The sequence below is a fragment of the Pleurodeles waltl genome, chromosome 11 (assembly GCF_031143425.1).
Source record: "Pleurodeles waltl isolate 20211129_DDA chromosome 11, aPleWal1.hap1.20221129, whole genome shotgun sequence".
NCBI lineage: Eukaryota > Metazoa > Chordata > Amphibia > Caudata > Salamandridae > Pleurodeles > Pleurodeles waltl.
In genome coordinates this window covers 972,050,221-972,194,399 of record NC_090450.1, presented here as the reverse complement: position 1 = coordinate 972,194,399, position 144,179 = coordinate 972,050,221, and the positions used below count along the sequence as shown (strand labels likewise).

The following is a 144,179-nucleotide window of genomic DNA, read 5'->3' as shown; positions in this document are numbered from 1 at the left end:
TCTAAATTGTGCAATGGAGGCGAGGTGAGTGAATGAAAGTTGCTGGGTTGGGGTGCTTGTGGTAGGTGTTTGTGAAGAGTGAGAAAGTAGGGGTAAAGATAGGACGGGATTTGTATTCTTTGTGTAGTCCTGAGGGTGGGAGTGGGTGTGACGATAAGTGTAATGAAAGTTTGTATTGATTTAGAATAGAAATCTGTATTTTCCTAACTCCAGATCCAACAGTCGCTTCAAAAACAATATTCACAATTAAAAAAAAATAGTTCCAAATCTGATCACTGTAAACAGAGTTCTAGCTCTATATGGTGCATCTTCATTTTGCTGTTGAAAAGACCAGCCTGAAAGTCAATGCCATTTTCTTAGAAATACCTATCACTCCTTGTAGCAACCATGTGTTCAAGATTTTTAAACCGTTTTAAATCTTTATACTGGAAGTTTAAAAATATTACAGGGGATGGAGGAAGCAATGCACCAAAATGGCAACAGAAGCTTAGAGATCTTGTCATTGAGTGCACAAGCCCAAATGCACTGGCGGACTTAGGGTGCAGAGGACTCCTCTGTTGGGATCTACATCACATATCTCTTGATGATATCAAATCTAGAATGCAGTCATTACATGGATTCTAGAGTGAGAATCAGATGAGCAAGTTGGTCCATTGCTGCAGCTGTTACTACACGATTTGACTTAAGTAAATCAGCTTTACTTAATTTACTTGTTCCTTGCCTGCATCTTTTCATTGGCGACGAATTGCCAATGGACCCGAATGAAAATCAACCTCACAATACCTTTGTTTCTCCTATTCTTTTCTTGTAGAAGGGAGGTTACCACAGACGAACTTGATGCACTGTGCCGAGGCAGCAAGAAGGGATGTGATGCGGCTGAAGCAGAAATCCATGTCCATGGAGCTGCTGCGTTTCCCTCCAATGGAACTGAACTTGGAGTGTTTGGTACATCCCATCAGCAAAGTCAAATTCAGCATTTTTTAATATCTAATGGAACATTACTAATTTTATTCACGCCTGTGCAAAAAAAAATACACATTCTATGTGGAAATTGTTAAAAATCTGTATGGGTTGAAACACGTATCAAGGAGCTCACTTGTTAACAACATTTGACACCAGTAGTTCCAGTACCATTGCTACTGATGCTAGTCTACATGGGTTGAAGGATGTTTTGTTACAATCCAGAGAGGGTAAAGACAGCCCTGTTTTATGTAGCCTCAGAGGTACTGAGGCAACAGACTAACTGAATGCAAATAATTAGCATGTTGGTGTGGTATAAATCACTTCTTAAATTACCTCTGGGGAAGTGAATTTAGTGTGTTGCTCATAAACCAGTGGTGAATTTATTTTCCTCTAAGGGAGCAGGTTAAGTAACCCCTCATATAGCAATATGGCAGTACTGATAGCAAAAATCTTGTAACTGCATGGAGTATATTGCAGGTGTCAGGACTATCACTGTGGACTGTTTATTTAAATTACCATTAGATGCTAATGTGGAGTGTTCTTATGAGCTGCTGGATGCGGCTATTGTAATTTCTGCCATCTCATGTGTTACTCAAGGTGCTGTATGTAAATAAAAGTGTTTTACAAGAAGTATCTAAGCATGTTCGAGACGGATGGCCGTTGAGAACTGTGATGATGGAACAAAACTATTTTGCCAGATGTGCATTGTTGATGGGTGTGTGAGAAGATTGGTTCTGTTAGTACCCCAAACCGTACCTGGCAGGGTGCTTGATTTTGCCTTGAAGGTCACAGTGGCATGACAGCAATGAAGCATCAAGTATGAGAACAGTTTTGGTTGCCTGGTCTAAATAGAAGTGTGGAACAATATGTATGCAATGTATACCATGTGAAGTGAGTGATAAATATCAAGTAAAAAACCTAGTACTATCAAAAGCAGAATGGTACTGAAATTGCCATTGTCCAAGTTAGGTTTGGCTATTATCCGCCTCCTTGGCTTTGTGAAGGCAGGTTCTACATAGTTGTAGTGGACTACTTTACACACACCAAATATCAACCCCATAACAATAGATTGGTGGAACGGATGAATAGTCACCAGGCATAATATTTGTCTTTGGCTAATGGATTGGTCTTTCACAGGAGCTTAAGAAATTGATGTGGGCTTTATGGACCACACCAAATGCAGACACACTGGTGCATTCATCTTATTAAGGTGCAGAGCACCACGCTTCAAGCTGAATATGGTTATAGCTGAATCAGAGTGCATCCAGAAGCCAAAGTACAGGAGGCGGCAGTAAAAGAAAGTTGGCTTGGGTTAAGCATGTTTAGTCAACACGTTTTGTGCAAGTGACAGTGGGTGGTCTGTGTGAACAAAAGGTAACTTTCTTACCAAAAGGTAAAAGTAAATTTATGGCTGCCAAGAAAGTTGTGGAAATAGGCACCAGATCAGTTAAGTTGGATGATGGTAAGTGGTGGAATAAGGAACAGTTATATGTGGTACGAGTGTGTTGGTAATAAATTTGGGGCAGAAGACAGATTGTGGCTGCAGGAAGGAGATCAATACACTCAGGTGTTGAGCACTATTAAAAATGATGCTCAGTTGGTGGGAACTAGGTCTCAAAGGAGAGGTGTCCTTCCAATACATCACAACTATTTGTAATCTTAATTTTATTTTTAACTTGCCAATTGTAAAACGGTTTTTATCTAAGTATACTTTATTTTGTTTTTGAGTAAAGGAGGAAGGCGTGTTGGAATGGATAGCATGTATATCATGGTGATGTTACATCTAGAATGTGGCCATTCAAATAGATTATTAAGTGAGATTCGGATAAGTCAGTTGTTCTGCCGCAGCTCTGTTGGTATGCAATCAGACTTGTTAAATAAAGAAGCTTTACTTACGTCAAGCATTCAGCATCTTTTCAACCTTGGAATCTGGTTTTCGGTAGCCAAACAAGCCAGCTGTCTGGTTGCAAAAGAGATAGCAAGGGCTTACCCAGAACATACATGAGCTTGGAGCCCACCCCTTGCTAACCGTTGTTGGCTTTCCTATCACCCCTTTCGTTACTTCTTGTTTGATGGCTTTTATTTGCCAAACTTGTATTTGTCCCGCTTGAGAGGCATCACCTTTTTATTATCTCTGATTGGCTAGCTTCTATGCTGCTTCTGCTAACTTTTTAGAGAAGTTGTTTTCCATAATTTTCTAAGCACAATAAGAGAGCATGTGTTTTCAGCTGTCTCTCGTGTGCTTTTCATACCCCACCCATGTGCTTCTTTCCCACCACTCGTACTAATGTTCAGCTCTTGCCAGTATTCTCTGTTAGTTCACTCCGAGGACTTCTCCAACCCCACTCTGGTTTTTTTAAAAGTGCTTTTGCACTACTAATTTTTTTAAGTTACTGATCCATCTGCCTTTGTCAATGTGTGTTTGCAAGTGCTGTCAGGCGGATCACCAGCTGATATAACCAGTAAAACAAGTCCTTAATGCATTCAAACAGAGGCAGAAGGACAAAATGTAGGTGAAACAAGTATGTTTGAGGGCTGATGCAACATGATTGACAATGTCTCAATCCAATGGCTGAAGATTTTGCAGCAAAAGTTATCAATGGCTAAAAAAGAAATTCAAAGCCGATTAAGGTATAGAAAATAATCTTGTTGCCAAGAATGGTGAAAATTGAGGGTGCCAAACCAAGGGCTTAGGAGATACCAATTTTAGAAAAGTGAACATAAAAGCAATGTCATTATATATCTCCAAGCAGTAAAGCTGTTATTACATTTGCTGGTAGCCTTTTTAGTTGAACAGTGTAGACTAACTTCCTGATCAATCACTCCTCCCTCTCAAATCTCAACGGCCATACACACCTTTGACATGGAACCACTCACATCTGGCATTCACTCACTTTCTTCACACCTCCACCCTTCCACTCATTACTTGTAACACAAGAAAAGCCATGAGTCATTTTTCTGCAAATATAAAAAAAAAAAAACAGCATAAAGAACGAACAGCTTTTAGACTGGGAAAACAAGGCAGCTTAAAGATCTCTTGGATTCCTGTTCATTCCTGTGATGCGAAGCGTCTACTTTTATAAATAATCAAAGGGAAACCAATGCTGAACACAGACCGCCAGATCATTGCCGGATTTACGGCTATTCACCAATATAAATGATGCCTAGTAAGACACTGTTTGTAAATCCACCCCACAAGGATAGTCTGGAATGCTGATACCACTTCTGCTTTATGGAGTAGTGCTAGACAACCTAGCTAACTTTGCTTTGTTCCCTTGTTGACTGCTGCGGAACACAACACGAGGCCTGCATTGTTAATTCACATCCAAATAACTCTGCAATGCACAAATGACTAAAAAGGTGGGAGGCCCTATAAGAAAATCTGCACGTTCAAAATAGGTCACTTCTCTAAAAGGCAGGAGAGATGGGAGGACAGACCCATGTAGTGCTACGCAAGATATATGACTGACTCCGTTCCAGGGTTACCTATCAATTGACCTCTGCATAATCACATTTTCTCAAGTTTAACGTCTTGTTACTTTTAACGGAAAGGGACACAAGTTGCCGTTTCCTTCTGTTTCCATTGATAAAAGTATTTATTCACATTGTGATAGCGGAATATACAGATTTAACATAGTTTGCCAGGTATATAATAGACATCAGGACAATAAAGTGCATGATTTGTTATTTAAGACTTTAAAAGTGTTACTTCAAAAGGAATCTTTCATAACACCCCTTCCTAGTTGCCCCAAAGCTGAAAAACCCTCAAGCACTAATCACATTGCAAAGTAGAGCCTGCTTACATAAATACATTAAAGCCGTTACCTAGCCAAGTGAGATGCTACATTCTATTGCAGTCCTAATGTAGAGGTTCAGGGAAAATGCACACAATGTTATTACCTTTTTCACCACGACGAAGCCAAAATGCCAATCTCAAGGTTTACTTTTCAACCCTATCAACTCAGTTCAACAACGAAAGGGCACTCCAGAAAAGCAACCTGCCATAATGAAAACATAACACCTAGAAAAGTAGATGCACATATGATACATTATTTACAGCATTCCTTTCTAAAGGTGAAAAAGGCAGGAGCTGTTAGTGACGATTGGGTAAAGGGGGTTCCTTGGCATGCAAAAGGTCAGTGGTGTTTCCAGTAGATGCAGGTGTCCACAATCAGATGAGAAGGAAGGAAAGCCAGATGGCAGAGTAATGCAGAGGCTAGATGAGAGGAACATATACAGACGTGCAAATACCGAAAGGAGAATATTTTGGCAGCCATGGACCGTGAGAAGTGACTTGCGGGTGTTCTTTATGAGCCAAAATTAAGGTATTCTAACAAGGAGGGTATATAAATGAAAATATATTCCTGCAAAATTACTGGTATACCTACTCTACCCATGTTCTTGTTAACAAACTTTACAAGTTCTTGTTAACTCCATGTTCTCCATCTGCTCACAAGTCACAACAAATCAAGTTTCAGACTCCCATCCTTTTGAACCCCTTTCAGACTTCAACAAGAAGCATGGAAAAAGCCTTCTTCGTTGGAGGTATTCACTCGAATTTTTCTGAAAAGTATCCGCTCAGTATCAGGAGACATCACCCATTTTCCACTGCTCCACACAGGTGGGGAATACCAAAATTATCAGGTGCATGTGACCTGCCACACATTAAGCTGTAACAAAAACAAACCCATTGGTGCAACAACTGACAAAGTCAGTTCAGCAGCATGGCTCTAGGCAACATACAGGCGCTCAAAAACCCAAACTAAAATTGTCTTTGCATGCAAGATGGATCGCCAACACCTTCAACCAACTAGTACTAGAATGAACTGCTTTACACAAAATCTTGGTTTACCGTCAAATAAGCTACAAGGAAATGAGGTTCTAGCACACAGGAAGCACTGGTAAGAAAGAGTTGCCTTGTATACTTCATGTCTGCAAGTACATGGCAAGGATAACTAAACAGTCTGAGGTGCTTGACATCATTCCTCTATAATGAGCATCTCCTTCAAAGTTGCTCCCACACCCTCAGTTTAAATAGCGAACTGTGGGCAACACAAGATTTGAAATGCAATACCAACAGGCATGGCTTTCTTGTTTACGTTACCTAGGATAAACAGAAAAATTGGCTTATTTATTACTTTTTTTATGTTTTTTATTATGTTACAAACTGAAGTTAAGGAGAACTTGCAACCAAGTCCCACGAAGCACAGTGCAACATTGAAAGAGATGAAAGGAAACCGGGTTCGTGAACACCGAACCATTTTTCCCCTTTACGACTGATCTCTCTGTAAGACGGATTCAGGGACGGGCAAGAGGATAAAAATCAAATTAAAGCAAGTGTTGGAACTGTGAGGTGAGAGGCAAATGAAATAACAGCCACAACTTTTTTTTTTTTTTTTTTAACCCTAAGGGCAGAATGAGTAGGATTTCTGATAAATTTCGACAAGAAAAGAAGCAACATCCTTTTAAAGTAAATTCAAGCAGTGATTTTTCAACAAAGAGCAGAACTAGAACATCTTTCAATTTTAATCCTTTCACTACAGGTTATCTATACCACATTTTGGGTTAAGAAAACTGTAGAAAGTTAGTAATAGCCACAAGCTAACACCAAATGGTGGCACTCGTCCATGCTCCAGGATCCTGCTTGGCAAAGGGTGGACATCCATAGTACACTGCTCCCGGTCTTCAGTCACATTTTTTCTTCTTTTTTTTTTCCTTTTTTCAATTTTTTATTAACGCCACTGCGTCAGAACTTAGTTCACTGGTCGCTTTTCGCCATATTTCTTTGTAAACTCTTCAGCGTTCTTACAGAATTTTTTACGGTCTTTTGAGTATTCTTCAGCTAGGTCAGCCCGCAGAGGGTGCTCAGGTTGGGGGTCATTTACCAGCGCTATAAGGGACTGGATAACTGTAGAAAGATAAGAGCCAGAAAAAAGTGTCAAAGTCTGACTTTAGTACAAAACATACTTCACAAAGTACTTTTAATATAAGGAACTATAATGGACATGTAAATGCATGAGCAGCTGTACTGATCCCAAGTAATCCTGCAGAAATGTCTCCAAAGCTGTCAAAAAGTAGAGATTGTGCATCTATGTTCACCACAAACAGATTGTCGCAACACATTTATGTAATTATATTGGATGCCCCGCCCCACTAAACTCCAGGTTTAACAACCACGTGGTGAACAATGTATCAAATATCCAACAAAGTAATTGGCCAATATCAGCTGATTCTGCCCCCCTCCCCCCACCGACTAGAATTAACTCCACTTGCCTGTGATTTTGGTACTGTACTATCATGCCTTTAAACAATTCAATTAGTCTTTCTGCTGACCAAAAAGGATTACAGTTGAAAATATATTTTGTAAAAATCAGGACATCCACCTTTTTGGGATTCAAACACCGAATGCAGTACATATCTAAATATGAATTATTGATTAGCTGTTGCACTCCAATGCCCACAACTGCTATACTATTTTCCTACAGTCTAAGACTTTTTTTCTTTTCTTTTTAAGTGGTGGATTCTGGTCTCTGCTTCTGGTCCCTGCTTCTCCATGTCTAGCCCTGGCAGATCAACACTATTAATGGATACAGGATTTCTGCATCTTTCAACAGTAGATAGTAACCTCTAAGGAACACAGTCATCCCTGGCTGGGAGATTTTAATGGACATCCAAAGCATGACTACCCTTTGCAAAAAAATAGTCAAAGTTTCTAGAACTATGTAACATCACAGTGTACAGTCTGTGCATGACACTATACCACCATCCCATGTTGGGTATTGATCCGCGTTTTAAAGCTTGGTTGGTGTGTTGGATAAACAGGCTACCCACACTCCACACAATGTGATGCACAACCACTTTACAAAATGGATGCCACTATGTCTAAGCAGATATCCAAGACCGGTTTCTTGATCTGCCCAGCGAAAGACCCATGGGTTTAGGAGGAAATCCGAGCATTTATCTCAATCCATCCTTTGGAAAACAGTTCCCATCACTCTTTGTCGGAGACAAACTTTAGAAAATTCCAATAAGGACTGAAAACTACCCGTTTTGCATAGAATTTGGTATACTCCTATTGTGTGGCATGCAAGTCCACTGATGCCAATTCAATCCCCTTCAAAGGAAAGTGCTTTAGAAGACAACCCATTTAATTTATGCTGCAGGCAGTGAAAACCTAAGGTGGAAAAGGATATGGGTTAATTCTTGAAATGATTCTCCAACTTGCTCACACATTCCATGGAGCGTCCATTACCTCTAAATGCACGAATTAAAGTAAAGGTCTGGTTTAAAATCAACAATGTGAACTATCGTAAAATATTCCATCTCCCCAACAATAGACTACTTCAATGGGTTAAAATGTGTGTTTTGCTTAAAACTGAGAATATAAGTAACAGAACAAATCATCACCATCTTTATCAGAAGCCTAGAAAGATAGGTTCTCAAGTAAACTGGCATTGTATGACTTACCCTGATCGGTTTTGGTAGCTGGCTTCCAGTTTTCTGCACTAATTACCGGCAGGCAAACCTGACCTTTTTCATCGATATTTGGGTGATAGATTTTTGTCTTAAAATTGATCTTAGGTGGTTTGAATGGGTACTCTGCTGGGAAGTTGATTTCAATCCTGAAGGCTCCTTTGTCATACGGAGGATTGTCCTGCACAAGAAAAAAAGGTAACAAATTACACACCAGGGTGACCTCACCTGCTGATTTATAACTAAGTGCTATATAGTGATTACTAGTGCAGTATTGGTCATGCCTCTATAGAAAGCATTCAAGCTCCATAAACGGTAACTTTTTATTGCTTAGACTTAAGTTTTAAATTTTACATGTGGTAAAAAAGCTGTAGTTTGTTAAAAAATACAGAAGTTTCAGCTTTTCATTGATTTTTTTTTTTTTTTTTAAATAAAATGTCTGCTCAATAATACATATGTGACTTGGACAAAACTACCTGGGAATCAAAGCGTGCAATGTTTTAGGATTTTGACAGTTTAAAATGCTACCGAACTAAGGTGTAAAAAAAATCATTTAATGACTGCAAAAATCTTCATTTCAAAAGGGTTCATTTACGAGCAGTGCATTTCTAAGATACCCTCTGAAAGTGCTTTGCATACAAAATTCATTGGCTTTCCCCTCCCAATTTTCATGCTTGAGATGGTACAAACATAATTCAAATTTATGTGCACTACAAATTTACTACAGCTTTGCTTTACATCTTGGATTTTAAGAACTTACTACCTTTTTTGCGCTTACACTTCTACAGACATTTCACGTTTCCAGTTTGTATCCAGCAGCAAAGTGTGCTTTACAGAGGAGTTGAGTGACAGAATGATACTTTACATATTTTTATTAAGGAATATATAAAGTGTAGGCTTACACCCTCTGTGACAGTTGAGCCCAATATGCATCACCAAGTTTTGAGTTATATTTTGGGATTGGCAGCAGGGAGTTAAGGAAACAGACATATGTGGGAGAGATCAACATACACATTTAAATTGCACTTGAGGGCCAATGTCCAAGGACTAATAGCCTGACAGATTAAGGTCCATGTGACCTTTAAAGGAATTGTGCGACAAGCTGTTTTTTAAAACTCTTTCCTTTATTTCAAAATGAATGTGAACGACTGACAGCCAGGGAAAGCACATTTCAGAGCACAAGGGCAATTCTCAAAAGGCTTACTAACATATAAATCTGAATTTTGAGCTAGACTATGGGTTGGCATCAGCCCAAGAGAGGACATTGTTGTGCGAGTAGTCTGGCTTGTGTTGCCTAGGAAACACTGTAGCTCATGAAAAAGAGAAACAAACCAAAAAGCTAGAAACATAGATTAGTTAAAATGGGGATCCCATGAGTAACGTTCATTTGACTTGTGATAAATTAGATTGTCACTTGGGAGAATGCTTGTGTTGTCCTGGAGGCAGCACTGATGACCAGGGTATTTCACCCAATGAAAGAAAAAGACGGTCTGTACAATGACTCAAAACAAAGAAAATTAGTATGGTTTGATCTGGTGGAGAAAAGAAAACTGAAAGTTTGAGATTTCTTTCTTATGAAATGTGTTCTTTTGATGTCATCCGGGCATTCATGTACACATCAGCACATTGGCAACTAATCAAGCCAGCTAACTAACTAACCTGAGGGGGGGGAGGGGGGCTTTGAACAAGCCATCATGGGTCAAGATGTTGAAAACATTATTGGGTCTAGTCATACAGAGATTCAGTGTTTTATCCAGGGAGAAAGGGAACGTCCAGAACTACCTGGTGTGGCGTGGCTCAAGAACAAGACCACAGGCCATAACTATTATCCCCTTGTTAGCTATAGAAAACCATGGTGTTTTGCTGTAGGGTCAGCCAGATCAATTGAAAGCTGCAGCTTGATAAAGCCGCCTTCTTACTCTCAGTGAAAGATGATGCATCAGATTTTGTCAGGCCCACATCCTTTAATTTCACCACTTTGTTACGCAGACAAATGCCATACACGGAGAACATGAAAATCTGTGCACCCATTTACCCTCTTGCAGAGTAAAGAGCTAGGCTGGTGACCCCTTCTCCCCTTACATCAGCAAAGTCCACAAAATGGTCTTCAATGAGACATAATAAACCTAATATCAAGGAACTTATACACTACTATTTATGCCAAACTTTGAGCAAATTCCAGCATATAAAGGGCTAGTTAAGTGTTATGCATTTTGCCTACCAAAGGAGAAGAGAATGCTGCCTTTGCAGAGTTCTGTTTTTAAAGGGCAGCGTTCATGATCTTAGAACACACAATAGTTTTAGGTAAGCAATACCAGTATTTTAGCTGCAGTGCTGGAGCCTGCGTGCAACTGTCAGATTTTCAGTTTGACTACCGTGTCGTAGCCAATTCGAACTTCCTACTTTGCAGATTAAAAAATTGAGAATTAGTGAGTGACAGTCAAAAATCATACCACCAACGGACTAATCAAAAAGCACTTAGTCTCCTGCTTTAACCCCACCAACCCGAGAAACACTGAAATGTGTGGCATTTAGGACTGAGGTACCAATGAATGAAGTATGGCTGGGAAATTAGATGAGAAATCACAGCAAACAGACAAAGCTTTACATATAAGAGGAATGTATTGATGCTGATAACAATGTTCTCCATGACACAATAAAGGCTTTAATAGACCAACTTCCCTTGTTACAGCAAACTATTAATGAGATGAAATTGAGCGAACTGAATATTAAGGCCTCATTATGTAGTCCTTGTTTGAGGTCAAATAACCCCAACCCCATTGGATACTGGTGGTACCAGTGACTTACAGGATTACTGAAGGGGCTGTAACGAGGCCTTTGAAGATAATATGGGACTGTAGAGAACACTAGGAAACAGAAACTGAAGGGGTAATTGGACCATGTAGTTAGGAAAAGCTAAAAAAGCGGTCTGAGCACAATATTTTTCCTTGAAGGGATCATACATGCCTTCAGTGGTTTACTGAAGAGATTTAAAATGGGAAGGCCATAGATACATTTTGGAAAAACATTTGTAGGTGGGAGAATCAATATCCTAAAGGTCAAAACACCCCTCTTAATTTATCATCAAATTAAGGTTTGCAGGAAAGAAAAACGTTTTACAGGAAAAGTGTTGACCTAGGTAGAAAATAGTTAAATCATGTTTTTAGCAGTCTATGCTAGGAAACAATAGATAAGACAGTTCTACAAAGGTAAACGGCTTGCGAAGGAAAACGATTCATCTGCATTCTTCACTGTGGTGGTATTTGGAGGTACTTGGAACTTCACTGACCCCCAAGAAAATGCAGGTGACTGTCCCAGCAAGGGAGACTAAGTCAATGGATCAGGTATAGTTAATGCCTAGTTAGAAAAAAACACCTCAATACTTGTTAATGTTCTTTGAGTGTGCGTGGGACGTCTTCTGCAGGAGTTACTGAATACTTTATAAGTAATGCGTAACGATGCAGCGCACCACAACGATAGTTCTTCTTGACTGAGCGCCACTATGGGACTGCTTCCGCAGTGGAGATCAGGAGTCAGTGACTCATCCATAGGTAATGCTTAGTTCAGTTCGTTCAGCATTGTTACATTATCATTTTTCTTACTTACAGTCAGCTACTGTATTGACAGCAGAGCTTTTAATATCTTACATTTATCACCTCTGTGACATTGAGTGTTGTGTCGGATCCTGTTTGTGAATGCTATTTGAAGCATTTCAAATAATACTCTATGGACAGGTTTCCCACGGTTGGTCATACAACATTACATTATATTGAGAAGTCCTTTCAAACTGATAATTCACAATTTAACAAAGCATTGCCTCCTCCAATGGCTAATTATGGGCACGACTAATCAAAAGTTTTCACACATTGTCAATGGAGAAATATGTTGATACCCAAGGGCCTAATGTATCAAAAGAGTAAGAAGCATCTCTGCATGCAGAGGAGCACTACATGCTAAGCAACACACGCCCCCTACGTGGCACTACGTGGCCTCCTTCCATTCAGGACAATGTTTTTTATTAAGATTTTCAGCTTGAATGGTGAATCCGTGGCAAATGACCATGCTTGCAGCTTTTGGACGTGGACATCGTGTACAGGGCATGTTAGGGCTGCACAAGATTAGTAACGCCAGGACTAGCATGCTCCATAGCTTCACTCCGCTGCATGGTGTATACATGGCACATTAAACATCATTCAAAATAAGACAATAGCCTTTTCATCTATTCTTAGGCCACATTCATGTGCAGACCATTATCAGACAGATTTTACAAGCTGAATTAGATCAGGGTATCGAATACATTACGATTCTGTGTCAGGACCGGAGGCTTCGGATTATTATTATTTTTTTTTTAAATAGATTTATTGGGTTTTAAATGTTTACACATAGTATTTCACAATTACATTTTAGTGCCCCCTCTCCTCCGTCTTCAGAGGAGAGACAGCCACAACAGGATAAACAATAGTGGAACAGACAATTCTCATACAACAACATAAATACACTGAACTCCCACCACCTTACACATAGAAAAGCCTTTTGTATAACACGAATGCTAGGTCTGCAAACCTATGTAGATGCTGGTGTTTCTTTTCTCTTACTCTCAGCCCCAACAAACATGATTTGGGGTCTGCTACGAGTGTCAGGCCTGTTATTTTCGCTACCTCCTCTGTTAGGCTACTCCATTCCCTGTGTATATGGGTGCATTCCCATACCATATGATAGAAATGCGCTCCTGAGGTGCCGCACCGCGGGCAAGTCGGCGTTGAGCCAGGGAACATACGGCTTATCCTAGCTGGGGATAGGTATGTTTGATGCGTGTAGTTGAATTGTGTGTAGCGAAACCTGGAGTTTCTAGACACCCCTCTTATGTGATAGAGAGCTTTCAGCCACTCCTCTTGCGGGATCGGGTCGGTAAGGACTGCGTTCCACCTGTCCTTTGGCCTCTCTAGGTTGAGCTCGGAGGATTTGTTTAGTATTTTGTACAGATTCGTCACTATTTTTGTTTGATTATCGTAATGCAACATGTGGTGCAGAATAGGAGAGCTCACATCCTCTTGCTCGGAATGTACTGCCTAAAAACCAAACGACCCTTGAAGAGAACCAAAGACTCGTCCACAGCTATTTCTTTGCCTGGAACATAGACCCCTGAAAAACGATCTACAAAATGATCAAGGACAGGCCTAATCTTAAAAAGACGGTCATAATCAGGGTGATCTCGTGGCAAGGCTAATGCATTGTCAATAAAATGCAGCATCCTAAGAAGAAGCAAATACCGATTACGACTCATTGTTGCAGGAAATATAGCTGTTGCCATCAAGGGACTAGTAGACCAATAAGAAGCCAGTGACGGCTTCCTTATCAACCCCATCAAAAGAGTCAAACCTAAAAACCTTTTCATCTCCTCCAAATTTGTGGGAATCCACTGGGCAGCTCTAGGGTGCGGCCTAAGTCTAGCAGCGTTGTCCTTCAAATACTGCTCCGCATACAAATTACTCTGCTCAACAATCTCTTCCAAAAACACATCATCCACAAATAACTCAAAGAAATTGACAGGCAAAAAGTTCTCAGTATTGACTCTACACCCTGGGAGACCACTAAAGGCAGGCAACTCTGGCTGCTCCATGTTTGGGGCAACCCAGAGTTCAGGTCTTCTAACGGGAAACCTTTCAGCCCAGGTTGCTGCACTAATGGCACATCAGTGTCCTCTGAAACAGGCCCCTCATCTGCACTGAGTGTGGCTTCCTCATCAGAAGATTCCTCTCTGGCAGAAACTTCACTGCCAGAATCCCTCACTTCCTTCTCTGCCTCAGATGCAGAGTCAGTCTCATAATCATGATCAGACAATGACTCAAAAAGCATGCCAACAACCTGCTGAGCGGTCATCCTGTGGCTAGCCATGATCTTTCCTACTAAAATTAACTGGACAAATGCACCACCAACAACCAGCACTGTGTAAGATAAGTAATAAAGTGTAGCTTTATTAGTAAGAGTTATAAACTCAAAAACTATACCGCTCACTTGCCTGAAAAAGCTTGAATCACCAGTAACTACAGACACAGCAATCACCAGTGATATCCCACTAAAAAGAAAGAAAGAAAGAAAAGCAAATTAGAAATAAGACAACACAAATATCATTGTGCACAAATCTAAGGACAATTTCACACAAACCTGCATTTACTACACCACCTACAAACATGTCATTCATGCATGGCAACAATACTCCTTTGGAGTAAATTGTTTTTACTTACCTAAAACATGCAACTATGCAAACCGCAGGTCAACCACCGCCAAAACCGCAAGGAGCCACAGCAAGCAAAAGCTTTGAACTAGAACAAAAAGGAGGAAAAAAATTATCACAAATGCAAATACTTTGTCAGTTGACAACCATCCCACCATCAAGCATTTAGAAATTGGTGCCTAAGTGGATTCTGCCATAGGGGCAGATGGGCCTACTAAAAAATAGGCCTATCTGCCCCAAGGAGGGCAGAAAATACCTTTAATAGTGTGTCCCCAAGGGCCCACCCCCAAACAAAAAACAAACCACACACACACTATCCCTGGTGCCTATGTGGCTTCTGCCCCCCTTGGGGGCAGATGGGCCTAAAAGAAATAGGCCCATCTGCCTCCAAGGGGGACAGAAATGGCCAATAGTTCAATGCCCCCCTTGCCCAAGGGGATGCCCCCACATAAATAAACATATTTAAAAACAAAAAAAAAACCCTGGCAGATCAGCCTAAAAATAATAGGCTGATCTGTCCCTAAAGGGGGCAGAAATGGCCTTGGTACACGTGCCCCCAAGGGGTTGCCCCCCCTCCACAAACACACACACTATCCCTGGTGTCTAAGTGGCTTCTGCCCCCAACCTAAAAATAATAGGCCGATCTGCCCCCAATAAAGATGCCCCCAAAAGGGAGCGACCCTTGCCCTAGGGGCCGCTCCCAAATACAAGTATTTACAAAATAGTAAAAAAAAAAAATCCCTGGTGTCTAGTGGATTTATTGGCCTAAAAATAATAGGCCGATCTGCCTCCAAGGGGGGCAGAAATGGCCACAATACAAGATGCCCCCAAAAGGGAGCGACCCTTGCCCAAGGTGCCGCTCCCCGATTGCAAAGTTTAGAAATATACAAAAAAAAAAAATCCCTGGCATCTAGTGGGCATTTCTGCGGCCCGATCGCAATGCGATCGGGCAGCAGGAATTCTCAAAGAGACAAAAAGCCTTTCCTTTCCCCCAGTGCCTCTTTGGCCCAAACCCCCCCCACCCGCCGGAGGAGAAACTCACCTGTTTCTCCGTGAATCGCACTGGAAGCAAATGGCTTCCAGTGCGACCGGCACGGGGTAATGAGGTCAGCGCGCAATCGTGCGCTGCCGTCATTACAGGGGGGTGGGGGTGGAAGGGGAAGGTCTTCCCCTTCTATCCCCGCCTTGGGGGGGGGTGGAGGGGAACCCCACGGAGGGAGCGCTAGCGCTCCCTCCGGGCTCCATGCCGAGGACGTAATGGTTACGTCCTCGGCACAGGAGCACTGTGCCGCGGGACGTAACCGTTACATCCGCTGCACAGAAGGGATTAACTACAGCGTGTAGTCCATAGGGTCTAGAAGAAAGTGTCTTCACAGTATGAAATGTAAATCTGTTAAGTTCTTGACTTAAAATTGTGGTTCAGGTGAAGTATTTGTTAGTAATTCCATTAAGGTGATTAGAAAATTGTTGACAGCTGTGCTGTGTTGAATTACTCCTAGGCCACAAACCCTATAGGATGGTACAAAGATGATTGCATGATGTTGTCAGTGATGCCATCATTCATGTAATTTGAGACGTCATGAGTGATGTAATCAATTATGTCATTTAACATGCCATGAGTGATGTAATACGTGAGGGCGTAAGCAGTGCATGGCGGTGGTGCAAGTTATAATTAGGTCAGTGAACTACAAGCAGGGCCATGGAATTATGCACTGCTGTGGCATTTTCCATGTAAGTATGGATTTTCTGCATTTGCCACATAACCCACTATCAACTGGATAATCTGCAGATTATAAAAAAAACAAATTTGTTTCTAGTTCAAATTGATCCAGAACTACTAAACTTGTGGCGACCTCGACTCTACGAAAAGGTTGACTGCCCATCTTTCAGTTGCTTGTTACTGTATTTGGGTGTTAAACTGCTGCTTATTAGGTGAAACCTAAGCCCAGACAGTGTAACCATCTGAGCAAAAGACAAAATTATGAAGTAATTCTATTACAAAAAGTGTAGCATCAGGTCACATAATCTTCCTTTCTTGCCACATAATTTAGTCAGACCTGCCTCATGATTCAAGTAGAGCTAAGGGTAACTGGTGAATTCCAGTGTCTTTGTTTTTTAACGTGAGTTTTTCATATTCAATGGCCTAACAATAAAGTCACTTGGTTTTATTTATGTGTCATAGTCTCTAGACTGCACCATGCATAACGTTTAAATCTGTGTGTGTGCTTCTTCTATCCATGTTTTAAGCCAAGACTGAGTAGGAACCAGAAGTGCATGGCAGATTTCACCTGGAAAGCAGTTTAAAGGCTGAGCAGATTCATGTGAACCACAGTTGTTGCATGTAGACTTCTCAGTTCAAAACATGGCTGTTTTTATATTTACTAGGTCCTTAAAATCAACCCCAAAAAGTAGTGTGGGTAAGTAGTGACAAATCAAATAAACTAATACCAGTGGGACCATAACTTTCTTTTTTTCAAGCTCTGCACCATTTGAACTAGGGGTGGCTGTAGGCTGACCCCTGCCTTAAGGATGCACTTAGTTTTGCTGCCTATGGTAAAATCACAAAGAGAGTACAACTGTCACATAGGCTCTCATTATTCCAATGAGACTACTGGATTTTGAGCAGCAAGATCGTCCACGGTGTGGGAGACTGAGTCTAACCCACTATGGGTGACACTTGTCGCTCTAAATCTGGGTTTTGCTCCGGCTAACTAGCAGTGCCTCGTCTCTCCCAAGAGGTAGAGATGATTGGGCAGCAGAGCGCATGACATATTGCACTTCTCAGGGAAGTCGTGGTCACTCAGGTCGCATCTGGTTCTCTCATTCACAATTCGGTCTCATATATTAATGACAATAAAAAGCAGTATAAGTTTTAAAGACTGGTTTAGTTAAATGTCTGCATTTTAGATAGCAAAGCGTGAGCTGCAATAACCAGGACAACACAACATGACAATATTAAAATGGTGATGAGGAGAGTGAAGTATAAGAATAACGCTATCATATTGTCACTAGAACCTATGGACTATTTCCTGTCTAAGTCATAATCTGAGCACAGCATGTTAAGCTCTAGTTCTGCCTTTCAGGTTCCCCTGGCAGTTCCCTGGCTGGAATCTCCCTCTCAATGTGTAATGGGACTAGGAAGTGTTTTTTTAATAACACAGCTGATGTTCTAAGAAAATGTCCCTACGTAAGGATGTGTATTTTCTATGAATGTTGGATACTAAGGGCCATATTTATACTCCGTTTGCGCCGAAATTGCGTCGTTTTTTTTGACGCAATTTCGACGCAAAACTAACGCCAACTAACGCCATATTTATACTATGGCGTTAGAGGCGAATAGCGCCAAAGTTCCCGGAATGTGCGTCATTTTTTAGCGTGAACCCCTTCCTTGCGTTAATGATATGCAAGGGAGGCGTTCCCGTCTAAAAAATGACTCCCAGGCCTTTACGTGGTATTTATACTCCCGGGCAAAAGAGACGCCCGGGAGTTGGCGTGGCTAAAAACGGCGCATTTGCGCCACTTTTTAACGCCTGCTCAGGGCAGGCGTTAAGGGGCCTGTGGGCTCAAAATGAGCCCACAGGTGCCCTCCCATGCCCCCAGGGACCCCCCCTGCCACCCTTGCCCACCCCAGGAGGACCCCCAAGGATGGAGGGACCCACCCCAGGGACATTCAGGTAAGTTCAGGTAAGTATAATTTTTTATTTTTTTATATTTTGTTTTGGTGGCATAGGGGGGCCTTATTTGTGCCCCCCTACATGCCACTATGCCCAATGACCATGCCCAGGGGACATAAGTCCCCTGGGCATGGCCATTGGGCAAGGGGGCATGACTCCTATCTTTACAATGATAGGAGTCATGTTGATGGGGGATGGGCGTCGTTAAAAAATGGCGCAAGTCGGGTTAAGACGATTTTTTCGACGTAACCTGACTTGCCCCATTTTAAGACGCCCATGCGCCATTTTCCCCCTACGCTGGCGCTGTCTGGTCTACGTGGTTTTTTCCCACGCAAACCAGGCAGCGCCGGTCTGATTGCGCCGTCTAACGCCATTCCATAAATACGGCGCCCGCATGGCGCTTCAGAATGGCGTTAGACGGCGCAAAACTTTTTGACGCTAAACTGCGTTAGCGCAGTTTAGCGTCAAAAAGTATAAATATGGGCCTAAACTTCTACCACATTCACCGACAATGTACCAAACTGTAGCCTTGACTGAAGCACAAAGTGATCAAGAATGTCTTATTTGGAACACAGTGCTGGGCTAAGCAAAACAGTTAGATAGATGAAAATAAAGCAAGACCGTAAAACTGGTTATTGTAAAAAAAAACAATGCAAAGCTGAATAAAATATATCTAGGTCAAAGTGCACAGCGGCCTAGTGTGTTAAACTAACGTGCATGGAGCTATAACTAAAATGGCTACACAACACAACCAGCTGCACAAGTGCATATTTTATTATTTTATTTTAGGCATTTGGTAGAAAAAAAAAAAAACATGGCTTCCTGGATCAGCGAATTTGTTTTGAGATGCATTCCTTTTGCAGTGGAAGCACCTCAAACAGAAGTTGCTTGTTTGAAATGGGGTTTCTGGTTGGCTAGGGTATGCACCTAAGCAAGACAGAACCCACCACTCTAGTCAGGGTAAGTCAAATGCACAGCGTAAATTAACCTGCGCTCACCCTTTGGTAGCTTGGCGCAGAGCAGTCAGGCTCAACTTAAGAGGCAAGGTGTAAAGTATTTGTGTAACACTTAAATTACAATAATCCAATGAAGCCTCCACAAAAAGCCTCCACACTGAGATGGAACAATAGAGAATATCTATCTGGTTAAAATAAGACCAAAATGATAAAAGTCCAATCAATAGATCAAGAGATATGTGGGTTTAATGTTACCAGGCTAGTCTCATCGAGAATGACAGTGCTAAGAAAATAGCAGGTCTTCCCTTGAAGGAACTATGGCAATGTTCATAGCGACTAATGCGGGCTGGGCTTGTGGGCCTCGTTCCGGTGGGTAGGTGAATCTCAGGGTCCCGGCGTGGGCAGGCTCAAGACACACTCAAGGGACTGCGCTGGGGCCTCATTGGGCAGGACTGCACACGGTGTGAGATGCGTGTAAGGTGGTCTTGGCCTGGCTGACGCTGCTGAGGTTCTGCATTGCCTGGCAACCTCTCTGCTTCTTTGAGCTGGCTTCCCCTGGGGCAGTGACATGGTGAGAGGAGACAATGGAACAACAGCCCATGCACAGGCAGGGCGGAGAGTGATGATAATCGGGTGAGAATGCGGCTCACGCTCAGAAGTCGAGTTGAAGCACCACAAAGTCTTGAAGAGCTACTCGCGTTCGGGGCAGCGCAGCAGATCCAGGAAATGCTGCACGTACACCAGGGCTGAGAAGCAGTGCGGCAAAGTCTCAGGGCGCCGCACACGCACTGAAACTGAAAAGTGGTATAGCCAAGGATGGTAGCACTATGCTTGTGCTGAAGTGGGAAAGCAAGGCAGTGCTGAAATAGAAAGTGTTAAAGCGCTCCACACGCGCTTGAGTCCCAGAGGTGCAGGGGTGCTGATCCTTATAAGGCAATCTTGTAGGTCGATAAGAAGTAGTTACTGAGTTCTTTGATGTCCCTGAGACCTCAAGGAGAACAGGGGGCAAGCCCTTGGAGTCACTCTGGGGTGTTTTTCACAGGGCAGAGATCAGCAGGCAGCAGCGCAGTACAACATGGCAGAGTGGTGATCCTGGCAGCACTGCAGTCTTTTCACCAGCACAGATTCCTCTAAGTCCAGAAGTGTACTGTTTGAGTGGGTCAAGAGGCCCAGTACTCATACTGACAAGTACCTTTGTGGGGCGGGGGGGTTGGAAGGGGGGCTTAAAAAAGAGTTCTTGTGAAGTGCATAGGTCCCCCTTTCAGGTCAGCCTTGGCTCCAGACTGCCAGTGGGAGGTACTCAGCCCCTTTGTGTGCACTCTAGTCACCACCCTTTGAAATGTAAGTGCGAGCCCTTTCCAACCTCCTCCCCTGGAAGACCCATCAGTATGCAGATATATCTGAGTATCCTGTGTTGGGGGGAGGGGAGTGTCGGAAAGGAATGCACAAGTGTAGCTGCCACCTAGCCCAAGCCCAACGTGTATTGGAGCTAGGATGTAGGCACACAGGGAAGAAAGTTCAGAGAATTCCCCACTTTCTAAAAGTGGCATTTCTGAAACAGTAATAATAAATCCGACTTCATCAGTTAAGAGGATTTATTATTACCATTCCAATGGTACTAAACATGATGCATCTACACCTCTCAGATCAGAAATTACATCTTAAAGATTTTATAAGAAATTCACAATTGTGGCCTATGAGAGGGGCAGGCCTCAGTTATGAAAAATGGCTTTAGTCGTTTTTCATCACTAGGACATGAAGAACTTAAGCGGTACATGTCCTACCTTTGCTTACATGGCACCTTGTCCAATGGGCTACCTAGGGCCTACCTTAGGGGTGACCTATATGTAAGGAAACTGGAGTTCTGGGCTTGGCAGGAGGTTGCCAAGGCAGGGTGGCACTGAGACTGCAAACAAGCTCTGCAGTGGCAGGCCTGAGTTGTTTACAGAGCTACTTAAGTGGCTGGCTCAATCAGTGCTGCGGGCCCACTAGTAGCATTTAATTTACAGGCCCTCGGTATAGGGAATACCACTCTACAAGGGACTCACAGGTAAATTAAATATGCCAGTTGTGGACATACCAATGTTACCATGTTTTAGGGGAGAAGCACGTGCACTTTAGCACTGATTAGCAGAGGTAAAGTGCTCAGAGTCCTAAGGCCAACAAACAGATACAGCAACAAAACAGAAGGTAAAGCCAAAGGTCAGGGGTAAGACTACCCTAATGATGCCAGGTCTAATAGTGCTGTAAATAGAACACTATTGTGTAAGTGAGGGCTGTCGATGAAATTAGTTTACACGAACCTGGATGTGAAGGGGAAAGGGTGGGAGCATGTTATGTTTAGCAAATCTAGACAGCAGTCATTTCTTCTTCAACATAATTTACATCATTGCATACATAAACAAGACGAAGCACAGGGAGCATACACCTCAACGCATGTCACAGAAACCCATCAGCATTAACCCGTAGAACATACAGGCCCTGATTTATACTTTTTTTGCGCTGCATTCGCGTCATATTTTGATGCAAAATCAGTTCTAATTTACAAAATACAATTGTATTTTGTAAGTTTACGCGGCTTTTGCATAAAAAAAATGACGTTAATGCGGCACAAAAAAAAAGTTTCAATCAGGGCCTGTCACCAGCATACACCCACAACAGCTCAGTGCAACACTCCACACCTGGATCTAACCCTCTGCACACCTCTACCACCTTCCTCAACCCGGTGCACATATCCCCAGCACTACACCTCACTCAGAAAGACATATCTTTCACACAAGTGTGCACCCACATAAAGTCAGTACACATTCACTAACTCATCTTTATGTGCCCCAGACTGGCATGCAGCAAGACAGATTTGTGCAAAGAGCAACAGTGTTTGTAAAGGTGCTACTTTTGTGGTGCAATCATAACAACCTCCAAAATCCACTCTGCTTGTTATCTTGCCTCCCACCCCTCCCTGTCCAGCTCATATTTGCACCATTGCCCCTTACTGCTTTGTCTTTTGAAGCAAATGCCTCCAAATATACATCTGATAAATGTTGTATGTGTTCACAATAACACCATCCAGCACAACGTGCAATAAGCTGCATAGACACCTCTGGAAGCCACTGTATACACCTTTTTGTGACACACCAGTGGATAGTGCAGGCCTGTATCTACAAGGCCATGCAAAGTCACATTTTCGTGGCTTTTCATGGCATTACAGAGATGATGTAAGGCAACATAGTACACACCAAGGAATTCCATGGGCACTGCTGTAGGTTTTCCCACACAACACCCTTTGATTTTGACACATTCCCAGTATTTGTAAACCTGGGAATGCGTCAAAAAACGTACGCCTCCCCGGGCGAGGCGCAACAAGAAGAAATATATTTATTTCTCCCAAATTTATTTTTCCTCTTTCTATGTCTGCTGCATATATGTGCTGTGTTTTGCAGCACATATAGCAAGAGCAAGGTGTCCCTTCCTGCACAGAAATATTCCTTTCTGTGGCACAGGCAGCCTTGCACCATGGTGCAAGGCTGCCTGTGACAGCGTATCTTGTAGATACAGTGCATTTCTGCCCTTTCCCTGTGGCGCAGGACTGCGCAGGAAGGTCACATGCTGCACTTCCCTGCGCAGGGGGGCTTGTAAATAAGCCCCTTTAATGTTAGTGACAAGTAGTCATTTAAATGCTTATATCAAAATAAACATCTGGATATCGCATGCTTTGAAGTGCCTGGGAACATTTCTATTCAGTTGAGCAATACAAATCTATGCCCATAAGGAATCGTCTCCTATAGGACTGGATGCCCCTGGAACTGTGTCAATACAACTGGGAGAGACAAAGAAGCAGTCATAGTTTGAGGCCTAGAATAGGCAGAAAATCGAATCATGCGCTCATATGTCATTTAAATGGCATTTGAAGAGCCAAAGTTACCACTTAAAGCAAAGCAAGGTCAGAGGAATGCACGCTATGCCATATTTTTGGGACTCTAACTTTTGGATATGGTCCACAAAAAGCTTCAGTGGGCCTAGAAGCAACCTATTGCTCACCGTTGGTTGGCTCTATTGTCACTATTTGCTTGCCTCTTATTCGATGACTAATTAACTTCTGTTTGTCTTTCTCCTGGAGCATACCACCCTTTTGATTTGCTAACTTGCCTCCTTCCACAGTTCACACCCCTTCGTGCCAGTAGGTGGGGTCACATGGTTTCACGTCAGTGTCATTCCACTCCATAAGTAACAAGTGGAGTCACACTTAACTGGCACACATAAGAGTCACCCAAGAACACTGATGTCAGTTTCTTTTGCAGGTTTGTCTACATCTTCAGACCCTCAGACGCAGAGCTCGTCAGAAAATTGGCATCAATAGTAAACAGATCTTTAGAGTGGGACCTTTTTAGATGGAAAAGAGATAATTCAACAGAACGGGGAGGCGGGAAAGCGGAAAGGAATCTAAGAGCATCTACCAGAAAGAGTGCTACTTGACATAAATAACTTGTTCTTCCGACGGATAGTCCTAAGGGCAGATTCCTTACCTTATGGATATGTACCAAAGTAGTACCCAGTAAGGTAGTGGGTCTGTTGAATGGTTCAGAAGAAAAAGTCCTGCAGGTCCAAGCAAGTACAATTCCCGTCTTCAACAGTCATCGCTGTCAAGGCAGTAGTGTTTCTTGAATATGGTGCCCCGATGCGCACAGTGCAGCCTGACCAATATCCCAGACAGGCACTGCACTAGTAGCAGCCTTGGCTCAAGAAGAATGAGCTGTCAATCCTTCAAATGTCTGCCTCTTAGCTAGTATGTAGCAGATTTTAATGCAGAGGACTACCCATCCTGGGATGGTTCTTGTATGCACCGCCATGCCTTTCTTTGCTCCTGGTAAGTCCACAAAGAACTGATTGTCCACTTGATGGTCTCCAGTACATTCTATGTAGAATCTGAGGGCTCTCTTGGGATCCAAGCAAAAGTCCTTCCTACTATTTCGAGGGGTGAAGCAAAGCAAAAAAAAGTTGTAAAATGTGTCACTAGCTCAGGCAGTCAGGTCCTCAGCACTAGTTTGTTTGGGGGGAGGGGGAGAAGGTTGCATAAGGCAGCTGGACTGAAAGTGGCAGCTGTTCACTTACACAACAAGCTCATTTATGGTCACTAAAAATATTGTTTTCAGGTCAAAAGGTACTGTGGGCAACTATGCAATGGCTCAAAGAGCGTGCACATCAAAAAAGGAGAACCAAATTCAGGTCCTACTATTGCATCACAAAGGGTTTTGGTGGGAACACGTCGTGAACCCTTACGAAACCTCATAACAGGCAATTTGAACAAAGAAAGCTGATCCAGCAACTGTCAAAAAAAAAAAAAAGTTGACAGAACCAACAAGTAGTCTTTAACAGTGCCAGGTGCAAATCCTTGCTGGGTTAAAGATTAGAAAAACATTAAAACATCTGACAGTTTGCCTGTAATGGGTCGCACCAAGTTACAAACTTGTCCCAGCGCCCAAGTACATCAACTTTGTGGAGGAGTGCCTTGCTTTCAATGACCTTAGGTGGGAGATCAAATGGAATCAACTGCCACCATTCAATTTCCATGCATGGAGGCCTAGGTTGCGTAGTCCCGGGTGCAAAGCAGTGCGTTGCTGTTGTGACAGAAGAGCCTCCAGTAGCAGTAGCTTGATCACAAGACAGATGTTCATGGACAGGAGTTCCACACTTGTCCAATTCAGAGTCACTAAGATGACTTGGTCCCAGACTTTCCTGATTGTTTTCAAAACTTTAGCCAGGAGAGGCAGGGGCTGAAAATCATACAGGAGCCTGAGCACTATTCTTGGCAGATTGCTTCTCAGAGAGAGCCTTCCTGGAAACAGCAGCACGCAAAAGTGTTGACATTGCACGATCTTGGAGGTAGCAACCAGATTGAGCCATTGCTGGAAGCGTCTCTGCACCACCTCTGGATGTAGAAGTCATTCATGACAAGCTAAGTGCTGGCAGCTGAGTTCGCCCACCCCCAGAGTTTAAGCAATACCGCAAGTTGGTGACAATCAGAGAAATGCCCTCGCAATTCAGCCATTTCCAAAGACGTAGGGCGCAGGACACAACCCCACACCCAGCTCTGCCTGTTGCAGTATCATATGGCGGTACTGTTGCCCCGAGAACCTGTACCAGCCTCCCTTTGATGGCTGGCAAGAAGGCCTTCAACACCAAACAGATCTCCCTCAACTCCAACAGATTGATGTAGACTCTGGTTTCTACAGAAGACCAGAGTCCTCTGATCTCCATTGCTCGCAGATGGCCTCCCAAACCTAGAAGAGATGCATCCATCAGCACCTGGTGGGGTAAGGGAAGGGGTCTGCCACTGACCAATTCATAGTCAAACAGCACCACTGCAGATCTTTCAGTCATCTAAGAAACCTGGATGGTTTCTGGCAGAATCCCCTTGTCACTGGAACTTAAGGTCCCACTGCAGCGCCCATGTGGCCTCCTCTGCCTGCTGGTCAACCATGCTAGGTGGCCCGACAATCACAAGATCATTAGAGACATCCTTACTGAAATCCAGGACAGAAGCTGAAACATTGGCATCATAGGCCAAATGTCCTGACCCTCCGCTCAAAGTGGAAGGCTTGAAATTGCACAGTATCCAGGTTGGCACCAATGATTGGGATCATCTGCTAAAGAGTCAGATGTGACTTCGGCACGTTGATAGTGAACCCTAATTATACTAGAAGGTTCACCATTGTCTGGAGGTGGTCAACAACTGCCTGGGGCAAGCCCACCTTCAACAGATTATCATCAAGTTAGGGGGAAGACTGGTATACCCAACCTCAAAATGTGTGCTACAATCACCGCCATCCTTTTCATGAACTCCCGGGTGCACTGGTGAGGCCAAAAGGAAGCATCACACTAAAAATGCTCCTAACCAACTGTGAACCGCAGATTGCACCTTAGGGACTCAAGGAAGGGGATGTGGAAATAAGTGTTTTGCAGGTCCAGTACTACCATCCGTCCTGTAGGATTGGAGGCAGACAAAATCAGAGCCAATGTGGCATTTTGACTCTGTCCTTTGAGACAAAGGTATTGAGAGTGTGAATGTCTAAAATAGGATGGATGCTGCCATCATTCACCCTCAAGGACGTAGTCTGAGTAACACAAGCTCTTACTTCAGAGGATGAAACACTCTCTATAGCCCGTTTTGGCCAAAAGGCCCTGCAGTGCTGCTGCAAAATAGACATGTGTTACTCCATCTGCCGCCCCAATTTAAGTGGAAAGTGTGGCGGTGTAGAAAGGAACGGGAGGGCGTAGTCCCAGTTCATCTGTCAGAAGTAACGTCTTGTCATCCCTGAAAGAAATCTTGGATTCTGCCTCCTACAGGGTGGCTGGGTGTTAGGAAAGACACAGTAAAGTGGTTTCGAAGTTGTGGTTGCTTGAAGGGTGGGGAGCAGATTTGTGCTATGATGGCCTTGGTGTTTCCTCTGAAAACCCTTGTCGAGACCCCGAAAAAGTCTGAAATGTTTGCTGTGTTGGTAGTGTGGTCTGGCATTGAAGGTAATAGAAACCCCTGCCGTCCTCTTGAAATGGACAAAATTGTTTGGGAAATTGCCTAGAAGGCATAGGGAGAACCAAGGAGTCTTTAAACTGCTCTAGGGCCTAATCTGCCTTCTCACCATAGAGGCGAGAGCCATCAAATGGCATATCCGTCAAGCCTGCCTCAACAGCCCTGGAGAAGCCCGTCCCCCAAGCATTGCGCCAAAGCACAATCATCATGCTAGTGCCAATTGCCTGACATAAGCAAACTGTCATGCACAGGCCAGACTGGATATCAAATTTAGCTGCATCTCATCCATTCTGAATAGTTTGATCTAAAGGCACCTGCAGTTTCTCTGAGACTACCGGTAAGAGGTAGGCGGGTTGGGAGCACACTGCCTCACATCCCAGTCGAGTTCGCCCCTTTGCATCCTGGTAAATGCAGTTCAAATTTAATGCTTACTTGAAAGTGTCTGTAGTTTTTTACTAAAGTTAGTGCAGTCATTGCTGTTCATCCCTATACACGTGTTTCAGGGTAGTTGCCCCTCATCAGTAGAGAGTAGAAAGCATCAAAAAATATCTGGGGTTGCTGGAAATGCTGCCAAAATCGTCTCAGGTCTAGTATCACTCACAGGCTCACAGGTGCGTCTCCAGAGCTCGTCAGCTCAATGGCTCAAGGGAGCCTTTTAACAGGAAGGCGGGTTGGGAGCACACTGCCTCACATCCCAGTCGAGTTCGCCCCTTTGCATCCTGGTAAATGCAGTTCAAATTTAATGCTTACTTGAAAGTGTCCGTAGTTTTTCACTAAAGTTAGTGCAGTCATTGCTGTTCATCTCTATACACGTGTTTCAGGGTAGTTGCCCCTCATCAGTAGAGAGTAGAAAGCATCAAAAAATATCTGGGGTTGCTGGAAATGCTGCCAAAATCGTCTCAGGTCTAGTACCACTCACAGGCTCACAGGTGCGTCTCCAGAGCTCGTCAGCTCAATGGCTCAAGGGAGCCTTTTAACAGGAAGGCGGGTTGGGAGCACACTGCCTCACATCCCAGTCGAGTTCGCCCCTTTGCATCCTGGTAAATGCAGTTCAAATTTAATGCTTACTTGAAAGTGTCCGTAGTTTTTCACTAAAGTTAGTGCAGTCATTGCTGTTCATCTCTATACACGTGTTTCAGGGTAGTTGCCCCTCATCAGTAGAGAGTAGAAAGCATCAAAAAATATCTGGGGTTGCTGGAAATGCTGCCAAAATCGTCTCAGGTCTAGTACCACTCACAGGCTCACAGGTGCGTCTCCAGAGCTCGTCAGCTCAATGGCTCAAGGGAGCCTTTTAACAGGAAGGCGGGTTGGGAGCACACTGCCTCACATCCCAGTCGAGTTCGCCCCTTTGCATCCTGGTAAATGCAGTTCAAATTTAATGCTTACTTGAAAGTGTCCGTAGTTTTTCACTAAAGTTAGTGCAGTCATTGCTGTTCATCTCTATACACGTGTTTCAGGGTAGTTGCCCCTCATCAGTAGAGAGTAGAAAGCATCAAAAAATATCTGGGGTTGCTGGAAATGCTGCCAAAATCGTCTCAGGTCTAGTACCACTCACAGGCTCACAGGTGCGTCTCCAGAGCTCGTCAGCTCAATGGTAAGAGGTGACCAACCATGTCGCCTGAAGCATGGGTGTAGCACCCAAGAAGGCAGCTGCCATTCACTTAGCATTGGGCAAGTCTGGCAGGAGAAAACATGCACTTGTCAAACATTTCCATCGTGAGAAATTAGATGTGGTTTACCGGGGTGTGAGCCCTGGTCAAGCAACAGCCACAATCTCTAGCAGGGTAAACTACAAAATGTTATTAAATTAACCTGTGCTTAACCCTGGATAGCTTGGCACAAAAAGCAGTCAGGTTTAACTTAGAGGCAATGTGTAACATATTTATGCAGCACACAAACAGTAATAAGGTGACAGCACAAGAAAAATCCCACACTTTTCCCAATTTTGAAAAACAGAGTACCATTTAATAAATGATTTGACCTCAAAATGACAAAAATCCAATCAGTAGAATCAGAGTTATGAATTTTAAAAAAGATTCAGTAAAATCTAGCACCTAAAAGATCAACACTTTCGGCCACTGCACACTAAGTAACTAAATTTTACTCTGCACCACTGCAATCTTTGCCACTGCTCTCTGCACCACTGCATTGTACAAGACTGCACTGTCAGTCACTGAACGCCACTCTATTCTGTACCACTGCACACCGTGCTACTCTGCACGTGTCCTCTATGCCGCTGTATTCTACTCTGCGCCACTATACCTCAATTCACTCCTCTATTCTGCACTGCTGCACTCTACTCCAAAACATTCTAATCTACGCCAATGCACTCTACACCACTGACACTCCACTCTAAGCCACTCATCTCCACTTTATTCTACATTACTCCACTTGACTCAAACACTCTAATCCACTCTTGTACACTACTCAACTATGCCACTCCACAATCTACTCCACTCTATGCCAATCCATGATGCTGCACCAGTCCATTCTGCAACACTCTTCTCCAACTCTACTCCCTCCGTAAAACTCCACGACACTCAACACTACCCTATACCACTATAACACTCCACTTTCCTTTACCCCAATAACTTTTAACAATACAGAACAGTGGCCACGCTGGTGTACATATTGGCAAAGTCAATAGCTTTTCCACAGGTGGGAAATACTGTCTTTGCCAAAGCTTGTTTACATTACTGCTGGGAACCCTGAGATGATCACTCATGGTAATCGTGCAAATGGTGGCCACAATGTAACCTTATTTGATATGATCTCTATTACACCACTAATCATATTAGTAGCTTAGCATGAACGGCAGAAACTCCTTTTAAAGAAAAGGTTGGATACCCCTGGTCTATGTACACAATCCTTCCCAGTCCTCCCAACACCTGCTCAGGATACTAATGAGGCGGGGGTGGGGGGAGGGGAGGGTCATGGCACCCCTGATCTCGAGGCACTTTCTGTTTGGGAAGATTCAGAATTTCTTTCTGGAGGGATCATAGGTAATGTGCTACTATGTTTCACCTTTGAATTGCAAAGAGGCTACCTCCTCCTGAAGTGCAGCGTGTTTTGTGGCGCTGGAGCAGACATCTACAGAAGTGCAGTGTACATCCAGAGTGTAGGTCGTGTATTTGGTGAATATGTATTTGTGGGTCCAGCAGAGAGCTCCGGTACTGACTTCGGAGAAGTGTTCGTGGTGTAACCTCAGGGTTAAGTCATGGCCCCTTGATATACCTCCACAAAAAAACATGTTCAGAGATTTTCATTTTTGATTTGTGTTTTTGTATCATTAGAGAAGTAATTTAGCTTGGATAGACATTGCTGATCCGTGCCGATTCCTTCTCCCTCCCACCCCCTTTCCCTTCTTTTTCTGGACAAAATTGTTTTTAAATGGCAGATGTGCTGCAATAATGATGTAATATTTCAGGGACCATGAGACCAATATACTTCATTTTGGCATCAAAACATAGGGTTGTGGGGTTAAGTAGTCTATAGAGACAGAAAATGACTACTGAGCAAACCTTCCGCCTTTTTCCAAAATGATGGCTATAATAGAGGAAGAAGAGACACATAGTAATGAAACAAGTAATGTTTTTTAATCCCTTTAGGTTTACACCAAACAAGGTTTGTGATCTGAATATAAAAAAATTGTTTATCACTCCTGTTTTAGACACATTTTCATAGTTCACATTGTTTTGGAAATCGCTAATGGTACATTTGCAGAATGTTGAACATTTGAGAAGAGAACATTGTCAGGGACTTCTTTTTGTAGCACAATATTTTTTCCACAGACGTCTTTCAGGGGGCTGGGATTAGGACAGAGTTTTCCAGGCTTTTTCCGGCATGAATAATAGATTGGAACAATTTTAACTCGGATGGGTGTAGCCTGCAGTTATCCTCATACCTTTCCATACACAATGCTTTAAACAATCCCTAATATTGTCATTTTCTATTATTCAGTCCTACTCAACTCTAACCAATATTACAACACAGAATGAACATTGTATTGTAATAGTATTTATATAGCGCTTACTACCCCTGATGAGGCGTCAAAGCGCTTTTCGACGAGTAGCACGCTACTCCGGAACCCAACAAGAATTAGTGATGGATTCGTATTGGGAAATATGACTACAGTTTCAGTATTATTATGAGTTCATTTGAGCCACGGATATGAGAGTTTGTTAGTTAGATTGACTGGAGTAATGGAGGGGTGGAGGAGGAAAGAAATCCAGAAGTGTTAATTGGGAGTATATCCCTCATTTACTCATCCCAAATTGGGATGAGGAAAGGGGGATGGAGGAGGGAAGAGTCTGTGGAAGGGTTAGGGAGATCATAGTAGCAGGGTGAGATAAATGAGGGCGAATTTAGTAGGGTTGTTTGGGAGGTCATGGTAGTAGAGTGAGGTTTGGTGAGTTAAATGTGGAAGCGGAGGGAAGATCTTAAGAGTTATTTAGGAGATGAAAGTAGTAGAATGGATTTGGGACGAGTCAGAGTGGGAATGGAGGATAGATTAATAGAGACATGACATATAATGATGGGTAGATAAGTGTGATAAGAAGAGAACAGGGATTCGTAGATATCTAGTATAACAACCCACCCAGGAGCCATGCAATGACCCACGAACATGCCAAGCACAGAACCTACACACACACACACACATATATATATATATAAATAAATATATATATATACACACATTCACACACACACACACACACACATATATGTAAATACAATACATAATTATAAACATGAGTAAATATACTTAGTCAAACAGGTTTAAAGAGTGTGTGTATATTTTGTTATGACATAGTAGCGATACATATTTTCTAAAGAACTATACATAACTAGAAATAGACACAATCAGAAAACATATTTATCAACATAGGCATATGCAGTCCATAGTTGTTTGAATATGGTGGTTATGAAGGAAAGAGCCAACTCGAGTAGCTTTCTGAAGACAAGAAAGTTATCTGTGGCTCTTATAGTTGGGGGTAATGAATTCCATAGTTTGGCTGCTTGAACGGAGAAGGATGTACCACCTATAGTCTTTTTCTTGTATGGTGGTGTTCTAAGGCGGGGTGCCAATCTTGAGCGGAGGTTTCTATGTTGGATGTATTTGGTTATTTTGTTTCTGATAAAAAGCGGTCCTGTTCCATGTATAGCTTTGTGGGTGATACAAAGCAGCTTGAAAGTGCATCTTCTGGCAATGGGTAACCAGTGTAGTGCTCTCAAGGCAGGGGAGATGTGGGCTTGAGGCTTTAAATGTAATAGTAGCCTGGCTGCAGAGTTCTGAATACGTTGTAGTTTTTTCATAATAGATAGAGATGATCCATGGTAGGGGCCATTGGCATAATCCAGTTTTTAAGTAGCTTGCACCTTGTGTGGCAATCCGAGGTGGGGGAAGATGTGTCGTAGAGTCTACAAGGTGATGAAGCTTGTTCGTGCTAATTTGTTCACTTGGGCATTCATAGTTAACTTGGAATCCATGGTGATTCCAAGGTTTTTAACTTCCTTGGATAATTGAGGAGGTGGTCCGAGATCGTCAGGCCAGACGCACAGAGGGTCATAACTTTTCCAGTCACCACATATGAGTATTTCTGTTTTGGAGGTATTTAGTTTGAGATGGCTCCAGGTCAGCCACTGATCAATAGCTCTGAGGCAACTGAAGATTTATGAGTTTTCAATGTTTTTGGGGCATTCTTAATTAAGTAGTATTTGTGTGTCCTCTGCATAGTTGTAGCATGTGAGATGGAAATCATTGATCAGTTCTGGTGATATCATGTAGATGTTGAAAAGCAAAGGTGAGATGATTGATCCTTGGGGGACCCCTGCTTTTGTGAGGTAGGGTTTGGAATAGAAGATGATATAATATATTTTTTGAAAATAGGAAGTAATCCAGTCAAGAGCAGTCCCTTGTATGCCGGCTTTGTGGAGTCTTTGAATTAGGGTGTCATGGTCAACCGTATCGAAGGCAGCCGAGAGGTCCAAGAGAAGTAGTGCAGCAACTCCATTGCGGTCGACTGTGTTTTTAGGATCATCCCAGAATGCTATGAGTGCCGATTCAGTGCCTCTTCCTGGGCAGAATCCAGTTTGGAAGTCTGAAAGTATAGAATTGTCTTCAATGAATTGTGACATCTGGGCGAATGCTGCTCTTTCTATCAATTTGCCCAGGAAAGGTCCATTTGTGATTGGTCTGTAGTTGTTGGGGTTTTGCGGGTCTAGGTTTGTTTTCTTTAATAACTGTCGTATGTATGCCTGTAGGAAGTTGGCTCTGCACTATTTCAAAGTAAGGAATAGTATGCACAGAGTCCAAGGGTTCCCCTTAGAGGTAAGATAGTGGCAAAAAGAGATAATACTAATGCTCTATTTTGTGGTAGTGTGGTCGAGCAGTAGGCTTATCAAAGGAGTAGTGTTAAGCATTTGTTGTACATACACACAGGCAATAAATGAGGAACACACACTCAGAGACAAATCCAGCCAATAGGTTTTGTTATAGAAAAATATATTTTCTTAGTTTATTTTAAGAACCACAGGTTCAAATTCTACATGTAATATCTCATTTGAAAGGTATTGCAGGTAAGTACTTTAGGAACTTTGAATAATTACAGTAGCATATATACTTTTCACATAAAACACAAATAGCTGTTTTAAAAGTGGACACAGTGCAATTTTCACAGTTCCTGGGGGAGGTAAAGTATTGTTATTTTTAGCAGGTAAGTAAATCACTTACAGGTCTCAGTTTTGGGTCCAAGGTAGCCCACCGTTGGGGGTTCAGAGCAACCCCAAAGTTACCACACCAGCAGCTCAGGGCCGGTCAGGTGCAGAGGTCAAAGAGGTGCCCAAAACACATAGGCTTCAATGGAGAGAAGGGGGTGCCCCGGTTCCAGTCTGCCAGCAGGTAAGTGCCCGCGTCTTCGGAGGGCAGACCAGGGGGGTTTTGTAGGGCACCGGGGGGGGACACAAGTCAGCACAAAAAGTACACCCTCAGTAGCGCGGGGGCGGCCGGGTGCAGTGTGTAAACAAGCGTCGGGTTCTCTGTAGATTTCAATGGGAGACCAAGGGGTATCTTCAGCGGTGCAGGCAGGCAAGGGGGGGGCTCCTCGGGGTAGCCACCACCTGGGCAAGGGAGAGGGCCTCCTGGGGGTCACTCCTGCACAGAAGTTCCGTTCCTTCAGGTGCTGGGGGCTGCGGGTGCAGGGTCTTTTCCAGCCGTCGGGACTTTAGGTTCAGGCAGTCACGGTCAGGGGGAGCCTCGGGATTCCCTCTGCAGGCGTCGCTGTGGGGGCTCAGGGGGGACAACTTTGGTTACTCACGGACTCGGAGTCACCGGAGGGTCCTCCCTGAGGTGTTGGTTCTCCACCAGTCGAGTCGGGGTCGCCGGGTGCAGTGTTGCAAGTCTGACGCTTCTTGCGGGGAGTTGCAGGGGTCTTTAAATCTGCTCCTTTGAAACAAAGTTGCAGTTCTGTTGGAGCAGTGCCGCTGTCCTCGGGAGTTTCTTGTCTTTCTTGAAGTAGGGCAGTCCTCTGAGGATTCAGAGGTCGCTGGTCCTTTGGAAAGCGTCGCTGGAGCAGATTTCTTTAGAAGGCAGGAGACAGGCCGGTAGGACTGGGGCCAAAGCAGTTGGTGTCTTCTTTCTTCTTCTGCAGGGGTTTTCAGCTCAGCAGTCTTCTTCTTCGGTAAGTTGCAGGAATCTAAATTCTTAGGTTCAGGGGAGCCCTTAAATACTAAATTTCAGGGCGTGTTTAGGTCTGGGTGGTTAGTAGCCAATGGCTACTAGCCCTGAAGGTGGGTACACCCTCTTTGTGACTCCTCCCAAGGGGAGGGGGTCACATCCCTAATCCTATTGGGGGAATCCTCCTTCTACAAGATGGAGGATTTCTAAAAGTCAGAGTCACCTCAGCTCAGGACACCTTAGGGGCTGTCCTGACTGGCCAGTGACTCCTTGTTTTTCTCATTATCTCTCCTGGACTTGCCGCCAAAAGTGGGGGCTGTGTCCAGGGGGCGGGCATCTTCACTAGCTGGAGTGCCCTGGGGCATTGTAACACGAAGCTTGAGCCTTTGAAGCTCACTGCTAGGTGTTACAGTTCCTGCAGGGGGGAGGTGTGAAGCACCTCCACCCAGAGCAGGCTTTGTTTCTGTCCTCGGAGGGCACAAAGGCTCTCACCGCATGAGGTCAGAAACTCGTCTCTCAGCAGCAGGCTGGCACAGACCAGTCAGTCCTGCACTGAACAACTGGGTAAAATACAGGGGGTATCTCTAAGATGCCCTCTGTGTGCCTTTTTGTAATAAATCCAACACTGGCATCAGTGTGGGTTTATTATCCTGAGAAGTTTGATACTAAACTTCCCAGTATTCAGTGTAGCCATTATGGAGCTGTGGAGTTCGTTTTTGACAGACTCCCAGCCCATATACTCTTATGGCTACCCTGCACTTACAATGTCTAAGGTTTTGCTTAGACACTGTAGGGGCATAGTGCTCATGCACATATGCCCTCACCTGTGGTATAGTGCACCCTGCCTTAGGGCTGTAAGGCCTACTAGAGGGGTGACTTACCTATGCCACAGGCAGTGGGAGGTTGGCATGGCACCCTGAGGGGAGTGCCATGTCGACTTAGTCATTTTCTCCCCACCAGCACACACAAGCTGGCAAGCAGTGTGTCTGTGCTGAGTGAGGGGTCCCTAGGGTGGCATAAGACATGCTGCAGCCCTTAGAGACCTTCCCTGGCATCAGGGCCCTTGGTACCAGGGGTACCAGTTACAAGGGACTTACCTAGGTGCCAGGGTTGTGCCAATTGTGGAAACAATGGTACATTTTAGGTGAAAGAACACTGGTGCTGGGGCCTGGTTAGCAGGGTTCCAGCACACTTCTCAGTCAAGTCAGCATCAGTATCAGGCAAAAAGTGGGGGGTAACTGCAACAGGGAGCCATTTCTTTACAATGCCTTTTTCAGGTCTACAGGAAAAGTTCCTGTAGTTAAAGAGTTGTTGATGATTCTTCTAACAAGTGTGGCAGAAGTAGATAGAAGAATGTTCTTGAAGATTTGTGGTGGACAAGGGTCAGAAGGGAAACTGGAAGGCCTGCTTGCTTTGACCAAATCCATAAATTCAGCTTGGGATATTTGTTGGAATGACTGCAGAAGCTGGGTTGGTTTATTCTTAGAGGGTATTTTAGGAAAGGGGTTGGTGCTGATGGTTTTCTTCTGTTTTAAATAGGAGTCCAATGTGTCTGCCTTGGTTGTGTAGTGAGTTGCCAATTTGCTTGTGAAATCTTGAGTAGTGGGATGACTTCCTTCCATGCATGTAGGTTTTCAAAATTCATTGAGAATTTTATAAAATTCCTTGGTTGTAGATTTAGCATTTTGAATTCTGTCCGAGTAGTACTTTTTTTTTTTTTTTAAAGCTTTTTTGATTGATTTGTATATTCTGTTAAGTTTGTGTAACTGCAGTTTGTCTTGACTGTTGTTTGTTATGAGCCAGGTCCGCTGCAACTTTCTGATTTGCTGCTTTATCTTTTTAAGTTCTGTGTTTCTCCAAGGTGTTGGTTTTCTTTTGTTGTGTTTAGTTTTTCTAAGTGGTATTAGGATATCAAAAGCTTCCTGTAGCCACAAGTTTTGGCACAGAATTAATTGTATTTAGATCTGTGTTGGCAGTTAGTTGTGTTTCTAAGTCATCCAAATTGAGTTTGCTCCATGGTTGATAGGTGCATGTATGTAAGTAGTTGTGGGGTGTGTTGATTTGTGGAGTTTTATGTCGGAAAGTTATCAGATAGTGGTCTGACCAAGTGATTGGCGTAATGCTATGAACGGTAACTAGTTCAGGCTTAGCAAAAATGACATCTAGGATGTGTCCAGCGATGTGTGTGGGATTGTGTACAATCTGATGTAGTTTCAATGAGACTAGGCCAGTGGTGATAGGTTTTGGATGGGGCATATTGGGTTTGTCAAACCAAATGTTTAGATCCCCAAGAATGCATAGGTTGGAGTATAGTGTAATAAGGTTTGAGGCTGTATCTAGAAAAGCATCTGGGAATGTGGAGTTGTTAGGTGGAGGTCTGTAAAGGAGGAGAAAGTTACAGGAGGAAGTTGGAGTAGGGTGGCATCTGGTGAAGAGGGCTTCGCAACCTTGTATGGAAATGTCTGTTTTTCTGAGGTTTATTGCCTGTTTGAATATAATAGCTAGTCCACCTCCTCTCTTGCCTAAACGGTTTTGTGTGATGGTTTGATAGCCCGGGTGGGAAGGGCCTTGTGCAACACTGGGGCCATGTCATCTCCCAACCAGGATTCCATTATGAATAGTAAGTCAGGTTGTGTCTGTGAGCAGGTCGTAGATGTGGTGCTTGTTTTTGGAGAGTAATCAAGCATTTATGAGCTGGCAGTTTAGAAAAGGTGTGTTTGTGGTAGTGTTGTTTTGTTTAGGAGACTGGTAAGTAGTATAATATGAGCTTGAAGAAGGAGTGTTGTTAGTTGTGATAACTGTGTGAGGCTCACCATAGTCTTGCTTTTCAATATAGTGTTCCTCTTCCAGAAGGTTAAGGAGGCATTTTGTTGGGTCTGTGTGTGTGTGGGTGGGCGGGCGGGCGGTGGACCTGGTGGCAGAGAGACATGAAGAGTGTACTGTTTTTTGTAGGGTAGTCTTATTATGTAATGACAAGGGGATGCAAGGTTGTTCAGAGTGGCATGTTTATTTTGTTTGCGTCTGTTTAGTGTGGATGGAGTATGGGTTAGGGGTGGTGGAGGAGCATGTGGATCGTGATGTAAGGCTCTAAATTGTGCAATGGAGGCGAGGTGAGTGAATGAAAGTTGCTGGGTTGGGGTGCTTGTGGTAGGTGTTTGTGAAGAGTGAGAAAGTAGGGGTAAAGATAGGACGGGATTTGTATTCTTTGTGTAGTCCTGAGGGTGGGAGTGGGTGTGACGATAAGTGTAATGAAAGTTTGTATTGATTTAGAATAGAAATCTGTATTTTCCTAACTCCAGATCCAACAGTCGCTTCAAAAACAATATTCACAATTAAAAAAAAATAGTTCCAAATCTGATCACTGTAAACAGAGTTCTAGCTCTATATGGTGCATCTTCATTTTGCTGTTGAAAAGACCAGCCTGAAAGTCAATGCCATTTTCTTAGAAATACCTATCACTCCTTGTAGCAACCATGTGTTCAAGATTTTTAAACCGTTTTAAATCTTTATACTGGAAGTTTAAAAATATTACAGGGGATGGAGGAAGCAATGCACCAAAATGGCAACAGAAGCTTAGAGATCTTGTCATTGAGTGCACAAGCCCAAATGCACTGGCGGACTTAGGGTGCAGAGGACTCCTCTGTTGGGATCTACATCACATATCTCTTGATGATATCAAATCTAGAATGCAGTCATTACATGGATTCTAGAGTGAGAATCAGATGAGCAAGTTGGTCCATTGCTGCAGCTGTTACTACACGATTTGACTTAAGTAAATCAGCTTTACTTAATTTACTTGTTCCTTGCCTGCATCTTTTCATTGGCGACGAATTGCCAATGGACCCGAATGAAAATCAACCTCACAATACCTTTGTTTCTCCTATTCTTTTCTTGTAGAAGGGAGGTTACCACAGACGAACTTGATGCACTGTGCCGAGGCAGCAAGAAGGGATGTGATGCGGCTGAAGCAGAAATCCATGTCCATGGAGCTGCTGCGTTTCCCTCCAATGGAACTGAACTTGGAGTGTTTGGTACATCCCATCAGCAAAGTCAAATTCAGCATTTTTTAATATCTAATGGAACATTACTAATTTTATTCACGCCTGTGCAAAAAAAAATACACATTCTATGTGGAAATTGTTAAAAATCTGTATGGGTTGAAACACGTATCAAGGAGCTCACTTGTTAACAACATTTGACACCAGTAGTTCCAGTACCATTGCTACTGATGCTAGTCTACATGGGTTGAAGGATGTTTTGTTACAATCCAGAGAGGGTAAAGACAGCCCTGTTTTATGTAGCCTCAGAGGTACTGAGGCAACAGACTAACTGAATGCAAATAATTAGCATGTTGGTGTGGTATAAATCACTTCTTAAATTACCTCTGGGGAAGTGAATTTAGTGTGTTGCTCATAAACCAGTGGTGAATTTATTTTCCTCTAAGGGAGCAGGTTAAGTAACCCCTCATATAGCAATATGGCAGTACTGATAGCAAAAATCTTGTAACTGCATGGAGTATATTGCAGGTGTCAGGACTATCACTGTGGACTGTTTATTTAAATTACCATTAGATGCTAATGTGGAGTGTTCTTATGAGCTGCTGGATGCGGCTATTGTAATTTCTGCCATCTCATGTGTTACTCAAGGTGCTGTATGTAAATAAAAGTGTTTTACAAGAAGTATCTAAGCATGTTCGAGACGGATGGCCGTTGAGAACTGTGATGATGGAACAAAACTATTTTGCCAGATGTGCATTGTTGATGGGTGTGTGAGAAGATTGGTTCTGTTAGTACCCCAAACCGTACCTGGCAGGGTGCTTGATTTTGCCTTGAAGGTCACAGTGGCATGACAGCAATGAAGCATCAAGTATGAGAACAGTTTTGGTTGCCTGGTCTAAATAGAAGTGTGGAACAATATGTATGCAATGTATACCATGTGAAGTGAGTGATAAATATCAAGTAAAAAACCTAGTACTATCAAAAGCAGAATGGTACTGAAATTGCCATTGTCCAAGTTAGGTTTGGCTATTATCCGCCTCCTTGGCTTTGTGAAGGCAGGTTCTACATAGTTGTAGTGGACTACTTTACACACACCAAATATCAACCCCATAACAATAGATTGGTGGAACGGATGAATAGTCACCAGGCATAATATTTGTCTTTGGCTAATGGATTGGTCTTTCACAGGAGCTTAAGAAATTGATGTGGGCTTTATGGACCACACCAAATGCAGACACACTGGTGCATTCATCTTATTAAGGTGCAGAGCACCACGCTTCAAGCTGAATATGGTTATAGCTGAATCAGAGTGCATCCAGAAGCCAAAGTACAGGAGGCGGCAGTAAAAGAAAGTTGGCTTGGGTTAAGCATGTTTAGTCAACACGTTTTGTGCAAGTGACAGTGGGTGGTCTGTGTGAACAAAAGGTAACTTTCTTACCAAAAGGTAAAAGTAAATTTATGGCTGCCAAGAAAGTTGTGGAAATAGGCACCAGATCAGTTAAGTTGGATGATGGTAAGTGGTGGAATAAGGAACAGTTATATGTGGTACGAGTGTGTTGGTAATAAATTTGGGGCAGAAGACAGATTGTGGCTGCAGGAAGGAGATCAATACACTCAGGTGTTGAGCACTATTAAAAATGATGCTCAGTTGGTGGGAACTAGGTCTCAAAGGAGAGGTGTCCTTCCAATACATCACAACTATTTGTAATCTTAATTTTATTTTTAACTTGCCAATTGTAAAACGGTTTTTATCTAAGTATACTTTATTTTGTTTTTGAGTAAAGGAGGAAGGCGTGTTGGAATGGATAGCATGTATATCATGGTGATGTTACATCTAGAATGTGGCCATTCAAATAGATTATTAAGTGAGATTCGGATAAGTCAGTTGTTCTGCCGCAGCTCTGTTGGTATGCAATCAGACTTGTTAAATAAAGAAGCTTTACTTACGTCAAGCATTCAGCATCTTTTCAACCTTGGAATCTGGTTTTCGGTAGCCAAACAAGCCAGCTGTCTGGTTGCAAAAGAGATAGCAAGGGCTTACCCAGAACATACATGAGCTTGGAGCCCACCCCTTGCTAACCGTTGTTGGCTTTCCTATCACCCCTTTCGTTACTTCTTGTTTGATGGCTTTTATTTGCCAAACTTGTATTTGTCCCGCTTGAGAGGCATCACCTTTTTATTATCTCTGATTGGCTAGCTTCTATGCTGCTTCTGCTAACTTTTTAGAGAAGTTGTTTTCCATAATTTTCTAAGCACAATAAGAGAGCATGTGTTTTCAGCTGTCTCTCGTGTGCTTTTCATACCCCACCCATGTGCTTCTTTCCCACCACTCGTACTAATGTTCAGCTCTTGCCAGTATTCTCTGTTAGTTCACTCCGAGGACTTCTCCAACCCCACTCTGGTTTTTTTAAAAGTGCTTTTGCACTACTAATTTTTTTAAGTTACTGATCCATCTGCCTTTGTCAATGTGTGTTTGCAAGTGCTGTCAGGCGGATCACCAGCTGATATAACCAGTAAAACAAGTCCTTAATGCATTCAAACAGAGGCAGAAGGACAAAATGTAGGTGAAACAAGTATGTTTGAGGGCTGATGCAACATGATTGACAATGTCTCAATCCAATGGCTGAAGATTTTGCAGCAAAAGTTATCAATGGCTAAAAAAGAAATTCAAAGCCGATTAAGGTATAGAAAATAATCTTGTTGCCAAGAATGGTGAAAATTGAGGGTGCCAAACCAAGGGCTTAGGAGATACCAATTTTAGAAAAGTGAACATAAAAGCAATGTCATTATATATCTCCAAGCAGTAAAGCTGTTATTACATTTGCTGGTAGCCTTTTTAGTTGAACAGTGTAGACTAACTTCCTGATCAATCACTCCTCCCTCTCAAATCTCAACGGCCATACACACCTTTGACATGGAACCACTCACATCTGGCATTCACTCACTTTCTTCACACCTCCACCCTTCCACTCATTACTTGTAACACAAGAAAAGCCATGAGTCATTTTTCTGCAAATATAAAAAAAAAAAAACAGCATAAAGAACGAACAGCTTTTAGACTGGGAAAACAAGGCAGCTTAAAGATCTCTTGGATTCCTGTTCATTCCTGTGATGCGAAGCGTCTACTTTTATAAATAATCAAAGGGAAACCAATGCTGAACACAGACCGCCAGATCATTGCCGGATTTACGGCTATTCACCAATATAAATGATGCCTAGTAAGACACTGTTTGTAAATCCACCCCACAAGGATAGTCTGGAATGCTGATACCACTTCTGCTTTATGGAGTAGTGCTAGACAACCTAGCTAACTTTGCTTTGTTCCCTTGTTGACTGCTGCGGAACACAACACGAGGCCTGCATTGTTAATTCACATCCAAATAACTCTGCAATGCACAAATGACTAAAAAGGTGGGAGGCCCTATAAGAAAATCTGCACGTTCAAAATAGGTCACTTCTCTAAAAGGCAGGAGAGATGGGAGGACAGACCCATGTAGTGCTACGCAAGATATATGACTGACTCCGTTCCAGGGTTACCTATCAATTGACCTCTGCATAATCACATTTTCTCAAGTTTAACGTCTTGTTACTTTTAACGGAAAGGGACACAAGTTGCCGTTTCCTTCTGTTTCCATTGATAAAAGTATTTATTCACATTGTGATAGCGGAATATACAGATTTAACATAGTTTGCCAGGTATATAATAGACATCAGGACAATAAAGTGCATGATTTGTTATTTAAGACTTTAAAAGTGTTACTTCAAAAGGAATCTTTCATAACACCCCTTCCTAGTTGCCCCAAAGCTGAAAAACCCTCAAGCACTAATCACATTGCAAAGTAGAGCCTGCTTACATAAATACATTAAAGCCGTTACCTAGCCAAGTGAGATGCTACATTCTATTGCAGTCCTAATGTAGAGGTTCAGGGAAAATGCACACAATGTTATTACCTTTTTCACCACGACGAAGCCAAAATGCCAATCTCAAGGTTTACTTTTCAACCCTATCAACTCAGTTCAACAACGAAAGGGCACTCCAGAAAAGCAACCTGCCATAATGAAAACATAACACCTAGAAAAGTAGATGCACATATGATACATTATTTACAGCATTCCTTTCTAAAGGTGAAAAAGGCAGGAGCTGTTAGTGACGATTGGGTAAAGGGGGTTCCTTGGCATGCAAAAGGTCAGTGGTGTTTCCAGTAGATGCAGGTGTCCACAATCAGATGAGAAGGAAGGAAAGCCAGATGGCAGAGTAATGCAGAGGCTAGATGAGAGGAACATATACAGACGTGCAAATACCGAAAGGAGAATATTTTGGCAGCCATGGACCGTGAGAAGTGACTTGCGGGTGTTCTTTATGAGCCAAAATTAAGGTATTCTAACAAGGAGGGTATATAAATGAAAATATATTCCTGCAAAATTACTGGTATACCTACTCTACCCATGTTCTTGTTAACAAACTTTACAAGTTCTTGTTAACTCCATGTTCTCCATCTGCTCACAAGTCACAACAAATCAAGTTTCAGACTCCCATCCTTTTGAACCCCTTTCAGACTTCAACAAGAAGCATGGAAAAAGCCTTCTTCGTTGGAGGTATTCACTCGAATTTTTCTGAAAAGTATCCGCTCAGTATCAGGAGACATCACCCATTTTCCACTGCTCCACACAGGTGGGGAATACCAAAATTATCAGGTGCATGTGACCTGCCACACATTAAGCTGTAACAAAAACAAACCCATTGGTGCAACAACTGACAAAGTCAGTTCAGCAGCATGGCTCTAGGCAACATACAGGCGCTCAAAAACCCAAACTAAAATTGTCTTTGCATGCAAGATGGATCGCCAACACCTTCAACCAACTAGTACTAGAATGAACTGCTTTACACAAAATCTTGGTTTACCGTCAAATAAGCTACAAGGAAATGAGGTTCTAGCACACAGGAAGCACTGGTAAGAAAGAGTTGCCTTGTATACTTCATGTCTGCAAGTACATGGCAAGGATAACTAAACAGTCTGAGGTGCTTGACATCATTCCTCTATAATGAGCATCTCCTTCAAAGTTGCTCCCACACCCTCAGTTTAAATAGCGAACTGTGGGCAACACAAGATTTGAAATGCAATACCAACAGGCATGGCTTTCTTGTTTACGTTACCTAGGATAAACAGAAAAATTGGCTTATTTATTACTTTTTTTATGTTTTTTATTATGTTACAAACTGAAGTTAAGGAGAACTTGCAACCAAGTCCCACGAAGCACAGTGCAACATTGAAAGAGATGAAAGGAAACCGGGTTCGTGAACACCGAACCATTTTTCCCCTTTACGACTGATCTCTCTGTAAGACGGATTCAGGGACGGGCAAGAGGATAAAAATCAAATTAAAGCAAGTGTTGGAACTGTGAGGTGAGAGGCAAATGAAATAACAGCCACAACTTTTTATTTTTTTTTTTAACCCTAAGGGCAGAATGAGTAGGATTTCTGATAAATTTCGACAAGAAAAGAAGCAACATCCTTTTAAAGTAAATTCAAGCAGTGATTTTTCAACAAAGAGCAGAACTAGAACATCTTTCAATTTTAATCCTTTCACTACAGGTTATCTATACCACATTTTGGGTTAAGAAAACTGTAGAAAGTTAGTAATAGCCACAAGCTAACACCAAATGGTGGCACTCGTCCATGCTCCAGGATCCTGCTTGGCAAAGGGTGGACATCCATAGTACACTGCTCCCGGTCTTCAGTCACATTTTTTCTTCTTTTTTTTTTCCTTTTTTCAATTTTTTATTAACGCCACTGCGTCAGAACTTAGTTCACTGGTCGCTTTTCGCCATATTTCTTTGTAAACTCTTCAGCGTTCTTACAGAATTTTTTACGGTCTTTTGAGTATTCTTCAGCTAGGTCAGCCCGCAGAGGGTGCTCAGGTTGGGGGTCATTTACCAGCGCTATAAGGGACTGGATAACTGTAGAAAGATAAGAGCCAGAAAAAAGTGTCAAAGTCTGACTTTAGTACAAAACATACTTCACAAAGTACTTTTAATATAAGGAACTATAATGGACATGTAAATGCATGAGCAGCTGTACTGATCCCAAGTAATCCTGCAGAAATGTCTCCAAAGCTGTCAAAAAGTAGAGATTGTGCATCTATGTTCACCACAAACAGATTGTCGCAACACATTTATGTAATTATATTGGATGCCCCGCCCCACTAAACTCCAGGTTTAACAACCACGTGGTGAACAATGTATCAAATATCCAACAAAGTAATTGGCCAATATCAGCTGATTCTGCCCCCCTCCCCCCACCGACTAGAATTAACTCCACTTGCCTGTGATTTTGGTACTGTACTATCATGCCTTTAAACAATTCAATTAGTCTTTCTGCTGACCAAAAAGGATTACAGTTGAAAATATATTTTGTAAAAATCAGGACATCCACCTTTTTGGGATTCAAACACCGAATGCAGTACATATCTAAATATGAATTATTGATTAGCTGTTGCACTCCAATGCCCACAACTGCTATACTATTTTCCTACAGTCTAAGACTTTTTTTCTTTTCTTTTTAAGTGGTGGATTCTGGTCTCTGCTTCTGGTCCCTGCTTCTCCATGTCTAGCCCTGGCAGATCAACACTATTAATGGATACAGGATTTCTGCATCTTTCAACAGTAGATAGTAACCTCTAAGGAACACAGTCATCCCTGGCTGGGAGATTTTAATGGACATCCAAAGCATGACTACCCTTTGCAAAAAAATAGTCAAAGTTTCTAGAACTATGTAACATCACAGTGTACAGTCTGTGCATGACACTATACCACCATCCCATGTTGGGTATTGATCCGCGTTTTAAAGCTTGGTTGGTGTGTTGGATAAACAGGCTACCCACACTCCACACAATGTGATGCACAACCACTTTACAAAATGGATGCCACTATGTCTAAGCAGATATCCAAGACCGGTTTCTTGATCTGCCCAGCGAAAGACCCATGGGTTTAGGAGGAAATCCGAGCATTTATCTCAATCCATCCTTTGGAAAACAGTTCCCATCACTCTTTGTCGGAGACAAACTTTAGAAAATTCCAATAAGGACTGAAAACTACCCGTTTTGCATAGAATTTGGTATACTCCTATTGTGTGGCATGCAAGTCCACTGATGCCAATTCAATCCCCTTCAAAGGAAAGTGCTTTAGAAGACAACCCATTTAATTTATGCTGCAGGCAGTGAAAACCTAAGGTGGAAAAGGATATGGGTTAATTCTTGAAATGATTCTCCAACTTGCTCACACATTCCATGGAGCGTCCATTACCTCTAAATGCACGAATTAAAGTAAAGGTCTGGTTTAAAATCAACAATGTGAACTATCGTAAAATATTCCATCTCCCCAACAATAGACTACTTCAATGGGTTAAAATGTGTGTTTTGCTTAAAACTGAGAATATAAGTAACAGAACAAATCATCACCATCTTTATCAGAAGCCTAGAAAGATAGGTTCTCAAGTAAACTGGCATTGTATGACTTACCCTGATCGGTTTTGGTAGCTGGCTTCCAGTTTTCTGCACTAATTACCGGCAGGCAAACCTGACCTTTTTCATCGATATTTGGGTGATAGATTTTTGTCTTAAAATTGATCTTAGGTGGTTTGAATGGGTACTCTGCTGGGAAGTTGATTTCAATCCTGAAGGCTCCTTTGTCATACGGAGGATTGTCCTGCACAAGAAAAAAAGGTAACAAATTACACACCAGGGTGACCTCACCTGCTGATTTATAACTAAGTGCTATATAGTGATTACTAGTGCAGTATTGGTCATGCCTCTATAGAAAGCATTCAAGCTCCATAAACGGTAACTTTTTATTGCTTAGACTTAAGTTTTAAATTTTACATGTGGTAAAAAAGCTGTAGTTTGTTAAAAAATACAGAAGTTTCAGCTTTTCATTGATTTTTTTTTTTTTTTTTAAATAAAATGTCTGCTCAATAATACATATGTGACTTGGACAAAACTACCTGGGAATCAAAGCGTGCAATGTTTTAGGATTTTGACAGTTTAAAATGCTACCGAACTAAGGTGTAAAAAAAATCATTTAATGACTGCAAAAATCTTCATTTCAAAAGGGTTCATTTACGAGCAGTGCATTTCTAAGATACCCTCTGAAAGTGCTTTGCATACAAAATTCATTGGCTTTCCCCTCCCAATTTTCATGCTTGAGATGGTACAAACATAATTCAAATTTATGTGCACTACAAATTTACTACAGCTTTGCTTTACATCTTGGATTTTAAGAACTTACTACCTTTTTTGCGCTTACACTTCTACAGACATTTCACGTTTCCAGTTTGTATCCAGCAGCAAAGTGTGCTTTACAGAGGAGTTGAGTGACAGAATGATACTTTACATATTTTTATTAAGGAATATATAAAGTGTAGGCTTACACCCTCTGTGACAGTTGAGCCCAATATGCATCACCAAGTTTTGAGTTATATTTTGGGATTGGCAGCAGGGAGTTAAGGAAACAGACATATGTGGGAGAGATCAACATACACATTTAAATTGCACTTGAGGGCCAATGTCCAAGGACTAATAGCCTGACAGATTAAGGTCCATGTGACCTTTAAAGGAATTGTGCGACAAGCTGTTTTTTAAAACTCTTTCCTTTATTTCAAAATGAATGTGAACGACTGACAGCCAGGGAAAGCACATTTCAGAGCACAAGGGCAATTCTCAAAAGGCTTACTAACATATAAATCTGAATTTTGAGCTAGACTATGGGTTGGCATCAGCCCAAGAGAGGACATTGTTGTGCGAGTAGTCTGGCTTGTGTTGCCTAGGAAACACTGTAGCTCATGAAAAAGAGAAACAAACCAAAAAGCTAGAAACATAGATTAGTTAAAATGGGGATCCCATGAGTAACGTTCATTTGACTTGTGATAAATTAGATTGTCACTTGGGAGAATGCTTGTGTTGTCCTGGAGGCAGCACTGATGACCAGGGTATTTCACCCAATGAAAGAAAAAGACGGTCTGTACAATGACTCAAAACAAAGAAAATTAGTATGGTTTGATCTGGTGGAGAAAAGAAAACTGAAAGTTTGAGATTTCTTTCTTATGAAATGTGTTCTTTTGATGTCATCCGGGCATTCATGTACACATCAGCACATTGGCAACTAATCAAGCCAGCTAACTAACTAACCTGAGGGGGGGGAGGGGGGCTTTGAACAAGCCATCATGGGTCAAGATGTTGAAAACATTATTGGGTCTAGTCATACAGAGATTCAGTGTTTTATCCAGGGAGAAAGGGAACGTCCAGAACTACCTGGTGTGGCGTGGCTCAAGAACAAGACCACAGGCCATAACTATTATCCCCTTGTTAGCTATAGAAAACCATGGTGTTTTGCTGTAGGGTCAGCCAGATCAATTGAAAGCTGCAGCTTGATAAAGCCGCCTTCTTACTCTCAGTGAAAGATGATGCATCAGATTTTGTCAGGCCCACATCCTTTAATTTCACCACTTTGTTACGCAGACAAATGCCATACACGGAGAACATGAAAATCTGTGCACCCATTTACCCTCTTGCAGAGTAAAGAGCTAGGCTGGTGACCCCTTCTCCCCTTACATCAGCAAAGTCCACAAAATGGTCTTCAATGAGACATAATAAACCTAATATCAAGGAACTTATACACTACTATTTATGCCAAACTTTGAGCAAATTCCAGCATATAAAGGGCTAGTTAAGTGTTATGCATTTTGCCTACCAAAGGAGAAGAGAATGCTGCCTTTGCAGAGTTCTGTTTTTAAAGGGCAGCGTTCATGATCTTAGAACACACAATAGTTTTAGGTAAGCAATACCAGTATTTTAGCTGCAGTGCTGGAGCCTGCGTGCAACTGTCAGATTTTCAGTTTGACTACCGTGTCGTAGCCAATTCGAACTTCCTACTTTGCAGATTAAAAAATTGAGAATTAGTGAGTGACAGTCAAAAATCATACCACCAACGGACTAATCAAAAAGCACTTAGTCTCCTGCTTTAACCCCACCAACCCGAGAAACACTGAAATGTGTGGCATTTAGGACTGAGGTACCAATGAATGAAGTATGGCTGGGAAATTAGATGAGAAATCACAGCAAACAGACAAAGCTTTACATATAAGAGGAATGTATTGATGCTGATAACAATGTTCTCCATGACACAATAAAGGCTTTAATAGACCAACTTCCCTTGTTACAGCAAACTATTAATGAGATGAAATTGAGCGAACTGAATATTAAGGCCTCATTATGTAGTCCTTGTTTGAGGTCAAATAACCCCAACCCCATTGGATACTGGTGGTACCAGTGACTTACAGGATTACTGAAGGGGCTGTAACGAGGCCTTTGAAGATAATATGGGACTGTAGAGAACACTAGGAAACAGAAACTGAAGGGGTAATTGGACCATGTAGTTAGGAAAAGCTAAAAAAGCGGTCTGAGCACAATATTTTTCCTTGAAGGGATCATACATGCCTTCAGTGGTTTACTGAAGAGATTTAAAATGGGAAGGCCATAGATACATTTTGGAAAAACATTTGTAGGTGGGAGAATCAATATCCTAAAGGTCAAAACACCCCTCTTAATTTATCATCAAATTAAGGTTTGCAGGAAAGAAAAACGTTTTACAGGAAAAGTGTTGACCTAGGTAGAAAATAGTTAAATCATGTTTTTAGCAGTCTATGCTAGGAAACAATAGATAAGACAGTTCTACAAAGGTAAACGGCTTGCGAAGGAAAACGATTCATCTGCATTCTTCACTGTGGTGGTATTTGGAGGTACTTGGAACTTCACTGACCCCCAAGAAAATGCAGGTGACTGTCCCAGCAAGGGAGACTAAGTCAATGGATCAGGTATAGTTAATGCCTAGTTAGAAAAAAACACCTCAATACTTGTTAATGTTCTTTGAGTGTGCGTGGGACGTCTTCTGCAGGAGTTACTGAATACTTTATAAGTAATGCGTAACGATGCAGCGCACCACAACGATAGTTCTTCTTGACTGAGCGCCACTATGGGACTGCTTCCGCAGTGGAGATCAGGAGTCAGTGACTCATCCATAGGTAATGCTTAGTTCAGTTCGTTCAGCATTGTTACATTATCATTTTTCTTACTTACAGTCAGCTACTGTATTGACAGCAGAGCTTTTAATATCTTACATTTATCACCTCTGTGACATTGAGTGTTGTGTCGGATCCTGTTTGTGAATGCTATTTGAAGCATTTCAAATAATACTCTATGGACAGGTTTCCCACGGTTGGTCATACAACATTACATTATATTGAGAAGTCCTTTCAAACTGATAATTCACAATTTAACAAAGCATTGCCTCCTCCAATGGCTAATTATGGGCACGACTAATCAAAAGTTTTCACACATTGTCAATGGAGAAATATGTTGATACCCAAGGGCCTAATGTATCAAAAGAGTAAGAAGCATCTCTGCATGCAGAGGAGCACTACATGCTAAGCAACACACGCCCCCTACGTGGCACTACGTGGCCTCCTTCCATTCAGGACAATGTTTTTTATTAAGATTTTCAGCTTGAATGGTGAATCCGTGGCAAATGACCATGCTTGCAGCTTTTGGACGTGGACATCGTGTACAGGGCATGTTAGGGCTGCACAAGATTAGTAACGCCAGGACTAGCATGCTCCATAGCTTCACTCCGCTGCATGGTGTATACATGGCACATTAAACATCATTCAAAATAAGACAATAGCCTTTTCATCTATTCTTAGGCCACATTCATGTGCAGACCATTATCAGACAGATTTTACAAGCTGAATTAGATCAGGGTATCGAATACATTACGATTCTGTGTCAGGACCGGAGGCTTCGGATTATTATTATTTTTTTTTTAAATAGATTTATTGGGTTTTAAATGTTTACACATAGTATTTCACAATTACATTTTAGTGCCCCCTCTCCTCCGTCTTCAGAGGAGAGACAGCCACAACAGGATAAACAATAGTGGAACAGACAATTCTCATACAACAACATAAATACACTGAACTCCCACCACCTTACACATAGAAAAGCCTTTTGTATAACACGAATGCTAGGTCTGCAAACCTATGTAGATGCTGGTGTTTCTTTTCTCTTACTCTCAGCCCCAACAAACATGATTTGGGGTCTGCTACGAGTGTCAGGCCTGTTATTTTCGCTACCTCCTCTGTTAGGCTACTCCATTCCCTGTGTATATGGGTGCATTCCCATACCATATGATAGAAATGCGCTCCTGAGGTGCCGCACCGCGGGCAAGTCGGCGTTGAGCCAGGGAACATACGGCTTATCCTAGCTGGGGATAGGTATGTTTGATGCGTGTAGTTGAATTGTGTGTAGCGAAACCTGGAGTTTCTAGACACCCCTCTTATGTGATAGAGAGCTTTCAGCCACTCCTCTTGCGGGATCGGGTCGGTAAGGACTGCGTTCCACCTGTCCTTTGGCCTCTCTAGGTTGAGCTCGGAGGATTTGTTTAGTATTTTGTACAGATTCGTCACTATTTTTGTTTGATTATCGTAATGCAACATGTGGTGCAGAATAGGAGAGCTCACAGGTTCAGCGTCCCCCGTGGCCCACGCCTTCTGAATCAGGTGAGTTATTGCATAATAGGACAGGAATTGTCCTGGGTTCACTGCTGTTAGGGCTTGGATGGCTTCAAATGTCATCAACTTTCCATCTTCGAAGCAGTCCCCGACTGTCGTTATCCCGGCTTCGGTCCAGGTCTTAAGAGTGTGTGGGCCCACCGCATTGGCACAGCCTGGGATCAATTCTAGTGCTAGGAGTGGCGAGTATGGGAGTGTTTTATGGCCCTTTTGTATGTACTTTTGCCAGCATAATTGCGCTACCTCCATGAGTGGGCTGCCCGGGGTCCCCTTTGGTGTCTTACTCATTAACCATGTAATCAGCGGTGCCCCATTCAGCCGCGCTAGTAGCCACTTGGACTCCGCCTGAGTTGGCCTGTGGAGCCATCTCAGTATCCACTGTAGTTGTGCAGCTGCATAATACAGTTCGAAGTTGGGGGCTCCCAGATCGCCCGCGTCTAGCGGGCGCTGCAGGACGGCTAGTACAACCCTTGTCCTACCGCCACCCCATATTAGTTGCAATAATACTGTGTTCAGACCTTTAAAAAAAAACCCTGGGGACCCAAATGGGTAGTGCTGCGAAATAGTATAATAACCTAGGCAGCAGCAACATGTTTGCCACCGCCACCCTGCCCAGGGGCGACAGTGGGAGTTTGGTCCAGAATCCTAGTGACCCCTTCAGGGAGGTCAACGCCCTCCCTAGATTCCCATCTCTAAGGTCCTCTTTTTTGTGGTATATGTGAACCCCCAGGTATTTGAATGTGACAAAGCACCATTTCAGCCGGCCCGCCGTGGCGTTCTCTTGTCTTGCCGGGGACCATCTGGTTAACGGAAATATACATGATTTGTCCCAGTTCACCACCAACCCCGATAGGTCCCCGTACTTAGTTAGCAGCGACATTACTGAGGGAATTGTCTCAGACCCTTTTCGCACGTATATTAACGCATCATCTGCATACAACGATATGCCATGATACTGATCGCTCCTGACCACCCCCCATCTCGTCTGCGCAGCTCGTATACGAGTGGCCAGCGGCTCCATTGCTATGGCAAACAGCAGGGGGGGACAATGGGCACCCCTGTCTTGTGCCCCTTGTGATTGGGAAACTGTCTGATATGACCCCGCCTGTTTTTACCCTAGCATGTGGTTTGGTGTACAATGTCTGCACCCACTGTATAAAGTTAGGCCCCATTCCCATGCACTGCATTGTCGCAAACAGGAAGTCCCACTCCAGAGTGTCGAATGCCTTCTCGATATCTAGTGATAATACCATCTCATCATGAGCCTCCGGGGGGGTGTCCCCCAGTACTCCTAGGAGCCTTCGAATATTTAAGAAGGTGTTGCGTTTTGGGATGAAGCCGTTTTGGTCTTCATGTATCACAGTGTGCATTAGTGGGGCAAGTCTGTTAGCGAGGATCTTGCCCAGAACCTTGCAGTCTAAATTCAGAAGTGATAGAGGTCTATAGGATTTAACATTGGTGGGGTCTCGCCCTCCCTTGGGGAGAACCACCACCATCGCCTCTCTCTGCGTAGTAGGTAAGATTTTATTGACCCATGCCTCCTCAAATACTTTCATCAAGTGTGTTCTCAGGTGTGGCAAGCATGCGGAGTAATATTCTATTGGGAGTCCGTCCGTGCCTGGGGCTTTATTCCTGGGCATCTGCATCACTGCTCTGTCGATTTCCTCCATTGTTAGTGGGGAGTCTAATTGCTGCCTGTCTGCTAACGACATTTGTGCCATTGGAGAGTCCTCCAGAAAGGACCTCAGTTGCAGGGGGGTGCATGTTGTGCGTTTGGTGTATAACTTAGCGTAATACTCCCTGAAGGCCCCATTGATCTCGTCCTGTGTAGTGCACATTTTGCCTGCATGTCTTTTTATGGACCCGATCGGGGTGTGTTGCCGGTTCTCGCGGAGAAGCCACGCCAGCATCCTACCAGACCTGTCTCCCTCTGCATGTAGTCGCATTAAGCGATATTTATGGTCGTGTTTGCGGAGGCGATCATCTGCTTCGTTATATTTTATACGTGCCTCTTTCAGTGTTGAGTAAGGAACCGCTTTATTTGCCACTGCTTTTTCCAAGTCTCCCAATTCCTTCTCTAGTTTATTTATTTCCATGTGCAACGTGCGCCTGACTCCCCAGCTGGTTGAGATGCAATACCCTCTTACTACGACCTTATGTGCCTCCCATTCCAATGCTCTGGATTTGGTTGATTCCTTGTTTGTTTCCCAGTACAGTTTCACCGCTGCATTTAGTCCTTCTCTGAACGCTTGATCCTGTAGGGCCTCTCCTTGCATCCGCCAAGTGGGGATCTGCGAGCATCTCCGGCCCCAGTTCAGTGTTATTCTTAGTGGGGAATGATCGGATAATGTTTTAGCCAAATATTCGGCCTGGTTTGCCAGGGCACAAATATCCTGGGTCCCCCACATAGTGTATATTCTTGTGTGTACCTTATGAGGTATTGAGTAGAATGAATATTCTCTCCGTTGTGGGTATTTCGTGCGCCATAAATCGAATATTCTCATATCTGCTGCCCATTCGATGAGGGGGCTCCTGGCCGTTCTGTTTGGGTTTGCTTTTGGGAGATTAGTGGACCTATCTAGTTCTGTGTTTGGGATGCTGTTAAAATCACCTCCCCATATAGCTGGGGATTCGGGGTTCACCAGTAATGCTGGGGTAAGCGTACCCAAAAATTTGGCTATAGCACTGTTGGGGGCGTAAACTCCAACTATTGACAAGTGTCTACCGTCCAGGTCCCCCTCCAATGCCACATATCTACCACCTTTATCAATCGTCTGGTGTGATATAACAAAGGGAACCCCCCCTGCTATCCAGACCAGCACTCCTCTTACATATGCCGAGTACGTAGTGCCCACAAGCTGACCACCCCATCTTCTGCGCAGCTCGCATAGGTCAACTTCCAAGCAGTGTGTTTCCTGCAGGATAGCTATATGTGTGCCCTGTCGTTTAAGGCGATCATATACCCTGTTCCTTTTGCTCGGAGCCCCCAACCCTCTTACGTTCCACTTGATTATGTCATATTGGTGCGCAGTGAGGTTTGCTCTTAACGCCATTTCACATTATGTGTAATTGCTTCCCATCCCCCCAGGCCAGCTGCCTCCCCGCGGGCCCCCTCCTGCTCAATCAATTGTGTCCTTATGTGTGTCAGTGCTAACAATATTTCCGTTTTCCTGTGTTGACCATTTGAGTTCCGCTTAACTGTTAATCCCCCTACACACCCACTACTTACACTCAATACAAACCTATTAACTAATAACAAACTACTAATCCCATTAACAAACAGCAAACTCTGTGTCCATTTGAACACTCGTGGGGTAACCATATTAGCGACCAGGTGTGGCCCGTATACGTGGCCCACACCCTTCCGCAGCTGTTGGCTGCCTATACTGCTGGGCACCCCCGGGGCGCCCACACCCACCCCCCTACCCCCCCCCAGCCGCTAAAACCAAACAATACCGTCCGTAAAGCAGTCCAGGCCGCACTGGGCCCGCAGCAGCATTCACCAGCGTGTGGACAAGCTTGGCTACGTCGCGGGCTCCTCAACCGGACTATCCCCTCCACAGCCAGGGAGGGAAGGGGGGGAGCGGGTCGAAGCAAAAGAAAAAGTGGGAGACAGCGGGGGGGAGGGGCAAGGAGAGCAGGAGGCCATCCGTGTTTACAGTTCGTCCGCCGCTCTGGGGGTGAGTTTCAGCCCCGCAGGCGAGTCCGTGAGGCCGGATGCCGTGCTGATCGAGTCGGAGTCCGGTCTATCCGCCGAGATCTCCCTCAGAGCCGCAAAAGTGTTCTGCGTGTGCAGTGGAGTGGTCCCCAATATTTTTGCCCTTTCCTCCGCCGCCTGCTCTTCTGTGGGCTGGCCTTTTGGCCTTCTCTTGGGGCGCTTCCGCATTGGGACGTTCGACCATTCCCTCTGTCCTCCGTTCCGGATTGGGATCGCGCCAGGCCCTTGGCATGCAACCACGTCCAGGCATCCTCAGGGGATGTAAATACATGGACTCGATCATCCGATGTAACTCTTAGCTTTGCAGGGAATAACAGTGCATATTTGATGTTGTGTTCACGGAGGTGTGGTTTGATCCTTACAAATGAGCTACGCTGTTTTTGTACTTCCTGTGTGAAGTCTGGGTAGGCATTAATTTCTGAATCTTCGTGTCTGAATGGGCCCTAACTGCGGAATAGCTGCAAGATTAAATTGCGATCCCTATAATTTAAGAATCTCGCTATGAGAGGTCTCGGTGGCTGGCCCGGGGCCGAGGGTCTCCCCGGTATCCTGTGCGCCCTTTCCACCGAAAAGAATTTCGACGGGGACCCGTTCAGCACTTCCTTGATCAACCATTGCTCCAGGATTATTTCTGTGCTCTGTTCAGCTAATTTTTCGGGGAATCCTATAAAGCGCACATTGTTTCTCCGTGATCTGCCTTCCGCCTCTTCGGCGCGGCGCCAGAGTATTTTTACCTCTGCGTCCAGCCGCTGTATTTGTTTTTGATTAGCCAGGACCGAAGGATTCATTTCCTTTATCTCCACCTCCGCTGACTTTACCCTTTCCGCTAAGTTGCGGTGATCCACTCGAAACAAATTTAGATCTTGCGACACTGTATCAATCCTGTTCTCCAGGGAGGTTTTAGTGTCCATAATTGCTTGCAGTACTTTTTCGAACTGGGTTGAGTGGGTTTGCAGAGTGGCTTCCAGTGCTTGTAGGGTTGGAGCTAGCTGCTGGTCACTTGTTGACTGGCCCTGTGCGTGACGGTCCTGGTTTTTCGTGGACTTGTTTCTTGCAGCCATGGTGTACGCCAGGCGGGTGGCTCGCCATGAGCGGGGCAGAGTAGTCGAACAGCTGCTGTGTGGTGCAGGCCTCCGGCGTGGTCCTTGAGCACTACCGGTCGATCCTCCCCTTACGACGTTGCCAGCCCGGTCCTCTGCGCAGTCCAAGTGGGGAGGGGGTGGGGAGCAGCAGGCTGGCACCACTCCAAGCAGCCCGCAGTCTCCCTCCGAACACAGCGCTCACAAATTGAGGGGGTCCCGTCCAGTCCCCCTGAGCCGTGGGCCCCACTTGACCCTCCCTGGCAGTCCAGAGCAATCAATGCCTGGGGAGGGGGGGGGGGGGGAGGGGGGGTAAGGGAGCCGCCCCTCCGACTCTAAGCTCCCGTCCCGGCCGCCATCTTGGCTCCTCCCCGAGGCTTCGGATTATGCTTATTTCTCTCTTCACTGCAACACACAGCAGCCAATAAAAATACAGTAAAAACAAAACTACATTTCCCACAAACACAGAGCCTCACAATGGCCCTCCAATCAGGCTCTACTCTCCAATATATAACACAAAGCAAGCAAAGTCCGTCCTCTTTCTTCGCTGCTTCGCACAAGAGATAAGTGCCACAATCTTTTCACTTTTATCGTGAAGGTTATCCATTTTTACTGTGCTTGTCGTCGAGGCGCAGCTAGTTGCCTTCAGGTGCCCTGTTCGCTCTGTGTTCAGTGGCATTTGCTGCATTGCCGAGGAAACTGTCCTTTCGACTGACAGCAAAAGCCAGTGGGGGGCGTCAAGGGAAGCACGGCTCCGCGGAGCAGTCGGGTTTTTGCAGGCGCGCTTGCGCATAACTCGGGTTTTCGAGTTTAAAAACGCGCAATCATCAGTAGCAATTTTGGAATCCTGCCGCTCCTGCACTCCCCGTTTTGTGCCCGTTGGCGGCTGTAACAATGCCAGAAAGAGCTTTGCTCGAGGGGATAGTGGTGTCAGGCTCCCTATACCCCTAGATTTCCAACTAATTCACCGGCAGAGGCCCCCACCCCCCTGTTTGATTTGGCAACAGTGTATACTGGGACCTCAGATTGATATTTACACTGCCATCATGGCCCATCAAGATGACTATTATTGGGACTATAATGAACAACCTGGCCAGCACATGGAGGAACGCCTACTGGAGGCCCCAGATTTTCATGTGCAAGACTCTGTAAATAAGGTGTTAGTGAAGGCCTTACATCCTTTTGCGCAACCTATATTTAATTTTGGACTCAGCGATATGGCGCAGGGAACCCCACCCCAAAAGAGGTCAATTTAAATGAGCCTGGCTGGTCAGATTTTGACCCTTTTGAGCACACCATTAATGCAGTGTTAAATGACCATGAATATATAGTGCTTTTCTTAGTCAGGGAGCTGATCCAGCGACGCAAACAGTGCGCAATTCCACAGAAACATCTTCAACTTCAGATTCGGAGGACAAATCACCTTCTGATAAACGCTGGGGCAAGCGCAAATGCAAAACGTGCCATTCTGAGAACTCTGATCCTTCTCCCCCTCTGGCTAAAAATCTCCTATTTGATCAAGACACTATCATACATCCCAGGTCCTCAGAGTGGGCTCCTTGTCCTGAGGTGGCTGCTTACGTGCAATCCTGACTCAGGAAAAGTTTTGAGAAAGACATTCGTAGCACTCTACGAAGAAGTGTATTGACAGGGACTGACGGAGATGCCAGGATAAACTACTGGATATTTCCGGCCCTCTCACCAAAATTCTTGCTTTGGCAGTCCAGGCCAAAGAATCGCACGAACCCATTGACCCAAACATTTTGCTGGAATGGGCTCAAAGGGTCATCTGCCTGTTCAAGGTCCACTGAACGCTGGAAGTCGTTTTTATTGCGCATTGACCCAAAACTCGCAGAATTGGCCTTAGCGGATGCTGGACCGGCTGCTAAGGGCCTTTTGTTTGGCGATAGGTGCGTCAAGGACCTTGCCAAATAGGTGGCTACCTTTTCAGCATTGGACAAGGCCCAGACTTTAATTTAAAAAAGTGTTCAACAGTGGCCTTTTTCACAGGGCCGGCCGTTTCAGAGTTCGAGCGTCCGGGCCGTTTCATTTCCCAGACCTCTCGCCCATACCAGAGAACTTGTGGAGATTCCAATTCAATTCCAACTTCTATCCAGCCAAAGGTCGTGGGTACAGAGGCCGCAATCTTAGAGGACCTCACAGAGGAGGATATTACAGTCAAAACGCCCCTCAAACAGGTAAAACTCCTCTTCCAGCGATGTTGTTCTGGGGGGGGGGGGGGGGGGGGGAGGGGGCAGGGGGAGAGAGTGGGTCTATTTGCTCAAAATTGGCTTTTGATTACACAAGACGTTTGTGTGTTAGACACAATTTCAGGTTATCATCTAGAGTTTTATTCAGAACCCCACCAAACTGAGATCCCGTCTCCTCTCAGTTTTTCCCATCAAGAAATAGAGACCCTTCTCGAAAAAGGCACAATTGTCGCTTCTCAGCCTCATCCAAGAGGTTTCATAAGTACAATTTTTCTGGTCCAGAAAGGTGGGTGGGGTATGTCGCGCTTAGTTCTCAACCTGAGACATTTCAACTCATGGATCGTTTACCGCCATTTCAAGATGGAGGGCATGCATCTTCTTCTCAGGGATCTCTTACTGGAAAGAGACTGGATGGTCCGTCTGGACCTCAAAGATGCGTATTTGAGCATTCTGATATTTGCTCCACATCGCAGATTCCTTCAATTTCTTTGGGGAGACCAATGTTACGAGTTTTACGCTCTTCCCTTTGGCCTTTGTTCAGCCCCCTGGTGCTTCACCAAGGTAATGCGACCAGTGATGCAATGGTTAAGGGAACAGGGGGTTCGTCTGACATTCTATTTGGACGACATCCTCATCATGACTCAGGAGGAGCATCTTGCTTGTCTCCATCCTTCATGGACAATTCAACTCCTGCAAGACCTAGGGCTTATAATCAATGTGGAGAAGAATCAGTTACAACCAGTCCAGAATATAGAATTCTTGGGCTTCCGGATAGACTCCGTCTCAACTTTGTTAAAGCTTCCTTTAACCAAGAGACTAGCTATAAGGAAGGAGTTGAAGAAAGCTTTGTCTGCTCATTCGATTTCCTTGAGGGTACTTGCCTGATTGGTGGGCCTCCTAGCATCGTCTATTCAGGCCATATTTCTGGGGCCTCTACATTATTGTGCTCTTCAGAGGTTTAAGATTCTTCACCTTCGCAGGGGTCTGACTTACTCCGAACTGTCTCAAGAAGCCCAGACGGAGCTTCAATGGTGGCTGAATCATAGGGATGCTTGGAATGGCAAGGCGATTTTTGCCTCAGTTCCGGAAGTGGTCATGGAATCAGATGCCAGCAGATGGGGCTGGCGAGCCAGATGTGGTCAGATAGAGATGGTGGTCCCCAGAGGAGCTTCAACTGCACATCAATTGCATAGAACTTCTGGCGGGTTCTTTTGCAGTAAAGATGTTGTCCCCTTCCAAATCGAAATGTTGTATTCTCCTGAAAATGGATAACATTTCCACAGTTCGATACATCAACAAACTGGGTAGGCTGGGTTTTGGGCGAACTCTGTCCCGGATGTTGGCGCAGATTGCCAAGGACCTCTGGCATTTTTATCTAGTCCATCAGATTTCCGTTTCGGAGGAATATATCCCGGGAAAAGTGAATGTAGTTGCGGGCTGGAACTCCAGGTATCTGAGGGATGCCAGCAATTGGCGTCTTCACACCAGAATATTTCAATTCCTGAATCAGCTCTGGGTCCCGTGCGTGATAGATCGGTTTGCCTCCCGGCTGAATACACATCTTCCCCTTTTCTTCAGTTGGAGACCGGATCCGAATGCCCTCGGCTCAGATGCTTTTCTCCAGGACTGGAAAGGGGACCTGCACTATGCATTTCCCCCGTTCTCCATGATCCACCGAGGTCTCTCCCAGGTAATTCGTCAGAGAGCAGAATTGGTTCTGATAACCCTGTATTGGAAAGCTCAGTCGTGGTTTCCAGTGGCGCGGACACTATGTTGTGCGGCTCCAATTCAAATCCTTCCTTCAGAGGACCTGTTATTGGACCCAATGGGGAGTCCACATCCTCTGGTTCTGGAGGATCAATTACTACTCATGGCCTGAAGGATATCAGGGGATCCTCTCAGGGTTCTGACTTTTCAGATGACAGTAGATTCTTCCTTTCACAATCCTTGGTACCTAGTATGCATAAACAATATGCCTCTGCCTGAAGGAGATGGTTGGATTAGTGCAGTCAAAGGGGTGTGGATCCCTTGGGGGCCTCAGTGCAAATGATAGCAAACTTTGTCACATATTGCGGCTCAAGGACTAGCAAACAGGACGGTGAATAATTTTAGATCTGCCATTTCGGCTAAACACCCTCACATCGATGGTAAACCAGTGGGTGAACACCCGTTAATTTGTAAGTCATTTCGTGGCGTTCGTATGCTTCATCCTTTGCTTCCAAAGTATTCATCTCTTGGGGATGTCAACATTATATTAAAAGTTTTGGTAGCTTGGCCAGCCAATGGGGTTCTTTCAAGGAAACAGGTAGAGTTTTTACTCCTGGAGTATCTTTTAGCATTTCTAAACGTACAAAATCAAACTCTAAGTATCAGTTATCCAGCTTTTAGAGATAATTCTAAATTGTGTGTTGTAAATTGTCTAAAAGTTTATGAAGATGTTACTAGAGAATTGCGAAGGGATGTAAATGGGCAATTATTGATTTCCTTGCAAAAATCTTTTGGTCCTGGTTCCTCTGCGACTCTCGCGAGATGGGTCAGATGGTTGTTGCAAGAAGCAGGCATTGATATCTCCATATTTGGAGCTCATTCTGTTCATGGGGCTATAGCTTTTAAAGCTTTCAATTCAGGATCTAGATTGGAAGATATCATGACAGCAGCCGACTGGTCATCAGATTCTACTTCAAAAATGTTCTAACACAAACCAATTGTTGATGTTGCTTCTGGAATGATCGCTCAGCTTTAAACTAGCATAATCCGACGCCTCCGGATGGGACATAGAATTGAAAAATCTTTTTGCGAGAGCTAAAAAATTTTAGATTCTATTAAGGACACGGAGGCGAGGATTATCCCGACCTGGGTATTTGAATTATGTGACAGATGTTATCTTTTATATCTATTTGCAATGTAGGTTGTCCCACCCTGTATTGATTATATGGAGTGATAAGTTAAGAGGTTACCGCTTTTTTATTCTTCTTTGTAGATGAAAAGCCGACTCGATGGACACGTTTGGGCTGTCTTCTACAAATCTGGAGGAGGATGAGGGAAATGTGGTTTTGTTTTTACTGTATTTGTATTGGCTGCTGTGTGTTGCAGTAAAGAGAGAGATAAGCATAATCCTCGCCTCCGTGTCGTTAATAGAATTGAATATTCTTGTCGCGAAAGCTAGAAAATGTTTAGATTCACTGCAATGCAGACGTTGATCTAACCCTTTGCTCTCCCAGAAGTAAATACTCCTGGAAACCCCGGAGCTTTGTCACTTGCACTGAATAGGCTTATCAAGAGTTACACTCCTTCATGCAGACGGATCAGTCAGTTGTGTTCACTGTCAGGAACTCTTTGACGGCAGGCTTCAAGGGTTTTATTATTAGCTACACAGTACATAATACAAACCTCGTCAAAAAGGGGCTAGAACTATAGGAACAATCCTTAAAAGAAGCAGAGGTGAAAGGCTCAAACTTGAGTAAGACTACCAAACACTTACTTATGCCAAGAAAGAAAAAAGCAGAGCAGAATTATGACCTTAACGCTAAAGGGCAGCAGGAGGTATTTAAACAAATTATGGGAACAAGGGGGGTGGGGGCTGAGAAGGCTAATTCTGTCAAACAGAATGAAAATAACTGGAATGCTCAAAGACGATTCATTCTATAATTAGACAGGATGGGCCTGTTCTAACTACAGCCGAGTTTACCAAACCATATCAAGGGGATTACAGAATGGAAATATGGTTAAATAAGGGACACGTACTGTTTCATAATGCAGTCTTGCCTCCTTAGCACGATCTATAGTCTAATCAGTACAAAAATAATGCGAAAACCGCAATTCTGGTCCTGAATATATGGAAAGTACATGGAATGGATAGTTTTACACTGGAGTTTTATTGTGGGCATACTGTGAAGCAAGGGGCCGAATCTGCGAGTATGCAAGGACAGTTTTGGACACTGAGAAACAAAATGACCAGAGCCAGTTAAGTACATGTTTAACTGCGCCAATTACAGGCCTTTAGCACTTTTGAATATTAACCTCAAGATCCCATCAAGGTATTTGTGACTAGGCTAGAACCAATAAAGCTGAAAATAATACATCAGCCACAAACAGATTTAACTTTAAATCATTTTTATTATATTGAAAGTCCACTGCTGCAGCAATCAAGACTGAATCTGATACGTGCTAGGATTACAAAAGGAAAGATTATAGTATCACATTGTAAGGTTAAGCATAATCTCTGTAAACTGGAATCATGCTCAGAGCAAATGCAGCCGGAGGAAGAGTTGAGGAGGACATAGGAGACCGTTAAAGATTCAGGCACTTTTCACATGTAATGAACTAAGAGACTGTCTTTGTCGTAACAGGAACTGGGTACTGTCCAAGCCTTTGTGGTGGTCAGAAAAATCATATTAGCTCCAACACTCCTTTATCTGACACCAGAAGGTGTGAAGCCTCTGCAGGCATTGCTCTCTCAGTCTCAAATCTGGATTCTGTCTTCCAGTATATTCTTTTACTGCCTCAGGTTCAATATCAAGTAAGCCACTGGTTCATCCCACTTGAGCATTATGACTGGGAACTTAAGGCAGCCAACTATCCCCAAGGTCATCAACTCCTTCGAGGACCTCTAAGTTTTGCCACCTTACTGTGTAGCCATGGCTTAATTTCCGAAACGCACGGACATTAAACTCACCCACATTGAGGTACAGCTTCTTTGCTGACATTCTAGTGAGCAGGTTCCATTGTTTGTAGTGCCCCTCCCCCCAAACATATAATGCCCGTGCCCACTCCCTTGCAGACAGGGATCTTGTAAGTGTGCTGCTGTAGATATAGGAGTACTAATGTCTAGTGCCTTTTCAAAAACCAGCAAGTTTGTTGGCTACGCCAAGCAATCCTACTCTTCTGAAACTTAACGCTGGCTTAATTTCTGAGAAACTTACATTTGATCCCCAGATTTCCAATAAAAGAGACGGTCTCATTTTCATACCACTGGCTCTATCCGCCTATCCCGTAAATCACCTTGCACTTTTTTTCTCCACCACTGTCAGTTGGCAATCCAGTCCACCAATATCTTTTTGTGTGTTTAGGCGCACTCTTTAAATTTTATTCAATTATTTCCTTGTAAAATTGACAGCGACACTCCTTTTGCAAGAGCAACCCCCATATTTTCAGGTAACTCATGCAACTCCCTGCACTTGAGTAATTTAGGTACAGGTGGTATTTTTGATTCATGGACTGCTGTGTAATTTCTTTGGGTGGCACTGAAATATGCCTGCGAGGCTGCTCTTCAGTCTTCATCACATTTTTAATTTATTATTGACAATGGCTGCATTTCAGATAGGATATCCTATACAGTGAAACGAAAAGCGTGTTTTGCAAGATAGAAAGAAAGAAAAACAAAAAAATAATTTAAAAAAAACAAGAACAAAAAAAGTAATTTCACTGCATACAGTCCAATGGAATAACATCGGTAATGGGTCTGTGTTGATGTTGGACAGTCTAACTAAGTGGTATTCCGGCTCTATTGGTCTCAATTGCCAATGAACGATTCTCATCTCTGCCACTGAACCTTGCTTTCTCCTGTTTCCTCCAAGCGACATAGAAATCTACACCATTCTCCGCTGACTAATACGAGATGAACCTCAAAAGAATGAATGGAAAAATGGCGACTCTGCAGGACCGCCATGGTGTGCCACTGAGAATAAAGCAACAACATTGCATGGACAGGCAAAGGTATTTTATGGAACTGGAACATGACGTGAGTGGGAATAGTTATCAAGCACTGAAAATCGAGGTTTCCAAACTCACAGACATCATGAAAAAAGGGTGTCAAGACACTTTTTAATTCCAACAGCATGGGCAGCTGTGTACTAATTCCATTCTATTCCACAATAGAGGTTGTAAAGAATAAATAGGGCCTTTGGGCCATTCAGAAAGAGGATAAGAATATTTAAAAAAAACAATCTGATGCCAAACCATTACTTTCCACAAATAGAACAAATGGCCCACAGACTAACTAGAGTTACAGCTGATAAGGCACAGCGTAAGGTTGGATCTCGGACCAATTACTATTTCCTCAACTGTTAACCTTGCTGCAACCTCTTAACTGCCAAATATTGAACGGTCTTAATTTTTAATAACAGTAGTCAAATACATTGCAACCCTTGATAAGCAATCAGTTATCTATTCATTGCACAGTGAAGCTGATACATTCTACATGCCAATGAGTTGTTCAACGCGCTGAATACTCACAGGAACAATGAGTCCTTGCCAAGTCAACAAATTTGCCTCATCAACCTGGATGTTACAGAAGTTTTTCATTCCAGATCTGCGGATTTCTTCGAGCTCCTAAAACATTAAGAAAACAGTTAATCAAGTTTCATACTATTAAAATGACAAATATTTTTAATTGTATAGGGATCTGATGGTAAGTTGGGGGAGGGTCTGTGCTCTAAATCAATCAAATTCCCTGCAATTCAACAAACTATCTGGGCACAGACTTCAAATTAAAATGACATACTTGTATTTGTGGTTTCAAACTGGTAAAATACAAAAAAAAAAAAAACATCCACTCGATTAAGGGAAGGACCATGCAGACAACACAAATGATAGGTTTCGATTTTTAGGTCTTATACTGCATATAGTGTGCTGTGAGACGTATGGGTTACAATTCTGTAGGCTTACACCCATCCATAGCATACCATTAGTTTTCATTGTCACTCATTTCCAATCTTTTGTTTGCTTAGTTTTAAAGGCTTCTCTTCCCTTCGTTTGTTAGCACCTCCTTGGAGCATGGACCAACTACTTGTGTCCTTCCATATCTTCTGCAACGCTCTATAGACTTATTATTTATGTTGCTTGCACCGCATTTGCCTTCTTTATCGACACTTCAGTTTTACCCACAATTATACTACTCTACACCATGCCACTCTCCCCTATGCCATTTCACCTTACCCCAGCCCACTAACTTTCAGCCATGCTGAACAGTAGCAGCCACACTGCTGTGCAATATGGCTACAAGACATGAGCAAGGCCAATAGGTCTTGCCTATTTGAAAGCTTGTTTCTTGAGCAAGGGGTAAGTGGAGGATTGAAATGAGCCCTCGTCCAAGGGAACACATTCAACCAAGATCTTCTCATAAAAGGCTGGTGTTACTGAAGGTGAAAGAAACCGCATCACATTTTAATCACAGACTGCACCAGTCACTGCCTAGCCAACAACCAAACGTCAGCATAAACATTAGAGAAGTTTATGGCAGAATTATAGTGGACAACGTTCACTATTTCTAAACATCCATCTTCCCTACAGGCATCGAAGGTCAGACTGATGACCATCAACAGATTCATAAAAGGAGGCTGATAAAGTTAAAATAATTTAAGAAAAGTGAACAATGCTTAAAACACGAGTACCAGTATTTTTTACATCAAATGTCAACTTTTTAAATCCAGGGGAAATATAGTGTTAAATCAAATAACAAGGGGAAGGAAACCAGAGCAAACACGGGAATTTGCAACAAAGAGGGCACAGAAATGAGGAAACACTGCAATGACAACAGCAAGTTTCCTATGGTTGTAAGCTTGATTACTGTTGCGGGAAATGTGTGAAACTATTGTACATCCTGTTATGAAATTGTATGCCAAATAATTTGAGTCAAATTTGCCACTTCACTTATGAAATACTAAGGAACGATAAAATATTGTTATAAAAGTATACAAATAAATTAACTTCAAATACTGCAACACTCAGAAGTCTGTGTTTATACGATACACTTTTAAATCTCATATTCCTTACACATATATTCTCTTACTATGTAATCATTTAACTATATATTTAGTCCTACTGTACAACAGAAAAAAAATACTTGTGAAAGCTTTAGTCTGTCTCACCATCACCCTAATATAACTCTATCAGTCTATCCTCTATCTCCACTCCGACACATCCCAAACCCATTCTACTGCTATGTTCTCCAAAAATAACCCTTCCTAGACTCTTCCCTCCTGCACCACTCCTGGCTCACCCAAAACCCCAGTTTACTATGATTTCCCAAACAACCCAACTAAATTCTCCCTCCTTTACCTCTCCTTTGACTAATCCCAAACCCCATTTTACTACTTTGATCTCCCTAATTCCTTTCTACAGATTCTTCCATCCTCCACCTGTCCTTTTCTCATCCCAACCCTTATCTTACTACTATGATCTCCCAATTAACACCTCTGGATTCTTCCCTTCTCTATCCCTCCATTATTCTATTCAATCCAACTAACAATCGCATGTCCTCAGCTCAAATTAACTTGTGTCTCCTTATACTAATACTATACTCTTATTTCCCTATACTAATCCACCACTAATCCTCTTGGGTTCCTGAGTAGCGTGCTACTCGCCGTAAAGTGCTTCGACGCCTCGTCAGGGGTAGTAAACGATGTACAACTACATTTGAACACACTAATTCGTTTAACTTAAATACATTCTCATGAGGCAAAACACAAACATCCCAACACTTATGCTCAGCCAAATGAGGGGTGAAACACCAATAATTTACATGGAAACTTGATCCTGAAAAATAAAAAGGTCTAATTTACTTTGTGTAAGGCTGGGCATTGCTAACCAATTCAAAATGCAGTTGGACTGGAAAGGCAGTAGACAGACAATATTAGACCACTGAAACTGCCATTTTAGGCAGGCACTGACGAGGGCCACGGAAAGTTCAGCATGAGCAGGTTTACCATGGCACAGTGCGTCAAACTGCACAAATCTCCCACAGACTTTCCGACAATAGCAGGTATGGATTCTGTTGTCAATGCTACTGACAACAGAAACAGCTTTTGATGGCACAGACGCATGGCCAGGCTTACCCATTCAGCTGCCTTTTCCAGACAGACCCACAGCTAGATCATGGATAGATGGCCATGGCAGTCAGCGTGGCCCAAATGCAGGAATTATTTCTGCAATGAACATTCACGAATGTTTATAGATATAAACTGGGATTTATTTTCATAAATAATTGTTAAACTTAAAACGTTACTTGCGTCAGACCTCTTGGACAACTGTAGAGCGCCCCCGAACATAAGCAAGTCCCTGATGACCCCGGCTTCCAACCAGTGTCCTTGCTCTAAAGCTTAACCCTATTCTTGTGAGTACTTATACTCTGAAACTTACTCTGCTACTGCAGAGTACCGTTGTTGTAAAGCTTACCCTTAATTTGAAAAATTACCTTGGCTCTAAAGCGTACTCTGCTCTCACAGGGTACCCCTGCTCTGAAGCATAACCCTGTTTTTGACTGGCACCTGTGTTCTAAATCTTAATCAGGCATCACCGTGTACCCCCATTCTTGGTGAGTAACCCTGCTTTGAAGAGTATTCTGCTGTTGCTGACGATCCTGGCACTAGCCCACCTGCTCCGAAGTTTACCCCTCATTTGGGCGAGTACCCCTTTTCTAAAGGGCATCCCTGCCTTCATCAAGTACCCCAATCTCTGAAGCTCACTTCTGTTTTTTGCGAGTGCCTCAACTCAAAGCGCTTACCCTCCTGTCGCGGATACTCCTAACCTGAAGCTTACCATGGTTCTCTCACAGTACCTCTGGCCTACAGCCTAACCGGTCACTGACCAGTACTCCTGCTCTAGACAAAAAACGCTGCCCTAAAACTTACCACTGTGCAAGGGTAAGCTGTTGGTTCCTTACCTTTGACTTTATTTAAAAAGGCACCATAAGCACTTTGAGACACAAAGCATACAGGAGTGCGACAAAATTACCAAGACAATGAAATATAGTCACCAGAAAGGGTTATTCATGCACAACTAATAGACACGGAGCTGTTAGACTTTTGTTGAGGGCATTTCACACATAATCCTGATCTGAAATACTGGCACAACCTGCTTGGAGTATTCTGAAGAAAAAAGAAAAAAAAAAAAAAAAAAAAAAAAAAAAAAAAAAAAGGAGAGAGTGAGCGTGTGTGTGTGTTTTGTTTCACGTAGCATCACCACATCACCAGCCACAGTTTTATATTGTTCCCTACTTTATCAAACTGTGATATATCCAAGTCATCTTCTCGAAAGGGTTCTGTACATCAATCATTTCTAGACACTAGAGACTGAAGAACTGCGACAGGTAACATTCCATATCTGATCATTAAGTAACAACGCAAGGTCTGTTCAACACTAATTCGCAGATGTCACAGATCAACGCAGTTCTCTGGTCATTGGCTTTTGGGGGGTACGTTCTCATGTTTGACTGCTTCAGTGTCGAGCTCTCCCCCCCTTTTTTTTTTAATCCCTAAAACACAGACAAGGAAAATAGCAATGTTATGCTATCAACTTTCCTAGTTTGATATTTCATGAACACCACCGAGTTTCTTGGCATCGCTGTTCGAGAAGCGCTGTTAACTTGGTGGACTAGGTTTTAAGAATGGAGTGATCTGGTCAGTCAATGCTGTGCCCTCCATTTTGATATTTCATGAATAATACTGTGTCCCTTTCCATCTCTGTAATGAAAGCGCTGTTGTCTTGGTGGCTCATGTTTTGAGAATGGGGGTGATCCACGCTCGTGATTTGATATTTCATGACCACCACCACCCTCTTGCATCTCAGTTAGGAAGCATTGTTGACTTAGTGGTCTTGAGAATGGAGTGATCATGTCAATGCTGCTTGTTCCCGAGCCGACAAAGCACTGCCAGGCAGACGAGCCCAGTGCACAGACACCCCTTGTCTGCCTGGGATAGCAATGCAAGAATCGGATTACCCCACCAAGGAGAAAATGCAATCCAGGCCCACGCACTGTTGGCAGCAGTTTTTTTTTGTTTTTTTTAAATAGTAATTTTTTTCCTGGTTATAAAAAAAACGCATTCCACGTGATCGAGTCAAAACATCGCCTCCATCCTTTGCAGGTGTCGTTCGTTTGTTTTAATTTTAAATGCATTCAGACTTTCACTTGCTTCAGAATGCCGAGCCTTTGTAACATGCCCCAGATAGAAGTGGTACTCACAGCGAAGGAAAGAGCATCTATCATATCCAAGGGTGTGCAGCAGGAAGCCCCCGGCTTCCAAGAGGTACTCCGTTTTTACCTGTATCAGCGCTCCCATGTCAGCCCCTGCCAGCAACATGAAGTTACACCTTGTAAACCCATGTCACCATCCGTTAAAAAAAATGGGAATGTTTAAAATGTCCCCAAAATATTTAAGGACTGGATTTAGAACAGTAATTTAACATTCTCAGCGCCCACAAAATAACTGCTGCTCCGAGGGCAAGGCTGAAGAGGAAAAAAAACTGAAATTCTTCCCCCAGCACGTCAATCCCTCAAACCAAGGCTGGAAATTTCTTGTACACTTTAAAAGACCTTCCAATACTGAACCAAAATATTTTACCAACATTTAGAAATGCACAAAGTCGCCCAGCCTTGGCATCAGTCTGTTAGTCTAGATGCAGTGAAAGGCCGGAAAAGTGTTGGTTGAACTAACATTAAGGAGATGGAAGACAGCATGGGGAGGGGAGCTCGTAGCCCTCCAAGCATGAAGTTTATCTTGGGTTAATGGTGCACAAACAGTATCGTTTTCTACAGGGAGTGCAGAATTATTAGGCAAATGAGTATTTTGACCACATCATCCTCTTTATGCATGTTGTCTTACTCCAAGCTATATAGGCTCGAAAGCCTACTACCAATTAAGCATATTAGGTGATGTGCATCTCTGTAATGAGAAGGGGTGTGGTCTAATGACATCAACACCCTATATCAGGTGTGCATAATTATTAGGCAACTTCCTTTCCTTTGGCAAAATGGGTCAAAAGAAGGACTTGACAGGCTCCGAAAAGTCAAAAATAGTGAGATATCTTGCAGAGGGATGCAGCACTCTTAAAATTGCAAAGCTTCTGAAGCGTGATCATCGAACAATCAAGCGTTTCATTCAAAATAGTCAACAGGGTCGCAAGAAGCGTGTGGAAAAACCAAGGCGCAAAATAACTGCCCATGAACTGAGAAAAGTCAAGCGTGCAGCTGCCACAATGCCACTTGCCACCAGTTTGGCCATATTTCAGAGCTGCAACATCACTGGAGTGCCCAAAAGCACAAGGTGTGCAATACTCAGAGACATGGCCAAGGTAAGAAAGGCTGAAAGACGACCACCACTGAACAAGACACACAAGCTGAAACGTCAAGACTGGGCCAAGAAATATCTCAAGACTGATTTTTCTAAGGTTTTATGGACTGATGAAATGAGAGTGAGTCTTGATGGGCCAGATGGATGGGCCCGTGGCTGGATTGGTAAAGGGCAGAGAGCTCCAGTCCGACTCAGACGCCAGCAAGGTGGAGGTGGAGTACTGGTTTGGGCTGGTATCATCAAAGATGAGCTTGTGGGGCCTTTTCGGGTTGAGGATGGAGTCAAGCTCAACTCCCAGTCCTACTGCCAGTTCCTGGAAGACACCTTCTTCAAGCAGTGGTACAGGAAGAAGTCTGCATCCTTCAAGAAAAACATGATTTTCATGCAGGACAATGCTCCATCACACGCGTCCAAGTACTCCACAGCGTGGCTGGCAAGAAAGGGTATAAAAGAAGGAAATCTAATGACATGGCCTCCTTGTTCACCTGATCTGAACCCCATTGAGAACCTGTGGTCCATCATCAAATGTGAGATTTACAAGGAGGGAAAACAGTACACCTCTCTGAACAGTGTCTGGGAGGCTGTGGTTGCTGCTGCACGCAATGTTGATGGTGAACAGATCAAAACACTGACAGAATCCATGGATGGCAGGCTTTTGAGTGTCCTTGCAAGGAAAGGTGGCTATATTGGTCACTGATTTATTTTTGTTTTGTTTTTGAATGTCAGAAATGTATATTTGTGAATGTTGAGGTGTTATATTGGTTTCACTGGTAATAATAAATAATTGAAATGGGTATATATATTTTTTTTGTTAAGTTGCCTAATAATTATGCACAGTAATAGTCACCTGCACACACAGATATCCCCCTAACATAGCTAAAACTAAAAACAAACTAAAAACTACTTCCAAAAATATTCAGCTTTGATATTAATGAGTTTTTTGGGTTCATTGAGAACATGGTTGTTGTTCAATAATAAAATTAATCCTCAAAAATACAACTTGCCCAATAATTCTGCACTCCCTGTACAATGGATCTGCTCATGTAACCAGTTCTAAGGCCACATTAACCGAGGGAACCCTCTGGAATGACTACCGAAGAACAAACTATACCATCAATCAAGAACGCAAATTGTGGCTATAAACACTATTCACACGTCCCACTTACTCCACCAGAATGGTGTCCGTCAGCAATCTACCCAGTAAAAAAGTAAGGGGACTTGGGCTCGAAAGCCCCCAGAAAGGCTGCAAGGTTGCACTTACGCTCACATGATGCAAAAACTGCCACGGCTGGAAGATTTAAGGACAAGATGTTCGGATGTTTTGAGAATTCTTTAGAAACAACCTTATCCGAATGCACAGTTCCGGGGGCACTGAAGCTTCAGGTTTTCCTGCCATCCTGGTGCAAATACTATGCAAAGGTAAATGACGTGTGTAGCATACACATGAAAAAAACAAACTTAAAAGTAAACGTAGGATTGAGAACCAGGACACTGTTCAAACAGAGTAGTTAAACTTCATACAACTCCAGGAGAACATTTTATTGGCATCGTTTCCCACCTGTGTGTCTGCGTTACTACATGAGGTGTCTAAGATGAAAAGGACCTTAACAATATTAAGTAATGTAATGATACTGATGCTGATGCTTCAATATTCTATAGCCCTTACAGATATCCCCGTTAGGAAACGGTCTGGGGCTAAAACTGATGTAGAAGGTAAAAACAGACCGCCCAAAGAATTTGAAAAACCGCAGCGCAACCCATCTTTGGAATCATGAAAATAGTGTCTAACACAAGCACTGCAGGCTGCAATATGTGGGGAGAAAACGCTAAAAAATGCTGGGAAAATATAAAATGGGTACTGAGGGCATGGTCAAGAATCTGGAAGCACATATGTAAGCCCCATTAGCTGGATGCAGCATTTTCCTTCTCTGAATCAAGAACATCCTGAAGACTCAAATTTGAGGCAAATGGAATTCATGGGAAGGGGGAGGACTATGGAGGGGGGCTGCAGGTGAAATCGTACTATTGTATTCAAGAACAAACAGGACTTGTGGTGAAAGGTTTTAACAATTGGTTTTAATGCAATATGGACCCAAGAAAAGTTTACCCGACTCATGAAAGGCCTCCATCATTGTCCTGATTCACAAAAAAGGGATGCGAGATGATCAAGCTAATTATCGCCCAAAGGAGGGTGTGGGAAAACCTTTGGGAAACTGCTATTACAGCACTTGGAAGCCTGGATAGACTCAAATCACATAGCACACCTCCAGGTAGGCCTTCTGTAAAGGGCGAAGTACAATAGAACAAGCAATGAGGCTTTACCGGTTACACCTAAAGTATGTGGTCTGTGGAATTCTTCTTTTTGATTGTCTTCATGGATCTGAAGACTACTTTTGACTGAATTGAAAGGTGGATTTTGTGGACCGTATTGGAAAACAAGGCTTACCTAATAAATATCTGAGAACCGTAATGGACCTGCATGAAGATAATAAGGCAAGGAAAAAACATGAAAGCAAGGGAAAATGTACGGACAAATTTAATGTACACACTGGAATAAGATAGAGTTAAATTCTTGCTGCGGTGTTACTTAAACGGAAAATTTTAATTCCTCACTGAGTTCAAACTCGATGTCCCCTAGATAGAGGCTGAATATATCCCAATTTTGCTTTTTGCAGGCTATGTGATGCTTCTAGCTCACACAGAAAATTCAATGCATCACCTGCTAGCTGGATTTGAGTAGCTCTGCCAAGACAGGAAACTTACCATCAATATGGAAACCACTAAATTATGATCAAAGCCAAAGTAAAACTTCTAAACTTTTCGACTTTATGGCAAAACACTTGAACGAGTCTGATTTTATGACTATCCGGGCATTCATATCGATGATCACCTTAACTGGGCTGAACTTATAGCAAAAAGCAAGGTGATCTTGAGCCAGCAAGCCAGTGAAGTATGAAGATTCTCAAAACTTGCAATTGTTCAATCAAGCCAGCAATTACTGCCTATAAATCTAAAGCTTTTGCAGCTAGTGTTATGTGGCAGAGATCTGGGGCTATAAAAAAGTACCTCCCTTACAAGTAACATAGAACTGCTTTCTATGTTACCTGCTCTGCTTAGGTTCTGGAACTCCAATGGTAGCATTAAGATAAGAACTAGGCATGGACATATCAGACTATCTTTCAGCCTTTAGCCCTGTTCGGTACGGGGTCAGAGCGTGGCTCAAGCCCACCTTGGCTGTGTTTCGGAAGGTCTTGCTTGACATTCTAAGAAGCGAAAAAAATTACTTCCTGCCATGATTTAATCACAAAGAACATTCTTAATATAATTGGGTGTGAAGAGCTATGGGTCTATCCCGAGCAGATAAGCAAGTCCTCACTTCAAACCGTAAAAAAAACAATATTGGGAATATGCAAGCCAAAGGAAAAAGCTAGGGGAAACACTCTTCACAGACTGAAGTTCAAAACAGAGCCCTGCTTCAAGCCTTATATGTATGTGCCATTTCGTATGGACAAAAGAGCCTCCTTATACCTTCAATTTAGGCTTTGAATCCTGCAGGTGCTGTTGCATATCAGAAATGGACGAAGACAAATGATCTTACTACAGATAACTGCAATTGTGGCTGAAAAAAAAAACTATGATCACATTGCAGCTAGAGCATGGCCTATAAGTTACTTTTATAGCTGCGTTGTTTTTATCCTCCTTCGGTGGCAATGTCAGGAACGTGGTATGACTTTTTTTTAAAGAAAGTTTATACGGACTGCATCTAATCAACGGTCTTTGAACCAAATATTTTTATTGGTTTTATAACAATAGTTTTCTGCCATAATTGTAAATAAATCCCAGTTACACCTTATAAATAATCTTGAATTTCATATTGTATGGCTTTTAAAGGCTGAAAAATATAAATAAGTAACAAAATAAGTTACATTCACATAAAAATAGAAGATGCGCCCCATCGAGGTGCTTGTTAAAAGGTGTTATAACCATCACAGGCATGATCACCAGCAACAGATTTGTCGCTGTCATTTATGGCAAAATAACCGCCAGAACTAGAATTGCAGTGTTACATCTCTGCAGGACACAAGGTTTCTGGTCACCAAACTGTAAGGCAGGATGACACGGACAAGGTCGCAGCGAATTTAAATGGACAAATATGGAGTTTCTTTAGGGTCAAAAATCCCTCAGGCAAAGACCTGTTTACTCTGCACCCTTACTGGCAGTTCGATTTCTAAGATAAGCATTGGCAAAGCCAATCAGCCTTGCTCTGTAAACCAATGCTTGCTCTAATTTGCATGGTGTAGGGGAGGGAGGGGCAAGAAACTGGGGTAAGAAGCGGCATTATCGTGAGATTTCCATTACTAAAATGATACACGTGTAATGTATTTACTAGAAGGGACTTTCTGACAGCCTTCTTCATCCACCGGTGTCTGGTACTGTGTCATACAAACATTTCTTCCTCTCACTACAGCATGGGGCAAAGGCCAGCCTACCTTTGCCGCTGGGTACCTTCACCGTAAGTGATGGCATTCTGACCTTTCAGAAGGAGCACATCCACACAAAAGTAGTTTCTTTCAGAGACCAACAAATACTTTTCCTTTTAGCCAATGTTGTTCATTTATTTATTTTAGTAATGGCCAGGGCCCAGCAGCTCCCCCAACAATATAACAGCTTAGTAGTAAATAAATAAACAAGCAAACACTGACAAATGCAAAAGGCTGCCAACCAACATCAAAACTACTGGCTTTAAGAATGCTTCAGAGAATATAATTTTTCTCATTTTTTCTTCTTCTTTAAAACGTGTCTCGGATGGAGCCTGGGGAGGAAGCACCTCTGCAAACATACACATCTGCATTTAAGCATTACCAATTCTTATCAAATTGGTTAAAGCCAGGCAATCTTAATGTTTCTGTGAAATCTCATTTATGTTAGGGGCATTACAGAATTAGATATTCAAATAAAATCCTTGATCGAAGGAGTAGAGTTGGCCTACTGGATCACAAGCCATTAGACAGATTTTTGGGGCAACAAAAGACCCCCTGGACACCAAACATTTAAACATCTTTCAAGATTCACAAACTCAACACATTTCCACCTGAACGCCCCATAGTGTCAGGCATAGGATCTGTACTGGAGCCATAACCTGGGCTGTGACTGGTTCCCATAACGCTCTGTGCTAAAGATACCATCATACCTAAATTCACTTGCAGACAGTCTTTTTATTCAAGAAAAAGAAATGCCGATTAACTTGGCCGTTGAGGCCTCGGCAGTCCTTTTGCACTCGGTGTTTCGTGCTGACACATTCATCAGTTTGAGACGGATTTCATCTTCAGCAACCATTTATGGTAAGGGCACAGATAAGTTCAAGATGTCCTTGTTATCTAGCAAAGAAGATATGGACTGCCATTCATGCAGGGAATACATAGCTCTAACAGATTCCTCAAATTCAAACGTGCAATAAGCAACAAAAACTGAGCTAACTTTTTTCTAAATCACAAAATCATTCCAAGGGAGAGACCTCGCATTACGGATATTTACCACGATCTGCCACAAGTTGTCTCTTATTTTACAGTGTTCATCCACGACCACGGAGGGAGAACCTCAGTTACAAACAATTTTTGAGACTTAGGAGGAACTTCTCCAGAAGAGCAGATTGAAAAAAAAATAAAAAACAAAGACGCCCTATCTGACTGTATTACTCAGACATTACTCACAACGGATCACAGTAAACGCCAAAACAAGGACAGTCAATAACAGGGAAGCCCTTTTTGAAACTTAACCCTGGATAGAGCATTCTATGCTATTTTCTTTGAGTAACCACATACAGTCCAATTTCAAACATTAAGAAAGACATCAACAAAATTGCACACACTCAATACAGGCAAATGTGCATTATAAAAACCTATGTCTCTTTCAAAGCAAGCACTGGCAAAGTCAAGAGGTCTCAACCTTGAAAGATATTGACAATGTTTTTTTTTTTAGCTGCGCTGATATCATACCAGCTGCTGACAGAAGCAAACGGATTAAAGAGGGTGGGTAGGTCTGGGGAGCAAACAGGAAGGGAATGGTGGGGAAGCACAGCTGAGCATGGAAGAAGTAAAACCAGCAACTGAGGAAGGATGAAAAAGAGGAACATCAAGCGGGAGACGTACACAAGGGAGAGAGCTGGCAGAGTATTGGAAATGCCAATGGGTCTTGCCTATGTGAGAGCTACTGGCTTTGCTAACGTCTTTTAGCCTTGTACAGCAGTGTGGCTGCTGTTCAGCATGACTTACAAGTTAGTACCGTGGCATGGAATAGAGTGACATGGAATAGAGAGGCGCAGAGTGAGATAGGGACAGTAGAGTGGCATTGTGTTAAGTGGAATGGCGTGGCGCACTGTGTAAAGAGTGCTAGTGTAGAGTGGCACAGAGTAGAGTGGCAAGGAGTATAGTAGAGTGCTGTGGCGTAGAGCGGTACTCTTGTGGGTGTAATTAAAGCATCTATAGGGACGGCAGACAGGGTGAAAGCAACATAAATAAGAAGCCATATGGCTATGTTAAAAGTAGGGAAGCACACTGCACTTTCAAGAATACCACAGAAATGCTTATAAGATAACAGTGCACTGCAGAAAGACGAGGAAGAACAAAAAGGAGAAACAGGTACTTGGTCCATACTCCAGGGAGGAGCTAACAAAAGAAAGGGAGGAAAACCTGTGGGAGCTAATCAACAGAAAGATTACAGAGTGACAATTAAAACAACTAATGGGTTATAAGCCCACCAGATTTTTAACAATACATCTCACAGCACAGTGCATTTACCATGTCAGCGAGACCTAAAAAGTAGTACATAAAAACTCAGTAATGAAAGAACACAAGTAATGCATCCATGGCCCAGATGAGGGATGTAGGAAAGTACCATCTTGCCTGGCATGTTACCCCCATATTTCACTGTATATATGTTGTTTTAGTTGTATGTGTCACTGGGACCCTGCCAGCCAGGGCCCCAGTGCTCATAAGTGTGTCTCACTGAGGCTCTGCTAATCAGAACCTCAATGGTTATGCTCTCTCACTTCTTTCCAAATTGTCACTAACAGGCTAGTGACCAATTTTACCAATTCACATTGGCATACTGGAACACCCTTATAAATCCCTAGTATATGGTACTGAGGTACCCAGGGTATTGGGGTTCCAGGAGATCCCTATGGGCTGCAGCATTTCTTTTGCCACCCATAGGGAGCTCTGACAATTCTTACACAGGCCTGCCACTGCAGCCTGAGTGAAATAACGTCCACATTATTTCACAGCCATTTTACACTGCACTTAAGTAACTTATAAGTCACCTATATGTCTAACCTTTACCTGGTAAAGGTTGGGTGCTAAGTTACTTAGTGTGTGGGCACCCTGGCAGTAGCCAAGGTGCCCCCACATTGTTCAGGGCCAATTCCCCGGACTTTGTGAGTGCGGGGACACCATTACACGCGTGCACTACATATAGGTCACTACCTATGTGTAGCTTCACAATGGTAACTCCGAATATGGCCATGTAACATGTCTAAGATCATGGAATTGCCCCACCAATGCCATCCTGGTATTGGGGAGGCAATCCCATGATTACCCGGGTCTCTAGCACAGACCCGGGTACTGCCAAACTGCCTTTTCAGGGGTTTCACTGCAGCTGCTGCTGCTGCCAACCCCTCAGACAGGCTTCTGTCCTCCTGGGGTCCAGCCAGGCTTGGCCCAGGAAGGCAGAACAAAAGACTTCCTCAGAGAGAGGGTGTTACACCCTCTCCCTTTGGAAAAAGGTGGAAAGAAAGCCTACGGAAGCTGCTGAATAAGAAGCAAGCAAATCAATGAAATCAGCCAATGTTAAGCAATGGGTGGGCTCTTAGCCCACTGTAATCTAACATGTTTCACAACAGTTTGCACATGGACTGCCCTACTGAGACCCAAGATGGTATAAGCTTGAGCCATATGATAACACAACATTGTGGCATTTGCCACCCATTATGTGCCGTTCTCCGTCCAGCAAATGTATGGTTTGTCTTTTCACAAACCCTACAAATTACTGATCTAAGCATCTGGAAACATGCCATCTCAGAAAACATACAAATTGCAATTCTGAGAATGTAGTATACATGATTACTGTCTATGTGTCCTTAAGTACATATGGATGAAGGCAGAGCAGATATGCATCTGCGTAAGTGAGCACAGAAGAACAAGTTACTTAACTTTAAGTAATGCTCTCTCTGGTGGATAACCTTGTGAACACCCAGAGGCACCAAACTGGATCAGGATATAAACTTAAAAAAAAAAAAAAAAAAAAAATCAGCAACTGCCTTGCAAACCAACAGGCGGTGCCATGCGGCTCTGCACCGGGTCCGTCCAGCCCAAGAGGTGACATTAGCACCACACTATAACTGCCACCCCTCACAACTAGACATCAGTTTCTTTCTAATATCGGTCTGCGATGTTAGACGCAAAGCATTCAATAAATCAATTGTTGTAGTGTGCAGATCTGTAAATAGACATTTTTTTAATGTGGACCAAAGGAATCCACTCCAAGGAGTGAGAGATAGGAGGAAGGGGTTCATCGATGAGGAATCTGTGGTTGGGGTATCCACCAGAAAAAGCATTACCAAAGATAAGTAACTTGTTCTGCTGGTGGATATTTCTAACCTAAGGTTTCTTGCCTTATGAAGAGATATACCAAAGAAGAACCTCCTCAGGTGGTGGGTCTGTGGAATGGCAGAGACCAGAAAATCCTACTGGACTAAATGAACAAAATGTCTTCCTGCCAGACCTGGCTATCTAAGTAGTAGTGCTTAGTGAACAAGTGCACAGATTCCCACATAGCAGCCTGGCAGATGTCCAAGATTGGCCCTCGAAGCACCAGCGCAGTGGTGGCAGCCTCTGATCTGGGGAAATAAGCCTGCAGGTTTCTAGAGGCTGTTTCTTGTACAGTCCACAGCAGACTTTCATACAACAGACAATTCAGCTGGAGATTTTTCATTTCTGCTCTGCTCTACCTTCCTTTGTCCCAGTGAACCTCATGTAAGACTCATGATACACCCGACGTGATCAATGTAGAAGCTAAAAGATCTCGTAGGGCCTAAACGATGAAGTCTTTCTTTCTCCTTGGGTGGAAGATGAGGGGCAAAGAACGTTGGCAAAGTGACTGACTGTCTATGTGGGGCGGCATGACAACTGTCAAGAGGAATGACACCATAGCACTAACTTGTCCAGAAGGAGGTGGTGTATGGTTGCAGGGCAGAATGCCAATAACCCAATCACACAACTAACTGATGTGATCACTATGAGGAACACCGTCTTTAGGGGTAGTAATGCTAGAGGACAGCAATGCATTGGCTCACGTGACCACAGCAAGGCTAATGAAAGGGAGAAAGGAAGGATGGCAGACAACTGGGCCAGCCGTGGCTGAAAATGCCCAAAGGAACACCAGGCAAAAAACTTCTTCCAGTGTCCTACATAAGTGGTTTTGTGAGGGGACAAATGACTTCCAGAACTACATTTATTACATTGGGAGGAAGGTCAAAAGCAGTTAACTGTTGCTTCTCAACCCACAAGCATAGAGGTGTAAGTTGTATAGGAGTGGGAATAGGACCCTGCCCTGCAGCTGCGACAGAAAATCCTCAAACAGGCGGCCTGATTGGAGGACTGATGCACAAAGCCAAAGGCTTTAGGTACCACACTCTGCTGGCCCAGGGTGGTGCCACTAGTTGACTTAGGCCCAGTGGGTCCTGATCATCTTCAGAGCTTTGGGCAGGAAAGGAAGAGGCAGGAACTGCATACAGGAGTCTCGACCTCCAATCGAACCAAAAGGCATCTCCGAGGGAAAATGTCCTGGGGAACTCCAATGCATACACGTTGGGACACTGTGTAATCTAGGAGGCCGCAAAAAGATCAAGACAAGGTTCTTCCCATTGATGAAAGACGCCATGTGGTATGTCTAAGTGCTGCAGTCATTCGTGATTCACTAGACTAAGCCAACTAAGTTCACCCCCAATGGCGTTTAAAGATTCTACCAGGTGTTGTACAACTCAGCCTCATGGCAGTGGTGTTGTCTGTAAGAACCTACACACGTTCCCTTTGATGGAGGGGAGGAACGATTTTACTCCCAAGTGAATAGCCCACAACTTCAACAGGTTCATGTGAAGGCAGAATTCTGCTAGATACCAGAGTTCTCTGGTTTCTACTTCTCCCAAATGGCCTCCCAACCCAGCAACAGTTCACTAGAGGTTCTGTAAGGTGAGTGATCTACCAACAGGCCGGCGGCGGTCAGCAACAACCACTGCAGATCTTTTATATTCTCCTCAAACCTGGACAAACCTGGACAGAATCTGAGAAGATCCCTTGGTGTTGAGTTAATGGAGTTCAGTTGCCATGGCAGAGACCTCATTTGCCACTTGGCGTGGTTCACTAGCAGGATGCAGAGGCCTAAGAGAAAGTCCCAAAATAATTCTCATAATTCCCAGGTCAAGGATTGAAACATCACAATTATAATCTGAATATTCTGGACTTGCTGAAGCAGATGGAAGGCTCAAAACAGCACAAGTCCAGGATGGCTCCAAGAAAGGTAACCTCTGTGAAGGAGTAGGGTTTGACCAGCATGTTGATGGAAAACCCCAGGGATGTCAATAGGTCAGCCATCATCTGGACACCGTTTATGGATGCGCGAGGCTAGCTGTTGTTTAGCCACCAGTTGTCTAGGTACAGAGACTTATTCAGAAACTCAGAAGGGCAGCAATCAGCACCGTCACCTTTGTGAACAACCGAGAAACACCGTGAGGCCAAAGGGGGAATCACAGATAACTGAAAGTACTTGTGGCCAACCTGAAACTGCAGTAGTATCTACTGTGGGATTGCATGACAGATGACAAAATAGCCATCATCCAGGCAGACAGAACTTGGGTTTGAGTGAGAATCTTGAAGCTGTCCTTCTTGAGGAAGAGGTTCAGAAGACATAGGTGTATAGTACGACAAAGTCCTCCTTTCTGTCTGCCATGAGACAACAGGAGTAGCAACCAGTCCTGACCTTTTATACTGGAATCCTTTAAATTGGTCCCTTCTCCAAGAGAGTGAACTTCTTTTTGGAGAATAGACAAGTTGTCTTCCGAAAGCCACTGTAGTGGAGGTGGCATATTTGGAAGTGTGAAGCATAGCCACATTGGACCATTTGGAGCATCCAGCTGATGGATACGATTGTCACCCACAGAGGTAATACATTCACCAGCCTCCAATCAGGTGACAGTGTGTCACTGAGATCAAATTAAAAGTGCCCTGCAGCCGAGGGAGGTGGGGAGCCATACAGTAGGTAGTTTGTTGCACCCAAGGGTTAGTATGCAGTCAGCTGGCTCCCCGACCTCTACCTTGAAAGGGCCTGGAGGTCTTTTTAGTGCTCTGTATCTCTCTTCCAGAGCAACTAAAGGGATGATATTGATGGGGCAACTGCCACACGGGTACTGCAAAGCCAAGAAAGTGTGCTGTTGCCTTGCTTTCTTTGAAGAACTCTAATGCAGAGTCGGCTTTGTCTCCAAAGAGATGGATGCCCTCAAATAGCATGCCCTTGAGAGACTATTCAATAGAGAAGGCTGTGGATCGTATCCATGTGTGGAGCTGAGCACCACACTGGTACCAACTGCCCTAACCTGCTCGTCTTGGCCATTCTGAATTATTTGCTCATCATGCCCTATAAAGCGCGCAAGTTATGCCCCAAAAAACAACTTGAATTTACAGACCTCAGGGCAAGGCTGGCATAGGAGCACATCTGTTCCTCAAATACCTCCATACATTTCAAGATTGTCTGGTGAGGTGGTTGGAAAAGCATTTGTGTTTGGGCGACTGGTAGAAGCTCTGGTGTTGGGTGCTTCAGGAGGAAAGGTAGGTGACCCGGTAGCAAGCCTGTGACGTCAGGCTATAGGTCTATTGACAGGAGCAAAAGATCCTGTTTTGCCCAGATACCCACAAGGGTGTTGGTGAGGACCTCACTAAATGAGGAGTTGATCCAAATAGGTCTGCCTAGGCTGCAGGACCTCTAAGTACATTTGTTTTGACCTCCATTGAGGGCATCTGGAAATCAAGAACTTGTGTCACTATTCTTATGATCACAGCAAATGAGGCAGATTCCTCTGTAGAGGGACCAGGAGGAGAATTGAGGCCAGAGACAAAGCCACTGGCCTCTTGGAGGTCCAGAAAAACATTCTAACCATCTTACATTTGCAATTCATCTTGGGGCCCCGGGTATGAAAAACTGAGGGGTAGCTTAGGTGTCTCAGGGCCAGAATGAGGTTGTGGGAAAGGTAGAAGGGGACGCAACTTCGACTGAGGCTGCGGTGTGTTCGCTTCTGAGCCCAAAAGCACCAAGGGCGCTCTCTCTGGCATCGTTGTCGACCGCCAAGGTATGGGGAGTCAAAGCGAGTGTCAGCCCTAGAGTCAGAGCAGGCCTTGGAGTAGGATCGGGAAGGCACAGTTTTTCACCCGCCACAGATTTGTCGTCAGTCACCTGACTGGGGGCTTGAACTTGCCCCAGAGGGCTCCAGAAGGGGTACCATAAATCTGCACTGTATCCTCCTCAAAGGCTTGAATCTATTGCTGCACCCTGCTGGACTTGGGAACTCTGGCATGATCAGGACTAGTGAGGGGGTCGGTTCCATGGTGGGCAACCAGAAACAAGATCAGGAGGTACTGTGGCTGGGGGAAAGATGGGGAGAAAGGTTTTGACAACTTGTGTTTTTTCTTCTTAGACCCACTGGAGGATTGGGAGTGGACACCAATCTCTTTTGGGAACTGCTTCGGGACCGAGAATGCATTCTCATCTTCATCTAGGAAAAGGCCTTTTGAAGCTTCCTATGGTGCTCAGCGACAGAGTTTGGCCTTGTGGTCTCAAATGGTCTTCCGATTCATCCGAGCACATTTGTAACACAACAGAGTGAAGCAAGGAGCTGAGACCAGAGACAGATCATGTGATGGTCTGTCACTGACCTCTGGGGCAATTCTGGCAGGGTTTCAACCCTGTTTTAGGGGAAGAAATATCCTTGCACACTGCAGAAATAATTGAAAAGGTTTTGACAAGTGATAGAAATTAAGGGAGGAAGCCGCAGATCTGCATCAGAAGGTACAGAAAGGAACAGACGTCAATGGAGAGCTGGTAGCTATATCGTGGCTGTGACGTCACCTACCAGCATGCACGGGAATTACTGAGAGGAAAAAAAAAATCTTCGGATCCAGTCAGCCACCTGGTGGTATTCACAAGGTGAAGAATCTGCAGTCAGAAGTATTCACCGGAAACAATATCCAGTGCGAACCAGATACCACATGCATGATTAACCATTTAATTAGTGTGGGACATATAAAAAATGACCTGGAATAGGTAATTATCGTGAAATTCCAAGTAAAAGGTTCAAACAGTTACTAATGGATAAAGAGCATAGATTGATATATATATATATATATATAGATATACATACACACAGACTGTACCTGCAGAGTGTATGAATTACATTTCCTTGATTTTAAAATATAGAGGACCCCACAATACTGGTCCACAGCACCACCATAATGGTATATATCCAATTTCCTTGTATGCCAACTAATGCACTAGGCAACACCTTATCAGTAAATAACCGTAGAATCAGGTTTGCCTACTCCCATGATATTCTGCTGAACATGAAGCATTATCCATATAAACTTTGTCATACCAATCAAATATGTGTTAGGCCTACCTGTTTTCAATGTGCAAACAACCTCATGGGAATACACAGCTTAGTCACTGTGTATGTTTTTTTGGAATCTCCCTCCTTTATTGCATGTCAAGGTGTCTGATTTTTATTCTAATATATTTGTGACTAGTTAAACTGGTTTGTGCCACATAGATCCCGTGTGGAGAAAAGTCAGTACATTAGAATCTATTTTTACTCAGGCATCAGGATATTTCAATCTCTACACCATCTGTGCAACAAGATCATACAGTCAAGTTGCTGTCATTTGAGAAATGTTGATTGCGATTTGAAACAGTTGTTCTTTTGACTGAGGGCCCATTTCAGGTCCCCGGGACACACTGCACACACACACCCATGCAACAACAAACAAAATGAAGACTACAGCATCCCCAGGCCGACATGAAGTTATGATACTGCACAAACATTGGTGACACATCGTTATGTGGACTATGCACATGCTTCACCCTGCATCCTTTGCAGTTAAGTGATTTTACCCAACTGAGTAACATGCAGGGAGCAGAGGGAATATTAGGCACTAGAAGGCAGTATCCCATGACAAAGTAAGTTCATATGTATTTTGATGATCTTAATATGATGGTTTCTCAATTGGATTGTTGTGGTACAACCTGATAATACGCTGATATTCTGAGTGTGTGACTACAGGAAATTGTTTCCTCCCATTCCATGTCCTGTTGAATGAGTTTCCCTTAGTGAGTTCAAAGTGTTTTCCCTAGGGTAAGGATGGCGGATTGGGTTCAAACAGATTTAATTAGTTGATAACGAGCCTGATTCCCTTTCTATGTCATGCCAAGTTAAAAAGACTACAATGGTAAAAGAGTACTACTTTGTGTATTTGTTTCAGGTTACACTGTCCCCTCCAAAATACACAAGATGCACAATAGTTAGTGTGGATACATGCTTGGGATTCAAATCTTGACAAAGGCCACTAACCAGTGAGGGCTTTACTGTTTGCCGAAACACTTTGACTTCCCCTTACAGATGTTTGTTCGCACTGTGAAAAGACACTTATCAGGAACATATATTAAGAAAAAAAAAAACCTTAAGGCGGACGACCCACTTGATAATTTTATCCCTTTCATACAGGTAAACCCTGTTCAAGGGTAATACATAAGAGCTCCCAAAGGTAGTTGAGACCATTCAAGCAGGATGTGATCTTGAGGGTGGACGGGACTTGGAGCACGCCACATAATGTGGGAGAGGGTTTTGGCCCAAAATAATATTCATCTTTGTGGGACAGAGGGTAGGATAATTGGAATGATTTTTACATAGCCTCTATTAGGCAATATCTTGTTGTGATATGCATTACTGTGGCAGACAAAGTGTGGCATACAGTTTATTAAATACTTTCATTATAAAATGGTATTTATTAACAAAGTAAAAACTAACTCAAATTGGTGTTTTCTGGAAAACATTTTTCAAGCTTACTCTGCTTAATGGCATAAAATTATACTTAACTCTAAAAAGTACTATAGAAGGCTGATCACGAGGGGTTGGAAAGCCCCTAACCACCCCTCGCTTACTGAATGGAAAAGCGACGTCACGAAATGGACTAGGACTGAATTACAGGTCCTGAAAGCTGAGGAAGCCAAAGGCATCCGACAAACTCCCATCGCCCCAGAATGGGAGGACTTAGTGACGAGTTGGGACGACCTAGTGAAGGGACCAATAGCTCCCAATGTGGTACCAGTAGAAATAGGACCCTGAGTGGGTATAAGGATGAGACAACGGATGCGCCCAATAGAGTCACCCCTTGGGGAGGGCCCCCGACACCAGAAATGCAGACTGACTAGCATACCAGCAGGCCGCACTAGGATATGTGGGACAGGGCAGGGTTGGTCACGAACTGTCACAAAAATGCAGGAGAGTGAGAGGATGGTCAGTTACCCCCCACATAATGCAGTCCCCTGTGGGAGACTTCCCCTAGTTAACACAGGAACCACCCACAAGAAGCCATCATGTTTATATATAGTTTAATATTGAGTTAAAGCTGTTATGCGGAAATATAAAATAAAAGTGTAACAGAATTATAGAGCGTAGGACCCCTTGAAACAGGAATGTTAGAACATTAGATCTAAGGATAAATGAAGACCAAGAGATGGCCAAAATGAACAATAAGTCGTGATACAAAACATATGTAACGCTTAGTATAAATATGTATCTTTTAAACGAAGTGTATGATAAGAACAAGATGTTACCATTAATGGATTTGCATAATGTAAAACAGCGAATTGTTAATAAAAATATATAAAAAATAAAAATTAAAAAAAAAATCTAGAAAAGTATTTTCAACCATTAACTATGCACTGGGAGCGCAAGCTGAAAGGGTTTCCGATGCAGGTAATAAAGAGCACAACAGATGGCAACTCTGGGCAATTTCAGTCTGGCGTCAGTCACCTTCAGCCTAACAAAGCCCGATGGGCTCTCATTAAGTACACTCACAATTTCAAAAACTACAACTCTCTTTTCTCCATTACCATCAGGACACTACCGTAATAAGATCAAGAAAGCAGAGCCTAATCAAAAGAATAAAACTACAGATTCATTTTAAAGGCTTAATGCAACCTTACCCATTTGCCTATACAATATACTTGTTTTCTCAACAGTGTCAACATTTTAACAAGAAAAAGGGAAACTGTGGGGGTGGGGAGCAGGACTTTTGAAAAAAACTACGGGTATTTTGAAACTGAAAGCTACAAAAGCAAATACGCCTCACTAAAACATGATAGTGCCATGCTAGAGAACATCAGACCTCAAAGCACTGCAGCGTTACTTACATTCTTAATGGACAGAGAGCCACTGGATTATGAAATCACCAAAGCAAGGGTTACTGTCGGTTGTGTTTACTGCCACCTCCAAGAACCAGGTGAATAGTGAAAGCCCCCCTACATCTTAGTGCGCACACTAACTCACTGTTTGAGGATTCCGTACCTGGCCTCAAATCAAGAGATCGGCAGCAGGTTCTAGCAGCATTTAGTTGTGGCGCTGGCTAGTACAAGTTCATCAACCACAAAGCCACTTCAGGTTCCCTGCATAGGAGTGCACATAGTGAGCTTGTGCAAAATGTTGTTCACGCCACGGGCAAGTGCAGTACAGTGAGACTGAAACAAGCATCTGTCTCCACCAGGCAGAACCACTATATTGTGGCTATGCTACAGATCATGTACTTGGACGTGCAAGGATCTGCACATTTGTGCACTAGAAAACCCTGCATAGCACAACGAAGATGCCACTCAATGGGCCACTGGAATGGAGAAGCAGTGGTCCGCGGAGGGTGGGTGAGTGTGGGGGTGCTTTAACAGTGGTCAAAACAATACAGAAAGTTATCACCACGGAGGAGATGCAGGGGGTACACAATAGCACCTGGGTCATGTGTTTACAGCAACACACATGTCCAGCCATCTACCAAGGCACCACCGCATTGCATCATTTTGTTTGGAGGGCACAGCTATCTTAGAAGTAGAGAAGCCAAAGAATGTTATGTCCTACTGCAACTGCTGTGGTGCGGTTGGCAAATACTGCATCATTTGCTGTTGATGTTAAGGCAGCTTAAACTCTCTGATTGCAAAATAACTTTTGTAGACTTCTTGAAAACTTGCACTGGGGTTTCGAGCCTGCTCATTGCTTACCACTGGTTGCTCTGATCACTTATGTGCCTGCTACACCTTCCTTTGTGTGTGTTCCTCTTCTTGAGCATAGCCTCTGTACCATACTTTTAATTGGCTGCCTTGTATTCTACCAATGCTCACTTTTATGCAACTACTTTTTACACTTTTGCTAAGATCTCCATGAGAGCATGCATTTTCTAGCTCTCTCCCTTGTGTTCTTCTCCTTGTCAAATAAACGCCTCACATTGTGGTGCTCACTCCCATGTGCTGCCCTCCATCATGTATTGCCACGCTCAAAGCTGCTCTTCCACACTTCTCCCATCCAGTGTTATTTTTATTTTACTCCCCTACTTCCTATGAATCCACCACCACTCACTGGCATAAAAAAATAAAATAATACAAAGTAAATAAAACAATGTAAACTGCATTTTTTGGCGAGCCTGGCAGCTGCCATTTGCTGCTGGGTGCTCTGCTACAACACAAAAAAAATATTCACACAATTAGATTTTTTTTTCTTCTTTTTTTTTTTTAAACATTTACTGAGTAGTGTTCATCATCTTAGATCAGTCAAAGGATAAATGCGACTGTCATTCTATAGGTGACCGCCAGCAGAGCAGGCATCACTGCGCCTTCTTAACCTTTTAGGTCTAGCATAGCAGCGCGCATGCGTTGCTTTTCCGACGTGTTGGTATGTATCTGGGCTTTTAACAACGACCACCTCACGCCCATCACTATCACTCGTTCGTGGGCCTGCCCTTCAAAAATCCTTTGGTGACATTGGTAAAAGGTTTACGTTTGTCCCTCCTTGGGGCGGTTTAGTTACCGCCTTTGCTATCGACCCTGTTACATGGGTAAGTGCACTTTTGCCGATAAGTTTGACAGAGCGAACTTTTTTCCTTTTGTGTCTTTCGTTATCGCTGATGCTCATGGCAATCGTGGCGCTGTGAATCAGCTTGCGTATGTGAAACTGTTTTACGTTTGATTTTCAAGTCATGTTGCAAGAATAGTCCGGTTAGGAGTTTATAACTCTAGTAGCTTTAACTCGAGCAAATGAGACCGATTGCATTACAAATGCTTGTTTGCTAATGTGAGGGGGTGAATGTTTTGGAGGGAAAAATCTGGTTTCTTCCAACAACAAACCACAATCCAGATCAAGTGGGAAAGGGGAAATTGGGCCATGGGACAGGGTCCCAGCAAAACAAGAGGTTGCTGGACATAAATTATAATAAATTGAGTACTATCTGGGACATTCTTTAGGGAATTGGTCAGTGTACTGATGAACCGGATATAGAGAACCGGCAGGAAGAAAGTAGCACTGCATAAGGTGCACAATCCACTGGACAAGGGGGGTTTGGAGGGGACACGAACTACACTACCCAGCAGCCCAATTACATTAGGCCATTAAGTGGCTGGCAGAAGACCTCAATTTCAAGACGACCATCATAGCATGTGGGTTACACAGTCGCCAACTACTGGAGTAGCTGATGGGTTCATGTGACAGGGACGCCTCCATGAATAAGCTGGGGAACGAGGCACAACATTGTTGGCACAAGTTTGTGCTCTTGGGGACACCTACCATACATATTCTCTGCGTCTGCCACGATGGATACTAATGGCCTATGCAATAACCCTCCATTACAACACAGCACTGGTCGGACTGACCACTCTGGGGGATATGTATACATATCTTGCTTACGTTTCAGAGGTACCTGATGCCCACTTTGAGGGCCCAGACCACTTGCTCATGTACAATACACCGACGCACACATTTATGCAAACATTGAAACAGGATGTCGGCCAGGATATTGTGGTGCCAGCCCTCGTACAGTGCAAGGAATCACACCGTCATATGTATGCGCTCAGGTAGGGAGGAACACTCACATACAAGACACAACAAGACCACACAAACTGCAAAGGGCTTGCACCATAATGGGTCGCAGTAAGGCAGTACATTTAGTCACCACGTGACCAAGACTATACACTAAATTCTCCAGTTTATGATTAAGTCGGGTAGGAGAACTGGCCCCTTCTTTTTCACTCTCTCTACCGCAGGTTAATTCCCCTCTCTCCTAAGGATTCTTGGCACGATGTATGCAGATTGTGTTTGAAACTTTCTGCTCTGCACCAGCTGTTAGCAAATAGGCTTTTCTGCAGTTTACGTGTCTTAAGATACGGATTGTCTTTATCCTGGTGTCACCATACTACTGGCGACAAACTGAGAACCAAAAACATCTCTTTAGCACGTGGCTCTCAGGGTAGCGAGGCAGAGCAGTCCAAAGCTTACTCAGAGAGGTGGGGAGCCTCAGAAATTAAGACCTCCATAAAGCACCCAATAAATAAATGTCCAGCCCATGCTTCCACTTTTAAAATAAGACAATTAAATACTAAAATAAAATCAATCTCTCTCTAGCCTCTTGAACTATAGATCTGAATAAGAAGGTTCCTCTGTGTCAAGTGATTATGCATTGCAAAGCCCAATCCCACTGTATTTGACACAAGGTTTTGGTTAACAGTGTCACTATCTGATCAATAAAAAGGCGCTGACCCTCTTGTCTCTCTATCAAGGCTTCTTTTTAATTCTGATTTACGATAGCATACGCTCCGTAAGAACTAGAGCAGTCTCTACCTAGATCAAACCAGGGCTAGCTGGCGGTAAACATGAGGACTGTTGGCAGGTATGCACAGATATTACTTTTATGTGATGTGTGTGTATGGTAAGATGCACGCGTTGTTGCTATCCATGCTGGATCCAGTCTGTTAGAAAAATGTGAAATGCCCCTGGCATATTGCGGATACAAGCAGGAACAGCCTCTTTCTCTCTAAGGTTTTATAGTAAGGACAAACGAAACAAGCATTTGCAAAGCAATGTGTGTAGTGTTAGCGTTGTAAATTCCTAACTGTACTTTTCTTGCTACAGATAAAAAATGAAAAGTAAAACACTTGACATAAGCGAGCCGATTCAAAGCGGTATGAGCGCAAAGGAGAGACAAAAGGAAAAATAAGTTCTCTCGCAGTCAACCGTATCAGCAAATGTGCAATTATCCATGTAACAGGGTAGATGACCAAGGCGGTAACAAAACTGGCACCAAGAAGGGACAAATGTAAAGGTTTTACCAGTGTCAAAGGATTTTTGAAAGGCAAGTCCACGAACGAGTGAAAGTGATGAGTGAGGTGGGCGTGGTAAAAAGCCCACATAGACACCAACACGTCGGAAAAGCAGCGCTTGCTGGGCTCAACCTAAAAGGTATTTGAATAATATCCTACAAATTCAACAGCACTGAAGAGTTCAGTATCTTGTTACACTTATAATGAGACCTCAACAAAGCATGAAGTCAGTTGCTATAGGCAAGAAACTAGAAAGTAAGACCTAGCTTCCAAAAATGTTTTGTTCCAACACAATTTTAACATCATACTGTTGGAACTGATACCACACATTTGCTTCAGCTGTTCACCAACAGCGGTAATAATCAATAACTGCATGGTACGCGTGGATACATAATTAGGGGGACTATCAGAGGTCCACTAATTTCAAGGTAGACCAAAGATTTCATGAAGTGAATTAGCCACAGTAGACTACTGATATCTTAGACTTCAGGTGTTTCCTTACTAAATCACAAAAGAAAAAGCCTTCATGTCAGCCAAGCCTTGGTGCACACTACTGGAGAGAAGTCCAAATTCTTGAGCATCAAACTGAGTTTGGACTGCAGAAGATTTAAGTGCTTTCAAGTATATAACGTCAGCATCACTGTATTATCTCCCATCACTGGTAAACTGGTGCGAGGACCTATTATCGCTGATGACAAGGGGAATCAAGGATTTGCTGATACAGTGTAAAAGCAGTGATTATAAAGATTGTCAATAGCAATCTTTGCAGCAAGTGCTGAAGAAAGTCCACTTCTGGCTACCTTCCAATTTTTAGAGCATGTTTTGAGAAAACTGGAACGACTAGACCATTAAGTCGTAATTAGGCTTTTTCAAAGTTCTTGTAAAAACTCAATACCAGGAAAAGCATCCTGAAAAACAGTTTAAGTATATAAATGTAGATCTATGCAGCTAGTAAGTTCTTGAAACTCTCAGGTAAACAACAGAACACACCCAACAATGAGGATAAAACACAACTAAAGAATGCCTATGCATCTCTTTAAGTAAATCGTTATTTGCTTCATAAACCTGATCAACCTGCACCGTCAGGCAAAGCAAGTGAATTTCAGCACCAATCCTCAGGGAAGCAAAAACGATCGTGATTTTGCACAGTGTGGATCTGTTTTTTCATTATTATAAAAGATTTTGACTGGGGAATCTATGTATGTCGACAGCATCACATTGATGAGCCCCAAATACGGCAATTGTGTGTGTGACTGTACTGCCCAACATCTTTGACAAGCGTTTTGTCTTTTGTTCCACAAAGTTGTGATTAAAGTGATTTTTTCTTAGAATTTCAAAGTTTTAGTTTTAGAGAGTATGTCAAACAGAATTTGCACAGCCATGGTCTCTGCTTTGATTTTACAAGAGATGCAAAATGATGAGTAGCTACTGTGTGGGGACCCTAGTATGCACACACATCTTTTCTTTTACATATTGTGCACCTCATTTCGTACAATATATCACACAGTTAGCAAAGGTGCTAGAAATGGACACTAGATATCTTGGGAGAGGGAAAAAAAAAACCTTACCACAATAAAATGTTGCATATGCCTGAAGCTGAAATAATGTAATGAGAAGTTTGTGAAGCAAAGCATTGAAAAGAATGGAACAAACCAACACTAAATGTACGAATTACTGGATTCTTAGAAAATGCATCATAATAAGCATTGCAATTTTAAAGTTCATAGTATTGTAGGGCACTTAACATGCAGCTAATTGTTTTGTGGTGCTATTCTACATCGAATCCATAGGGTTGCTTAGTTCACTCTGCCGGGATCAGTGAAGCTGCACACACCATGTGGCACACCTTGTGGCAGGACAAGTTCAAATGACATTCTGTGCTGGGAACTCTCCCGCTTCATACTGAGAAAAGTTTGCTGATTAAGCTCATAGGGCTTTGTGGCACGGCACACCCTGCCGGCTTACCGTCATAAAGGTCGGAATACATACTCTACCCATGAATGCTCAAGTTTGGGTGTACACTACAAGACACATGGTGTGGGAGCGCACAGATCCTGTATAGGTGTGCCTGGAGTAGCTTCAAAAAGGAGAGGTAGAGGATACATGTACTAGGCAGCACAAAAGAACTTGTTCAGAGACTAAGCGCATCACCAGACGTCTAAATATTGAAAAAGTGTTTAGTTGCAGTAAAGACAAGGGTACAATAATAAAAAGCATTGCCAAAGCAAATAAGTCTGCCTTTTGCTGCCACCCTTTTGGCTTTGTCAATGCTGGTTTTGCCCCATTTGTTTCGCAAAATATTATTGCTGGGGAAGCTCAGCGCTCAATACAAAATCAAATATAATTAAAACCAAAGGTATTTTTGGTCTCAACAAGCGCACACTGATACAAAGTAGTTACTTATGTGATTGGGACTAGCGTATGTGGATATGCTCCTTGTGAAAGGGCAGAATGCCAATGACTAAAGTACCCCATGATGTACCGGGCAGATGTCAAATGTGGATGACAGAACAACGGGTGAAGTCGGCTAGCTGTGCTTTGAACACAAGCTACAGAAATTATATTTTTTGCCTAAATGAACCATTTCGAGAAGCATTCTGATTAATTTTGTAACCATTTTGCGTAATTATGCCACAGCAAATTGTACGAGTTCCACACAATTGTACTCTCATGAGTTGGCCTTTCAAAATCAAGCCTCCAATGACACCCCCCCTAAAAAAATACAAGGAGGGGTGCAGGCAGCAACACGTGTGGGCTCAGAAGTCAATACCAGAGAGATAGGAGGGGGTGTCTAGGGTGTGAATATGGGGGGTTAGCAACGTGGGGGGGGGGGGGGGGGGGGGCAAAAAACGTATGACTACATTTTAGTAGGCAAGTCAGCAACAAGAAAAAAGGAAAAACAAAGAAGGACTTTGAAAAAACAAAATGTTGTTTTTCAATCCAGAAGTGTCTGAAGGCAGCAATGCTGTTCCGCACCTCCACTCATCGCTGCATGCAGTTTTGCCAGAACATATCTTGAAAGGCAAACAGTGAGTCATTTAAGGCTCTACATGACCATGACTAAGCAAGGATCAGTCAGTACATTAAGCAGAACTTTAAAGCACTGGGCAGATCATGCAGGGCATCGGGGTTTCCCAATTACTGAAACGCTGTCACAATAACATGGCTTACAATGTTAAATTACTCATTGTGGTGTCGTCGGTTTTATCTCCTCTTGTCCACGTAAAAAACATCAATCCGAAGAAGTAACTTATCAAATGTATTTGGGCAGTGAAGTCACTTCAAGAAAACTTTATGACATTTATGCTGCGCATGTTTTGTTAACTTTAATTCCCTTTGCTTTCTTAAAGAAAAAAGAGAAACCGGTGCTCCAGCGCACCAAATGCACCACATTTTGCGTGACAGAATAATATCTGACAGCAGACCGCGAGGCCAAGCCATTCAGCAGTGGAAAGACAATTTTGTGATACAAGAAACTGTTTACCCACCTGATCCAGATGGCAACATACAATGCGTATGTTGTTTATCATCCGACAACTACAGGAAGACTCGTCTTTCCTTTCAGTTGTCTGTGACTGAAAGCCTCACTGCTGCTACAGAAGCTGCAGCCATCACTTCTTATGTTCTGGAGGATGCGACAAGGCTGCAGGAGCAACACTTTGCTGATTGAATTCCTAAAACACCTAAAAAGGCTTGACCATGTCGTCAATGTAAAAAGTGTGCTCGAAGCAGGGAAAGGGGCAGGGGAGTAACGTTTCCTGTCCCCAATGCCGATCTCAGCCAGGTCTGTGTTTTCCTACTTGCTTTAGGTTGTAGCAGACTAAAGCAAACTTCTGAGAAATTGAGGTGGAGCTCCCGTTGGGTGAACTTTTCAATGGCTATGCATAGACAACCGACGTCCATGGGCCACTGCTTTGTTAAGGCAGCCGCAGAATTTTAGTTCATCTACTTCAGGAAATCATGGACTTCCTTATGGCCTGCTTGACACCACACTGCACATCCTAGAGGACAGAACATATGCCACTTTGTCACGGAGTACCCTGTGTGGCAAAATGTAAAAGGTGTGACTGAATTTGGAAGATCTTGTTAGAAAACGTATGTATGGTACACAAGGAACACCCAGATTGTCACCGAGAACCAGAGTAAGTGTAATAGGTCAAACAAACGTCCTGTGGGACATACTGACCAACATTTCTACTTGTTTGAAAGTGAGCAAACTCAATTTGTAGCTTCACTATCAAAGCAAAAGTAGAAGTGTTGATGAGTGAGTCCCACAGGATATTTGTTTGGCTTTTTACTTCAGAGATCTTAGGTAGTATTCACTATCATGTCTACCTTAGGTTCAATGGTAGATATGCTCTCTCCGTTTGAGGACTAGGCCTCGCAAGGCATACTCAGACACCCCCAACTTACATCCACAAACTGGAAGGAGCTGGATTTAGCACAGCACGTCTGCTGCTGGCACACAAAAGAAATGTTTTCTTGAGCTTCAAGTAGCTAGAGATGGAAGGCATTAGTATAGGTTCACATGGCAATGATAGAGGATTAGTCGGGACTGATGAAGACAAAAACATCAACAGGTAAGAAAAGCTTGTGGTAGCTGTACTTTACCAGGGATATTGCACAGGTAGAAGGCAGATTGTAAAAGGTGGTACAGATACACATCTGCACCTATGGTTTCAAACCCGAAGTATTCTGGGTAAAATAAAAATAAAATAAAATTTGTGAAGCCACACAAGCAATGCCTTCCTGAACTTCCATTGATGTCTGCTTTTCAGAAATGTCTGGGTTTGATAGGTTTCCCTAAATGGTCCCCAATCCCAGGACTAATTAATACACTCACCTTAGTTATCATTAGTGCCACAATACGTTTTGGGCCCTTCCCTGTCACGGGCACTTGGCCTACCCACACAAGTGAGGTACTATTTTTTTTGTTATTGGGGGCCTGGGGTGATCTTGGGTGGAAGGAAGTTAGTGACTCCCCTCAGTCTGCAGAACTTTGCAGTACCGAAATATGAGGAAAATGTGTCTTTTAGACACAATGAGAAGGATTCTGTGCAACAGAACCGGGTGAGAGCCCCACAAGTCACCCCATCCTGGATTCCCGTGTGTATAGTTTTGAAAAATTTACAGGTTTGCTAGGTTTCCCTAGGTGCAGGTGGAGCCCAAAAATCCACAGGTAGGCACTTTGTGAAAAACACAGCAGTTATCAGTGGAAAAATGGGATGTGTCCACGCTGAGTTTTGGGGAGTTTCCGGTCACAGGCACTAGGCCTACCAACACTAGTGAGGTATCATTTTTATCTGGAGATTTAGGGGAACACAGAATAGCAGAACAATTGTTATTACCAATGTCTTTCTCTGCATTTGTACCTTCGAAATGTAACAGTGTGCTAGAAAGAAGTCATTGTGAGACAGGCCGTGTAATTCACCCTCTAGTATGCCCCCCCCCCCCAAATTCAGAAATGTGCAAATAACCACTGCTTCTTAACTCCATACCATGGGTCCATTTCAGAAATATATGGGTTCCCTTGATACCTATTTTTTCACTCGTTATATTTTACCAAATGAATTGCTGTATATCGGGTACACAATGAAAACCATTTGCAAGGTGCAGCTCAGTTATTGGCTCTGGGTACCTCGGGTTCTTGGTGAACCTACAAGCCCTGTATACACAAGTAATCAGAAGGGTCCAGTGGACGTAACAGTATATTGCTTTCAAACATATGCCATACTTGGAAAAAGTTACAGATAAAAACGTAGACAGAAATGGCAGTTTTTTGTTTTCCAACACTATTTCAATATTTTTTTTATTTCAACTATTACTATTTAGAGGAAAACCTTGAAAGATCTACACAAATGACCCCCTTGCTGAATTCTGATTTTTGCCTACTTTAGACATGTATAGCTTTCCAGGATCCACTGTTGGTTTCACACCAATTTCTGTCACTAACTGGTAGGAAGATCAAAGCACATAAAATAGGAAAAATGGGGTATGTCCCAGTAAAATGGTTTTTTCTGATTCTAGTCTGCCTGTTCCTTAGAGCTGGGAAGATGGAACCTCTTAGTTGATGCCATTTGTAGGAAAGAAGAAAAAAAAACGATGCTTTCTTCTGCGGCACTTTTTTCACATTTGCCCAAAAAAACAAAACCAATTTTAGCTGTATTTTGCAAATTTCTCTGTCCCCCACCAGGGAAATCGACAAACACTAGGTACCTTTGGAATCCCCAGAATGTTGGAAAAAGAGGACACAAATTTGGCGTGGCTAGCTTATGAGGAAAAAAAAGAGTTATTGAGCCTTAAGCATGAACTACCCCAAAAAGCCACAAAAGGGCTGGGAGAAAAAGGCCCAGCAGCTAAGTGTTTAAAAAAAAAAAAAAAATGTTTTCTTGCAGAGGAATTGCTCCTATCAAAAAAATGTTTTTGTACAGCTAGGCTGTTTTCTCGTTTCATTCCATAGAATTTCACAAATCCTGGCTCTTTTGGAGTCTCCAAGACTTAGGAAAAAAGGAAGCAAATTTGACCGGGATACCTTTTGTACAAAAACAGTTTTAAAGTCTTAAACATAGAAGTACCCTATTTAAAAAAAAAAAAAAAAGGTCAGCCCCAGGGCAGGAAAAGCCTCAGCAGATAAGGGGTGAAACATCAGACTCAACAACGATTTTCAAATTAGAGAAGCATCAATGGAAAGTATTTCAGTTTGCAACATGAAAATCTATAGTCAACGGTGGCGACAAGGGACATCTACAAAGCCAAAGATAAAACAAGCATTTGCAATTCAATGGGTCTTGTGCTTGCTCGAATTAGAGCTATTTGCATTTTAATGCCCCTAGCGGGGCTTTTCTTGCCACATACACTGAAAAGTAAAACAGTTTCACATACGCAAGCCCACGACCACCATGAATCTTGACGGAGACACACAAAAGGAAACAGAAGTTCACTTGCAGTGAAACGTATCGGCAAAAGTGTGAATGTCCATGTAACCGGCAAAAGTGCGAATGCCCATGGAAACGGCAAAAGTGCAATTAGCCATGTAACCACGTCGATGTCATGCAAAGCGCACAACTACTGCCAGCGAGATTGCGCTGCCTGCGAAATAAAGAGAAAAAGTTGCCCAGAAACCTAAGGAAAACATGGAGCCTCATATGTTTTCAGTAGTTGGCCGGTGCTCTCGAGGAGGGCACGACGTATCCATGCCTTTCACTAATGAAATTAAGCGAAAAGTAAAAGGCAAGCCTGCAAACCAACCAAACAGATGGGTGTGGTTAAAAGCCCAGAGATAGATTACACCAGGGACAGAGCGCTGTGTGTTTGACCCTAAAAATGTGCTTTACTATTGCTTCTAGCATAAAGTGTCCAAAGTGGTCCACAATGCATTCCAAATTTTCAGGATTTCCATTCCAGATTAATTTTGTCTATAGTTTACAAAATACTCACTGTATACCCAGTGGTTATTGCAAAATAAATGTGTAAGTAACCAGGACAACCTCATCAGCCCACGTACACCAGTATTTATAAAACAATTGTCGGTGGGACTCATTTAATTATAGGACCCCATATATGTACTGGATAGAGCCCTGAATTATGGAAACTTTTTTACTACACTGGTTGATTATAAAAACCAAAAGCACAGGTCACACTTAATTTCCACCTGAAATACATGGACTCTAGTCATGTTTAACAAAGCAATTAACTGATCATAGTGCAGACGCAGTGCTCTAAAAGTGAATATATTTAGAACACACATCAACAAAGACAGTACAATTGCCAATGGTTGTCTACATTAACTGATAAAACTCATGACAAGGTTGCATAAATCATCATGATATCCCTTAGAGTTAATTTCCACTAGCAACCAAAAGGGGGGGGGTTTGCTGAGGTTTCTACCCGTATGACTGTTATGGTCTCATCACGACAGACACCCGACTACTAAATCACCTAATTAGTAAGATGACTTGTTTGTGAAGATGAACCACTGAGACATCTCTCCACACGGGAATGGAGATGCAGTGAGTTGGATTAGCTCAACCACAGGGGGATTGGTTCTTGTATATTTCAAAGTATCTTGTTGGATTTTCACCATCAGGATCAGCACTTGTCATAACATACACTCTTCGGCACAGCATTAGTGGGCCACAAGAGATAGGTTTAAAGCACAGTGGTTCTTCTCGACAAACAAGTCATCATGGTCAGATAACTATGCCCTGATGAGACCCTAACATTCATACAAGGTTGAAACATCGACAAACACCCCCCCCCTATTTATTAGTTGTTAGTAGAAATTAATTCCAATGATTTAGGCACCAGTTCCATTATTTTTTAATCAATTAATGTAGACAGCCACTGGGGATTGGACAGTGTCTTGTTGATGAATACTGTAAATACATGCACTATTGGAGAACTGCATCCTCTCAACTATTGCGAAGTTAAGGCATGAATCTGGTTCCCCTCAAGCTATACTGGACAGCCACATTCTAGAGCTCAGAATTTTGTACTCTCCGGAGTAATTATGGAATCCACATTTTTGCACATCACAAGTTAGCTACAGTACAAGAAAACACAATGCTTTCTTTGTTGAATGAATGGTACAAGTTTCATCCTCCAATATGACTTTTCTGCCACATAAAGCATGCAAACGTTTTCAGAGTACCCATTACATATTCTTTGGAATTTCTCAAAAAAAAATCTGATCTATTAAGACAGAGCAGTTAAAGGTTTAAAATAATTCAATATTTGAGTCTGAAAAGATCAGATCTGTAACTTGGTTTGCCATGGACTCTGCCTAGAATAAAAAGTGTGAATGAATGACAGGCAGCAGGTTTAACCCACGTCTGAAGAATCACAGCATTATCCATTCCTGAATTCCAACCAGGAGCCTCTCCACATAAGACCACTGTCCTCTGACCAAAATCAATTTATGAGACGGGTCATAAGGAATAAACTTTTCACGACATCAGTCTGACACAAATCCAAGTTCAGAAACTATAACCTAATTAACTTCCCTATTAAAAGATGCAGAAACCTTCACAGCATGAACATTAACTTGATTATTCTCTTCCTTATAGTTTACCCTCCAAAGTGTGAGCAATTTTTCACACACACAGAAGATAAACAGAAGATTCAGGAGCCTGTCGGCTAACGGGATCAGGGTCAGTCTGCAGCATCCCATACCAATAGGCCGGGGGAGTGAGGGGGGGGGGGATTTTGGCCAAATCTTAAACGCATTAGAGCTTAAGTGCAAGCGGTAGCTTGAAGTATGTTAAGGTATTCGGAGATGCACAGTTTTAAAGCTATGTTTACATGGACTCTCTTGCTGAGATCAGGCATGTCTTGAACTGAGGAGTAGATTTTAGCTTGCTTTTGATTAACCTGGCATTGTTTACTCGGCAGACTCATTGCATCTCTAGCTCTTGCTTCGAGTTCAAGAAGGGATGATTCAAAGTACGCTCACCAAGGGAAGGTTGCCTAAGTTACTGTCTGTCATAAAATGTTTTTCAAGACTTTAAGCACGGCAACTTCCTGGTAGCATATTTATGGAATACGATGTCACATAGCCTACCTTTAACCCCATTTGCATATGGGAGAGAGGTATTTCTCTTTCAATCCATGTGTTGACTTCACCCAGTATAGTTCTGGTGAGAATTTGCTTTCAACCTCTAAAACGTATGGTCTGTATAACTTGAAGGTCATTAATATCACATTTTTATTTGCCAAGGCGTACTCATACTGTTACTTCAGGAAGTTGTGCGTTCTGTTTTATCACCATGTAGTGGTATCTTTTCACAAAATAGGGGCCAAAAGAGACAAAGAACTTATTTAGATTTTTTCCACTCCACAGAGTATGTGGTAAACTGTATGGGGTGTTCTTTAAACCAATAGGCTACCCTCTCAATACTGGAACCAGAGCACCCTCAGAGTATGGCTTGTTCACAGGTATTCTGGTTTTAACGTTAATTTCGTGTGATGGAACCCAAAATTCTTTAAACAAAATGATACAGTTCCACCTGTGGCTGCATTCGTAAACTTACCATTTAGTTCCATAAAATGTGTTTCTTTTCCTAGCAATAAGATGTTTGAATGTCTGCTATCTTGCTGGGTTTTGATTAGTTCCATTGTGTAGAGCAATACTGATGGAAAAAGGGAATCAATTACTGCCCTTTCTTACTTTGAAAGGGCAAAAAAAAAAAAAACAGTAAAGACGAGAGAAGGCGTTGCTACATATGGCATTTTTAAATATGACTGGCCTAATTTAAAAAACAAAACAAAAAAAAAATTCTATCTGAGAAATAACATAAAATGTGTGCACATTTGTCAGTAAGTTGATGTTCACTGTCAAATTTATAATGTGCAGGAGTTGGAAACCAGAGGTTCAATGACTGCTTCCACATATAACCAATTGTTTTGCTTCTGGAAAAGCAGAAGCCCCGCACTCGTAAGCTACTTTGGAACCAAGTGCTATAGGATTTCCTTACCGAAGCACACTCAGCTCATGCAACTCAATGTATTTATTTTTCATTATTCTGATTAATTGTGCATAGAACAAGGTCATTTTGAGCCCTCACCCAGCACTGTTAACTGAAGTGCTTTAATAATGTATAATAATGCCAGCTCAGTGAAGTCGACTTGGAGGTGGCGAATAGAAGAGTGGACAGAATACGCCACTAAAAATATATGAAGAACGTTTATGTTTCATGGCAGATTTCAAACATGACGCAGAGGTTAACACGCACAGAGAATAAGATCACAAAAGCCATCAAAGTGGCAATGCAATTAAAGTTGAACTTGTAATGTTGATCCACCTTATATCAAACATGCTCTCTTCGAGACCTATAAAATAGGCAAACGAGAATCCTTTGAACCATGCTTTAATCAAGAATAACTCTGAACTTTCAATGTCGGCATGAGACGAGCTCAAGAAATTTGACGTATTGGTGTAATTTCTGGAAGATAACAAAGAAGCCCGTAGAATTTTAAAGCCCTAAGGTCAATCCCTCTAAACCTAATAGGAATACTCATTTGAGGCCCTTTGTCTCAATCTATCCATGTTAATGACATTAGAAGCTATTTAATATTTTGCTGGCAATATTTTAGAACTCGGGTATTCTTGTTGGTGCTACACTCACTATTGATCCCAATGTAAATAAAATTGCATCCATTTTATTCCACTTGTTTAGGGCTCAATAATATCCCTTGAGGCAATGAACAGAGGGATGGTTACTCAGCTATTTTCTCTTTGTTCGACAATGGGAAATCCATCTTTCTAGAGCTTACGTATATATACACCACAGTAGATTCAAAATGTGAATGTCTCCATCTGAATCGCCCATGTGCCCCCCTTAGTTAATTCTCTCTTGGTTGGTCTTTACTAACTCCCCTCTGAGAAAGAAAAAATAAAGTCATATTTAGAGGCCAATTTGTGAAAAGTAAAATGCTCGTCCCGGAACCCAATCGTTCATCAACAATAATCACCAATAAGGGTTCCGGAACACCTCTATGATGATGTCTGCTTCGCTTATAAAGCCTGTTATGATATTTATTAAATGGGGGAGGGGGGGTTTAAATCCTTTTATGTATGCTTCCATTGACCCACTCTACCCTACTCACTTTCTTAGGTTTTTACGTCACCTTTGCTGTTCAGCAAAACGCAAACCCCTCAGTCTCTGTCAGTTAGCACAGAGTAGGAACACTTTATAAAGGGCAGCAGTTTTCAACGTAAAAAAAAAAAAAAAAAAAACTTAAGAAATAACAGACCTCAATGGTGGGTAAGACATATTTATATGGTGGATGCCTATCTATTTTACGATTTGTTTAATGGAAACATGGGGCGATTATAAAACTTACAAATGATTTACTTTATTTCATAACCACACAAATACATTGTAGGTGATGGCAATCCTGCATATAAACTGTGCAAGTGTAATACAGTTCAAGAGTATTAACATTACATGTACTTAATGTATACAACACAGAAAGTACCATAATGGACACTCAAACAGCAATACTGAACACATGTTCCATATTTTAGAGTTGGGTATTTACACATTCAGTGCACTTCTCGGGGCATTCTTATGAGATGTAATCTATTCCCCAAAGAACTGTTTCTGATATCTGATGATCAGATTGGTTATGGAACACTAAGTTCATTTGAGTGAAAATGTCAGACATATTGAGGAGATGGTCCACGTGTCAATGAATATTTGAAGTATTAAACTTGGTGCAGTTTGGCCATTTCAGAGAGTGGGACACGAAGAAAAGGCATACATGCCAACAGACCTGATTTAGGCTGCAGATTCACGAATTTCGAAGGCAAAAAATGGCTTTATTGTGGCTGTTTCCTGTCTGAAATTGCCTCTGCTTCAGTTGAATTCAACAGGAGAAATACATTATCCCGGTTATTTTTTTGTTTTAATCTCCTACTTTCCTCCTCTAAAGCGTTAGCATGTATGGAAGAGCTTGTATCCCACCATACAAAAAAATTGCCAAAGTATGCTGCAGGTATTCAGAATGGTCAATTTTTTTCTCGTTAAGTTCATGATGGACGATCAGACATCTCAGGAAGGTATAGGATATTTCCCCTGGAGTGATAAAATGTTGCATGTTTACGCCTGACCTCATTAATGAAAGATCTAAAACGTATACAGCTACCCTGAGGCATACCCTAGCACTGACAAGCAGTGATCAGAAAGAAAGATCGATTTAACCGTTCAATAGTTTTCAGTAATTTTGCAACTCAGAGCAAGAATATTCTAAGTGTTTTAAGTGTTTGATGAAATATATGAAAAGACCAAGTTAAGAGCTTAAGTTTTTATGGCCTACAAAACGTAAACTCAGTGCCTAATTTGCGCTGGTGCTTCCGGTGCTGAGCACAGCCACTCAGTCGATGGCACTGTCACTTATTTATGACAGTCCTCCACATGGTGGCTCTCTTTCTGCATGGAGCATATCAGTTCAACAAATGCACATCTAAAAATTAAGTTTAGGGCATTTAGGTCATTCTAACTACTTTGGGTGTCCTGGAATTATCCAAACTGTTACATTTATAGGTGTGATGATTATTAGGAAGCATTTATACTGTCATATGGCAGTGATGGAAGTTTCAGGTGGTAGTGCAATCTGAAGTGGCCTCCTGGCTGGAATACCTTGGTACTTGATTTTCTTATTAATTAAATCACTGGTGCCAACGAATATACCAGTGAAAACGAGACTAACAGTTTCAGAACAGTCTCAGAGAGCATTATGGCAAATACAGAGCCTCCTATGTAGTTAGAAAAGCACTTTTTTTCCTAAGTCTGAAGTGAGATGGAAACAAAGATTTTAATAGGATCAAACCACACAGGAATTCTTTACTTGCTGATGTGCAAATTTTAAATTAGCTGAAACACAATATCCACACATTATCGTTTGTACGCTAAGTAGTTTTATCTCACTAAAACAGTATGTCAGTGAGAAAGCTTGCAGACTACATGAACTCATTTTTAAAGGTGCCATTGAATGACATAATGAAGAAAAAGGCGTCTCAGTGAAAATAAATATTTGCTTAGTATTACATAGTTTGAGAAAAGTTTATGGGTCAAGCTTCCAACAGGTAAGACGTGTAGATTATTGAAGTCACTAGACCAACAGGTCTGGTAATCTTTTTCTGATTTGTCGAGGCCTCGAGAGGTATAAAAGGCCTTGTTTACACTTTTCCTACAATTCTTTTTTTCGAGATGTGACAGAGTAAAGGGCTGAAGCAACAATAACGTATACCTTAAATTTAAGAACTTAATCGACGATGATACTAAGCTTTCTTGCTGAGCCTGCTCCTTGAGGACAATGAGCAACAGACGGTCACCAATTACTGAACAAAGCGGACAGCAGGTTTTACTTTTTGTAACACCTCTGTTTTAAAAACGTGCACGTTTAATACCGTTTGTGGGCATCGATTTAGCAATAGGAAAATGCAATCCTGGACCCACAGAAACTATACATGCGGGACCCATAAGACTAAACGCCTTACTGGAGCAATTTTCAAATATCCATCCATTTTATAAATACAACAAGGAGAGGATAATACCTAATGTAAAGAAGGAGCCCGTTCAAGACTAGTTTTCGGCAGGCTGACTACCGTCTAAGCATTTTCAGAAGCACCCTAACCATAAACAGTTACAGTACACTACCCAGTTTTTCGCCTGTAATTATCTCTAGATACTTCCGAAACTCGTATATTAAAGCCATAACCTGCTACAAGAGGACCAGGGCAATCTATCAGTTTTGGTTCTTGCCAGGAACCGAGTCACTGAAATGCAGGCTCGGCGTTAACCTTCCACTAAAGTACAACTAAACTACACAAAACAAATGTACGTGAAACGGCTGCATTTATTTCATACACAGATTAACTGCCGCCACGTTTCGCGTGCTTACGGCAGCGAAATGTGAATAAAACTCGAAGAAAATGGTGCGTGACTAAATAGATTTTGGGTAAGGCGCAGACATTTCCTGACAACTAGACTGAGGGCAGCTTTTCATAGAAAACAATGCGATAGCATGCCCACAAACAGAAGGTCCAGCTCTCTTCCACATCGAAAATGTGGAAGGTAACTCGATTGTGGGGTATTACTCTGTAGTCTGGGATGTTTCGAGAGAAAGAGCCGGCACATGTAGGAAATGAACATGCCCGAGTAAACAAAGGAAGTATCCGCATTGAACAGAGTTCGGCAGCACGTACGATAATCACAGGAGAGATTAGTGCTAATCCCAGCGGCGGGCGAGGCAGGGACACCGGTCCTGGCCGCCGGCTCTTCCGCCTTATCACGAGGCGATTGTGAAAGAAACCAAGGGGGCAGAGCTCACCGGCCGGGACGAAACGCTCCCTTTCCTCTCACTGCATGGTATTTAACGGCCAACTGACCACCGGGCACGGCTAACCTCGAGGCCCTTCTGCCACCTTCACCTCGAAGAAACCGGGAAGACCGCTCCCAAGAGCCCGTGGCACCACAGGCCTTCTAACAACGGCGCGTGGGAAGCTAAGGACGCGGGTTTCGAGGCCTAGGTGCCGGCGGGACCTCCGGGACGTGGAACACGCCGGGCCGCAGCTTTCCGAGGCTCAGTGGGCGGCAAAAGGACCTAGCCAGCTGCTGCGCCCGCCCCAGCGCCACTTCCCAACCCCCTGGCTACAACCTGTTCCCAAGAATGTAAGAATGGGGTATTTTACCTTCATCAGCCTCCTGCTGGCCGCCATCTTGGATTCTGCTGGATTTTCCCCCTCCCAGAATGCACAGCGGCTGGCAGGCGGGGAGGGAGACTAAAGCGCGTGCGCGTTCCCAGGGAAGCCATGTTGCGGGAGGATGCGCCGTCAGGAGGGGCACACGCTTCACAGGACTCGACGGCTTACGTTCCTCAACGTAGGCTGCTGGTGCCGCAGCCCAATATGAAATGTGTAATGATGTCATCTGCGGGTCACAGCCATCGCCATCTTACTTGTGGTGTCTATGTACCACACACCTTGTAAGACTGATGACACACTGGGTCTTATGAAAGTACCCCATGCCCCAGCTCCCTGCTCCCTGCTCCCTATGTTCCGACACTTTCTATTTGTGGGAGGGAGAAGGGGAGGCTTAGATTTGTACTTGCTAGAAACCGAACGAGGTAAAAGCGAGTTATCAAGCGTCATAGATATATGTATAACTAGGTAATCTGGTCAGGAGTTTGCTTTGCAGTCAGGGACTTGTACTCTTGATTTTTAATTGATAAAACAGGACAAAAAGTTCCAGCTCCGTGTTACACTCACTGGAGCTGTGTAAAGTCTTCATGATCCTCCCTTGCCACACAAGAATTGTTGTACATTTTTATGGCAGGACGGGAGCCTCATGTTATTCATGTATTTTCTTACTTTAATAAGAAAATACGCTTCTGAGAAAATATTCTGATTAAAAAAAAAAACTTTTTGGCTACTGTTTGAGCATCCAAATGACAGTTAATATAGTCAGTAAAAGAATAACTGTATAGTGGTGGGCAAGCCAAAGAATTTTGGAAAGAGCAGAGTCAGGGGTCCAGTTTGCCTCTAAGAGTCAAGGCATGAGCCAAGCCTGCAAAAACTGTGACAGGTCGGGAGGGTGGAAGGAGTGCACATAGGCAGAGAGGAAACAGCCATTGGAGGAAATGGGCACGATATGACAGGAAGGTAGATGCTCCTGAAAAGGCTGAAATGCAGGCAGTCACATTACATAACGCACAATGCCTGAATGGGGAAGATTTACACACAGATCTTCGGAGGAGTGTCCTAGTGCTAGCAACTAAAAGGAAAGGAATAAGCTGCCCTAGCCAACTAGAATGCAGAACGATAGGTTTTAAGAGCCTTACGAAAGTACAGCTCCAGTGGAAGTCTTCGAAGCGAGAGAGGAAGCCGATTCCATGCACCACCAGCTAAGACCATGGAGGATCAGCATCTACGTCTTGTTTGGATCAGAAAGTATCCTATTGAGTCGAACATGCAAATCATGTGTGGGAGAGTAGAACGAAAAATCCACTGCATTTGGGTACAAGGATCTCCAACAATCTAGGAGAGGCCAAAGTTGGAGCCACTGGGAGAAATGTGCTGAGGTCGATATCACTGGAGAACCAGGGAGTGGTGGTTGCGAGCAATCTAAATAGGGGTCAATCACACAGTTAAAGTCACAGCCAAATATCGATGGGATATGGGCCTATTTTGTCAGTTTTGTAGAGAGTTGGGCGAAGAAGGCAGTGTTGGGGGCGTAAAGTCTACTTAGTAGAACTGCTTTACCATCTAAGAGGCCTTGTGCTAATACACTAATACATATCTGCTCTCTGGGTCGCTTTCTGCTCTTGAGAGGTTAAAGAGGTCCCCCAGTCTTATCCAAATTAAGGTCTCACGGGTAAAACCTGAATATGTGGTACGGAAGCATTGGCCCCTCCACTTCCTCTGCAGATGAATGTCCTCCTCACCCATGACAAGTGTCTCCTGTAGTAGTGCTATTTGTACACCCCCCCCTTAAATATTGCTGAACCGCATGCCTTGGAATGCCCATACCCGAACATCCCAGGTAATTATTTTAAGTCAAGTCATTTATCCTCTAAGGGTAGGATGCACCTCCGTGAATACTCACATTCCTCCACATTGTGGCATTGTGTGTAATGATTATGGCAACAATAACCTCACCCGCCCTGAAAAGGAATATGGAAATACCCCACATGAGTCAACTATTTGTACAACCGGAACTCCCAACCAAGGGCAACCCAGGAACTTGTAGTCACCCAAACAATTGAAAAAACGTCCCATAGGAGGTATGCTCCTATGTGTGCATGCATGTGTTCCAGGGTCGTCTAGTAGCTGAACGAGAGAGAGGTGACCAGCCCTGTCAAAGCGTATGTCTCTGCAATGAAGCGGGTTGCAGCAGCAGCTGGGTGAGCAGTGATCCGATGATTCCATGTTTTCTGAAACCTTTTACATCATTCAACCCTCCCCAAATGCTCAGGGAATATGTTCGCTCTCAATCCACCTCAAGTGCATTAGGGAAGTCATCACATGGGCTCATCCGCCGATTGCGGTGTCACTATAAGTAACAGTATTGAAGGGAAGCGCATTGGAGGCGGCGGCAGCAGCAGGAGGCAGTCCATAGGGCAGGAGCCCTTTAACTATACTTCGCGCTCCCGCTATGGCGGGACGCGCCCGCCCGCGCGGGCGGCGGCGGCAGCAGCAGGAGGCAGTCCATAGGGCAGGAGCCCTTTAACTATACTTCGCGCTCCCGCTGTCGCAGGAAGCGCATTGGTGGCGGCGGCAGCAGCAGGAGGCAGTCCATAGGGCAGGAGCCCTTTAACTATACTTCGCGCTCCCGCTGTCGCGGGAAGCACATTGGAGGCGGCGGCAGCAGCAGGAGGCAGTCCATAGGGCAGGAGCCCTTTAACTGTACTCCGCTGTCGCGGGAAGCGCATTGGAGGCGGTGGCAGCAGCAGGAGGCAGTCCATAGGGCAGGAGCCCTTTAACTATACTTAGCGCTCCCGCTGTCGCGGGACGCGCGCAGGCGGTGCCCGGGCGAAGCCCGGGCCAAGGGCGGGCCCATCCTTTGCCCGGAAGAGGCTGGGCTGGGCCATCCCCCTGAGAACTTCCTTGGGAACTCAGGATCAGGCTCATTGGACTTCTAAGAGGTACTACATTTTTCTCTCCTGTGATTGTTCTTCCATAACCCCCCTTTGGGTTTCACAGCTTAGGAGGTCCTAAGTAACTGGCATCTAAGTAAGATCTGCTAATAGAGCAGTTCCACTTATTTATTTTCTATTCTCACACTGCCACAGCTTCCCTGCATATCACTCATATCGGCTTAGATTGGTGTTCTGCCCCACTATCATTTGTAAGACGATGGGTAAAAGAAAAATCACCACACTTGGGGCCGATGGAGCACAAGCCGTGCCCGTCCAATCATCAATAATCAGCTACTTATCTTCAGTTATTGGGGCCATTGAAACTGAAATTGTCCAAGTAGAAGAAAGAATTGGGGTGGCAAATAACTTGACTCAAAGAATCTCTTTAGAACCCACGACTTATATACAGTCTGCAGCCTCTTCAATTACTCCCCGCAAGCTCAATTCGCCTCTGCCTGAAGATGACGTTAATGCCCTGCATTCCTTACAGCCCCTTAATGCAGCCAACACCGATCATTCAGTTGACACTCCCCCTCCCCCCAAAAAAAGGAAAGCTGGAGGACTCCGTAAGTGTAATAAGTTACCTAAATATCCAACGAAGGCCAAGGAATGTATTTCTACACCATTGGATACCCTGCCCGACCCTTTTCCAAAAAAAACTCCATCATTGGGCGAACCAGGCTCAGATTGCAGGATTCTAAAAGACAATCATTTGACCAACTTAGACTCAATCCTTAAACCTCTTTTTTCGGCTTTAGAGGAGAAGCTAACATTACTTATTGACTCCAAATTTGAGCAGCTACAAGAAACTATTCTTAAATATCTGCCTCAGCAGTCCACCTTAAAAACTAGTACAAATTCCCCTTCCTCTACTCCGAAACTGGTGTCTGATCCTAATGCCTCTCAGCAGGTTAACTGTTTGACGAATTGTAACCAATTCCCGTCCCATCGCATGCTTACCCGCAATTCCCTTGATGATTCATTAACTGATCCTCTGTCTACTTTGGCCGGTGGTGCGACTGCCTTACTGAAGCCTGAAACTGCTCTTAAACCTAGATCTTCCACTAGTACAAAGGAGGGTCTACAGCTTCCTCCGGATAGCTTGCCATATGTTTTAGTCTTAGCAAATGTTCCTCCTCTTGATTGTACCCAGAAGGAAGATACTCATGCGTTAATAAGGAAATGTACACATTGGATGAGCCAAAAACTTAGACATCAAGATGATCTAAATAATAGAATAATTATGGCTAGAAGGGTGAAGTGGTTAGGTTTGTCTAAAAAAGTATATGAAGGCGATTGTATAGTGATCAATTTCACAAATTCTCATTGTGTTAATTATTTGTTGGCGTCTCTACCATCGAGTCCAAAAGGGGAAGGTGGGATTAAAGTCTATCCATTAAGCTTCTTCTACAGGCCGCCCACTTCATCACTTCCTTCTACGAGGGCCTCACATGGTAAATTTTTTTTGACAAAGGCACCTTTACAGAATCCCACCCTTGACCCTAGGGGTACCCAAAATCACTCTTCCCTTGATGCAATTGATTGACAATTGGAGAGTTTGGGGCTCCCAAATGATTGTTTACAGGAATTAGAGCTGATGGGAGTGCATACACTTTTGGAAACACCCATAGGGTCTGATGAGCTAGCTAGCTTTCCACATCTTATAACAGATTCAGCCATAATTGAGGAATCTGGGAAAATGCCCCAGCAAAGTAATGCATTGTTATCTTTAATTAGTTGGAATATTGCTGGGCTTCGTTCTAAAGCTGAAAATTCAGAATGGCTGGAGTTTATTTCCACATTTGATATCATTTGTTTTCAAGAAACTTGGCTTACAGCACCCTTCCATTTAAATGGCTACTTCTCCGTGTCTCAGCCAGCTACCCCATCTAGAGCAGGCAGAGCAAGTGGAGGTCTTCTGGTACTTGTGTCATTACTACTCCCAAAAATTGAGGTTTCATTGATTTGGTCTTCTGCTTTTTTTTTGGTAGTTTTATTATCAATATCTGGACGGAAAGATATTCTACTCTTAAACTTTTACAATAACATTCCAAGTGGTGCCCTGCTAGGAAGTCTCGAAGAGCTTACAGACCTGCTAGACTCTGCCGGGAAACTCCAGGACAGGGAATTTGATATGATCTGGGTTGGAGATTTTAATGTTCAGTTATGCAAGTATGAATTGCCCCACTTATGTGGTGTTGCTACAGAAGCCAGAGAATCACTTACTCATTTCATTCACTCTAATTTAGGAAATGCCTTGAATACCCTCATTTATAAATTTGATCTTGCCTTTGCAAGGGATATGGCAAACAGTCGGATAAGAGAAATACCCACCTATACAGGGAGTACTAATGGTAGCATTATTTACTTTATTCTTATTAATTCCTCACTTTCAAGTTCAATAGTGGATTTTAAAATTAAATCTCACTGTGCCAGTGACCATAACCCTTTGAGTATAAAATTATCCTTTAAAACTAGAGTAATCTTACCTAGGATTGTATATAAAGGGAAAGAGGTGCTTAAAAGAAATTCTGGCCCTCGCATGAGGTGGGAGAGAGTAAACCCTAACACTCTTCACATGAACCTTATCACTCATAATAAGGCTGACATCAATACTTGCTTGTCCCTGCAATCCACTCCATTCCACCTTATAACTGCCTTTGAATCTATAAGCTGTGCTATTTCTGAGGCTCTGACGTGTGCCCAATATCCCAAAGGCGATAAACCTCAACGGTGGTTCAATTCTGCCTGTACGGCCGCTCATAGAGATCTAAAGGCAGCGATTAAAACTATTCCTTGTAATCAGGATTTAGTTAAACAGGCCAGGGGCCGATACAAATCAGCCCTTGAAGAAAGAAAGAACGAAATACGCCCTAGCGCTTGGGGAGACCTTATGGCAGTGACAGAACTATGGGATCCCTCTCAATTTTGGAAGGTGGTTAATCACCCATATTTCTCAGGAAAGGAAAATAGGGATGATGACTGTCTGATACCAGAGGGGGTTTGGGTAGACCATTTTTCTACTGTATTTCAATCTGCGAATAATCCTAATGATGGAGGGGAGGTACGTGGCCTCCCATGTTCGGATACTCTAATTCCATTTAAGAGCGGCATTTTATTTGAGGCACACGAGGTCAGTACAGCAATAACTAAAATGAAATTAAGGAAAGCCCCTGGCCCCGATGGGATACCGGTGGACCTATTTAAATCTTTACCTGATCTGTGGGTTCCATTAATCACAAATGTTCTGAACAATGCTATTCAAAGTACTATCCCCTCCTCATGGTTAATGGCAATATTCGTCCCGATCTTCAAAAAGGGTAATAGGCTTGACCCTTCTTGCTATAGACCCATCTCTTTAATAGACTCCACGGCAAAGATATTGGGGAGTGTCATTCTGTCCCGGCTTGAGGATTGGGTTGCAAGGACAAACATTTTATCGCCAATTCAATATGGGTTTAGGCCTGGATTAGGCACAGTGGATCAGGCCCTAAATTTACATCTTATCCTCAGTAAATATGTTATTGCCAAAAGAGAACCTATCCACTTAGCATTTATAGACCTGTCCAGTGCATTTGATATGGTGAACAGAGCAAAACTGTGGGACATAATGGATACAATGGGGATCGAGCAGGATTTGCTGGATTTGATCAAACGTTTATACTCTGACCTCTCTATTTTAATTCAGTTTGGACAACATGGTGGAAGGTCTCATCCCCTTGCTTCCAATCAAGGTGTTAGATAGGGCTGCACACTGGCACCTTTTCTGTTTCTACTGTACATAAACGGCTTGTACAATTGTTTGGTCCAAAATGGTAAGGATTTCCCCAGGATGAGTTTTAGACAATTGCCAATTTTATTATATGCCGATGATGCTGTTTTAATTGCCTGCACTGCCAATAGTCTACAGACCCTCCTGGATCTTTTTTTAACACATACACGAGAGCTTGATTTGAAAGTCAATTTAAAAAAATCATAAGTTATGACCTGCGGTCCTAAATCCACTCGCACCAAATGTTTTAGAATGGGGGGGAACACCTTGACAAAGGTTAAAGACTTTTGCTACCTAGGTCTGTATCTAAGTTTCACTTTGTCTTGGAAATTCCATTTGAATTTTAAGTTCCAACAACTGGCAAGAAATGTTGAGGCAATCTTTCGTTTTGCCCGCAGATTAGGGCACAGACCGGTCCACCAGATCATCACGCTCTACAACTCCAAATGTGTTTCGGCAGCGATATATGGGGGTGGCCTTTGGGGATATATCAGTCCAAGCATTCTACAGCTTGCAGAGAACAAATTCCTTCATCGGTTACTTATGGTACCTAAGAACATAGCAAACATTTTATGCCATGAGAAACTGGGAATCCGCTACATTACAGATTTGATAGATATTGCCCCACTTTTGCTATGGATAAAAGTATGGTCAAATCCGGCGGCTACTTTAACACACGATTGCGTAAAAGACTGTATTTCATTAACAAACTGTAACAAAATTCCATGGCTAAATTTTGTTCACAATGGCTTCACAAACTTGGACTTGGAGTATATGTATTTTAAACCAGAGCTCCTGCCAGCCAATGCGAAAGAAATTGTTAAACTTCGACATAAGGAGCATGTTATGAATCTTAGATACCAAGTGGCAGAGAAATTGAGTTCTTTTAATTCATACATACAAATTCTATCATCAGACTTGTTAGAACCTTATTTTGTTTGGTTCCCGACCCCTTCTTTATACTCTTTACTCGTACTTTTTAGATTTAATATGATGCCTTTTAGAGTGGCGTTCCCGATAAAATGCGCGTGGGAAAAAACACTACCGCCATGCCCTTGCGATAATTTTTCGAAACAAAGTACTTGCCATTTTATTTTATTTTGTAAACTTTACTCTGTTCCCAGGAAATCCTTTCTATTACCCATTTTGCGTAACTTGCACACTTCTTCCTACAAAGACGGATTGATTGGCATCCAAAGCCTCTCATCCAAACAAATGTGCATTTCTATTCTTAGTTTTATTAAATCTGCTATCACTATTAGAAACCGATATGAACTGGTAATGTGACCATTTATTAAGAGAAACTAGGCATTGTCTTATTACTATATTGTCCTATTATTATATATGTTTTTATAAGTATTTATTATCTTATACTGTTTTAGTAAGCTTGGGCGGTAAACTTAGATTTAATAGATTTGCTTTTGACGTATGCAATAAGTACTGTATTTTATGATGATTTTTATGTATGCATGTGCACTTTTATGGCAAAACGCCGAATAAAGTTATTTTGACTGACTGACTGACAGTATTGAAGTTGTATTGTCTGCGGAGTGCAATGAGCTGAGTTCGTACATTTCATCCTCCGGAAGGGATTCCTGCAGTGAGCGTCGATCTGCCCAAAGTGAAACCGCCGCAGTCAGGGCCTCAACTTGCTCTTCTTTCGCCTGCTCTGGCGTGGGGCACCCTGCACTGGGTGGTTTGGTAGCAGTGTATCTTTCGCTGCCCTCCTTTTGTGTGCCGGGTGCAATGATGCTGACCATCCAGGGAGGTGGGTGTCGAGGCCTCATAGCTACGCTGTTCCATCCAGTCCTAGGCATCTGTCGGTTCTGTGAAGAAGAAGCTCTTGTTACTGGTCATAACTTTGAGTTTTACTGGGAAGAGGAGTGAGTATCATAGGCCCGCTTGCTGAAGCTTGCGCTTCACCTCAAGGAAAGAGGCCCTGCAACGTTGTACAGAGATGGTATAATTTAGGAATGTAAACACTCTGGCATTATCATGGTATAGTGGTGTGACTGACCTAGCTGTCCGTAGGAGCATCTCCTTGTCTCTGTAACTCATGATATCGGCCACCACTGGCCTTGGTGGCGTCCCTGTTAAAGGGCATTGTGCCAGCACTCAGTGAGCACGTCCCGCGAGGAAGCCATCAGATAGTTGAGCTACCTTTTGCGATACCCATTTAAAAAAAAACAGTGTGTGGTCAGTGTCTTCCGCGCTCCCTGGAAAGCCCACTATGTAGAGGTTATCACAGCGTGACCGCCCCTCATAGTCTTCTGCTCTGGCCTCCATCACACGCACTTTTGAAATGAGAGACCATATTTGCCCCTCCAGATCCTGGATTGCTGGTCGGAGCTCTGTGACCTCGCTCTCCACTTGGGTGACTCTGCTCATCAACCTCTGCTGTTCAGAACACAACAGCCCTAGCTGTATGGCCACCGCATCCACCTTAGTGCTGAGGTCTTGTTTGGTGGCTGCTATAGCCTCGAGTATTTGGTCCGATTTAAGGTCGGTGTAGGATGGTGATACTGTTGTCAAAGACAAGGAATCACTTGCCATGTTACTCGGGTGCTGATGCTGGCCTGTGGTGGGGACCCCAGTAGGCCCCTCCATCCCATCCTTAGTAGGTCTGCAGCTCATACTAGTCATGGATGTGTAGTGCCTATTTTATTTTGTCCCCCATGTGTTGAGCAATGGTGCCCTGCGTTGTGGGACCCGCCAGGCCCCCAACTCTGCTGTGTGTGAGGTGGCACAAACAATCCTGCAGGGGTCAGAGTCTATAGCTTAGGAGGAGTTGTTGAGAAGAGTTGTACACCTGTGGGGATCACTGGTGTGTGTTCAGGCAATTCCATGTACTGTCATTGTGATACCTGGTATTCTGTCTGAGCACTTGCAGCGCATTCCCCACCTGCTTCAGAGTTGCCGTCTGGTGCGGTCTTGATGCAGATCCCGCCTCACCTCTTCTGCACTTCAACTCCACAAGCAGTCCCAAGCTCTCCTCTAGCTGCTGAGGCACATTGGGGGCAGCGTCCACCTCGCCACTCTGAGCCCCCTCCGCTCACTGCTTCCCTAACTGCCAGTATGCTAGTGCCGTCTCATGGGGCAGTATTGCAGCTGATTCTGGGATTTCCTATGTTCAATAGGGCTCTGCAGTGTGCAGACCCTCTACAGTCCTCAGTAGGCCCCCAAAACCTGGTTCAGGTGCCTTCAGTCAGAGTCCCACTCTTGGCCTTCAGGTGGGATATGGCAGCGAGCTAGTCAGGATTGTGGATCTGGGAAGGAGCGACCCAAAAGTCAGTCCGCCATCTTTCCTGGCTGGCCAACAGCATTATCCCCTTTATCCAGTGTGAGTTTAATACTCTCTGTGATGTCAAGAAGAGCTGTCCCTCTGCTCTGGCCTTGGAGAAATCCGGACTGCTTATAGTGCGAAAGACAGTTGGCTTCCAAATGTTGTATAGCCATTTTAGCTATAGCTCTATGCACGTTATTTTAACACACTAGGCCTGCCGCTGTGCACTCTAACCTAGATATATTTTATTCAGCTTCATTTATTATTGTTACAATAGCCACTTTTACGGTCTTGTTTTATTTTCTGTTTATCTAGCTGTTTTGCCTAGGCCAGCACTCTGTTCTCAAACAAGACATTGTTGCTCACTCTGTGCTTTTTCCAAGGCTACTGCAAGGTACATTGCAGGTGAACGTGGTATAAGTTTAGTCTCCGACATTCATAGAAAACATCTTTACGTAGGGACAGTTTCTCAGAACATTAGCTGTTTTATTATAAAAACACTTCCCTGTCCCTTACACGTTAGAGGGAGATTCCAGGCAGAGACCACGACCATATGCTGAATGCTTCACTACAGATGCTAACGCAGACTACAGGCCTTTGCTCAGGTATGGGGCATGATGTCTTCCCTGGGGAACCTTAAGGGCAGATTTATAGCTTAACAGGCTGTGCTCTATTGAAACTTAGGTAGGAATTAGTCTATTGATTGTAGTGACAATATGGTAGCTTTATTTTTATACTTTACTCTCTTCGTCACAATTCTAATCTTGTTATGTTGTGTCGTCCTCGTTATTGTAGCTCATGCTTTGCTATCTAAGATGCAGTTGCTTCATTAAAATCATTATCGAAACATATACTGCCTCTGTTTGTCATTGTATATATGAGGTTAATGTAACTGAGAGAAACGGATAAGACCTGAGTCACCACGGCTTCCCTGAGAAACCAATTATGTCATGCGCTCGGCTGCCCAGTCATCCCTGCCTTTGGGTAGAGGTGAGGCACTGCTAGTTAGCCGGAGCAAAACCCAGATTGGAGCGACAGGTGTCACCTGCAGTGGGTCAGACTTAGTCTCCCACACCGCGGGCAATTCTGCTGCTCAGAATTAGAATAATGAGAGTCTAGGCGACACAAATATGCTATCAGTTGTGTATTAATTCATTTTTCCAAGATTTTGGAAGCTGCTTGCAGAAGGGATATGGGATGGAAATTAGCCAGAACCTCTGGATTGGCATTTTTTTTTTTAAACAAAAGGACTGCTTTTGCCCTTTTCCAGCCACAAAGTCCGCAAGCTGAGGACAGAGGACGCAGAGCTGTGGACAAGGTGCAGAAACACTGGGGCAATCACTTTTCCCGCCATCCAGTGGATGATAGCAAGACATGGAGGATGCAGGAAGGCTAACTTACAGAGCGTGATGGCCTGAGAGATTTGTTCCAGAGGAAAAGGTCTGAAGTGAGTCAAATTACATGCTGTAGTGTTAGATGGCTGAGACAGCATGCTCTTAGTACAAGTAACTGCTTCCAAAGCAGTGTTGTCAGATGTACCAGTCAGAGGTGCAGATAGATTAGAATGTATTTAATGAGTCTTATACTAAAAAAATGCTGAAAGCTTGTTACAAAATTCTGGGGAAGCAGAGATAATAGGTTTGCAGGCTTGAGGATTTAGAAAAAGATTGGCAATTAAAAAAATTCCCATGCAGAAATATTTGCTGAATGTAGTTGTCCTTCAAAATAAATTTTCGGAGTCATTTTTATAGCTCAATGATACTGTTTAAATGCTGCTTTATACATGTATTTAGCCATTTTATTGTTCACTTTCCAGGTGTCTCCAACGAGTAGCTCTCGAGCTATCCATAAGTAGCTCTCTTGTGTGCAGCCCAGCCTACAAAAACTGAAAAGTGTATATTCTAAACAAAAATGCCAACTTGTCTGAGGTGATGAGTATTAAAATTCTAATATTCGTAGCTCTGGATGATTTTCATTGAATATAACTAGTATTTCCTACAGAAAAATTTGTAGACCCCTGCAAGTGTAGACACTGAAACGTCTTGCATCCCTTTCTTTTGGCCAGAAGTTCTGGGGAAAATCAAAAGGCATACGGTCCTTTGCTAGTGGCAGGGTGAACTTTAATGGGAGCCAGATCATTAGCAACCCCCTAATCCAAAATTCTACATCCACCAAGTCTGAATTAATATCTCCAGTCAAATGGAGCGGGGCTGCAGTTAGTACCTCCACAAGCTCAGATGGGATGACTAATTCCAGGCTTGATATTCAGATCCCCCTTTACCACCAGCCTCAGAAAGAGCACAACCATAATTCAAGCTGTAAGGCATCAGATAATGATCCAACCAACTTAATTCGAGTGGGGAACTGTCTGTCAAAGGACCACTAGACAAGATAAGGTCCACAGTATGTCTGGCTTGATGGGAAGCCACTGAAATGAAGGAATTAAGAACGAGGACCATACATGACTCAAGAAACAGCCACTTCTCCCTGTCCGTATATGCGTCAACGTGCAAGTCAAATTCCTCCTAGACTGTGCTATTAGAGTATCTTAATGGCTCACCAGAAAGCAGCCTCCTCCCAGTAATTCAAACAATCGGAGAAATTTCCAGGGGTCAATAAACAAATACACCTTATAAGGAAACATTAGGAGAAAGGGAAATACAAAATCCCAATCTCTTCAGCTGCCTTTAGGCAGTCAGGTATGGACTTGCTGAATTTAAAATTACACTGAATGATTAGTGCAATACCACCCCCTGCTTTTAATCAACCTGTCTTGACGAAAGATGACACAGCCGGTGTCGCGCCGCTGCACGTGGCACTAGCCGAACATTCGGCTCGGGCCGCAGCACACGGTCATAAGACGCGACGCGCCCCCAGCCTGCTCTGTACCTTACAAGGCCCCAAATTGGGCATGGGGCCTCGTTCTTTTTCAGCGCACCGCGTGTCTAGGCAGATCTGACCCCCCACTCACCTGTTCTTTTCTTTTCTTCTTTTTTCTGGACATCTGGTTGTGCCTTCTTTTATGTTTTCCCCCTTTCCCATAGTACCCTTCTCTTCCCAGCATTCCTTGTTCCCTACTCTCTATGGTTCCTAGTCCATTCTGTTCTATGTGCTTTTCCCTATCTAAGATGGTGTCCTTTTACTTCCTGTTGGTCGTTTCCTGTTTGTTGGTATTTAAGGGGTGTGTTTCTTTCTCTCCTTGCGCTGCAACACTTTCTGTTTGGATGGTGTCTTCGCTCCTGCTTCCTTGTATTCCTGTGCTGGTTCTCGTCGGTTCCAGTGTATTTTCCTGTATTTTGTTCCTGCTGTTACCTATTCTTTTTGTTCCTGTTGCAGGATTCTATCTTTTTGGAGGTTTTTTCCTCTTTCAGGTTTTTTTTTCCCTCTGGCACTACTTCTGAGGGGCACGGCCTGCTCTTGGCGTACCCATTGCCTGCAGCACCGTGGCTACCAGAAAGAGTCGCCCCTACTTGGGCCAAGGCCGAATATTCCAGAACAGGATCCACGCCACTCGCTCTGCAGCCTCCAGGGTAAAGCAGCACGTAAGTCGTGACAGCCGGAGGGAACTGCCAGAGCAGTGTCTGGATTAGAACCAGGCCACAGCCTGCCACAAGGTGAAAACCACAACCGCTACCAATATTTGGCTTGACTAGAGAGCCTTTGCATGGGGGGCAAAAAGTAGGTTGGCTGTTCATCTACAAAACAAGGGTGATGAATTCAGTAAACAAAGCTATGAAGCTTATTCTCAAGATAGCAACCGTGGGTCTCTTAACAGCACAAGATAAGGAACATTTAGCTTACTGCTAAAATGATTTAAAATGTCATTATACTAATCAATGAAACCAGGGGTCTTTAAACTGGGGGGGGGGGGGTGGAATCCCCAATGGGGGCCTCAAATGATACTGGGGGAGGAGAGAAGGAGCACCAGGCTCTGGCCAAAAGAAGCGTTATGGTGTTGACAGGGCTTTGTTTTTAGGCAAAAAAAATGATCAGCACCAAACAGATCTGTAATGGGCCATCACTAACATGCTTTGTCATTTATATCCAAGCTGGGAGTATTTGTCAAGTGGAAGGGACTCCAAATACTGTTCAAAACCCCAAACCCAATAATCACACTGTCGATACTTTTACATGTTAGCAAGCCCTGCCTCGCTAGAATGTTATGTTTGGAATCATATATTTCATTGCATTTTAAAAAACGTAACAGAACTTAACTGCAATGTTTAAATAAGTATAGCCATATTAAAACATTGCTAATTTAACAGAATAATTGTGAAAAGTTTGGAGGGGGGCTCTGATTATTTTTGTTTCCACTGGGGGGGGTGCAGTAATAAAAAGTTTGAAGACCACTGAATTAACCTAAGGCCCCATTTACTGCATTAGTTCTGCGAACATAAGATAACATAGATGTTTGACATATGCTATGTATAAACCAGGGAGAAAAATCACTCTCCAGCTGAGCATATTACATAAAGAGGAGTAGTAGGCGCCCCCAGGCTATATGAGGGAACCATTTAAGCACTGTTACAATTCAGCATAACCTAAAGGTATTTTGGGTGGCATCTAGTTTGTTGAGCCTCTTTTTACAAATCATCATATATCTATAATAAGCTTAATTTCAGAAAGTAAGCCCTTTTATGCAAAGTTATGGTTTAAAAAGGGGTTTAGATTAGTTACAACCCTCCTCAAGTGCTCATACAGTGTCCCTAATCGACATCCTTTTTGTAACATGGTTCCTCAGACAGCATTTCTGGCATGATGACCGGCACGTCCTGTGGGCAGAGAGTGCCTCTCATACCATCACTACCCTTTCACATATTCCTGAGGCCCTGGGTGCACTTTCTGCTCCATGATTCACCCTCTATTTACCCTCTTCACACAAATTCTAAGGACACACCTACCCTTCTTCCATGTGCAGAGATCCAAAACATATCATATTCTCTCTATCGTTCTGAAGGGAACAGTGGTTCACCATAAATCCTGCCTCCTGTATACAAGAAATGTTTGCATGCAGTATATGTGTACAGTGTATGTATTTAGGAATGAACAAAATATAATTAAACATTTTTCTGTCATTGCAGAGCAACTGATTTTTGGGAAACTATTAACGATTACATTTCAAGGTAATGTCATGTATAAGCATGCATTCATCTGAACAACACCAATAATGAACAACTCTGAATATTGGTTGTGTGCTAAGGAACACAAATGAAGGAAATCAGAGATTTTATGGCAAGACTAGAAGCTCCTGCTATGGCCTTTTCATTGTTTTCTTTGTAATAGCAGCCAAGAAATAACAAGTGTGTGCAATGCAATGGGTATCGCGTTTGCTCGACTTATAGCTATTAGCATTGTAAATTCCTAACTGTACTTTTCTTGCCACATAAATTGAAAATGAAAAGTAAAACAGTTGACAGAAGCAAATCAATTCATAGTGCTATGGCCGCCATGAGCGTGAGCGCAAAAGCTATTGACTCCCTGCTTAAATGCCTACAAAGGATCGCGACTGGGATGAAAGGCATACCGAAAACCAGAGAGGCGAACTCAGCACACAAAGAAGGGACATTTCACAAATTGCACCAATAAAAATGAAGCATTTAAAACAAGCACAACAAAGAATGAATAGCAAGAGTGGGTGTGGTTAAAAGCCCACAAAGAGATTACAACAGGTCATAGAGCTTGCACGACTGCGCGCTTGACCCTAAAAACGTCCAGTTTCCTTGAAGCATGGGAAAAGTAACCAATTAAAGAATATCTGCAGAAGGTGTATCAGTACACTGTATGGCGTGTGGCAGTTACCCAGTACACAGCTGGTCATACGCTCTTCCTAAAACCACTGTTACCACATCTTTCCACTGTGGCATGTATGGTTGGTGAGTCTCCACTCACAAACTTTTGGCTGATTCAACACACCCAGCAGAGAGAAGCTAAAGGCAGGACTAGCACTGCTAATGCAGGCTTGCCTCCTACTTATTGAAAGGCGCAGCCGCGGGCCTGCTGCCTAGTACCTGTTAAACTAAACGTATCTCTTCTCCGGACAGCAAATTATAAATACTTTCAAATAGTTATTTTTTATATTATTTACATATTTTCTCCTGTTATGTTGTTAGAAGATTCTCCACCCTCCTATTCACAGGAAAATAATTCTTAAATGTTTAGAAATAATTTAAATGCATTTGTTCAAAATGCTCTTCATCAAGTCATGTCTCCCACTATGAAGAATATTTCTAAAACTATTGAAGTCTCTGTCAATTAGTTTCTGATTTGAAAATTTGAATTGGTCTCTCATGTGGGTGAAAACGGACAGGAAACACCAGCAATACCCTGATGCACAACAAACAAATAAAACAAAAAATATATATTTTTGCTGTTTTGGAGAGTGTTAGAAGACCTTCTGAGGAACAGGCAAAAGGAAAATTCTACTACTAAGATTCCTCAACATGTTTCACGGTCAAGTTTTGTTTCTGAGTTTATAGGGGTGAAAATACATTAATTGCCTTTGGTTAAGGATTTTGGCCCTCATTACAACCCTGGCGGTCGGTGTTAAAGCGGCGGTAATACCGCAAACAGGCTGGCGGAAAAAAAAATGGGATTACAACCGTGGCGGAAACCACCAACATAGACAGCCACTTTAACACTCTGACCGCCACAGCGGTAGAAACAAACAGCGCGGCGGTCACCGCCAACAGACAGGCGGGAGACAAAGTACCGCCCACCCTATTACAAGAGGCCTATCCGCCACCTTTTCCAGGGCGGTACCAACGCTATCAAAAGCACGGCGGAAACAGTACGCAGAAGGGAAAACACTCACCTCTCGACACCCAACGAGGAACCAGGACGCCCAAACTTCATGTGTTACCCATGTTGGTTTACCTCCTCTTTTATGAGGAGTACGAACGGCGGCGGCGGCTACCACAGTGAGTACTGCGCCTACAACACAGGGGAGGGGGGGAAACAGAGTGACACACACACGCAACACCCCCACCCTCACCACCACACACAACAGACACGCAAACACATGCAGCAACATTACATATACACCCACCCACCCCCTGGAAGCACACAAGGACAAAAGTAAATGATTGTAACCATTGTAAACAAGAAAAATCCAGGATTCAAAGTCAAAATTCAGTATATACAAATATGTACACCAACTACACAAGCCCGGATAGTGTACTAATCATTGTCCGTGGACCACTGGGCCCAAAATGCATGGGCGGTGCCAACACATGTTACCTGACTCGAAACGGAGAGAACACTGCTGGGGCATCAGATCGAAAATATACAGGCACCTCACGGGGAGGGAGAGGGGGGGCACCTCAGCCTGATGAATGCACGATACCACAGCTGCACGAGGGGGCTCCATGCCCATTGATGTATCCTGGGGAGTGCAATGCCACAGTCTCTCAAGTCTCTCCAGTGGGTGGGTTGCCCACTGCTTTATCCTGGGGAGTGCAAAGCCACAGTCTCTCAAGTCTCTCAAGTGGGTGGTTTGCCCACTGCTTAATCCTGGGGATTGCAAAGCCACAGTCTCTCAAGTCTCTCAAGTGGGTGGTTTGCCCACTGCCTAATGCTGGGGAGTGCAAAGCCACAGTCTCTCAAGTCTCTTAAGTGGGTGGTTTGCCCACTGCTTTATCCTGGGGAGTGCAAAGCCACAGTCTCTCAAGTGGATGTCATTCTCCACTGGTTCTGGAGGGGGCCTGGTGCCCAGAGTGCTTCATCCTGCCAAGGACAGAGGTAGTGAATTTCATTCTCCACTGGTTCTGGAGGGGGCATTGTGCCCAGAGTGCTTCATCCTGCCAAGGACAGAGGTAGTGGATGTATCACTCCACTGGTTCTGGAGTGGGCATTGTGCCCAGAGTGCTTCACCCTGCCAAGGACAGAGGTAGTGGATGTCATTCTCACCTGGTTCTGGAGGGGGCATTGTGCCCAGAGTGCTTCATCCTGCCAAGGACAGAGGTAGTGTATGTATGTCTCCACTGGTTATGGAGGGGGCCTGGTGCCCAGAGTGCTCCACGTGCAGTGCGACCGGGACAATTTCCTCACCTGGGTGTGCGTGCCATGAGATTTGAGAGGTTCAGGTGCATGATACGCCATGGAGGCAGCGACATATCCCACACTGCTGCGGCTGCGCCTTCCACCTGCAGGTGTAAACAGTGATGGAAGAAATGCCTCATGGAAGCTGCCCAGGGTCCAGCAACTCTCCTCCAGCCTCAGACGACTGACCACTGGGGATGGTAGCTATGCCAGCGGTGGTGCCTGTGTCCGAGGATGCCGCGGGGCCGGTGACGGTGCTTGCGGCGGTGTCTGTCACAGCGGTGCTTGCTGCGGTGTCTGTTGCGGCGGTGCTTGCAGCGGTGTCTGTTGTGGCGGTGCTTGTGGCGGTGCATGGGTCAGCACCTGCAGAGGGACACAGCAGGACGTTTCCTGTAGCCTCGGAATGCTGCCCACTGGGGAAGATGCTGGGGACTGTCGCTGAGGCTGTAGACGTGCCGGGGGCGGTGCAGGTGACAGTGCAGGTGGCGGTTGTGGTGGCGGGGCAGCTAGTGGTGTTCGCCGCCGTACAGGTGGGAGTGGTCGTGGACAGAAAGTGTGACACTGGTCCTTCAGTTGGTGCCACCATGCCCTCTCCTGACCTGCTCTTAAGCTTTTGGCCCTTCCCCAGCTTTTATGGTGCTGCAGTTGTCTTGCCACTATCCCCTTTGGTTTTTGCTGAGCCCTTGGTGGCTGGTACTTTCAGCTTCTCCCTCTGGGATGTGGGCACCTTTTTCACCTTGGCAGGTGGCGGAATCTCCTTGCCCTCGCTACGTGGCACACTGGCAGCACTGATGAGTGGCGCACTCCATGACCCTGCAGTTGCTGGCACCAATGTGCCTGGGGATTTGGTGGCTGAGGTGCTGGGCTGGGACCTGGAAGGTCTGGCCCTAGGGGAAGAATTGGGGGGGAGGTGTAGAGAAGAGGTCAATGTTAGCCAGGAAGAGTTTCTTAGACATACTGGGACGGTAAGATGTAGGGGGTTTGGGAGTGGAGGTAGAGGTAGTGTTTGTAGGAGGTGTACGTCTGCTGAATTTGGGTGAAGGTGCATGGGCCGGAGGCTGTTGTGAGGTGCTTGGCTATTGGGTGGGTGTATGCCGGTGTTTGTGTACTTTGGGAGGAGGGCTCACAGACACACTGGGAGAGGACACTGGGGATGTGTGCATGGTAGTGGGGGTGGTGAGTGCACGTGACCGGTCTGTGGTGATGGGCGTGCTGGTGATGGAGACAGTGGCTGAGGATGTAGTGCATGCAGGTGTGAGTGGAGACGAGACTAGGAGGGAGGAGGAGGGTGTGGAGGAGGGGGACACAGTGGAGGCTGTGGATGTTGCTGTGTCTGCATGGGTATGGTGCTTGGGTGAGTGCCTGTGGGATGTGTGGTGCTTATGTTTGCCTGGGCCACTCTTGTGTGTTGATGAGTGTGCATGCTGGTCTGATGGTGTGCTTGGGATAGGCTGAGGTACAGGGGATTGGGTCTGGTTGGAGGAAGTTGGAGGGGGGAGGCTGGACACAGGGACAATGGCTGCCATCAGTGCTGAGGCCAGATCCTGAAATGCTCTCTGTTGGGCTGCCTTCCCAGAATGAATGCCCTCCAGGTATGCATTTGTTTGTTGCAAATGCCTCTCGACACCCTGGATGGCATTCACAAGGGTAGATTGCCCAACAGTGAGGGATCTCAGGAGGTCAATAGCCTCCTCACTGAGGGCAGCAGGGCTGACTGGGGCAGGGCCTGACATACCTTGGGCGAAGGAGATGCCCAACCTCCTGGGTGAGAGGGCACGGGACACAAGCTGAGGGGCTGCTGGGAGGGCGGTGCTGGTAGGGGGGGTGGTGGCTGTACCTGTTGATGTGGTGGGCACAGAGGTGCCCGCCACCGCAATGGAGCTCCCATCAGAGGAGGAGTCGCTGTCACTGCTGTCTGCTCCTAACCCCGCCGTGGAGCTCCCCTCGCCCTCCGTCCCACTGGTGGCATCAGACTCTGTTGTTTCGTCCTCCTGGGCCAAGTGGGTTGCAGCTCCCTCGTGCTCCGGTGCAAATGCTCCTCCGCCTGATGATGCTATTGCACACAAGAACAGGGAGACCACAAAAAGGGGGGGGGGAGACAGAAGAAAGACATGTTCAGTGCATGCAACACCACTACCCTTGGCGGACACAACACACATGGAGCAGCCCTCTGCACTACGCCATGCACTAACAGTTCCTAGAAATTTCACCTGACCATGGGGTACGAGGCCTAAGACCAATTGCTGCACACCTGGAAGTCACGGGAGCCTGACAGGCACCCCTCCTACGTTGGGAGGCCATCCCCAGCTGGGCCTCCGCCGTCTTCTTGCTCCAGCGGCGTAGGTCCTCCCATCTTTTCCGGCAGTGGGTGCTCCGTCTGTGGTAGACCCCCAGGGTCCGGACGTCCTTGGCGATGGCACGCCAAATACCCTTCTTCTGGTGGGCGCTGACCCAGAGGAATGGTACAGGGGAAAGGAAATTACTTGCCCGTCCGGACCGTCATACTCATTGCCCCCCAGTTCCCACCCTTGCCCTGACGCACATACAATCCCCATTCGCACATGCAGGCCTCAGCTCCCCCGTATCTTCCATCCACACCACTCAAAACAGGCATTGCCAATACAGCATGCTCACAGTGTACTCACCTGTTTGTCTGGAGGACCGTACAGTTGCGTGTAGTGGAGGAGGACACCATCCACTAGTTTCTCCAACTCCTCCGAAGTGAAGGCAGGGGCCCTTTCCCCAGACACATGAGCCATCGTCGCTTCCAGACTGAGGTCACAGCAGCACTTGCAGTGTAGGTCCTCTCCTGTTGAAGGTCAGGTATCAAGTGAGTGAACAGGCAGAAAATGGCGGTCACGTCCGCGCGGTGCGTACCGTCACCGCGGGCGTACATCGTTATTGGCTCCTAGGACCCATAGGGCCCAATGTCAACCAATGCTGAATTGCGCCGCGGTCTTCGACCGCCCACCGCGACGGTGTAGAACGCCAGCGCAGTTACCTCATATCCCCTTGTCCCACCTTACAGGTCAGGCAGCCACCATTACAGGATGCCACATGGGATGGATGTTAACTGCGTCACACCTATCTGGGCCGGGAATATAGACAGATACCGGCACATTGCGGATTAATTACGTTTCTGAAAATAAAACATTGTGATACCTCAGTGTTGGATGACTCTCTGCTCGCTATTCTCCTCCATAGGGCACATCCGCTGGGGCAAGTGATGGGATGTCGGCATCCTCTGGAGTACAGACCCCTGGTGGACCTGTCGACAATGGAAGAGAGACACATCCTGGTCATATACAGACTTGCTCGTGCAACAATCCAGGAACTGTGTGCCCAGTTGGAGCCGGACCTGATGTCAGCTATCCGCCAACCCACAGGAATCCCCCCTCTAGTACAGGTCCTGTCTGTACTCCATTTCCTGGCCAGTGGGTCTTTTCAAACAACAGTGGCCATGGCATCAGGGATGTCCCAGACAATGTTCTCAAACGTGTTGTCCAGAGTGTTATCTGCCCTGCTGAAACAAATGTGCAGCTACATCGTTTTCCCTCAGGTGGAGGATTTGCCCACAGTGAAAGGTGACTTCTATACCCTGGGACATATCCCCAACATCATTGGTGCCATTGATGGGACACATGTGGCATTTGTCCCCCCGCAGAAATGAACAGGTGTACAGAAACCGGAAGAGCTACCATTAGATGAATGTGCAGATTGTGTGTTTGGCAGACCAGTACATCTCCCATGTCAATGCCAAGTATCCTGGCTCTTTGCATGACGCTTACATTTTGAGGAATAGCAGCATCCCTTATGTGATGGCCAACTCCAGAGACACCGTGTGTGGCTAATAGGTAAGGTCAAGGTCCCAATACAGTTGACATAGGTGTCTGGGTATTGGGTTGTCCCTAAGGGTTAGTGTGTGTCTAACAGTTGTCCCTCGACATTTGCAGGTGACTCTGGTTACCCCAACCTCTACTACTCTACTACTCACCGAAGAAGGTGGATCCCTCTACTACTCACCGAAGAAGGTGTGCCAGATAATCATGGCCTGCTATATGCTGCACAACATGGCTTTGCGACACCAGGTGCCTTTCCTGCAGGAGGATGGGCCAGATGGTGGTCTTGTGGCAGCCGTGGAGCCTGTAGACATTGAAGAAGAGGAGGGAGAAGAAGAGGATATCGACAACCGAAACAACATCATCAGGCAATACTTCCAGTGAGACACAGGTAAGAAGATGCCACTGCTTCCCACATCTCATTTTAGTGTTGGAACTAGCATAAGTGTGTCATTTTCATTTAGTGTATGGACCCTGACTTGTCACTTTGACTTTTCATTTCACAGATTTGGGTCCCACTTTGTGCCCTCTGCTGTGTTTACTGCTGGCCTACAGCTGTGTTACATTAGTATGTGAACAAGTAAATTGACATTGCTATATTCCATAGATATTGCAATTACACATTTGTGAGAGCACAGACTGACTCCAGATTGTTTTGTGATTGGAGTGTGTTTATTCCTGTGCTAATAAGTTGAGGGGGTTGTAAAATGGGCTGGGGAGATGGTGGAGAAATGTCCATGCCAGAGTCCAGTCTATTTGTTTCACAGGTGCATTGTCCAAAGGGGCATAGGAAGTGGAGCAATGGCAGTTCACGGATGGACAGGGTGACATAGTGGGACAGAAGGCGTGGGTCTTGTCAATGTTCTCTGTCTTGTTCATGGATCTCATGGACCGTTTGCGGGGTGGTTCTCCATCTGCAGGGGGTGGGGTGCTGTTGTCCTGTTGTTCCTGTGGCAGTGCCTCCTGTCCACTAGCGCCGGTGGAGGTGGAGGGCTGTTCATTGTCCAGGCTAGTGTCAGGGGCCCCTTGTTGTGCCACTGTGTCCCTCCTGGTGTTGGCGAGGTCTGCCAGCACCCCTGCAATGGTGACCAGGGTGGTGTTAATGGACTTCAAGTCCTCCCTGATCCCAAGGTAGTGTTCCTCCTGCAGCCGCTGGGTCTCCTGAAACTTGGCCAGTACCGTTGCCATTGTCTCCTGGGAATGATGGTAAGCTCCCAGGATGTTGGAGAGTGCCTCGTAGAGAGTGGGTTCCCTGGGCCTGTCCTCCTCCTGTCGCACAGCAGTCCTCCCAGTTTCCCTGTTATCCTGTGCCTCTGTCCCCTGAACAGTGTGCCCACTGCCTCTGCCCCCAGGTCCCTGATTTTCTTGGGTTGGTGGCTTTGCCTGGGTTCCCTGTAGTGGTGAACACAATGCTGATTGACGTGTCCTGGGGACAGAGGGATGGGCCCGCCGGGTGGCTGCTGTGCTGGTGTTTCCAGAGGGGGGAGGGTCTGTGGTGGCTTGTGACAGTGTCAGGGGAACCGACTGTCCCGAGGTCCCAGATGGGCAGGGCTGGTCATCTTGATCCAGTTGTGCAGAGCTGCTGTCATCACTGTGGGCCTCTTCTGTGGGGGGGCTGGATATGTCTGGCACCTCCTGTCCGGTGACGTTGGGTACGGGTCCTGTTGGGGTGTAAATGCATAATTATTGTATGTGTGTGTGCCATTGTGTGCAATGGGTGGTTGACCCTGTACTCCAGTGCTTGCATTATTGGCTTGGTCCTTGTGTGATTAGTGATCTTGGGGCATGAGTGAGTCTCTGTAGTGGACATGCTTGGGTGATGGGTGTCCATGCATTGGTGTCACATGCAGGGCTTCGTTATGGGATGTGTGGGTTGTGTTGGTGGGGTATCTGTGGGTTGTTGGGGTGATGGGTGTGAGGGTAAGGGTGGGAGTATGTGATGGCATGCAGGTAGGGTGGGGGGGATATAGTAGTAAAGATTTGCCTTACCAGAGTCCAGTCCTCCTGCTACTCCTGCGAGGCCCTCAGGATGCAGTATTGCCAAGACTTGCTCCTCCCATGTTAGTTGTGGGGGAGGAGGTGGGGATCCACCGCCAGTCCTCTGTACAGCAATCTGGTGACTGGAGATCAAGGAACGCACCTTCCCCGTAGGTCGTTTCACCTCTTTCTGATGTCATCCCTAGTTCTTGGATGCTGTCCCACGGAGTTGACCTTGTCGACGATTCTGTGCCATAGCTCCATCTTCCTTGCAATGAACGTCTGCTGCACCTGTGATCCGAATAGCTGTGGCTCTACCCGGATGATTTCCTCCCCCATGACCCCATGACTGCTGATACAAGGAATGACATATTAATCAAAAAGTAGCAATTTGTGATATGTGAAGAAAAGTGTGACAGAGAGGAGTTACGTGCCATAAACAGTTTTCACCACCCCTCGACTGGAAAACAGTCAAGACATTTCCTTTTTTTTTTACACTCTATTTAAACAGAGCTCAGGATCCAGCATACATAGACTCACATTACAGATGACACAGAATAGTAATGACAGTGACTTTGTTATAAACCATTACAAGACACAGTAACCATCAATAGAAGGTGCTTTTACGGCCTGGCTATATAACACTTGGAGAGTGACATCCATGGTGTGCTTTCAGTTCTTTGTGTGGATGAACGTAGTTATGATCCAGTATTTATGCCTTCTCTGAAGTTACACCAGAGTCCCCAAATATTTTCCCATTTTTTGGGACAGCCTGACTCTGGTACACCACCCTTTCCACCCTTTGACACCAGTCCAGGTATGATTCCCACCCTCCCAGGGTCCGAGGTGTGGGTTTGCCCCATGTTCTTGCTATGTTGCGTTTGGCAACCCCAATCGCCAAGACCAACTAAATTTTGGGATATTTTGGTAACAGATCTTCTGTTGTTATTTGCAACAAAATCCATCAGTCAGTCACGGGGATTGCAGCTCCCAGAGTCTGGGATATCAGGTTGGTAACCTCCTTCCGGTAAGGTTGAATCAATGGACATGCCCACTGGGTGTAGAAAAAAGTTCCCTCTTGCCCGCAACCTGTGAGAAACAGAGGCGTATCTGCTTTTCAAATCTTGTGTAGGAGGGTTTTGGAGTGGTAAGATTTGCAAGAGTCTTAGTTGTATCAGGCAAAGCCTTGTCATCATCCTTTAGCCCTCCCAGGTCACAAGACCATGTCTCTCTGAGGGACCCCAGCGGATTTGGGGTATTATATCTGAGTTTTCTATAGATTATTGAGATTAATTTGTCACGTATGGGCTCTGTAAGCAGTCTGTTCTCCAGAGGGGTGGTGGATGGCAATTGTTCCCCCTGTGTGATATGACATCGCAAGGCATGGCCAAGTTGAATGTATTTATAGAATTCGGTCTCTGCAAGGTCATACTCTTTAGCAAGAGACTTGAAAGGAATGAGCTCCTGCTCTTCAGATGTTACCCAGCTACTCATTGCCGATCAACTCCCACTTGGAGAATCCATCCAGTCCACACACCTCTTCTAGTAGATCACTACCCCATAAGGGTGTTATTTCTGTTTGTGTGTTGTGTGACCTCAGGGCCCTGGGTGCCTCTCTCCAGGCACTCACCACTGAGTTGGTGCGGGCCGGTAGCTTACTTTCTACTCAGCATCTGTATAGTGTTGTCACATAGTCCCTCTTACTCATTACTGATTTATCTACCAGCTATACTGGCTAATCACAGGCTGCAAAGACCCACTCATTTACAACTGCTAATTGTGAGGCCAAATAGTGCTTGATAATATCTGGGACTGCCAGGCCCCCGTTAAAGAACCCCCTTTGGAGTTTGCAAAGGGCAATAAGCGGTACCCCACGCATGATCAATTTGCCAGAATAGGGCTGGCGGAATCCGGTAAGGTGTATTTTGAAGGATGTACCAAAGACGGGGGAGCAACATCATTTTATAGAGGGCTGCTTTGCCCAATAGCAAAACGGATAATGATCTCCAGTTTGTGTAGCCAAGATAGGAGCTTGTTTGCCTTGTTGCCAATATCGTATAGATGGCGCTGCATGGCTAGGGTATTTACGGGTAGTTACGAGCTGCCTCCTCTACTAGTTCCTGGAGATCACTCTGACGGAGGTGCAGCTGATGTCAGAGCTCGCTGGTGTTATCCATTAGTACTCTGGCTTCTATTCTCTCAATATCCTGCTCGATCTGTTTACATTGAAGAGACGTTTCTTTTTTCTTACCCTTGTTGTGTACCCATTTTAGTTATAGCCTCATGCACGTTATTTTAGCACACTAGGACTGCCGCTGTGCACTTTAACCTAGATATATTTTATTCAACTTTGTTTATTAATTTCACAATAGCCACTTTTGCGGTCTTGTTTTCTTTTCTCTCTATCTAGCTGTTCTTGCTTAAGCCAGCACTATGTTCTTAAACAAGACATTCTTGTTCACTCTGTGCTTCTTTCAAGGCTGCAGTAAGATAGGTTGCCGGTGAACGTGGTACAAGTTTTCTCTCTGACATTCATAGAAAACACACATCCTTACGTAGGGACATTTTCTCAGAACATCAGCTGTTTCATTATATAAACACTTCCCTGTCCCTTACACGTTAGAGGGAGATTCCAGCCAGAGAACCATGACTGCATGCTGATTACTGAACGCTTCTCTACAGATGCTTATGCAGACTTCAGGCCTTTGCTCAGGTATGGGGGATGATGTCTTCCCAGGGGAACCTGAAGGGCAGAATTAGAGCTCAACATGCTGTGCCCTACTATAACCTAGGTAGGAATTAGTCTATTGACTCTAGGGACAATATGGTAGCGTTATTTCTGTGCTTCACCCTCCTTGTCACAATTTTAATATTGTCATGTTGTATCGTCCTGCTTACTGCAGCCCATGCTTTGCCATCTAAGATGCAGTCGCTTCATTAAAACCTTATTGGAACATATACTGCCTCTGTTTGTCATTGTGTATGTGAGACTAATGTAACTGAGAGAAACGGATGGGACCTGAGTGACCACGATTTCCCTGAGAAATCAATGATGTTATGCGGTCGCCTGCCCAATCATCCCTGCTCTCGGGTAGAGATGAGGCACTGCTAGTTAGCCAGAGCAAAACCCGGATTAGGGCGACAGGCGTCACCTGTAGTGGGTAAGACTCAGGGGGTGATTCTGACCGCGGCGGTCGGCGGTCGCCGCCCGCCAAGCGGTTCCCGCCGAAAGACCGCTCCGCGGTCAAAAGACTGCGGCGGTCATTCTGGCTTTCCCACTGGGCTGGCGGGCGACCGCCGAAAGTCCGCCCGCCAGCCCAGTGGGAAACACCCTTCCCACGAGGAAGCTGGCTCAGAATGGAGCCGGCGGAGTGGGAAGGTGCGACGGGTGCAGTTGCACCCGTCGCGAATTTCAGTGTCTGCAAAGCAGACACTGAAATTCTTTGTGGGGCCCTCTTACGGGGGCCCCTGCAGTGCCTATGCCATTGGCATGGGCACTGCAGGGGCCCCCAGGGGCCCCACGACACCCCATACCGCCATCCTGTTCCTGGCGGGCGAACCGCCAGGAACAGGATGGCGGTATGGGGTGTCAGAATCCCCATGGCGGCGCAGCAAGCTGCGCCGCCATGGCGGATTCCCATGGGCAGCGGAAAGTCAGCGGTCAGAATGCCCGGCGGAGCACCGCCAGCCTGTTGGCGGTGCTTCCGCCAACCTCCGCCATGGCGGTAATTACCGCCAGGGTCAGAATGACCCCCTCAGTCTCCTAGACCCCAGGCGATTCTGCAGCTCAAAATCCAGTAGTCTCATTAGAATAATGAGAGCCTATGCGACACCCTCTATGAGCGATTGGGCCTGGCGCAGTATGAAAACTTTGAAGGGCTCCTACAGGGTGCTCACTGAAGCTACTGTGCATGTATTGTCTTGAAAGTAGACCTCATCTGCAGTCCTCAATGTGTCTTTGATATGTGGGTCCTGGTGGTACCATGTGCTCAGTTTTGGGAGCAATGTTGTGGTGTGAAAGGCACTTTCAAGACAGACATCCACCAGAGAGTGGTCCAACACTCCCCTCAGTCTAATGCGGGCTTCCCAGAATTTATCTACTTGTGTGCATGGTGTAAAGAGTTGATCTATTCATGAGAAGTGTTTGTATGGGGCAGAGAAGTATATATACCCCGACTGTCTGGGTTGTGTGTTCTCCATAGATCTGCTAGCCCCAGGGCATCCACAAAGGAGTGCAGTGTCCAGCTCTCACTCCACTGTAGAAGCCCTGGATACCCTATCAAGTACGGTGTCCATTACTGTGTTTGTATCACTCCCTATGATTAGAGTTCCCTTTGGTATCTCAAGCAGGAGTGTGCTTGTTTCGGGCACGAAGGCAAGGAGGAACATATATGGAACCCACATTTAGGACCACTCCCTACCAGAGGCCTGATAAGTTTATATATATGCCCAGTGGGTCATACCAACTACGTTATGGGATAAGGGGAGTAGACTTCTTGATTATTATCCCCATCCCCCATGAGTCAGATGTGTAGCCTGCGTGAGCTAGGAGTTTATAGCCAAACCTGTCCAGTGCTTTGTAGGTTGTGCCCCGAAGATGTGTATCCTGGAGTAGCACTAGGGCTGGGGAATGTTTCTGGAGGTTTTGGAGAACTAATGTACACTTTATCTTATTGACCAGACCATTAACATTCCAGGACCATATGGTCAGGGTACGTTTTGTAGCTATTTTCCTTGACGGGGAGTGATGTAGGGTAGTCATACTTGAGCTGCACTATACAAGTGGGGCCGTGCCACCAACGGATTACAATATAGTGTCCTACTGTCTTGGGAGGAGCGCATTCTGAGCAACAGAGGTAACATTTCAACTTATCACAGAACAAACCATGAACATTGCAAGTCTACCATAAACATCCGCCACCCTGCTGCCCTGCACTGTGAGTTATAAACTACCCACCCTCCCAATTTGCAGATAGCCTGTCACCCAAAAAACTCAAACATATTTGGGTGTGGCAATGCCATCAAATCAATGGGTTCAGGATTAGTAGTACTTTAACTGAAATCGCCATCTACATCAGTTTCAGTCACTATCTCACTAGTTGAGGGCACTTCTTAACCCCATCATGTGGTATGGTCCATGATTTGTGTGGATCCTGCCTAAGCCTATTTAAGTGACAGGCAGACTGTCACTTCACTGCTGTTTGTCACATTCGTCCAGGGCCCGTTGTTATTTCCTGTCCATCTGAGGATCTTTTCTGTGTGGCTGTGTTTCTTTTTTGCCCTTCACACGCCATCCGTCGAGCCAGTCCCACACTTCTTCTGGTGCCGTGAAAAACCATACCTTGCTCTCCACCATTATTTTAAGCTTTGTTGGGTAGAGCATCATATATTTTAGTTCCCTGTCTTTCAGAGCTGTTTTTACTTTGTCAAAGCTACTGTGCTGTTTCTGCACCTGCAATGTGAAGCTGGGAAAGAACCAGACTGTGGCATTTTCCGCATGGAGATTTCTACGCGTGCAAGCCTTCTGCAGGATTGCATTGCAGTCCCTATAATGAACTACGGTGGCAAATATTGTTTTTGCGGGAGCCCCTGGGCAAGGTGGAGACCCTATGTGCCCTCTCAACAGAAAATAATTTAAAGAGTCTTTTTGGGTGGAGGGTATTGAGTATCATGTCTTCTAAAAACAAATCTATGCTAGGACCTTCATCACCCTCAGGAACTCCTTCTATGCAAATATTATTTGCCGGGCTGTTCCTTCCAGTCCTCAAGTTTGGCTGTAATGGCCAAGTTTTGCTTTGTTAAGGCATGGACCTGCACTTCCAGGTGTTTAGTGGTGGCCTGTAGTCCAGAGATTTGTGTTTCTGCCACTGTAAGTTTGTCTGCAATCTTGCGGGGGTCTGCCCTTATGAGTTTCACTTCTACTTTGACGGCATCAACCTTGGGCTCCAGAGCACCTTTAACATCTTGAAATGTGGCCATGATGTTGTGTAAAGAGGGTTCAGCTTGCTGTGGGAGGTCAGGCTGGCCGAGTTCTGCATTTCTTTTGCTGTGATCATGGGTTGTGCATAATTATCTTGTTTGTTCAGTTGTGTGGGGTGGGCCCCACGGTTCATGACTATGTCTGCGGTGGTGCAACACAGGATTTGTGGGGTACTATCTCCCACCGCAGTCAGCACGCTGGTCTCCAGTTGCAGCAGGGGGAGAGCAGCTGCCCAGCCACCAACCACGCATTCCTGGTCTGTTTATTTAGTGCGTTGGGTCGGGATCAAGGTCATCTGTACAGTTTTCAAAGCAGTTAGGGCTGGCTGGAGACAGCCCCCTTCAAGCCCTTCACGCCCAGAAGAACCTATGTTGGACTTGAGTTCCGTCTAAAAGGGAGAGCTCCCCAACTGATTGCCAGTCAGTGGGGTTGTGTTCCAGCCTTCACTCTATGCATGCTCCAATATCAGGGAGTAGTGTCCCCCTCCTGGGTTGCCCAGGAGGCCCCTACTCCAGGCCTGTTGCCAGTTTAATTGAAGGGGCGGTGGGGCCTATGTTGCTTCTATACGCATTGCTCCTCAGTTCTGTCCCTCCCCCGCCACACGCATGGAGCAGGCTACTCTTACCGGAGCGGCCTGGGTTCTTCTGGGGCTTACGATCAGTGCCCCACGGCGATGTGTTCAGAGATGGTGCGTGAAGGTAGGTCGGGGGACTGCCCTCAAGGATTCAGGTATGCTGCCCGGTCCCCGAGGCCACGCAACACGTCTCCCTCAGCAATCGTGAGTGCAGGGAAATCCGACCCAAGGCAGGATGTCTTGCAGACTTTTGCTGTTGCGTGGCCAACCCCGTCAGCAGTCTGTTGGTGTTACGGTTGCAACCCTGGCACCCACATCCGTCCGGCTCACCTCCTACTATGCAAGATCCTGTTTTGTTTAGCCGAAGGCCACATAGGCCAACCCAGCCGCTAAGCTCCTGGCAGCGGGGACCAATCTACCATTTTCCGACGCCTCACCTTCAATGCGTGGACTTTGCAAGTTCACCCAACCCCGCCACGGTTCCGGTGTGCACTGGGGCTTCTTTGGGGTAGCAGGCGAGCTGTAAGTGGTTTATCAGCCCTCGCAGCAGGATATTGTGACAGATGGCTGGGGATTGTAGTGGCAACAACTACGGAGTCATGCTCAAGTGCAGCCATCTTCGGGGCCAGCTGGCTATGCCCCCCCTTGAAGGCATGTCCATGCTGTTATGTGGAAATCTTCAGTCACTTTGAATCTGAAGATGTAGAGAAAAAAATCTGGAGTTATTGGAACTCGTATCATGGACTGCCCGTGAGAAAATGAACTGATACCCCACATCAACGGACATGGTACTCCCACTGTAGTGGAGTCCCTAGACTGAGGGCAAACATGCTGGGGGGAGTCAGGGAATCCTCAGGGGGTTTAAATCCATTGCTTGATGCAAGTTTTGTGTACATGACAGTCAAAGTTGTAAATGTTATTGCACTATCTTTAAACTCTTTACTAACAAGATGTTTTTAAAAAAAGACGTAGAGTGATATGTGTTCTAGGTGCATAATTATCATAAATTGAGTTATATGCGGTTTTCTTCATAAAGTGCTTAGAAAGGAAGGGTCTCTCATGACAGAAAACTAGAGTTATGCTTGGTAATTCATTTCACTGTTTAAAGTGTAGTGTTTTAGCAAATAAATTAAATGTGCTAATATTAAAAGTGAGAGGATTAAGAAGCACTATCATAAATGTGCCACACAGCAGGATTTAGAAATGAGTATAAATTGCAGCCTCATTTACCATATCTTCACTTTCTCTGTAATAGCCACTTGATACTGAAATTGGCTTTTTCACTTTTGAGGTCACAGTCTACCAAACAGAACAGCTGTCTGGTTTGCTAAAGACATCTTGAGGACTTTCAGAAAGATGCCCTAGGAATGCATTCCGCTCATTGATTACCATTGGCTTTGTAACTCACACTTTCTGGCTTTCCATTTGCCGGCTTTATTTGCTTTACTCTCTCCCAATTCAGTTTGGCCCTCCTGTTGCCTAAACCGTGTTTTCTGTACCCTTCCACAAACTTGCTTTTTGTTTTCAGGCCTTTAAATCTTGTTCCTAACTCATCGCATTTGCTGTGCATTCCAAGACCAATGTCAAATGTCAAGCACTGTCTTCCAAGGGCGCTTGTATACTTTTGATTCTCTGACTTCAAAGTGAGAGGATTTATGTGATAATGTTGCTGGATACTGGGAGTAGGAAAGAGTTTATTTTTAGCACACAACAATGTTTAAATTAACTGTGTAAGTATTTCAGATATATCAGAATTATGAGTGCACAAATGAAGCACATTATTTGGTATTTCGGACGTGTTTTGGAAACAAATACTTTAATATGATCAAGAGGAATCATTAAACTAGGTGATACAATTTTCACACATTTTTGTCTTTGCACTGTATAGTTTTTTTAGTAAAGCTGTATGTCTGTGCAAATGTAATGATAATTTCAATTGAAAATGTGTTGCCTGTAATGGCAGTGTGCTACCACACCACGAATACTCCACTGGACTCTATTCCGTACGACTCCACACCACTACACTCTACTCTGCACCACTCCACTTTAGACCACTCCACGCCATTGCACTCTGCACCAATCCATTCGACGCAACTGCACTCTACGACACTTCACGCTACACCTCTCTACTCTACCCTGTACCCCTCTACTCTATGCCGAAGCACTCTTCGCCACCGCACTGTACACCACTCCAGTCAAGGCCACACCAATCTACTCTGCACAACTCCACTCTATGCTGTTGTACTTTACGCCACTCTGCAAATCTGCACTCTAGGCCACTGCACTGTAAACGAATGCACTCCACGCCAATGTACTTTACTCTGTAACATTCAACTATATGCCCCTGCACTCTATGCCAATCCACTGTACGCCACTCTAATCTACTCCACTGCACTCTACACCACTTTACTCTACGTCATTACACTCAATGCCACTCTACGCAACTGCACTCTACCCTGCACCACTCCATTCTACACCACTTCACTGTACTCTGAAACAGTCTTTTCTATGCCACTACACTCTATGCCACTGTACTCGACTCTGCGCCACTCTACTCTATGTCACTGCACCCTATTCCACTCTACTCTTAACCACTGTACTCTACGCCAATGCACTCTACACAACTGCACTTCATGTCACTGCACTTTATGCCACCGACTCTACTTTGCACTACGTCACTGCACTCTATGCCACTTGACTCTACTCTGCACCACTGCACTCAACTTTATGCCACTCCACTCTGCACCACTCTAAGCAACTCTACTGTATGCCACTGCAGTCTACGACACTCTACTCTGTGCCACTCTACTCTGCACCACTCTACTTTGTGCCACTCCACTCTGCACCACTAGACTGTACTATGCACCACTCTAATCTACGCCACTGCTTCTATGAGGCTGCATAGAATGTAACTGAATTCAATGCTACTGCACTCAATATCACTGCACTCTACACCACTATACTTTGCAACACTCTATGCCAATGCACTCTATCCCTGTCCACTCTACTCTATGTCATTCCTGATTATGTCACTCTACGCGACTCCACACTACACCACTCCAATACATGACACTCTCTGCCACTCCACTCTACAACACTCTACTCCACTCTTCGCCATTCCACTCTACGCCACTGCTCCATGGCACGCTCCTCTATGCTCGTAACCTTTAGCCATTCTGAAGAGCAGCCACTCTGGTGTACAACATGTCTAAAACATATTGGCAAAGCCAATAGCTCTTGCATAGGTGAGACCTATCAGCTTTGCCAATGCTTGTTTATACACCTTCTAAACTCATGCCTTCAATGACGTCGATTCAGCACACCAGACACAGCATCATCTATATCTCTGAGACTAAGGTAGATTCCAAGCAGACCCCAGCAGTAGGTCAGCCTTCTGTGTCTGTGAGAAAAGCAGGCTGATATCCCATTCCACAGCAGCACTGCCCTGTTTCTGGAGGGCTCCTGGTGGAAAGAGCTTGCATCATAGCTGGCTCCTGGGCATATTCTCTGTCCAACCTCTAGCAGAAGTCCAGTGGCTGTGATACATGGTTCCTGTGCCTTCACTCCGTGCTGCCGACCTGCCATATGCAGGCTAGTGACCTAGGTGGGGAGCACACCTTCTGCCGAGGCAATTAGAGGCAAAGAAACTGTGGCAATGGCTCTGCACATGCGCAGACAAGCAAACACATGCTGCACGGCCATCCTGCCCGCCCCATCCCAGGGGGCCCTGCCAGCAGGAGCACACTGCAAGGGAGATGAAGCATCTGTAAAAGAGATGCTCAGGGGCCTGGCTTGGTCAGTAAGACTGGGGGGGGGAGTGTTTGTTAGTGGCATTCAGGTTTCCCGACATGCAGAATGGCATTTAGGCCCTCATTACAACCCTGGCGGCAAATCCCGCTTTCCGCTGTGCAGAAGACTGTCAACATACCGTTGCGACAGCGGAATTCCGCTACAGGTATTACGACCCACAGCTTGGAATCCGCCACAATACAGACACCCACACAAGTCCGCCACACCAAAGGTCAGTGACAAACTGGCGATAACAAAACCGACATCGTCACACCAACAGGAATACGCCCACACTATCACGACCCATGAATCAACGCAGCGGTCTTTCAACCACGGTAAACCATTGGCGGTACACACCGCCGCGCTCAAAATACACACACATATTGTGAGAAAGTAGCCTCTTTCTAGCCTTGTTACCCCCACTTTTGGCCTGTTTGTGAGTATATGTCATGGTGTTTTCACTGTCTCACTGAGATACTGCTAGCCAGGGCCCAGTGCTCATAGTGAAAACCCTATGTTGTAAGTGTGGTTGTTATGTGTCACTGGGATCCTGCTAGCCAGGACCCCAGTGCTCATAAGTTTGTACCCTATATGTATGTGTTCCCTGTGTGATGCCTAACTGTCTCACTGAGGCACTGCTAACCAGAACCTCAGTGGTTATGCTCTCTCTGCTTTCCAAATTTGTCACTAACAAGCTAGTGACTAAATTTACCAATTCACATTGGCATACTGGTACACCCATATAATTCCCTAGTATATGGTACTGAAGTACCCAGGGTATTGGGGTTCCAGGAGATGCCTATGGGCTGCAGCATTTATTTTGCCACCCATAAGGAGCTCTGACAATTCTTACACAGGCCTGCCACTGCAGCCTGCGTGAAATAACGTCCACGTTATTTCACAGCCATTTACCACTGCACTTAAGTAACTTATAAGTCACCTATATGTCTAACCTTCACCTGGTGAAGGTTGGGTGCAAAGTTACTTAGTGTGTGGGCACCCTGGCACTAGCCAAGGTGCCCCCACATCGTTCAGGGCAAATTCCCCGGACTTTGTGAGTGCGGGGACTCCATTACACGCGTGCACTGTACATAGGTCACTACCTATGTACAGCGTCACAATGGTAACTCCGAACATGGCCATGTAACATGTCTAAGATCATGGAATTGTCACCCCAATGCCATTCTGGCATTGGGGTGACAATTCCATGATACCCCGGGTCTCTAGCACAGAACCTGTTTACTGCAAAACTTCCTTTTCAGGGTTTGCACTGCAGCTGCTGCTGCTGCCAACCCCTCAGACAGGTTTCTGCCCCCCTGGGGTCCAGGCAGCCCTGGCCCAGGAAGGCAGAACAAAGGATTTCCTCTGAGAGAGGGTGTTACACCCTCTCCCTTTGAAAAGAGGTGTGATGGGCTGGGGAGGAGTAGCCTCCCCCAGCCTCTGGAAATGATGGTGCCCATCTCTGCATAAGCCAGTCTACACCAGTTTAGGGATCCCCCAGCCCTGCTCTGGCGTGAAACTGGACAAAGGAAAGGGGAGTGACCACTCCCCTGACCTGCACCTCCCAGGGGAGGTGCCCAGAGCTCCTCCAGGGTGTCCCAGACCTCTGCCATCTTGGAAACAGAGGTGTCTGTGGCACACTGGACTGCTCTGAGTGGCCAGTGCCAGCAGGTGACGTCAGAGGCTGCTTCTGATAGGCTCTTACCTCTCTTGGTAGCCAATCCTCCTTCCAAGGTAGCCAAACCTCCTTTTCTGGCTATTTAGGGTCTCTGCTTTGGGGATCTCACCAGATAACGAATGCAAGAGCTCACCAGAGTTCTTCTGCATCTCCCTCTTCACCTTCTGCCAAAGGATCGACCGCTGACTGCTCAGGATGCCTGCAAAACCGCAACAAAGTAGCAAGACGACTACTAGCAACCTTGTATTGCTTCATCCTGCCGGCTTTCTCGACTGTTTCCAGGTGGTGCATGCTCTGGGGGTAGCCTGCCTCCTCTCTGCACCAGGAGCTCTGAAGAAATCTCCTGTGGGTTGAAGGAATCTTCCCCATGCTAACGCAGGCACCAAAAGACTGCATCACTGGTCCTCTGGGTCCCCTCTCAGCCCGACGAGTGTGGTCCCTGGAACTCAGCAACTCTGTCCAAGTGACTCCCACAGTCCAGTGACTCTTCAGTCCAAGTTTGGTGGAGGTAAGTCCTTGCCTCCCCACGCTAGACTGCATTGCTGGGTACTGCGTGATTTGCAGCTGCTCCGTCTCCTGTGCACTCTTCCAGGATTTCCTTTGTGCACAGCCAAGCCTGGGTCCCCGACACTCTATCCTGCAGTGCACAACCTTCTGAGTTGTCCTCCGGTGTCGTGGGACTCCCTTTTGTGACTTCGGATGGACTCTGGTTCACTTTCCTTCCAAGTGCCTGTTCAGGTACTTCTACATGTCCTGCCTGCTTCTGTGAGGGCTCCTTGAGTTGCTGGGTGCCCCCTCTGTCTCCTCCTCCAAGTGGTGACATCCTGGTCCCTCCTGGGCCACAGCAGAACCCAAAAACCTCTACTGCACCCCTTGCAGCTAGCAAGGCTTGTTTGTGGTCTTTCTGCGTGGGAACACCTCTGCAAGCTCCATCGCGACATGGGACATCCGTCTTCCAAAGGAGAAGTCCCTAGCTCACTTCTTTCTTGCAGAACTCCAAGCTTCTTCCAACTAGTGGCAGCTTCCTTGCACCCTCAGCTGGCATTTCCTGGGCTCCTGCCCACTCTCGACACTGTCGCGACTATTGAACTTGGTCCCCTTGTCTTACAGGTACTCAGGTTGGAAATCCACTGTTGTTGCATTGCTGGTGTTTGTTCTTCCTGCAGAATCCCCCTATCACGACTTCTGTGCTCTCTGGGGGTAGTAGGTGCACTTTACACCTACCTTTCAGGGTCTTGGGGTGGGCTATTTTTCAAACCCTCACTGTTTTCTTACAGTCCCAGCGACCCTCTACAAGCTCACATAGGTTTGGAGTCCATTCGTGGTTTGCATTCCACTTTTGGAGTATATGGTTTGTGTTGCCCCTATACCTATGTGTTGCTATTGCAATCTATTGTGATTCTCCACTGTTTGCATTACGTTTCTTGCTATTACTTACCTAAGTTTGGTTTGTGTACATATATCTTGTGTATATAACTTATTCTCATACTGAGGGTACTCACTGAGATACTTTTGGCATATTGTCATAAAAATAAAGTACCTTTATTTTTAGTACTTCTGTGTATTGTGTTTTCTCATGATATTGTGCATATGACACCAGTGGTATAGTACGAGCTTTACATGTCTCCTAGTTCAGCCTAAGCTGCTTTGCCATAGCTACCTTCTATCAGCCTAAGCTGCTAGAAACACCTCTTCTACACTAATAAGGGATAACTGGACCTGGCACAAGGTGTAAGTACCTCAGGTACCCACTACAAGCCAGGCCAGCCTCCTACACATATACAAAACACAACCACATTGGACAATTTGAAATACACACACCTGATACACATACACACACCACACCCACACACTGACACCACTATAAAACACCCACCCACATCACCCACAAACCCTTGCTACCAGAATTGTGAAACCACGCCAGAGAGAGACACTACCAAAAACAACACCAGCATCCACAGAGACAAAACACCATCACTTGGACAACATCCACGCAACTCAAACAACACACACCAACACATCCCCTCACACATCACAACACACCACCTCACCCACACCACATCATGGCACCTCAACGACACCCCAGGTTCTCTGAGGAGGAGCTCAGGGTCATGGTGGAGGAAATAATCCGGGTAGAGCCACAGCTATTCGGATCACAGGTGCAGCAGACATCCATTGCAAGGAAGATGGAGCTATGGCGCGGAATCGTCAACAGGGTAAACACAGTGGGACAGCATCCAAGAACACGGGATGACATCAAGAAGAGGTGGAACGACCTACGGGGGAAGGTGCGTTCTGTGGTCTCCAGACACCAGATTGTTGTACAGAGGACTGGCGGTGGACCCCCACCTCCTCCCCCTCAACTAACAACATGGGAGGAGCAAGTCTTGGCTATACTGCATCCTGAGGGTCTCGCAGGAGTAGCAGGAGGACTGGACTATGGTAAAGCAAATCTTTACTACTATATCCCC

General features: G+C 44.3%; 2 protein-coding genes across 2 annotated transcripts; both read right to left on the bottom strand.

Moving 5' to 3' along the window:
- Positions 1-6,090: 6,090 nt before the first annotated feature.
- On the bottom strand, positions 6,091-10,467 carry LOC138265184 (ubiquitin-conjugating enzyme E2 L3-like). The gene is made up of 3 exons (XM_069212726.1): positions 10,356-10,467; positions 8,431-8,664; positions 6,091-6,871 (listed from the first exon to the last, which is right to left on the bottom strand). Exons 1-3 carry the CDS (start codon positions 10,465-10,467, stop codon positions 6,717-6,719), a joined length of 501 nt encoding a protein of 166 aa, XP_069068827.1. The 3' UTR covers positions 6,091-6,716.
- Positions 10,468-43,680: 33,213 nt separating this feature from the next.
- LOC138266444 (ubiquitin-conjugating enzyme E2 L3) lies at positions 43,681-105,956 on the bottom strand. The gene is made up of 4 exons (XM_069215226.1): positions 105,835-105,956; positions 64,363-64,458; positions 46,020-46,206; positions 43,681-44,460 (listed from the first exon to the last, which is right to left on the bottom strand). Exons 1-4 carry the CDS (start codon positions 105,859-105,861, stop codon positions 44,306-44,308), a joined length of 465 nt encoding a protein of 154 aa, XP_069071327.1. The 5' UTR covers positions 105,862-105,956; the 3' UTR covers positions 43,681-44,305.
- Between the last annotated feature and the right edge of the window lie 38,223 nt (positions 105,957-144,179).

Bases quoted from the DNA above. Each gene is read 5' to 3' on its own strand.
- LOC138266444 (XM_069215226.1), bottom strand. From the start codon at position 105,861: ATGGCGGCCAGCAGGAGGCTGATGAAG. The intron at 46,207-64,362 runs GTGAGTATTCAG...TTTCTTGTGCAG, and splicing joins GGCAAGGACTCATTGTTCCT to GACAATCCTCCGTATGACAA. The intron at 44,461-46,019 runs GTAAGTCATACA...ATCTTTCTACAG, and splicing joins AGCTACCAAAACCGATCAGG to TTATCCAGTCCCTTATAGCG.
- LOC138265184 (XM_069212726.1), bottom strand. From the start codon at position 10,467: ATGGGTGCACAGATTTTCATGTTCTCCGTGTATGGCATTTGTCTGCGT. The intron at 8,665-10,355 runs GTAAGAAGGCGG...ATAAATCAGCAG, and splicing joins TGCATCATCTTTCACTGAGA to GTGAGGTCACCCTGGTGTGT. The intron at 6,872-8,430 runs GTAAGTCATACA...ATCTTTCTACAG, and splicing joins AGCTACCAAAACCGATCAGG to TTATCCAGTCCCTTATAGCG.